We start from the raw sequence: 143700 nt of genomic DNA, 5'->3' as shown, positions 1-143700 counted from the left end.
AGAACAAGAGCGCACTGGGAACGCCACCGCATGGTCTCTGAAAACCTCAAAGCCGTGGCAATAGGTCGGAGGGTGAGCGGCGACCAAGTCATGTGATGTATTCGGGGAAATGCAACTCCAGAGACCAGCATCAAGGTGCAGATCTGCGTTTACTACCGAGACCAAGCGCCTATAGACAGCGTTTGAGCCAGTCCCAAGCCCCTAAATCCTTGGCTAATCCACACTGTTGCCAATCTCCAATGAAAGCCCTGCCTAATGAGGTAACTCAGAGGGGGGTGGTTATCATCACATGTGAGGACTTCTGTGAAAATGGGGGAAGCAGCCACCACCCTGGCCTTTGTTCCCTTCTCTGTGTGCTGGGAGCCAATTTAGATTGAATGCATGGCAGATCAAGACTCTTCGAGAAGCCTGTGGCACCTTGCTCTCATTCCCACTTTTTTTTTTCCCCTCACAAGGTTGACCTCTACATCCCTCCCCCAAAAGCTCATACCCAGTGACACCTCTTCCAACCAGGGCACACCTCCTAATCCTTCCAAAACAGTCCCACCAACTTCAGACTAAGCATTCAGATATATAAGCTATAGGAGCCTATGGGAACTGTTCTCATTCAAAGCACCATGTGTGCAGTATTTTATAGGTCACAAGGTAGTTGTTAGCACCATCCTTAGGAGGCAGAGGACTTGATGGATAGGTGACCCTAAAATAATTTATCCACCCAAGAAATTCCCTTCAAGGCTCATACAGTACCCACCAGGAGCCTAAGTCCCATAGTTGTCCCATGCCAGGTGAAAGGAAAAGATGACGGGACACCAATGAAAGGAAAAGTCACTGAAAGGAAAAGTCACAGGGTACCAATGTTGTGAAAAGATGACTCCGAGTTTCAGCACCAGTATCAGGGGGTGAATGAAGAGAGTGGAGGGCATATGGCCCATGGAGGTGCGGTGGAGGCCTGGGAGCAAGGGAGATGCCTCTGGGGGGCCCATGTTGGGAATCCCTTCCCCCTGAGGGACCAGACACAAAATGGTATAGTACAGAATAGAGTTTATTCAGGTCATGGGAGATTTAAGAGGTAGTAGAGGCAGAGAGGGAGAGAGAGAGAGAGGGAGGGAGGGAGGGAGAGAGAGAGAGAGAGAGAGAGAGAGAGAGAGAGAGAGTAGAGGCGGGACATGAGCACATGGAGGGAGAGAGGGGAAGGGAAGGGGCAAAGGAGGGGTAGGGGTGGGAGAGCAAGGCTGCAAGAGCCATGAGGCCTAGAGAGGCAAGAGAGGTCAAGAGGCAAGGGAGAGAGGAGGGGTCAAGCAGCCCCTTTTACAGTGTCAGGTCACTGGGGCGGAGCATACCTGGCTACTGCCAGGTAATTGAGGGGTGGGGTTTACAGAATCCCAACACCAGGTATCTCCAGTCAGCCCTAGCCAGGACTGGTCTGAGTTCAGTCACACCAGACTCTGAGTGGGCATGGCTGGCTAAAGTGTGCCACCTGTATGCCATGTGCAACCACACAGTTAAGTCACTGCCCTCCTCACTAAACATACAGCAAGGGTCAGCTCGTGAGGGGACCGTGGCTCATGGTAGACATAGCACCTGTCTACAAAAGCTCTCTGTAGGCGGACTACCCAACCCAGATCAGAGGCTGTGTCAGCATGAGTCCAGGGGGGGAGGAAGTTGCTCTTCCCTCTGAATCACAGAGTTGTGGTTGCCTCCAAGGATATAAAGAAGCTATAACCGCAGGCCTGGCTGGTGGAAGAGACATACAACTGAAGTACACAGGTAACTTCGAGGAGGTCGAGCTGTGGATGTCCTCCCGGAAGTCTGATTACAGGGTTAAAGACGCTGGTCCCCATTACTGCCACATCTAGCAGGATATAGGCACCATCACAGCCATGCGCTCTTCTTTGTGGCAGAGAAACTACGACATTTAGACTGGCATCGTTGGACAGTTAGGTCACCGCATCCTCCAGCCAGGAGTGCCGTCTGACCCTAGGAGTGGCGAGCTCAAGGCAAAACTGAGAGGCTCGGTTTGCCTTGGCCTCCAAAGATATTTTCCCTCACACGTCAATCTGTGCTTCGTGAAGTGTGAGTTTAGTTACAGGACGTGTCTTCCCAAACCTGCTCAGGAATGAATCATCAGTAGGTAAGGCAGAGGATTTGTATCTCCGTCGGGACTCAGGTGGCACCAGGGCTAGCACAGAGCATCCTGAAGGAACAGGGTGAGGAGGATTCTTTTGTCTTTGGTCTCCAGCAACTAAGCCACAAGGCCAGTAACACATCAGGCAGAGCCTTGTCCATTCCTCTGCTTCTAAAGCCATCAGACAGAAGGCCTGCCATGCACACAGCCCCCAGGGCAGGACTCAGGGGATCTGTTTTCATACCGAGGCCCTCCCACCCAGCGATATCGAGCCTCTGACTGTCCCAGCTCCAGGCTTAGCTGGACTAATCAGAGACCCCTTGGGACCTGGGCATTCTGTTAGGAAACAAATGGCTGCAGGTTGTTGGTCTGTAGCTGCAAAAGAAGGTAGGTGTGTCCATCTTTTATTCCTTTGTAGGTTCTTCCCCACTACACACACATACATACACACACACACACACACACACACACACACACACACTTTTTTCTACCCTTTCAACCCCCTAACACTAGATAGGAGAGGAATGGTTAAGAGCATTGAGTTCCTTAGGGCAAGTTTAATCTTCACTGTCAGGATATCTAATTTCTTCTTGTTTCTTCTTTGCAAACAACTACTTAACAAACCATGACCAGCAGTGAACAACCTGCCCTGTTTCTCAGGGGTGGGGGTGGGGGTGGGGCTAGCATTTATACTCTCTCTGAAAAGTCCCACAATTCCAAACATCACACAATTGCAGAAACTGTCCGCAGCTGGCAAAATCACGCCCCTGCTGGAGCACGAGGCAAGTCCCAGTCAGCTGCTGTGGACAACCTGAAGCAGCTCTACATCTCTTACCTGGTATTCAAGTGAAAACCTTACCTGGTATTCAAGTGAAAACCTAACACACTTATAGTATTTGGGGTGTTTTGCTTTGTTTTTGGTTTTTTTTTTTTTTTTTTTTAGAAACCCAGACTCCGACATTGTTATCACAGGTGGGTCTCCTTCTCAAGGGAGCTGCAGACACTGTAGTCTCTAAGAGATGCAAAGCTTGGCCACAGGAGGGGCACATGACACCCAGAGAGCAGGACACAAAAGACAATTCAAGTCCTGGTTCCACCGACCTAAACCACAGCATCCTTGGCACACGCTGGTCACCAACATCTACTTCCTTCCTAGACCCTGGTCCGCTGAGGTTGACTACAAATGATACAAGCTTGGTCTCCATGCTCAATTCTCTTTTATTCTTTTTATTTTCACTTTTGATTTTTAAAATGTCCAGTGGGACATTGCTCCTGGATTCAGCACCCAACACGTGTGCGTGTGCGTGTGTGTATACAGCACCCAAGCACAATGACTCTCAGCCCATGGCACCAGCTAGGTCGTTGTCCTCAGATGCCCGCTCAGGGAGGAAACAGGCAGGTGTCTCTCCCCTCCCGTGTTGATAATCTCACTTTTACATTGCTCCTGGTTTCTAACCTTGGAAGGTCTGGTGGCGCTTTAGCTCCACGACCAAGGCTGACATAATATAGGCGGACCTATGTCCCTCCCCAGGACACACAGCCTGGAGCTGGCTGGCTCCTCACTCTGCCCTGGAAGAGCCGCGATGCAATGAACCTCGGACCAGTGCTAGGCTGAGAGCCTGCCACAGTGTGAGATGACAAGAAACACCCCATCAGTCTGTCCATCGTCACTTTCCAGGACGCTGCTTCCTGACTTCCCACTTCCCTGGAGATGACGGCATGTTTGCACCCGGGGAATAAGGAGATGGTATGGTGTAGTCAACCTGAGACCATCTATAGATACCCCTGCCCAAGGCACTCACCCAGTAGGCGTGGGGTGTCTTCACCTTGAACCCACCCATGCAGGCTGCCACTATCCATGACATAAGAAGAGGTATGTGAATTGGGGAACTTGGGGAGCAGATGCTGAGTGCCCAAGAAAAGGAAACAGATCTGTCAAGAGATCCCCTCACCAGGAAAGGAAGCTCCCTTCTCCCAGACCCTAGAGGAGCTACAGCCCCAGACATACCAATGTAGCTCGTTTTAAAAAAAATCAATCAAACTAAAACCTTATGTGGCTACTTGACATCATGGAGGTAAAGGGACAATGGCATAGGGGCTGCTCTCAGCTTCAGGACCCCCCCAGAGGGGGGCGCTTCATAATGACACTGCCTAAGTGTAAGAAATGTATTTCTATGGCATCTGTGACTCGTGAATAAGTGTTCAAAAAGCATCCGTTCAATTAGTGCTGGTACAGGAGACTTCAGATAGCACCATGTGTCAGCTTTGCTCACAGAACACCATGTGGTGGTATTTGTTCCCGGCCGTGGGCTGCACAGAGAGATCAGTCATAGGCCCACTCTGCTGGCTAGCTCTAATGTCCCCAGTGGAAATGCGTTTGTGTGTCTTTTCACACACACCCTGAGTCCCAAACCTACTGGAACAGAGAAGAGCGGATAAGAAGAACTGGACATGAAGTAACGTGTGCTCAGATCTGTGTGCAAGTCGCCTGCAAAGCTGGTGGTCATTTTAAAACGGTTTTGAAGGTGTTATTCTGTTCTAATGTCTGAGGAGTCCGACAGCCATGAGGTAACCTTTCCGGGGGACACAAAGAGGTCTGAAGCCCAGTGTTTCATCTGACCTTGAGGCTGATGGCAGCCGCTAATAAACATGGCCCCCCAGACCACTCCGTAATTCAGAGCCCCACTGAATGGTAAGGCTCAGGTCACACGGTAAACAGTAACTTGAGGGCCCGGTGAGATGGCCCAGATGCTAAAGACACCATCTGCCAAACCTGATCACCCAAGTTCAATTCCTGGAGCCTATGTGGTGGAAGGAGAGAGGCTGCCTCAAGCTGTTCTCTGAACCCCACATACGTCCTGTGGCCTGTGTGGGTGTGAACACAATACACAATGCTTGTAAAATAATGATAGTAACAACAACAATTTTTGAGACAGGGTTTCTCTGTATAGCCCGGACTATCCTGGAACATTTTAGACCTATTTAGACCAGGCTGGCCTTGAACTCAGATTTGCTTGCTTCTGCCTCTTGAGTGCTGGGACTTTGCCACCACTGCCTGGCAAAAATAAACAATAATAACAACAACAGTAGTAGTAGTAATTTTTTTAAAAAGTAGCTGGCCCCCTGCATCATTTTTACTCTTGAAGGCTGTGCTTTCTGCCATCCCGTGGCCTGGGATGCTGACCCTACAACAGGTTTGATTCCCCAGGGTCAGTTCTTCCTCTAATACTCACACTGGTGTTTTCTAAACTTGGGGCGGAAGGGTAATGCCCATCCCTGCACAGTGGATCCGCAGCCAGAGTCCACACTGTAGTGCGACACAGCAAACACGGGCTGTGAAGACCCACCGAGGCCATTCTCCCGGAAAAGCTCGCTCTGAGAGCTAGGGAGGCTTCGGTGCACAACAGCAGTCTGCACTGAAGCTGATTCAAACAAGAGTCAGGCTCAACACGCAGAGAGCTCAGCTAAGCTGGAGTCCTCTACGTGCCCCATCCCTGCGTGCTCCCGTCCCTGCGTGCTCCCGTCCCTGCGTGCTCCCGTCCCTGCGTGCTCCCGTCCCTGCGTGCTCCCGTCCCTGCGTGCTCCCGTCCCTGCGTGCTCCCGTCCCTGCGTGCTCCCGTCCCTGCGTGCTCCCGTCCCTGCGTGCTCCTGTAGCTCACGGGCTCGGCCTTCCTGAGGGACCCGGCCTCCTCACTGGAGTAGCTCAGCACTCATCTTCCGGCCTGCTTTCCTACTGAGCGAGCCATAGTGACCTCTCTGGACCTGCACATAGCAGGTGCTAGCAGCTGACCCTTAGAAGTGTGAATGGTCAGGGACAGAAGTGTTCCAGACTGCAAGAGAGCATGTGCTCGTGGGGCTGCACGAGGTAGGGTGGGGCTGGAAGGGGCCTCGTTTATTAGCCCCTCAGACTCCGCCCCGAGGCTGCTCTCTGTAACCCGCTGGACAGTTTCCTGAAGATAAAAGAAATAGTGACGGCAGTGATGAAGGCGGTAAGACTTGGAAGGTTGATGGGGTTAAATATGGTGCTTCTAACACAGAAAAAGAAAATGATGACCCCCACACACACATACACACACAGTATACACACAAACAGACCTACAATCACACACACCCTCACAATATATATACACACAGACATATACACACAACACACACACATACACACAGATACACACACATACACAAACATACACATACACACAGATATACACACAAACATACAGATACACACATACAAACACACAGAAGCATATAGCTACACAGACATAGAGATATGCACAGAAACACACACACATACACACACACACAAATAAAAACCACATAAATACAGAAACAGGCATATACACATACCAACACACACATACATTCACATATACAGAGACAAACACACAGACACACACACACACCACAGATAACCTCTTTGTTGACACAAAGAAGCCAGTCAGCATCTGCAGGTGGGAGCCTTCCTGTAAACAGAGTAACCACGCTAATCCATTCACACTCAGGATGTCACAACACACACTTAATGAATGGGGAAGGCAGCATCCTACGCACTCCTCCCTCAGCCTGAGTCCCAGTAGAATTAGGGAGCCTCTCTATGGGGAGTGAGATTCTTGACTGGAAGGCTGGGTGCCCCCTGGTGAGAACCAGCCCTTCAGCAAGTCTGCTGGGATCTCTTTCCTGACATTTCCATGCAGATTGCTCCAGCTCTGGCCACCCAAGTCCTGCACCCCAGCTGCCTGATGGTGGCCTTTGGCTTACTTGTTACTAGGTGCCATGCAGAGAGGCTGGTGCTGGATGAAGTGTGTACTTTTCTCCTCGGTGAAACTGAAAGACATAGGAACCAGCAGTAGGTTTGGAGATGGGTTAAGAGTCCCCCTCAATGGCTTCTTTCCCAGGACCAAACCATCCTAGATGTAAATCTGTCACCAGCCTGAGTCTGGTTGGGACTGTGCCTTTGATGTCTACTTCACAGGGTATGACACTCTTCTACTGTTTTGCTGTGACCAGTGACCCGAAGAACCTCAATAGTGGCGTGTCTCAGATCCAAATTTAATAGACTCCTCGTCTTGGGATCTAACAGAACAGTGCGTGTTGGTCACATTGTTCTTTGATGCTCTTTTGGGAGGGGTACTGGGATTGAAGCCGTCCATAGCTTCACACATGATGGGCAAGCATCCTGCTGCTAAGCTATGTGCCCAGATGCTCAGCCCCAAGACTGCTGTCAGGAGCAGCTTCCACCCAGAGTGACTCTGTTCCTCGGGGGCAGCTGGTTTTCTGAACAGATATCTGGTGGCCTCATTTTGGGGTGAGGGATGCTGCTAGCCTCTGGGGTGCAAGGCAGGGGTGCTACTGAACATACACAGAACGCCCCAAGCAATGAATGCCACCTGTCAATGACCACAGCTGAGAAGCCTGTCTCAGCTCCAGCATGGTGATGAGCTCCTAAGACGGGCCATGGGCCCCTAGGACAGGCAGATACACACTACCATCCTTCCTCTCAAATCTCTGAGCATCTGTGGTTGTGCCATAGGGATATGTGGTGAGTGAGTGCTGGGAGGGTGGGAGGGGCTGTAGAAACAGACAGGGGTCCTGACTTTCAAGGCTGTCTCTAAGTGTGAACAGCCTCTCCTGTTGTGCTTGGGAGTTTAGGGCCTGTGGCTTGATCTATACCTGCTCATCTTTAGAAGTAAGTTATTACCTGCTGGTCAACCTACTCAGTAAAGCCTCTACAGGATGGCAGTGTGCTGTGCTCTGGGGGGTGGATGGCTTTTCCTGTGGTGAGGATGACTTTCAGGTGTCGGTGCCAAGCACACCTGTCACTCAAAGGGAGCAAGACAACTTCCCTCAAGCCAAATAAAAGTAGCCATGGCCAAGAACCTGGATGAGAGTGTACCAAATAACACATTTCAACATGGAAGCGGTTACAAAGCAAAAATCGTAAATCAGTGTATTTTCCAAATGCACTTGTGGGGACTTGAGGTAGATGGGGTACAGGCAAGCTGGGGACTCCGCCGTAAGTCTCAGCTACGTGTAAAGACACTTCAGAGTTTGTGTTGGCAGAAGCTAGCAGACTGCTAAGTTACTGCATTCCAGAACATTCCAAAAGTCTTACCTGGTAGTTTAAAGAATATCGGCTAGATGCCTAGATGTCCAATGAACAGTCATTAAAGGTAGCCCAAGATAATTGGTTCTGGGTTGCAATATTCCAACTCTCCATAACAACAAAGTTCTAATCAATTAATTGGTGTCGTGTAATCTTTCATACAGGTGTGTGTGTGTGTGTGTGTGTGTGTGTGTGTGTGTATTGTGAGGGGGAGGTGTGGAGTGTGTGTGTGGTGTGTAGTATGTGTTGTATGATGCATACATGTGTGTGTGTTGTATATACATGTGTGTGTTGTATATACATGTGTGTGTTGTTCTGGGAACTTCAGTTCATAAAGGTCTTCTCACATCTGAATTGCTCGACAGCTTTCATTAGAGCAGGGACTTTACACATCTTGGAGAAGTCTTGTTACATCTGTGACAGAGCTAAAGTTGTATTTGTGATAGCATACTACCAGTCACAGCCATCAGTAATATGGTTTACTAGCAATATTTTGACAAAAGTTCAGCACATTATAGCAATCCACAATAATAATAGTATCAATAGTGATGAATATTTTGGCCTTACATTTTTTTTCAACCGGAGAATAAAAGCAATCTGTTCTAGTTTGCTCCCTGATAGTGTGGTAAACACAGTGACCAAAAGCAACTTGAGAGGTGTGCTGCTAGTTTTTACATCAACCTGACACAAGCTAGAGTCATCTGAGAAGAAGGAACCTTAGCTGAGAAAATGCCTCTGTAAGATTAAGCTTTAGGCAAGCCTGTGGGGAATTTTGTTAACCAGTGACTAATGTGGGAGGGCTTACTTCATTATGGGTGGTGCCATCCCTGAGCTGATGGCCCTGTGTTCAAGAAAGCAGGCTGAGCAAAGACCAACCCAGTAATCAGCACTCCTCCATGGCCTCAGCTCCTGCCTCCAGGTTCCTGCCTGTTTTGAGTTCCTGTCCTGACTTTCTTCAGTTCCTGATAGACTGTGATGTGGAAGTCGAGATAGAACAAACCCTTTCCTTCCCACATTGCCTCTGGTCATGATATATGATCACAGCAATAGAAAGCCTAGATAAAACAGGAAGAAGAATTTTATTTTGGCATACACATCTAGGTAACAGTCTACTTATCCTTGAGGGAAGCCATGTAGGAATGGCTGTAACTTGCTCTCTCCCAGGCTCACATTCAGCTAGAGTTCTTGGGCAACACACTCAGGAATGTCACCACTCACATTGTGAAGGGACCCTCCTTCCCACATTGATCAGCAATCAAGACAATTCCTCACAGACAAGGCCACATGATCTGGGCCCTCTTTCAACTGAGACTCCTTCTGTATTGAGTTGACAGCTGAAGCAATTAGGACACAGTGTGTTTGTTGCATTGTGTGGAAGCTAATGGGATTCTCCCGTGTGTAAGGGGCCCTCTCACAGCAGGTCACTGCTACATTTCAGCTTGAATCCCAAGACCTGTCATTGTCATCAACACTGAACATTTTCTGGGCAGGACTGTAAAAGGTGTGTCAAATGCATAGACTCTTCCACAATTCCCCTTTAATCTCACCCTCACACCCTGAGTTCTCGCTTAGTCTGTGGCAGCATATAACAAATCTACATGATACAAGGCAGGAATCTACATGGTATAAGGCTATAGACTTATTTCTCACTCTCTCCGAATCTAGCATGGCCAGAGACTGGTGCATACAGCAACCTAAAGTGCCTTAACCCAGCATGGCATGGCTTGTCTTTCTCCACACATTTGATAAACATTCTTCAAGACAGTACTAGAGCTCCTCGTACCTTACATCCCTCCTTTAGCCTCTGCACCCAAGGGAGAACATGTGTGTGTTTGTGTGTATGTATGTGTGTATGTGTGTATGTATGTATATGTATGTATATGTGTGTGTGTTTGTGTGTGTGTGTTTGTGTATTTGTGTATGTGTGTGTGCCTGTGTGCAAAGTGGGGGACCAGACCACACATCCTGCTGCTTTTTTATAGCTGAGTAACTGATGGACTTTGGATATTTTCTGTGTCCATCCGTCAACACCCAAGTGTTGGCTTTGGTGTTTCTGGGAGACACTGCTTCCAAGAAAGTGATGTGTAGGAAGATGGAATGGGCTGTAGTGGGGAAGGGGGCTTCTGGTTAGGGAGAAGTTATGGGAGGAAGGATTTAGACTGAAGACAAGTTTAGAACAATGTTTCTCGTGACCCCCTTGGGGAGTTGAAGGACTTTTTCATGAGGTCACCTAAGACCATTGGAAAGGGAATATGGTTATGAAGTAGCAACAAAACATAAGGAACTGTATGGAAGGGTCTCAGCACTAGGAAGGTCATGGGTCATCACAGCTAAAGGCTCATGGGGTGGCCCTGCAACTCAGTCATGGATGAGAGCCCCTCTGGTTTCGGTGTGGAATGTTCAGAGAGCAAATAACAGATAGACCAGTTGGGAGATTGGCCATTGGAGCCCATCTACATGGCATCTGCCAGAAGTCAACTCTGGTCGTTGGTTTTTGAGACAGTCTTCCACTGGCCGGAAGCTCACAAAGTTTGGATGGCTAGCCGGTGCACAGGGCCTGGGCTGCATTTATGTGGGTCATCATGCTTGGCCTTTATACGTGGTTCTGCAGAGCTAACTCAGCTTCACACGCTTGCAAGGTAAGCAAGTACTCCATCAGCTGAGCCATCTTCCTAGCCCATTAACCTTGTTTGAAATTTCTCCTACACTAGAACGAAATACGGATGAAGGCCAAATGTTGTAGCTCTACATCCCAGGATCCCCGAGCGAGTGAACAAGTTGCCACGGTGATCCGAGCTGGCACCGTTTATTGGTTGTGTTTATGGAGCACCTGGGCAACTCTTGGCCAAGGGCAGACTGGAAGGGCAAGAAAATTGCTCCTTAGTAAGGAGCAAAAATACCCAATGGAAAAAATTCACACTCTACCCTCAGAGCGGCCTCAGGCTATGGTAAGGATGGTATACGGAACTGGATAATCTCATGTCCAGTATACCAAATACGAGCCCCAGTGTGATGGCCAGAGCCAGGACTTCATGGGGAAAAGGGAGCCAGATGCTTGATTGGTTGGAGATGAGTAAGTCTGGACATGCTCCTTCTCCCTGCATTCCTGAGATGAAGCCAGAAATGGACAGCATGCATAGTGATTCTACGTAAGCACTTGGAGAGGCCCCACAGGCCTCATGGAGAACAGGTGGTCATGGGGAATAAAAGAGGCCTAGGATGTTGACCATCAGGAAAGATGAGAACCCATGGGAAGGCATCCATGGAGACGGAGACAACAGGACAGCTCACACAGTGTGGGACAGATTAGCGGGACATTAGATCTCAGAAGAAACAAGAGGGTCCTGTAAATTCCAGGAAGTGAAGTGTCTGAGAGGCTTAGCTTTGAGAATCAGCACTGGGTTGACAGGCACTGGCCTGCACATCCGGAGTGTTTTAGCCAGCCAGCCTGCCTACCTGCCTGCCTGCCTCCTGCTTCCTGCCTGCCTGTCTGCCTCCTGCCTGCCTCCTGTCTGCCTGCCTCCTGCCTGTCTGCCTGCCTGCCTCCTGCCTCCTTCCTGCCTGTCTGCCTGCCTCCTGCCTCCTGCCTGCCTGTCTGCCTGCCTGTCTGCCTCCTGCCTGCCTCCTGCTTCCTGCCTGCCTCCTGCCTGCCTGTCTGCCTGCCTCCTGCCTGCCTCCTGCCTTCCTCCTGCTTCCTGCCTCCTGCTTCCTGCCTCCTGCCTTCCTCCTGCTTCCTGCCTCCTGCTTCCTGCCTCCTGCTTCCTGCCTGCCTGCTTCCTGCCTGCCTGCATGCCTCCTGCTTCCTGCCTCCTGCCTCCTGCCTCCTGCCTGCCTGCCTCCTGCTTCCTGCCTGCCTGCCTCCTGCCTTCCTCCTGCCTCCTGCCTCCTGCCTGCCGTGGGTGCATAGGATTGAAGTCTCCCAGCACTAAGGCAGAGGTAGAGGGGGAGCAGCTCACTCTGAAAGCACTGTGTCCCCTCATTCCTGCCCCTCCTACATTTTCCTTCTTCCCCTCCAGGCCACTTCTCATTCCTACTTCCTTTGCATATGGTAAGCCTCCGTGGTTTGTAACCAGCCGCCATAGGGCAGCTGTTTTTTCATTTCCGCTGACAGACCTGACTGCGGTATCCAGGGAATGAAGGCAGATAGATGGAAAGAAAAATTGGGATCACATGTTCTGGGCTCCCTGAGAACTGGGGAACCCCAGAAGCTCAATGTGTTTATTATAGGCAGTTTGGACAGAAGTGGGGGTGGGGAAGTTATTACACACAGTTGAACAAGGAAGCTGGTTATTACAGATAAACAAGGAGGCGGGGCTTGTGGTATACAGCTGGATCAGGAGAGAAGTTTAGCTAACGTGCAGGTACAATCTCTGTAGGGGAGCATTCTTGGAGCAGTAAACACAGAGGGGTAAGTTACTCTGACATTTTCTGCATATACTACCGACATTCATACATGGATCGAAGGAGAGCTTTATCAGATTTCCGAGCCTCACACTGTGGGGAAGACTGCCATTTGCTCCCAGAGTCTGAGGTTATGGTATTCTTGATATGGCTGTGCCCATGTTGACAGCACACATTCAGGACTCTGCTCACTCAGGAATTAACCCACCCCCAAGGAAGGATGGTACAGCACAGCGATCTCTGCCCTCTGTGGGGCTCCCAGCAAAGAGGCTGGAGCAAGGGCAGCCGATGTGATGAAGCGCTGGACGTTTAGATCACATCGTCTAGATCTGCTACTGCTGTTTACTCTGGATGCTCACGTGACTGCCACCTACAAGTCACGACATTAACATTTGAGTTTCTTGTTTCCTTCCAGCAGCTATCACCCAGCAGCTATCACCCAGCAGCTGGTGGCCCAGGGGCTTCTCCATCCTGGCTGGAGCTGTGGTCCTTGGTCTTATTGAAAACATCCTGTAGGGAAAGGCTTCAGCCTAACCTTCTGTGTGCCTTAGATGGGAGGAGGTGTTTGTTTACTCTGGGGACCACAGGGGCTAATAACTGCAGGGGTCGGGGGAACAGAATCAATCAGAGGCTCCTCCTGGGCTGAGATGCTCAGGAGCTGAGAGAAGAACTTCCACGAAACAAAGCAGCAGCAGCAGCAGGGAAGGGTCCGTTTCAGTGTTTGCCAGTGAACACATTCAATATTTGCAGCATGTTTAGAAAACTGAGTATGAAAAACGTACACTGTGTACAGCACAAATCATACATGTGGAGTTAGCTGTGGTTTTCCCATTTCAGCCACAGAAAAAGATATAAATACAAAATCATCATGCATAGGAACTTGGCTTTTGTTGGCATTTGTTCCTTTATAAACATGTTTATACATTTAGAGAAAAAGCACTTGCCGGATCCAGCCATGCCCCGCGTCAGCACCTATATGATCTGTTACTTTATCCACACTGACTAGTCATTTCCCACAGTGCTGACGTAGAATGCAGTGCTGTTCCTTCATCCTGCAGGCTGTGGGTAGGCCTCTGGCTGTGCACAATGGAAATAATGTGAGACAAGATGTCCAGCTCTCAAGACTACGGTGGTGGGCTGGGGGACGACACGCCCTGTAAGTAGAACAGCATGTATAGTCGCACGACCTCCTTGTCACTGTGACCCACAACTTCTAAAGTGTCCCAGTTCACTGGACTAAGATGATGGATGATACAGATGCCCATGGCCACCACACCAGACTACAAGACCCAGAATCCCCCACTGTGGATAACAGGCCTACTTCCCACCACTTACAGCTAGCTCTAGGAGCTCCTTATGGGAAGTGGAGTCCATGCCTGTCAATCAGCATGGCAGCATGGATTGGCCCTGAATCATGTGGCTTCTACAGGAAGTCAGAGCTAAGAGAAAGAGCCCAATTGCTCTTCTGGAGAGGCTGCACCCTCAGGTCCATTGGAGACAGCCCACAATGGTAAAGGAGCCATAGCCTGAGATTTGAGACTGAATACAGCCAGGAGGTGGCTATTGTCATACCAAAGCCCTCTTACCTTCTCAGGACACAGATCCATGACCTCCACAGGGAGATGTGTATGCCAACATGGAGTTCTACACACTCAGAAAATGTTTATTGGGTAATGGTAAAGGCACCGTGCTAAGAGCCAGAGGAAACACACACATGCTGGAGTGGAGAGATGGAGACAAAAGAAATTATTTGAATATAGTGTCAAATGCTAGCTCCACAAGCATGCTGAACTGTTCACCCTCAGAGGAAGGACACCAAATGATGAACCAGAACCCAACTATAATGAGTTTAAGCCAAGAGAAGCTCTTATGTTATGACTAGAGCTAAAATGGACAGAGAAATAGAAAGGATGATGCGAACATCAGGAACGGCTGTATCCAGCTCAAGCACCTTTGTCTCGCTGCATAGAAACTGCCTCTCTATTACCCCACTTCTTCTAGGGTAGAACAAGCAGAACCAAAGCCCGAGTACATCTTAACTCAGTTTGTTTCCTCGGTGATGGTATGAAAAACCTGTTGTCTGGTGTTTGACCATAAGCCCACCCGCCCATGAAGGAGAGTCTCTCTGCCAGTGCAAATACAGGGTTTGATGGAGATTCCCCTAGGGTAGTGAACGCTACAACACGTGTGTGATTTGGGATCAGAAATACAGTTGCTCTCCCCTCACTATGCACAACCCAACTTTGGAAGTCGGAGGAGCCCCCCAACCCCCAAGGAGAAAATCATGAGTTTACTCTTTACCAAAGAAAGGGAGTCCACTTCAGGACACACAGAGCCAGAGGCCCCAGAGGACAGCCAGTCTAGCACTTGCTGGCATACATTAGGGTTCCAGTTCAACAGTGATGATACTCGGAAGGAAGGGAGAGAGCTGCGTGAAGCCTGCATCTCAGTGCTCAGCACCCCTGGAGTCAGCTGCAGTCATTGTCTTCTGTGGCCAGGGTGTCAGTGTTAGACCTGCTGACCCTGCCCGGCTGGCAGTCCAAGCCACGGCTTCATACATTGTGCACTGTATACATTCTAATTTCAACAGCTAGTTACTACACATTATATACAGGTTTCTGGCACCTAAAGAAGGCCGCTGTCTTATTCCTCGGCATGCCTCATACAGGTTTAGTTGGTGCTGGTTATGAAGCTGACCCTAGACACACATCAGGGGACAGAGATGCATCCTTCTGATCTTTCCACAGGGAGATGCAGGAGGCTCACAAGCCCATGTGCAAGTGCACGGTTTTACTCCCTGCCCTCCCCCTGCTTGTTTGGGCTGATATCTGGGACAACGCAAGGAGGTTCTTCTGGCTTCTGGTGGGATCTGTGGTCCTCTCTGTTCCGGGATGCTCTCAAAGTTGCTGGGTTCCAGGCTGTGTCCTGATGAGCTCTAGCTGCCAGTGGAGCCAGGTCACTCCCGGCACAGGACATGATTTCTAACAACCCAGGGTGGGCCATGCTGGGGCCAGTGCTTAGGATGCTGTGTCCAAAGTTCTGATGGGACTAGCTTCGCTTGACACCGAGGGGCACAGGACAAATACAGTGAGCCATCTAAGGATGCTTCACTCACACAGCATGAGGAGCTTTCAGGTAAAGGATAAGTGGGCCGCTCCCCACAAGCAGGTACAAGGGAGGATGCCCCGAAGCCTGGCTTCTCTGCTTCAGAAGCACTCAGACTCAGTGTGGGAAGCACCTCTATCCTTGTGAGCAGGTCTGTCCCCATGAATCCAATCTGCCAATTACTTCCTGTGCCATTGGCTTTCTAGGCATGGGGAAGTCGTCTGACATGGTCCATCAAAGATAGAAACGTGACATTTATATTCACCCATGGAGTTGAGAGTATGCGGCACTGATATGAAGCATGGACACGTAACAGTAGACGACATGTAACATTAGATGGCCGAGGAGCCCATGATAGATGCTACCCTACCTGTAGAGCTCAGGCCATAAGGTCGACCTGTTCCTGTGACCTCTGAATTGCTCTACTGTGGCCATTCACACCCTTTCGCAAGTACCCATGACCCTCTTGAGTATTTCAAGAATGTTCTTGGTTGTATAATGCACCCACGCCATGGTTGGGGACTTCAGCAATAAAAGGGGAGCTTCTCTCTCTTCCCCAGGTGTCTTAGTCAGGGTTTCTGTCCCAGCACAAACAAAAAGATCAAGAAGCAGGTTGGGGAGGAAAGGGTTTATTCAGCTTACACTTCCACATTGCTGTTCATCACCAAAGGAAGTCAGGAGTGGAACTCAAGCAGGTCAGGAAGCAGGAGCTGATGCAGAAGCCATGGAGGGATGTCACTTACTGGCTTGCTTCCCTTGGCTTGCTTAGCTTATTTTCTTATAGAACCCAGGTCTACCAGCCCAGGGATGGCACTGCCCACAATGATCTGGGCCTTTCCCCCTTGATCACTAATTGAGAAAATGCATTACAGCTGGATCTCATGGAGGCATTTTCTCAACTGAGGCTTCTTTCTCTGTGATAATGCCAGCTTGTGTCAAGTTGACACAAAACCAGCCAGTACACCAGGCTTCTAGCAGGTCTGTCTAGAAGCATGTCCCATGGATGCTGAAAATACACAGGGTGCATTGTTCATTGTTCATATTGGAAGTTGGTGTGTATGCCAGGATATATGCACATACAAGATTCACTCACCAAATGTTGCTAGGCCGCACCTCACATGCCTCGTTGGCCCTTGTGGGTCCTGCAGCTAACCTCATACACCACAGCTTTCAAGCCCGCTGTGACTGTTCAATGACACCCTAGAGTGTAGCTACAAGACTGTTTAGAAGAAGTAATTAGGGATTGATGAGTTTTGTTCTTAATATATTTAATTGGAAGTTTATGAATGTTCATTTTTAATAATAGCTGCTGTCTGACTTGGAAAAGCCTCCAACATTCGGACAGCTCCCAGCTGCCCACCCTACCGGCTTGTATGTCTCTTTTGAGCTAGCATCCAATAGTAACAGCCCTCTGCTCTCTGATGGCCATCTAAGAACCTGCCCCTCCTTTCTCAAAAAAAAAAAAAAAAAAAAAAAAAAGAACCTGCAGTCAGATGAGCCCTCAGAGATCCTGAGCTTCAGCTTCTCATTGTGTTCCAGCACCTTACTGTGTGGAATCACAGGGAGCCCTGATCTGTGGCTGGTGGGCTGGAACTCCACCTGTGCCAGCATTTGTCCATCATCCGGGTCCTGTGTCGCACGACACTTTTAAGACAGCTGCTATCAACCCCAAGGTTTTCTGCCCTCTGGCACCCATTTTTGGCTACACTGTCACCTTGGGCCAATAAACTGGCAAATGTCTTTGCTTCCAGAACTGAGAGGACAACATCCCTCATGGGTGCCTGGCACCAAAATATACCAAGGGGCTCTGGTAAGTGAAGCCATGTCTCTCTCCCTGATGCATGCCAAACCCCGGCCCAACCCCTTTCTCCAAAGCTCCTCGAGCATGTCTCCCATCCTTTAATACCGTTAGTTCCTCTTGTTGTGGTGACCCCCCCCCCCACAAAATTGTTTTTATTGTGACTTTATAACTGTAAATTTTGCTGCTGTTATGAATTGGAATGTAAACATTGGATATGCAGAACAGTCTTTGGTGACCCCTGTGAAAGGGTCATTTGATCCCCAAGGTGTCCAAGACCCTCAGGTTGAGAACTGATGTCCTTGATATCCAGCTGGTTGGGCTCTGACTCTTTTTTTCTCTCCATAGGTAGCCCCTTCTTCATAGCAGCAATGTTGGCTGAGTGCCTGTTCTAAGAAGAAGCCAGACCTGCACACCAGGCTCACCCCTCTATGTAGCTAGGGTGCAAGCAGCCTTATCCTCTGCTGCAGTGTAGAAGGTAGTAAGTACCTCAGCTGGGGACCATCTCCTGTTCTACCTAGGAGGAAACTGGAGGCCTCTGGGAACATCAGCAGCTGCTCTGGGCCGGGTCCACCTCTGGCTAGGGTGGTGCTGCTTCTGGGCCTATCTTCCATTGAGAAGACTCGGTGTTTCAAGGCTGTGTGCACTGGTTATATCTGGAAAGATGTCAGCATGCCAGCTCTATTAGGGGGCTTCTCTCCCTGTTGATATCCACTCTCCCTTCTGTGGGACCAGCTATTCCTCCTGCAGCCATGGGCTGTTGGATTTCCTTCTAAAATCCAAATCCACACATTTATAAATTGGCTCGAATCCAATCTGACAAGAGCATTTTAAAGCCAGCAGCATTTGATTTTTTTTTCTCCTCTCGCTAGCAAATGCTTCTGTAATTGCCGCTGTCTTCTCGGAGTTCCTGCCAGGCACACTGGGGGAGTCTCGGGGGAGCCTTCAATCAAGACTCTACCTGTTTGGAAAGCTGTGGGGTGTCTTTTTATTTTTGGTCCTAGTAATCTCTGGCTCGTAGGTGTTGAGGGATAAGGAATTTTCCAGTCACTCCACTGAAAATACAGGACAATTAAGCTGGGTCACAGTCCAAACTTAAGCACTACCCTCCTACCATGGGGCTTTTTCTCTCATAGAAATCTGCTTCTCTAGCTGCTCTTAAATGTAGATTTTCAAAATCGCAAACTGACCTATTGTTAGCCAAGCCCTTAAGGTCACACACAGCTTGCCTTTTGGTGGCCAAATTAGTCACAGCAGTTACACAGGGGCCAGCATGGTGAGGGAAGGGATTTTGATTACGGTTTGCTAGAAGAGTCAGTGAGAAAGCAGATGACAGATCCTTGGGTAATCAGAACAAAGGCTTTCCTCTCACTGATGATTCTGGACTCTCCAGTGTGGAGTGGTTCCTCCTGCCTCAGTCGGCTGTGGGCAGCTCTTTGGGTTCCCAGGCCTCAGCCACTCAGCTTCACGAACTAAATTCATATCCAAGGGGCCACTGGGGTAGCAGTGCCCGTCAGAATCAAGGTACCAGAAACTGCCCACTAGACAGTCATCACTGCTGTCGCTCAATCTTCAAATGGCATTGTAGGAACTGGCAAGGCCTGTTCCAGGGTCTGTAGCCACGGGCTGCCTGGGAGCCAATGACCCCAATCAGCAGGTCCTACTGTCCAAGGTTTACACTAGTCAGAGATGCTGCTCCCTGTCTGTTGAAAGCCACCCCCACAGTGCTTCCCATCGGGAAACCTCTTCAGTGCTTTTAATCACAGCCCAGCCATTAACCCAACCATGTGTGTACTTGAGGCCATTACGATTCCCATTCCAGGGGTTCCAGCCCCTTCTCGTAGACATTTCTCATGACACATATGTGGGCAAACACTTACTTATGCAAAATAAAATAAAGTGTCCCATAATAAAAAGAAAATGTCTCATAGAAATCCTATAGAGTTTCTCTCTTTTCAGGTGACTCTAGTTTGTATCCAACTGACAGGAAAAACTAACCAGTATATTATCATGTCAATCAAGTACAATCTTACATTCAAAGCATACCTGGAACTAACATTCCTTCAGATGCAAAAAAAAACAAAAAGACTTTCCAGGTTAGTGTCCTAGCTTAATGGGTAAAGTCATCTCTGCCAAGCCCGAAGACCTCAGGATGCACACTGTGGAGTCCCAACAAGCATAATGTCCACAAGTTGTCCTCTGACCTATGTGACATGGCATGCCCACATGTGCACACACACACACACACACACACACACACACACTTTTTAATATAATAAAAAAGATCTTCTTTAAGTCTTTGAGTGGTGACCAAATCACCCACAAACGTTACTATACTGGGGGGCATAGATTGGGGTATGGGGAAATCCTATAGTCACAGTCTGAACCCCAGAGAAATAACTGGTCATGTCAGACAGGATGACATCACACAGAACAGCACCACACATGGAAGTAACATGAGGTGAGATGAGAAGTGACAGCATCACACAGGAAGTGACCAGTGGCCATTGTCACTGAATAACTTAAACACAGAGCTCAGGCCTATAGCTGCATTCAGGTATCCTGACGGGAAGGAGCAAGGTAAAGGAATCGTAAGGAGGCGCCAGCCATCAGAGGAGCTGGGCAAAGCCTTGTCTCTTCCTTCACGGCCTCTTCATCTCCTTTGCTCTCTTTGCTCCTGGGTCAAGGCTTGTGTACAGAGAACACATGGGGTTGTGTGACTGCCGCATGAACACCTGGCAGTTGATATGGGGAGAACATTCATGTCATGTGATGAGTGGACAAAGAGAGCAGGTCCTCGGGGGATGCCACAGAGCAAGAGAAAGCCGTCCTGTTGTGTACTCTGCTCCCAACAAGCCTCGGGCCCCCGTGCTTATGGATTTAAGATGGCGTTCTTGACATTAGAGTCTGCACAGCTGGCCCAAGTCCTTGCGTTAGGCTACAGGGGTCATGGATAGTGGTACGGAGCTGGAGAGGTCTAATGGAGTGCCCACATTTCCGTATGTCTGCAAGCATGGAGGACAGACAAGATCATGTAGAAGAGATGCTGGCTTAAGCAGAGTCATGCAGACCACCTGCCCTCCCAGTACCATTTCCTAGTCCAGGCTCCCAGGCTCCTCAGCGAGGAAGTTCATTGGTGTGAGCTAGAGCTCATGGACCATTTTGTATTCACATTAGAAGGGCAGACAATGCCAGCCTAATGAGGTAACCCTGGAGGTGCTATTCCTGTCATGATCAGTGGTAACAACATGGTAGGCTTTCTCCAGGGAGCCCACTTGGGTGAGGGGCCACAGATTTAGATGAGGCTCAACCTTAGGACCCCAGGCCCTCCTTAAACCACACCATTGAATTTTCTAAGTGACTGAAAACCCCGGGGCTAATGATGGCAGTGGGGTCAAACTAGATGTGTTGAGAGCCAAAGTCGTCTGTAGGGCTCAGGGTCAAACTGAACCCTGCCTCACTGCACTGAGGACCCTGGTGCCAGCTCTCTGTAGATGGGCTTCTCACACGTGAGAGGTCCATGGGACTTGTCTGTTGTCACACACGGATGTGGCAAAACCTTAGCTGCATCCGCCGTCTAACCCAGGGGAGGTACCCCTTCTGCCTTTTGAGAAACGAGAAAAATCTGTCCCCTTACGGCTTAGCCAGTCTGGATTGCAGCTACAGGTAGACCGGCCCCACATTTCCTTTTCCGAGGGAGGCATAGTCAAAACAGAAGTTAGCTACTAATTTGGATTTTTCCCCCTCAAATATGAGTCAGGCGTAATATAGGCTGCTTTCAGACAATAAGCTGTGTAAACATGAGCATGCATACACATGGAGACCGAGGCATTCGTTTCTTGTGCTTCTGAGAGATAGAACCAACTGGAAGGGTGTACAGGCTTCAGGAGGAGCCCAAGTTGGCTGCGTGTGTTGGTGGGGGTGGGGGTGGAGAAAAGATGAGGCGAGAGATATATTTAAAAACACAGGACTATTTAAGCATCTCCCTCATGCCAATACTTGACTGCTAAGCGAGGGACAGGTTATGCGCCACACACCAAGTGTCCTCTGAATCCCCACAAGCCAGAGAAGCCGAGGGTTCATACGAGTCCTGGAGCCGTCAGCATTTATTTATGAAGCGGCTGGTCCACGGCAGCCTCAAATATTAATATTTTGGCTGTCAATTTATCTCTTCTTCAAGGCTTGAAAATGGATGGGCCCAAAAGCCAGATGACCCAGCTCTGAGTGAGCTGAGCTGGAGAGCACCCAAGCCTGTCCTAAGCAGTATAGAAATGGCCCCTGATTGACTCCCCCCTGACAGGAAGGAAGTTTGGAGAAAGAATCTCACAAGCTCAGATTCGACCTTTCCGGTGAGTTGTCACTTTGCAAACTGGGGCACAGGTGTGGAGAAGCTGTCGTTGGGCGTGACATTACTCAGCACTTTCGAGATAGGAAGCAAGTGACGGCCAGGGAGATTTCTAGAAAGACACAGAATTGATGGGTAAAGGTTAATGAAGACAGGTCAGTGCCTTGGGAAGGGGAGGAGAACAGGGGTGGGGGGTAGAATGCCAAAAAGCCTCTGGGATTGTGGACATGTTGAGAGTTGTAGCAATGAAGAGAGTTAAATGGGGGAGGGGAGGTGTGCTCCTGAGGGGAAAGTGGAAAGCCAACTGTATGTCTAGGGATTTGCCCCTGGGCCCACCTTTAATGTCACTCAGTGAAGATGCCCAAGAGGTCCCTTGCTGGTGGTTCCCTCCTTCAGATCACTTGGGCCTGTAGGTTTCAAGACAACAGGAAGTTCACCCTGGAGGAGAGGGTCAAGGACCAAACCCAGAGCAAAGGGGCAACCATCCTGAAGGACATTTCCTCAGTCCTACCTGTCACTTGTCTAGGAGACTTTCTCACCTCCAGGAACAGAACCCTCGACAAAGCACCAACCGCTGTGTGAAGTTAAGGGACGTTCTGGAACAGTTATTTTACAATAAGGGAAACCTACTCCACAGCTTCTGTGTCTACACAAGCAGGTGCTCCTTGAATGTTGACAGGCCAGTCAGATACACAAAATACAGGATGCTCAAGGTCATTTTGGGCCTAATAACCTGAATCACAGCAACTAAGCTGTGGTAAAGGGGGGACAGACAGACAGGGACACACACCTCATGCTGGACCCCTGCCCACTCTTGCTTGAGAAGAAGGCTTTCCTGAGACGTGTTGGTTAAAACTCTATTCCACTGGAGACAGACATTTCTTCAGGAACATGCCTGTTTCCTCCCCAGTATCTGGCCTTGATTCTGACAGACCCAAGGCTTGGTTTCGAGATGGACCTGTCACGCAAGAGAAGGGGAACATCTTGAGGTGGGTAATCCACAGCCACACAGGCGGACATCTCGGATGGGTAATCCACAGCCACACAGGCGATTAGACTGCTGGCAGACACAGCCTAAGAAAAACTGCTAACGGAATTGGAACTATTTAGCTCTGAGCAGGGGGAAGGCGGGCTGCAGTGATTACCCTGGAGCTCTTCACGGCTCTATTTTTGGCTCCTGCAATCCCCGTATTGCAGGTTGGGGAATTTGAGGACTATTAGGGCCGTTACTGGCTAGCTCTGCTAGGGCCAGTCCACAGGCCTGGGAAGGGGACTGAGTGTCCACGCCTGCCTCCTGTCCCTTCTTAGCCCATTTTCTCCTGTGGACACCATCGGGATCTGGTTTTCCTTCATTGTAATGAATAGTCAGGCCTGCAACCCTAGGCACGAAGGAGGGCTTTGCCTGTTTCTTTCTCTCAATTATATTTGAGAGATTCTAAGATTTCCTCACCCGAGAAACGAGAGCAGGGCTAAGTAGTTGCTAACATTAATTTAAGTGACACCAAATCTCAGCCCAGCTTTAGTTTGCAGTGTATAAATATATTTTTACTTTAATAGAGAATTCAGGGAAGGGATGTCACACAGTGTAGAGTCCCCTCAAGGGTCATCAGGGCAAAAGACACCCCTGACAGCAGCCACCCCAACGGTTCTTCCAGTGTAGGCTGAGAGCCAGGTGTACTCACTGGGATTCAGCGGTGCTGTTCTGACCTGGTCCGCACTCACTGGTCCCACAACAGCCTCAGTCCCCATCGGATCCTACTTCCCGAAGCACATGGTTCTGCTGAGCCAACCCATGTCCCCAACAGCTCAGTATGCCCCATGCTTCTGGACAGAGCACTTGAACTTCAGTCAGAGCCTCCCTAAGAGTCCTGCCAGAATGTTTACTTGAGTACGATTATTCTAACAAAGCCTGGAGTCACAGAGGGCTCCTCTCTGCATGGAACATTTGACAGCTGAGCTGGGACAAAGGAGAAGGAAGGCTGGCACAACTGAGGTCCTAGTTTACTGTCACCCCTGCATGTCAGCGACGGAGGTCTCTGTACATGTCACATGAATTTGGGACTGTTCGTCAATCTCAACTGAGTCCAGTCGACAATAAAATGCTGTGAGTGAAAGGCAAGATGTGGTAACGAAATACGAAACCACAGTTAAAAGGCAGACAAGAGGGTTTCAGAAAGCCTGGCCTTGTTTTAGTGTGGTCTTTTTCCTTTTTAAAATAGTGTGAGAGAGTCTAATAAATTAGGGGGTTTTGTTTTGCTTCATTTTTGCTGTTTTTTTAATAGTCATTCAGTTGTTCCATGGTTAAGAATAGTGCTTTAAATTCTTAGCATTTTTCTTTAAGTTATGAGATAGTCTGAAAACATTACTCACGCCTCCATGCATTAGGGTCTGTGCCAATCAGAGGAGAAAACCCACAGACTACCCCACAAAAGTCAACTGCAGGGTGGGTTCAGGACTGGCTGCAGAAACAGGGTGACCAGAGGATGGCAGGATCCTTCCACTGTTGAACACTTCTCACTTTGTACGGCCACAGACATTCCAAAAGGTTTTTGTAGGAAATGCAAGGGACACAGGAAAAAGAATCACTCAAACCCATTATCCTGAAGGGTCTATGGGAGCACAGATGCCCGCCCTGCGTTCTTATCCACATGGGGGTGCCAGCTGCTACCAAGTACTTGTAGAATGCCCCAGGTACACAGCACCCACGCTGAACAGTCACAGAAGGGTCAGGGTTACAGACCAGGAGAGCAAAGTTTCAACAGACCAGAGGTGGTGAAGTGAGCCCACAGGTGAGATATTCTCAGCTGACCAAGGCTGTGCCCGGTCCATCCCGACTTGAGGTCTGCTCTACCATACAGTAGACCTTAGGCTACACATTTTTTCACACGCTTTTTGCCTGTGTCAAGCGTTCTGCAGTGTTATAAAACATTCTTTGGGTTTTGTTGTTAATGTCTGGTTTGGGGTCTTTTTGAGACCGGGTCTTATGCAACCCAGGCTTCCCTTAAACTTGCTATGCAGCTGACAGTGACCTTAAACTCCTGACCTTCATTTCCACATCCCAAGCACTGAAATCATAGGTGTGCACTACCATGTCCAACTTCTGGGAATACTTTTAATGGCTGCATATTTCTTTGTCTCGTGTGGCTATCACATAATTGATCAAAGTAATCTACTGTATTGATTCTGATGGTTCTGGTCTCTCAGCCTTGTGAAAGCAGTTCCGTACACATTCTTAGATGTAAACATCACTGAAGACTTCAGGAGCAAGATGAAGAAGCTGGGACCTTTTAGCTGACAGCATCCCAGCAGCAGGCTGGGAGTTTAGGGGCAAGCCTGGGGCAGCCCCTCCTCACCCCTACAGCCCTGTGGCCAGAGCTGCCGTTAACACCCCACTGTCTGCACCTCTCTTGCTTCTGCCTCATCTTCTTCAGGCTCCTTCTGCACCCCAGCCTTGCTGCAGGAAGGACTGGCCTTCCCTACAGTAGTGCAGGTTTATTAACCTTCACAGGAAAGTGACCATTTCTCTCACGGGCAGAAACCCCTGCTGGTAGCAGTTCACTCATGGAGAATGGTTATGCTCTACTTGGGTTCCGGGGGTGAGAAGGCTGTGCTCCCATAGTCCTGGCTTTCCTTAGGTGCTGGGTCTATGTTCTGTGACTGAGCCCAGGAGGAAATAAGGTTAGAGTTCATTTTAAGGGAGGAGCAGACGCCTGCAGGCACAGTTCTCTCTCTCTCTCTCCCTCTCTTTCTCTCTGGCTTGCTTTTTAACTGTCCACTGGATTTTACTTTTCATAAGGCTGAATACCTAAAATGTTCTTTTTGACACTTTTCTAGCCTTAAGCCCCTCAATAACTGTTTGAAACATCTATTTCCAGAACGTCTGGCTGGGAGAGGGGAGGGTATCCCTTGATGTGACAGGTGATCAGGTAAATTTGTTAGACTGAAGACAGATAATGAATGATCTATCACCAAATGGAGAATGGGGTTCCATTATGCACAAGGCAGCCAACTGTCTTTAGAATGTCTTTATCTCCATGGGATGTGGAGAAAGCAGATGCCCCTCACCCAGAACTCCATTCGCTTACCAGTCAGCACCAGGCAAATACTTTCTCATGATTGTGCCAAACTTGGGACTGCTTCTAAGCATCGGACATTCTGAATGCCAACTGATCATCATGACAGCGCTGATGGTGAAGGGTCCTGTGCTCCACCAACACACAGGATGCAGGAGAAGAAACCCCGGATGCTTGCTGGGTACAATTTTAAATGCCAAAAGCTGTGTTGTGGGGCTGGAGAGATGGCTTAGTGGTTAAGAGCATTTGTTACTCTTGTAGAGGACCTGGGTTCAGTGCCCAGAACCTACCAGGAGACTCATAGCCATCCATAACTCCAGTTCCAGGAGATCTGACCCCTTCTTCTCTCCAATGTGAGTATCCAGCACACATGTGCACATCTGTAAAAGCAGGCACACACTCATATACATAAACTTAAGCTGTGTTGTGAATGTCATGTGTTTCCTTCTCTAGATCTTGACCGTGTAAGTTCACAAGCTTTACCACCACACAGCAATGCTGGCTGGCTTCAGCCACATACATACATAGCTGCACATTGCAGGAAGATAGGGACCCTGTCACAGATGAAGCAAGTGACTCTTTCCTTGCCCCCTGGATAAGAAAATTCAAGGGGGAAAAAACCCTTCCTTGAAAAAGGTAGATGAGAAAATAGCTGCTTATTCCATGGAAGAAGAAAGAGAGGACGTCTCTGTAAGAACGGTACATGGAGAACTCTCCTCTCTGCAGGAGAACTCTCTTGCAAACATGCAGACAGAATTTCAGTTTCCACCGATTTCAGGAGCACACGGCTTTCATAAGTGAGACTGCATATTGCTTCTGTGTGCAGGCACACGCACAGATGAGACAGAGTGAACTCTGCCTTGCAAAGCCCATGTTCAGGCACGGGAAGATAACCTGAAATGATGAGTTTGCTTGTCTCCCTTTGCAACCCAGGCAAGGTAAGGATACAGAGAGATGATAAATGTGGAGGTGGGGAGTCTAGGCTATATAATATTCAAAGTAGTGAACAAAGGTGGGAACCTGAGAAAGCTCAAAGCGAGAACAAATTCCCCAGGATGAAGAACGTTTGATCCATCAAAAGCTGGATGGCAGAGAGAAGAAGGAACGGGCGTGGCTGGCAGACGGGCACTCCGATGGGAGAGGAGCAGGTCTGCGAGCATTTGGAGCAATTGTGTAATGAAGGAAAGATGTGGAAAGCCGCGAGCTGTTGGCAGAAAGAAAAACCAGAGACTAGAACAACGGATGATCGCGCACATCCATGGCGCTCAGGGGAAGGCTGGCTGTGGGGACGCTGAAGCTCACAGAGGACTCTGCTCTGTATTCCGGAGAGCGAGGGCAGTGGCAGAGGAGCTTGGGCTCTAGAAGCTGAGCTGTAATAATGTCTAGAACTATGCGGACTCTGGAGAAAAGCAGACTTACAAAAGAACACGAGTATCCAAAGTATACAAATGGCCAAGAGCAGGTCTCACACACGACCCAAAGGAACACCAGGTTCCTTCAGGTTCCCCAAGCACTGATCTAGAAAGAGCCAAGATGAGCAGAAAGGACCAGAAATGCCGAGCGTGGGGGAAGGGTCCAGGGTTCCTTTACAGCATAGAAAACCATAGAGATGGCTATGGACAGGGTGAGAACCACAGAACTAACTGCCCACTGTGAAGTGCACAGTGTCTAATTGGAGCTCATCAAAACTCTTAATAGCAACAGAATGAAACATATCTTCCTTTCAAAAGCAGCCAGGAAATGAAAACTTATAGTTAAATGTCCAGGAGAAAGCCACCGATTTAGAAAACGCCAGCAATAAAAGTAAGTTGATATGTGCTCATGTTAGATAAAAATGGAGTCCCAAGCCTGAAGAATCCTGAGCACATGGAGCCAGGCAGGCCTCTGAAGTGACCCAGAACACTTGGTTTGCAAACACAGGAACACTTGGCTGTGGCTTGCAAATGCCTGTGTTAAAGAGAAACAGAACCTAAGCTCTAGCAGTCACGTTACGTAACAAGTGCTGTACAGCAGAGAGAGACGCTGTCTACACAGCCCTGCCATCGACCAATCAGACCTTTGTCATTTGCTACACTGGACTGGTCTTGTGACAGTCTCCCTTGGTTCCTGAGCAACTTCCAGGTTGCAGCTCCCTGGTATGTGATGTCTCTACAAGTTTATTGTGCCTCTATTTACTTTACGACACACAACTTACAGTGCTACCCACTCGTCACTGATACAAACCATAAATGTGTTAACTTACAAACTTACACGACGGGCTCTGTGCAAAGGGCCAGTGACGTAAGAATGAAGTATGCCCCTGCTCCACGGGCCAGCGTTTGCAAAGATGGAGAGGCAAACATGCTCAGAATTTCCTGTTTCTTCAAAGAAATTAATTTTCAATCTCAGGTCTGGGCAATGCTTACTTCTGGAATTTTCTGCTAACAATACACCAGCTGGAATTTGGTAATATGTTAACGTAGTCATGAAAGGGACCCAAATATGTCTATGAAGGTAAAATTCTTAGAGAGTGGAAAGTGGAAAGAATACCGTGTCAATAAATAAGGCATGGTACAAGTCACAGACTGGAATTCTGTTTAAGTAACTCTTAACTTTTGTGTGAGACAGTAGAAACATCAGGAACATATGTTACCTGTTTGGTGGTGAAACTTCAGCATAATGATATAATATTATTTTTTTATTAATGAACCAAAAGTATTCTTTATATAAAAATGACCAAGGTGTTTTGGTGTCAAAATTGGCTCCAAATGTCAACAGTGGTGAGGTTTGGGTGATGGAGCTGCAAGAAGTTTGCTATGTTCTCTTTTGTGTTTTTCACAAGTTGATTTTTCTATAATTATGTCCTACAGACAGAAGCCATTCTGAAACCTTACTCCTTCATAAAACAGTGGCTGCCCCAAAGCACAACCCCCCCCCAGGACAACCCCCCCCCAGGACATCAGCTTCATGTCATTTAGGAAAACAAACCAAACTTGCAGCTAAGCCCGTGTTGTCAGGTTCACCTCCCAGGGTTACTCAGCCAACAAGAGTGTCCCATGTCCTCCCTAGTCACTTTCTGTGGAGCTGCCTAACTAAGATACCATGGGTCCTAGGGCAGGAAGCTGGACTGGTGACCTCATGTCTACAGAGTCCTGTATCTCAAGATCCCTCAAGTGTAGCAATGTGTGTCAACCCCCCGAAACATTGTTGCAATACACAAAACTTTTTACTTCAATGTTCTTGTAACCTTTAATGGTTTTTCTCTGTTGGCAGTGGGCCCGGCATTCCCTTTAACTCATTAGATCACCAAAGGGAACAACACAGAGCTCTCACCATTGTTCTCAGTCTACACACAAGGACCCTCAGAGAGGGAAAGGACACAGACTCCTAAGCAAAGAGGCAGAGGGCTTACTTACACTGATCTCCAAAACACCAAATTGGAGTGGTGGGTACTGATGGAGAAATCACATTAGGTACCTTTCCTGTTCTGTTTGGCATGTGTGTGATGCTGGTAGTAGCCTCACCAGTTTAAGTGTGCCATCAATTATATTTCCGTTTCAAAGGACAGTAAATCAATGTTGGTGTCCTTCTAAAGCACACAGGAAATCCTGGACAGAGAGAACAACCAAGTGGGAACCAGCACTGGCGCTAGTGTGACACCTGGACCCACGGATGTTGGTTCTTGTCAAAAACACCGAGGACACTCCGACATAGTGCTATGTGTTACAGCATGTGTGTGTGTTTTTAAAAACAAGACCCATACTGAGGATGAGCTACGCAACCAGTCGTTTCTATCTGGACAAGGGGAGAAGGGAACAGAGTAAATCTAAGGCTCTAAAGCGTCTGACAGGCTCACATAAAAGGGGGGGGGGAATAAAAATGAACAAGGTACAATTTAATAGGAACAAACTGTAATCTACATTTCAAAAACTAAAATAAAAATAATGACGATGATAGTAATACCCCTGAAGATTGCATCGGATCAGGGAAACGAATCCCAACAACTGCCCGGGTGAGATGTGAAGCTTTGGAGACTTGGAGCCAGAGTTGTCGGCTAGCGTTCTGGGTGCCAGGCGAGGACCATGACAGGTACAATCTACAAAAGGGAGAGAAGGAGACAGGCTTGTTCCACTGCGTGGTCACTGTTATCCAGAGGCTTGACTCAACGTGAGGGTCTAAAGGGGGTGGTTAGGGTGCAGCTGGACCTGGCCGTTTCCTCCCAAGAACAGTACAGAGCCAGACAGTAAGAGGTCCGGGAAGCACCTGCCCCCCACCTGTGAAAACTGGAACAGCTGGGCACTGGTTGAGAGCTTCCTGAATGCCGCCTATCAATCTGCTTATCAATGCCTCCGAGGCATTCGCAGTTGGCTTTGCCTCTGTCGCTGAGTATCCAGAAGGCTGGCCAGGAGCATCTGCCCCCAGAGACAGACTGTGTTGACAAACAGAACTGTCTCAAAGGGCACAGATCCCAGGATCGCAGAGGCAGTCATTTCCTGTGGAAGGAACATGGTGGCCTGGACTCTGGGTAGTTATAGCGCCTGAGTTCCTGGGCTCCTGGGCTCTAAATCCAATGAATGGTTACCAAGGAGAAAACACCCCTCTTCCAGGCCTAAACCAGGACAGAAACTGGAAAAGAACATTACTATCTCCACGAAAACAGTGACACAGTGGCCACAAGAGGCCTTCTGCCACCTGATCCATAAAAGGCCCCTGTGATAGGAGAATCTCAGACCTTCTGCTTGGTTTGTATATCCAGATTGCACAGTTGGAACTTGTCCATAGACTGGAAACCTACATCCCATCCTTCCTATGTCTCTGGAGTTTGTCTGGAAGAGCATGCTTCCTTCTCCGGTAGCACGACTCCGGAGGGGTCAGTCCACGCATTCCAAATGGCATGGGGTCTGAATTCAGGTGAGTGGGTTCCTTACTTGTGAGCCTGTGCAGGTATGTGTGAGTGTGCATACCAGTGTGTCTGTGTGTGTGTGTACGCACGCGGGTATGTGAGCGTGCACTGTTAGTCCCATGTGTATGTGAACAAGTGCTTATGCATAAACCATGTGCGTGTGTGTGCCTATGTGATTGTATGAATACCCCCCGGATGTGAGTTCTAGTGAGCCTGTGAGTTCATGTGTGTGCACCCGTGTAGCTCTGTGTGTCTTTTTGAATGTGGTTGGATGTGAGTGTAGAAGCCCCTGTGTTTGAGTGCCTGGGTGTGGAAGTCATGTCTTTGTCCCTCCGTGGTCCCACACAGTGCCCAGTGAGGCCAGCCTGAAGCTCAGCAAGTGCAAACCACAGTGGGGGACCTCTCCCTGGGCACCTGGGTCTCGCTGGGCACGAGGGGGCGCCGCGCTACCGTAACCCGGACGCGCTGGCCTGGGCGGCCTGGGGGCGGCTCACGGGGCGGTGCCGGACTCTGAGCAGTGGGCTCTGGGGACGCTGCGCTCCACCCGGAGGAGAGCCAAGGCCGGGCACGCGGAGCAAAGCAGCCGGGAGCCCGGGCAGGAGGTAAAGTTGAATTTACAGTGTGTGACCGGAGTCTGCTCTGAGAGTCCCTGGGATCGTTCAGGGGACAGGGGAGTAGCTGCGAAAGAGGTCTGTGCAGCGGGGGCCCGGGTCCGAGCGGAGCGTGGACACCTGTCCGCGGGCGGCCACCGGCGGGAACGCAGCTCGGCTCGGGTGGCTGGCCGCGCTGCGGGCGCCGTAGCCCACCGAGGGGCGCTCGAGGGGTCGGGCTGGGCTGGGGCAAGCGGAGTGGGGCCGCCCGCGCTCCCCGCGCTGGAAGCCGGAGGATTGGGCTTGGTCGCGAGCAGCACTTTCATGGAGCTTCTGGCGGCCGCCGGAGCCTGGGTCTTGCTGCCGTCCCGTCTGCCCGCGTCGGTTCTACCGGAGCCCGGGTAAGGCGAGAGGAGGGTGGAGGAGGTTCGCATCCGGCGGCGGGGCCCAGGATGCCCCGGAGCGGCCAGGGCTCTCCCAGACTGGACAGGACCCGGCTTGAAGGCTGTGCGCACCAGCTTCGGCGGCGGACAGGTGACCGGGGCGAGTCCGCGGCTCTCGTTCCCTTTCTGGTCCGAGGTAGTGAGGTGACTGTCCCCCACCCAGCTTTTACACGCGCAGTCGCGCGTTCACGCGCTTTGCACGCGCGGGTGTCCTGCCACCTTGCCTCCTCTAACCTCCCAGGGTGCCGGTGTGAATCGGGTGTGGGTCCTGGCTCCCGCGTTCCGAATTCTGCAAACTCTATCCTCTCTGGCTCGGACAGCACCCTCTGGCCGGGACAGTGGCGCTGGGATTGAGGAGCGCTGGATGCTGAGTGGGTCTGAGCCTGGGCTGGCGTGTGTGGAAGGTGAGCTGCCTCCTATGCGCCCGAGATGATTGTCCAACCTCGCGATTCTTGGGGGATCCCACTCATGTTTGCCATCGAATTATAGTTTGGAAGCCCCTTTATTCCAAGACTTCTGGCCCTTGAAGTACCCCGCAAGGAATCACTGGGCTCATGTGCCGCCCTCGGGGACCCTTTTGGTCAAGTCCAAATTCTCCTGCTCCTGGACCCCCGGGATTGGGAGCTCAGATTCAGTCTTCTTCTTCTTGGCCCCTAGAGGTCCTAGAACCACCTTCCAACCCACTCAGCTCCACACAGCCTCTGGTCCCTTTTGTCCCCCCATTTGCCCTTGACTTACAAAGGTCAGGGCAGCATTTGGAGCAATGGGATGCTGTGGATAATGCATTTTCATCCAATCTGGAACTCTGAGAGCGATTAAGTCGAGTATCACATTGTGGCTCTGCCCTTGGGTCCGTTAGGTAAACCCACCGGAGCAGGAATTTGCCTTCAACAGTGGTTTTCATTTCTACCAGTGCCAGGAGGGATCGATGGATCGACAAGACCCAGAGGCAATGGCTGTCCTCTCTGTCACTCTCTCCTGTCCCTCCTTCCCGCTTAGGCTGTGTGGGGCTTTCGCTAGCCTCTGGCTGCCTTGGGTAGGTTGTCAGTGAACTGTTTTGCTCTCTTATGCTATGAATCCCAAGGGTGTTGTGGCACATGTAGGGGTGAAGCCCACTTGCTTGGAGGTCCCTGCTCTCTACCACACACACACAGACAACAGGCACATGTAGTGTTGTCCAAAGAAGGCTGTGGTTTCTGGGTCTCTTTGGGGGAGACTGATGACATCTTTCCAAGGCCAGTTTATGGGTTCCATTTGAGTTACTCCCCTGCCTCGAGGTAGGTTGCCATAATCAAAAACAAAACAAGCCAGAGGAAGTTGGGTGTTTGTGGAGGCAGTGGGAGAGGGGAGTGAGTTCCAGGCAGACAGGGATTGGGCTGTGTGGTTTTCTTTTCCCAGTGCCGAACAGAGCCCTGCGTGGGCCAGATGCTCTGAAAATGTGTGCTGGTTGATTAATTGTTTGAGTTATAATTAAGAGTTTCTACCTAGCGTATGGCTGGGAGCAGCATTACATAATTGCAGGTGTGTGTGCCGTAATTAGTAGGTCCTGGGAAACACATAGGTTGGTAGGAAATGATAAAATGTTGGGGTTTGCCCTGGCAAGTGCAGGTCCTAAGTGCCTCTGAGTTGGAGGGGGATGGGCTGAGGCAGATGAGACTTAGGGTCCTCTTCACCCCTAGTTCTGGGCTTGTTTTCTGAGAGATATGTGTCTCATCAGGTCCCCAGAGGGCGGGATCAGCCCAGGGATGTCTGGAGCAGGAGGTGCTGTCAGCTCAGAAACCCTGTGTGGATATGTGGGGGGCAGACTGAGATGTATGACATTGAGTGTGTGGGTGCTGAAGACATCCAGATCTGAATGATGAGGTTGGCCTCTGGTCCAAAATGGCCCTTTGGGTCTGAAGCTGAGTGCCTGCCCACGGGTGAGTGGGAATAGGAACATTCAGAGATAACGCTATCAGGGGACATTCTAAAGGACAGGGACACATAGAGCTCTCCATTGCTAGAGTGGGACTATCTGCCTTCAGTTGGCCCCTGGACCCACCGTGAGGAGAGCAACAATGTTGCTAAGGTCTGTTTCACTGAAGCTTCCACAGTGTCTGACAGAAGCTAAGGCACCACAGTTGGCTGGCAGCACCCCGCCCCCACCTCAGAGAGGCTGAGTCAGAACTGCCTTTAACTGGGTCTTGTCTTCATCTTCCAGAGCTTGGGATCCCTTTTCTGTTGCAAAGAAACCATGTGAGTCTCTCAAGCCCACCAACTTTCTTAAGCAGAACTCCAAAGGTTTCTTTTCCCAAGACAGGCTTAGTCAGGCTAGGGAGGGACCTGTGCTTTACCCCCCAGGAACAACCTGTAGGCCAACATCTCCAAGTTGGAGGAGCTTGGGCTGCAGTAGACATGATAAGACTTGGGATCATCTTTTCCCCTTTCTAAATAGCTCAGTACATAAGAGAAAGCTTAGGAAGACACCTGAGAATCAGCCAACTGTCACCTAGCCAATAGTGACATACCTCTGAGGACACGGGTTCAGCAAACCTAGCTCTCAGTGTCCACAGATGTGGGGCAGTCTGCAGTATTCATGGAGACCTTGGTCCCAGAATCTCTAAGAAGGTGGCACCAAATGACATTCCTGCACTCTAGCTTTTGAGAGACTGGTTTGTAGAATTAAAACACAAACCACATTCCATTAGAAATGCCGATTTAAAAAAAAAAAAAAGAAATGCCGATTTTAATTTGATCACAAACTTAGAACAAGACTCATGGAAATTCGAACATGTGCAGAAACCCTTTGTGTTCCTTCCTTCCCCTAAGAGAGAAATTCTGTAGAGTAACAGACACACTGGCAGAGGCTCCACTGGCTCTTGGGCCTTGGGCACAGCTACCTCTCTGTTACTGTCACTGATGAGCACCTCTTAGGTTAGCATTTCCCCTTCCTCGGTAGAGATGTCTCCCCAGGACTTGGGCTCCAGGGAGGAAGGCAGGATTCAGTGCATGGCCCAAGAATTTGGTGGCTCTCATGAATATTCTTAGCCTTAGACATTATTTTTAACAATTAGAAGTTTTATTATTAATAACTCCAAACCTGACTTGTGCTCTGTGCACCTCTACTAATTAGAGGGAAAGGCAGAGCCAGATACAGACATGGATTGTACTTGTCCATCATAGAAACTAGAAAACAAAGCTAAGGAAAGACCATGGAAGACGAATATAAGACTTAGGATTCTCATAACCGAGACAAAGGTCTTTCTGCCTTGATGGTTAACTTATAAATAACTCGTCAGAATTATGATGGCAAGCAGTGCCCTTGCTTTGTGTGACAGCAGCAGGTCCTTCTTGGAGCTGAGACTCCCCCCTTGAAAAGCTTCATAGGTAAAGGTGTGAGTCCTCTGTTCGTCTGCACTCACTGCACAGAAAGCGCTGGGTCGGTGAGAGGAACGCCCAGGACTGTGGTCTGGCAACGTGATTGTTTTGTTTAAATGCTGAAAGTCAGGTTGACCCCACGTATAGAACAAACTTCCCCCCGCCCCTGAGATGTTGGAAGTAGAAATGCCTTTTCAGTCACGTTGTGTCTGACACCTGATTTTGCTGATTGTTGCCATTGCCACCGTGGAACCCGAACTCAACCTCAGACACTTGAGTGATGGTGTTTCACTGCTGGCTTAGACCTGGTGCCTTAAAATCAAAGGCTAGAATCCAGAGGCTCCACTAGGCCTCCAAACCTTCTGGCTGCTGTGAATACGGGGGCAGTTTTAGCTCAGTTCCATCTCTAAGAGGCAGATTTATTTTTGTCAGGGTTTGGCTGTGGTGGGAAGGGCTGTGGGAGCCACTGTGTCTGACTCTTGGCTCCGATCTTCCTGTGACTTCCCAGCTCCAGGGCTTGTTGGGTTTCTGTGTCTACTATGTTGTCACATGCTGTCCCATCTCCCAGGGAAGATGGATGTGAGGATCCTCCACACATCCTGACAGATAAACCATTTGGTCACTGCATCTCAGGCCTTACCCTTGGGGACCTTCAGGGACTCAGTACCTCTGGGTAGTGAAGGTGAGGCCTGGCAATGTGGATTCTAAATATGGGTCCTAAGTGATTCTCTGTGTGTGTTTGTGTGTGTGTGTGTGTGATGTGTGTATGTGTGTGTGTGTGTGTGTGTGTGTGTGTGTGTGTGTATGCTATGTGTGTGCACATTTAAGCATTCCAGAGCATGTGTGTGGAGGTCAGCCCTTGGGTATCAGTCCTCACCTTTTTTCTTGTTTGAGGCAGGGTCTGTTGTCCACTGCACTGCTGTGAGTCTTGTTGGTCAACGTGTCCACCCATGTTCACACAGACAGGCTTCTGTTGCTGATAAGTTGCTTGAAGTCATAGAATGTCGTGCCCTTGGTGGACCTCCTCATTCATCATCTCCTCTCTCCGTCATGTTTTCTTGGGATGGGTCTTTACGTCTCTGCCATCTATTTTCTTTGTTATCATTCGGGCATAAGCATCTCCCCAGATCTGTTTCTGTAACCAACATGGCTGTCCACATGCTTCCTAGCTTTCAGTACCACATCAGACATTTCAGTGCCTGGTGACTTCACTATGGATGGTTGTGGGGTCAGGAAGCAGGAGGAAACGTAGTGTTCGCTGTACGTCAGCAGGGATGGTCTTCTGGGTCTGTCTTGAGGTGGAGGGAGGCATGACCTTGCTTTCTTTTCCTGCCCTTTAATGGAATAATTTTGGAGCTTTCTGATACTCATTTAACTCTCAGCAGGCCTTGTGAGAAATGTGTGCTGGTCAGAGACCCTCTCTTCTCTCAAACTGATGTGTGTGTGTGTGTGTGTGTGTGTGTGTGTGTGTGTGATGTTTCTTGTTGAGGGGAATGTAAAGGCCAGAGGGTAACCTCAAGTGTCTTCTGTCTTGCTTTTGAGGGTTGGGGCGCTACACTGACTGGCTAGCAAAGTCCTAGGATTTGTTTTGTCTGTAGCCTTCCTCCAGTCAGCGTCAGGGATACAGGCATGTGCCTCAATTTTGCATGGGAACCGGGGATTCGAATTCAGGTCCCTGTGCTTGTTGACAAGCACTACATCCACTGAGCCCTCTCTTCAGAGAAAAGTGCTGGCAGAACTCGTCCTTGGCTGGGAGGGAGCTGGAGAGCACTGGCTACTTCTTCCTCAGAGCATTCATTTAGTGACAGAGCAGCCTTGAGACTGTGTTGTGGTTCTTTTCAGACTGACACAGAGGCCAGACATACACATCTCTCTTGGCAAATTAATAAGGAGGAAAACACATCCCTGTCTTCTTTTGCTGCGCAGTCAGTTTTCAACAACATGCCTTGGCCCAGGGCTAGAACAACAAAATTAATTAAGTGGATTGTTTCTAACATTTTCTTCCCTGACATCCTCACATACCCAGAACCTGTGCAGGGCCTCGGGGTGACAACAGGGAGGTGCCCCTGACAGTGCAAATGTGAGTAAAGTCTTCAAACTTCTGTCCTCAAACTCAGACCCTCAGACCTGGAGCACTCTTGGGGGTTAGATGGCCACCCCAATATAGAGGTCTTCTGCCCGGGTTGGTCCCAGGTTTGGCTGTAGAATATTCACCCGCTCAACACTCAGAAATCACATGTGTCTCTCTGCACATCCTCATGCTAAGATGTTATCAAATCCTGAGGTTGGAATGTTTATCTACAGAAGACAAACCATGAAATTAAGGGACCATCCAGATTCCACATCTTCGAAGTGAACACCAGCCCTTTCTTCCTGACTCAGGTACTTGTGGCTACTTAATTATTACAAAGAGTGAAAGAGCAAGTAAGCCCACCTAGTCCACAATTTAACTGGCTGCACAGTTGCCAGTTGTATTCTGGAAGCTTCCTTTGCGAAAGTTTTACACTTTCTGTCCATAAGGTTCCGGGATTTATGGGGCCCTGATCTCACATGGGAAGATGTTCTGTCTATATGAGGGTTTGTGTCTAGTTTTGTTAGCATATAATACATGTACTAATGGGTTTATTATGACAGTTGCCTGCATGTGTAATCGTCTTAGTCATACTCACAGATCCCAATTTCCCCTTCTTGCATCTCTCCATCTGGTCCTTTTTCTCTTCCCAAATAGTTCTCTTTCTCCTTTCATGCCTTCTTTGTTTTAAACCTATACAACCCAAGTTTTTTTAAAAAAAAAAAAGAAAGAAGAGAAGAGAAGAAGGAGGGGGAGGGAGTGAGAAGATGGAGGGGAAAGAGAAGGAAGGGGGTAAAGAGAAGAAGAAAGAGAAGAGGAGGAGGGAGGAGGAGGAAGAAGAGGAAGAGGAAGAAGAAGAGAAGGAAGACAAGGGGAGGAGGAAGAGGAAGGAAATAAGGAGGAGAAGAAACTTAAAAGTAGCCAAAGATAAAAGATGGAGCAAAAAAGACAATGGGAAAATTTAAAGGGACATTTGCAAAAGTGGGGGGGGGGGGCTTGCATAGGAGAGGGCAGGTGGGTCAAGAGCTCAAAGCCACCCTTGGCTAAGCAGTGAGCGAAAGGCCAGCCTGGAACACATGAAGCCTCTAAAGAAGGAAGAAAACTAGAGTTGAAAAAAGATGTTTAGTTACAGGGACCTATGTAATAATGCTAAAACTATCAACACACCCACATCATTTTATTATTTGATCCTTTAGGACCAAAACTCTCTTTTTAAACAAATGGCCATAGGAAAGCACAGACGTAATGCCTACAGACCTCAAAGCCAAGGGACAGACACAAGGGTGCAGAAGCAAGAACAGAAAGGCAACAGCTAAACATCAGAATGACCCGCCTTGAAATAATAGTGTCACTTCTTTAAGAATTCTGCGCAGTGTAATTTGATCATTCCCGCCTCCCCACTCTCCCTCCAAACTCCTCTCAGATCTGGCCCTCTCCTCTATTCCCCAAACTTGGTGCACTATTTTTTTTTTCATTTTTAATAACCTAGTAACCCTAATTCGTGTTGCTCATATACTTGTGGAGTGTGGCCAGCCTGCTAAGAACCACACACTAAAGAAAACTACCTCTCCACAAAACTATCACTTGTCTATAAAACATAGGCCAGGAGCTCATGAGCCATGGCCTACTCCATGTTGATCGCCTTGGTCTTGTGCCGCAAGCCCCCCCCTCTTCTTCTCTTTACCCCCTTCCTTCTCTTTCCCCTCCATCTTCTCACTCCCTCCCCCTCCTTCTTCTCTTCTCTTCTTTACAAATAATATGATTGTTCCAAGGAAAATACATTCCAGCAAATGTATCCCTACAGACTCCCAGAACGGGTGAGTGAGCTCGGCAAGACAGCAGCATGCATAGTCAAAAGAGAACTCACACTTATGTATAGAAACATTGATCTTTAACACCAATCCTCAGCACAAGAAAACTGGGGGCAGGCTGTGTGGAAGGCCATTTACAACCATTCTACATAAAACTAAACAGGGGTACACATCACACAGAACCCTCACAATCTGAATGCTGCACATTAGAAATGTGGCCTGGGGGTGTCAGGCAGGAATATTGGATGTGCTTATGGTCCTGGGTCCAATCCTTGAGATCATGGAGAAAGGGGAGGGAGATAAAAGTCAGACCATGTTCATGGATAGGATGATCCTGGTCCGTGTGTTGCAGCTCAGACAGGCTGGTTCAGCACCTGTAGAAAACCACTCAGTGATTTTTATTTATTTATTTCTAATAAAAAAATGTATTTACTTAGAAACATTCAGAATTTCAACAAAACAGCCACTTTTTTTTTGCAATTATAGAGTGGTATTCAGTTAACAGAACAACAATTATCTTTGTATAAGCTGCATCAGAGACAACTAAAGATTTTTTTTAAAAAAACCCTCAAAAAATCAAAGTAAAAAGAAAAAGAAAACAAACAAACAAAAACCCAACCAAACTACTGTCCTATATATAACTAATTTGTGCTGTGCATCAACAAGAACCTGCTTTAGATTTCCATGCCAATTTACAACCCCCAGACTGTACCAGGCAAGGTTAGTGGTTATTGAAAATATCACCAGGACAGGGCTATCTAAAGACACATTCAGTAGTGTGTTACCTATACAAAAAAGAGACACTGTACAGTTTAAAAACAAATCTTACACAACCTTACATTTCAGTTTTTTTTCTTTAAAAGGAGTGAGTTGTGTACAGGGAGGTTAAATGCTTTATAGACAAGAAAAAAAAACTATGCTAGAACCAACTTTTCTTCTTCTTCTTCTTCTTCTTCTTCTTCTTCTTCTTCTTCTTCTTCTTCTTCTTCTTCTTCTTCTTCTTCTTCTTCTTCTTCTTCTTCTTCTTTCTCCTCCTCCTCCTCCTCCTCCTCCTCCTCCTCCTCTTCTTCTTCCCCTTAATCCTCCTCATCATCTTCCTTTTCCTTCTTTTTCTTGCTCTTTTTAGCCTTGACCACTCCCTTTTTCGCTGAATCAGGTTTTCCTTTATCTCTGTAGGCAGCAATATCCTTCTCGTACTTCTCCTTCAGCTTGGGGGCCTTCTTCTCATAGGGCTGCTTGTCATCCGCAGTAGTGTTGATACGCATCTCTTCTAGTTACTTTGCGACATTACTAATGGATAAGCCAGGATGCTGGCCTTTGATTTTTGGGTGGTACTCAGAACAGAACAAGAACATTCTTGGGGGGGGGGGGAGATGTAGGTTTTCATTTCTCTTTCATAAAGAGCCTTGTCAGCCTTTGCCGTATCTTCAAATTCCCCCTTTTCTTTAGCAGACATGGTCTTCCACCTCTCTGAGCACTTCTTGGAGAACTTTGAGAAGCTGACAGAAGCATCCAGGTGCTTCTTCTTGTGCTCCTCCCGGGAGGTTTGCACAAAGAATGCATATGAGGACATTTTGCCTCTCGGCTTCTTAGGATCTCCTTTGCCCATGTTTAGTTGATTTTCCTCCGAGACGCACAGAGTTGCCCAGTGCCCGTCCGGCTCTCGCTTGCCCCGGCGCTGTCTCTATGGAGCTCAGTGGACTGCAATGGCTGTGAGAGCCGGAGCCAGATTTCCTCAGAAAGTTGAAACAATTGAAACGGACCAATGGGATGGTTCAGGGGGCGAAGGCACTTCCGGCTAAGCATGATGATCGGAGCAGGGTCTGCAGAGCCCACAGAGGGAAAGGAAAGATCAGACCCGCAGGTTCTTCGATGACCTCCACCAGCATGCTGTGGCATGTGCGTGCACACACTGGTGCACACGCGCGCGCACACACACAAATGTCATTTTTAAAATATCAAAAGAGGGAACAGCCATACAAAGCCTAGTCATAGGCTTCCACAGCACCAGAAACATTCCTTTTAGTAGGTCTGAATGAGACGTGACCCAGATGTCTGCGAAGAGGTGATTCTCTGTGGCAGAACACACCTCTGAGAGAGAATTGTTGAGAACATACTGCGTGTGATTCCTGGGCAGAGTGAAGAGCGAATCTCATGGATGTCAGACCCCATGGATCCATTTTCCATTTCCCAGCATGAGAATAGCTGAGCTTTAGGGCTAGCTTGGTGGGGGGGGGGGCGGGGGGGGTGGGGCGGGGGAAGGGATCAAGACCATAGACAGCAATAGGAGCATGCTAGTGACCCTGTCACCTCCTAATGTTAAAATATTCTATGGATTTGTCGGAAGTGACTATTGTGAGAACTGGCGGGGAGGTTCTGGGGTCTCTCCATGATAGGTGTGGGAAATCTCAACCTGCAGAGTGATGTGCAAACTTTGTGTGTCCATATACCATACACGGGTTTAGTAAAAAGTTCTGCACAGATAGAGTTACCTCAAAAGCAGTGTCCAGCAGAGAGGGGACTGGACTTCGATGGGATGACAGTGGCCATACATTTGTTGCTCTGCAAAGACTAGGCAAGGAGGGCTCCACAGAGATGTCAGGTTGGCTCTTTCTCCTTCAGACATGGGGCCAGACCCCATCCGTGGGTGATGTGGTGACCCCTTCCAGCCTTTGTCCTGCCTCTCCTTTTCCACCCTTCAAAGATCCTCCTGAAGAAGCTTGCCTTCTTTCCTGGTTCTCCATTTCCATCTCCTGGAAATTATTAATTAAAATTCTTTCAGAATCAATTTTCTGAGCAAAATTGGTGTGGGAATGAAGCATTTATATAACTCTCTCACACTGTTTTTCTTCCAGAAATGGATAATGGCCTTGTTTCAAATTGAATTAATAGATAATTAACACACTTGTAGACACAGGCAGGAGGGCAATGTATCATTCTCTCTTTTTCTCCCCCTCTCTCTCTCTCCCTCCCTCCCTCCCTCCCTCCCCCCTCCCTCCCTCCCTCCCCCCCCCTCTCTCTCTTCCTCCCTCTCCCTCTCCCTGTCTCTATGTCTCTCTGTGTCTCTCTCCCTTCCTCCTTCCTCCCCTCCCTCTCTATCTCCCTCTCTCTGTCTCTGTCTGTCTGTCTCTTCCTCTCTCTCCCTCTTTCTGTCTCTATGTCTCTCTCCCTCCCTCCCTCCCTCCCCCCCTCTCTCTCTCTCTCTCCCTCTCTGTCCCTATCTATCTATCTATCTATCTATCTATCTATCTATCTATCTATCGTTAAATTGTTCCTATAAAGACTTGGCTGTAGGTCCGACCAGTGAGATATAAGGAAATGGTCCCTGACCCTTTCATAAGACCATGGGACCCTTGGAGGGTCTATTGCATGTAAGCCAGGGTAGGGAGACACAGCAGTCCTGGTGGTGTTTGAGCCAGTAAGAAGGTGAGGAGGACTCACCAAGTCATGCATCCAGAGTTAGATGGTATATCCCCAGCAGAGAAATTTCCCGAAGGCTTTCAGAGAGGAAGTAAAAGGCATCTTGTCACCAGGTCAGCACCAGGAGTGTCACCTGCTGCAACACAGTTGTCACCAACTCTGTTGTCCCATTCTGATGACACTCTTATTGTTACCTACTCTCAACAGACTGTATACCTTGTCATAGGTTGTCACACAGCAGCACAGTGTCCCGGGCTGTCCCCAGACCACTCACACCTGGCCGAGTATCACCAGCAGTCTTTCCATCGGCTTGGCAGCTCCTGTACTCCTTGCCTTATTTTTCTAACTCCCGTCTTTGGCTTTCTGAGACTTAAGTGAGGCCTCTTCTCCCAGTCAGCATCTCTCCCATCCTGAGACCTCTGTGCTTTACCCCATAATGCTTAACCCAAGACCCTGTGTCACATTTCTCGTTGTGAGCCTGCAAAAGTGCAGGGCAAGGTGACTTCAGGTCACCAGCAGCTGTTCATTTCCTAGTCTTTCCAGGAAGGCTTGGGACAACAGAAGCAGGAGGGAGCCTGAGCCCTTCCCCAGGCTCAAGTCTTCCGGACTACCCTCCACGCCCCGCCCTGTGCTTACCAGCTCCTTTCCTAGGGCTGTGCTCAGTTCCACCAAGGCCACTCGTGCCAGAGTGGACCTCATGAAGCACCACAGAATCAGCTTCTCAGAGAAGAAAGTAGACTTGAATCATGCCCTGGGAAGGGATCCCTCCGTGGAAGTATCTAGCTTCCTCCTTAAGATGGTTGGTTAGCCTACGGTGGCCAGGAAAGCCTCTGTTCCTTCTCCATTGCTCTAACCTGACACACCTGGACCACCTTCATCTGTAAAGGCTCTAGTGATGAGAGGGACGCATGGTACAGTCAGTCACACAAGCCAGGACGCCCATCCCCACAGGAAACAGCCCAGCTTCCAGAAAAATGTGTTTTCTAGTCCTGAACATCCAAGCAGCCCACACACAAATTACCCAAAGGCGTGGGCAGTTCCACTGGGGCCCTAATTATACTCTGCAGCGTGGAGGAGTGTCAGGTGGCTCTGTGGTGAGCTGCAGGGCCCATGCGGCAGAACTCAGCTCTGGCAGTGGTCCTGGGCCTGAGCCTCTGTCAGGAAACCCACCCCCACCCTGGGAAGAGCCTTACACTGCTCCACCAGCTGCCAGAGAAGATCCTCAGAGCACAACTAGGAAAGACTGCAGCTTTAGAGCCTGCCTCTCCTGTGCTTCTTTATAAACACTGTGTGTGTGGGGGGGGGTCTGTGTGTGTATATGTGTGTGTGTGTGTGTGTGTGTGTGTGTGTGTGTGGTCTGTGTGTGTATATGTGTGTGTGTGTGTCTGTGTGTGTGTGTGTGTGATCTGTGTGTGTGGTCTGTGTGTGTGTGTGTATGGTGTGGTCTGTGAGTGTATGTGGTCTCTGTGTGTATGTGTATGTGTGTGTGGTGTGTGTGTGGTATGTGTGTAGTCTCTGTGTGGTGTGTGTGTGTGTGTGTGTGTGTGTGATTTATGTGTGTGGTCTCTGTGTGTGTATGTGTGTGTGGTCTGTGTGTGTGTGTGGTGTGGTCTGTGAGTGTATGTGGTCTGTGAGTGTATGTGGTCTGTGTGTGTATGTGTATGTGTTTGTGGTCCGTGTGTGTATGTGTGTGGTGTGTGTGTGTGCTAATTTCAAGCCAAAAGTCATTTAATGTTTTTTTTTTTAATGAAATTTAAGTCAGTAGCTCAAATACTGACCTTTTAAATTAAACAGTCTAGAACAATACAACACAAGGATGTTCTAACATGCTCAGGAATAATGGTAGGATTATATTAAAGGTGTCTTCTGTGATAAATTTATTATATTTCTGTAAGGGCAGAAAACTTTGTACATATACGTAAAACCCTGCATTCCGTAGTACAGAGTGGTCTTGAATCTGAGCCTAGGGCATGTTACTTGGTTGGTATTACATGGCACAATAGCATGCATGGGGCATGCATGATGCAAAGTGCATGTGCTGAGTGTTTCAATCCTAGGGCTGCAGTAAAGTTGCACAATGCAAGGGGCGTGAGTCATGCCAGCAACAACCTGGACTGGTTACACATTTGACTTTGTTAATGTTTGTCATCCTGAACTCGGAAACAATTTATTGCTGTCAAGTGTTTCATGAAAAAGGTCACATGAAAAGTTATGCTTCTCAATCAAAGAGCTGCATTCTAGGTGTTCTGTATGTTCCAATGCAGTTCACCTGTGTCATGGTGTCCCGTGTGGTATGAGGCTAGACCTTCTGCACATGGATGCCCCCTTTCTCAGCACCACCTGTGGGGAGAACTTCTTGCTGACTTGTCTAGAGACTCTGTTCCCAAGTTTGCTGCCCATAGACACCAGGATCTATGTCTGGGTTCTGTATTCCGTGTTGTTGATTAATGTATCTGGTACCATGACATCCCAACTGCTGGTGTCTTTTAGATCCTCTGACAACTGGGAAGGGCTCTAATGTGGCTCTTCCATCCAGATTATGTGGGCTACCCACAGGCCATTGTGACTCCATATAAATTAAGATGAGCATTTTCTGCCTCTACAAAACTCTCCGAGATTTTGTTCCAGAAGGGCCATGCTTTCGAGGAAGTCCCAGCATGGGTGTTTGGGGTGTGAAGACTTCAGTTAACACATCAAATTCTGGCAAAGGATGCTTCCCTTTCCAGGACCCCAGTGTTTAAGCAGAAAAAGGGTTTTAAACACTTTTTTTTTCCTGAGCTAATTTTAGACTCACAGAAGAATTGGGGAACTTGCACTTTTCTAAGTGTCCTCCATCGTTGTTGTCTCTCAGTGGAATTAGACCTCACCCTACCACTGCCTGTCCCTCTAATATCACGCTGTGAAGATCTATCCAGGATCTTATACTTCCTGGTCTCCTGCCTTCTGCAATGGTTCCACAGATTTGTCTGTCTTTACAATCTTGACCCTGTAAAGAAATGTTGTTCTGAGCTGTGAGGTGTTGTAAGCAGACGGATCTTTGACTCCATCCCCACAGTTCGAATGCTCATCCTCTGGTAACTTGAGTGTTGCTCTGCTCCCACTTCCTGTGCCTGTCACTTGCTTTAGTGGGTTCTGTCCTTTCGTTCTGTGTGTGGCCGTGCATTCGTGGTTCTGTCTGTGGGATGGGGAATGGTATCGGAGCACTGGCTGCAGAGACAGATGCTTTTAGGGTCCTTTTTGAAGTTCTGTCTCACCTATGCCTCCAGACCAGTGTGTGTGGTGCCACAGCCCTGGCCCACCCAGGATGTTCTTGCATTGAGGGTTTTCATTAATATTGCCTGAGATTTGTTCCAGGATGGCCAACCAGACCCTTCTTCCATAGATGCAGTGTGTTCTGTGAAGCATGTGTTTATCTAGGGTCTTCCCTCTGCCAGGAATGGGGACCTTCCCATCATTTGCCAACCAGAGCCACTCTGCACTGAAGAGCCTTAGCATTTTAGGTTTCTTTGGAGTGAAATCCTAAAGTTGGATAGGCTGAAGACTTCTAGACTTCCTACAGGGCACCAGGCACAGGATGGCCTCCCAGCTAAAGAGATGCCATCCCATAGTGACAAGGGGCTCCCTGTGCCCTGCCAGTTGGCATGTGTCTAACTAGGGGTGAGTACAGACATTTTCCTGATACCTTTGAGGGTCATTTGCATCCTCTGACTTTCTGCTTTTGTCCCCTCCCCCAACCCCTGTGCGTTTTGGTCCTTTGTCACTCAGTTACCAAGAATTCTGTGTTCAAGCTTTTTCTCAAGCTTCTTCGTTGCTCAGACTTTATTCCTAAGGTGTTGTTATCCAAAATTAGCATATTTTGTTATAGGGAGAAGGGGACTGGATTTAATTTATAAATTAATGCCAAAAGTAAAGTCTCCTGGTCTGAGGAGCTGGCTCAGTGGGTGATGCTGAGTTTGGACCAACAGCAGCCAGTCAAGAGTTGAGGATGCTCGTGCACGTCTGAAACCTCAGACCTGGGGCGTGGAGACAGGAGAACTGCTGGGGTTTGCTGGCCAGTCTGGGTGAAAGTGGAGAGAGCTCCAGGTTAGTGAGACCCTGTGTCAAGCGAATTCATCAGAGAAGTGTTAGAATAGGATCCCCAACATCCTCATCTGGCAAATATACACACACATGAATCCACACACTCACACACACATGACTCAACACACATAAACATACGTACATACACACAAGTGCAAACACACACACACCTCCACTTATACAAACATACATACACACACATGAATCAACACACATAAACAGATGTACATACACAGGCACAAACACACACACACACACAACACCCCCACATATACAAACTTACATACATACACACACACATGAATCAACACACAGAGACATACATACACACATACACAACACCATCACATATACAATCATACATACACACACATGATTCAACACACAGAGACATACACACACATATACAACACCCCCACACATACAAACATACATACACACATGAATCAACACACACAGACATACATACATACACACAAACATGTACACACGGAGAAAAACATACATACACACCTCACAGACACACACACAGCGGTGGAGGAGTGGGCATCACAATGTTAAGCTGTCTCATCCAAGGACAGAGGATTGTGCTCCATGTGTTCAAGCTGACTGTCCTGATACTGTGGATGGAACCCTGGGCCTTACATACACTAAGCTAGTGCCTGACCACTGAGCCACACCCCTAGTCCATGTTTCCAGAGTATTGCCAACTTTTCTTGTAAAAAACTTGTGCACTTCCCTTGTGAAATGTATTCTTCTATTTTCTTGTTGTTGTTGCCCATTTTAAGAGGACATTTTTTAGTTCCCCTGCCCTCTGTTTGTTGGTTTTATGGGCAGCTATTTTAAGAAATTCTTTTGTTCATTCAAGGCATGTCCCCTGGATTTTTGAGGTCTACACTCGCTTGTAGTTTTGTCTTAACATAAGGGTAGTCACGCCGCTCCCTGCCCGCCCTGAGTCACTGGCTGCTCTGTCTACCAGCCTGGCTGGTACCTCTCAGGTAGTGCCGAGCAAGGCTAACACTGAACCATCCACACGCTTGCTCCTGGCCTTCATTCTTCCCCCATTAAACACAGGGGTGGCTTCTGACCCAGCCCGACAGTTCACTCATCTTGGCCCTAGACGCTCAGAGCAGTTGCAAAAGGCTCTCTGGGCATCTGTGGAGATAATGCTACATCACTCACGTTGCTCATGCTCAGCGGACAGATGCGCCCCTGACTGTAGACTGTGACTCAGGGCCACCGAGGTCCTGGGGAGCCCCGATTCTGCTGAACTCAGACGGTTCGTAGGCCTCATGCCCAGGATGTCCATCAGAGTTAGGATGCATGGGACCACACTCTCCTACGAAAATGCTGTAAGATGATATTTTCTCTCCTAAAATTGGAATGCTTTCGTTCCTTTTTCTAGTTACTAAAATTACCTGTATCCTTTGTTCAAAGGAATCTTAAAGGGGAAAATGACAAGAGGAAAACGTGAAAGTGATCTCAAATGTCTCACCCCACCTGTGCGCCACTGAAGTGTCTTTGGGCACACTCTGCTTTTATGGTACCCTGAGGCCTGCTTTGTCTTCCAAATGCTGCTCCTGATAGAACAATGGAAAGACAGAAAAACAAAAACCATCAATCAATCAATCAATAAAGGCACACTTGGGTTTGTGGGTGCATTACAACTCCACAGCCTTGTTCCCTGGACTTACCTCAACTATTGTCATGAGGAAGTCCAGCCGAAGGGCTGCCTGTGGTCTTGGGGCGCAGGAGCATAAGGAAGAGATGTGTCACTACTGGAAAATCCAAACACATTGGTGCCAAACCAAGAAGGTCACACTGATGCAGTGAGGGAGGCTGATGCTCTAAGGGAAAAACTAGCAGCTCCAGGTCTAGGGACTGTGCATAACGCCCAGAGAGTGTCACCTGGAAACCAGGCTGACAGGGCTTTGAGAGGCCAGCATTGGCCTTAATTAGCTGCCCTCGGTAGCATAGTGTGACCTTCACACCGAAGCAGCAGATGTCCCAGACTTTAACTCTGGCAAAAGGTCTGAGATGGTTAGTCATTTATTTGGTATAATCGGAAAAGAAATCACCAGTTAAAAATCATAATAATTAAGAAGTAGACGTCTCAGTTGGCAAAGTGTTTGCCATTCATGCCAGAGGAGCTGGGTTCAGATGCCTAGAATCCGTGTAAAGCTGGTCACGACAGCCCACACCTGACATCCCAGCACCTCAGAGCGAAGTGTCTCTCTGGAGCTCATTGGCTATCCGGCCTCATTGAACCAATGAGTGCCTGGTTCAGTGAGAGACCCTGACTCAGCGTGGCCGTCGGGGGAGCCAGAGAGATGGCTCCGTGGTGAAAAGCACTTGTTGCTCTTGCACAGGACCTGGCTTCAGTTTCCAGCACCAACAAGGTGGGTGGAAACCATCTGTCACTCCAGTACCCACTACCCTCTGCTGACTTCCATATGCACCAGGCATGAATGTAATTCACATACATACATACATACATACATACATACATACATACAGGAAACATTAATATGCATAAGACAAAACAGATATTTTTTAAATGTATAAGTAAGCTGAACCGCAATAAAAGAAATCACCCGATGCTGACGCTAACCTCTAACCTCCAAAGACATGGGCACCTGCAAAGTACATGTGCACACATCCACAGATACATCTCACACTATCACACCCACAAGAATAATAGACGAAGCTTAAAGAGGGAAGTGTAACAGTCTGGAATGTATCGGTTTCAGTCTCTTTCCTCTGTTTCTGAGGAAGCTGGCTTAACCTGTGGGTGCTGGGCACTGACCTCTGCCTCTCTCCAGGGACAGGTTGCTGACGACAGCAGAGACTCCTGGAGCAGAACTGGAGTTTGCGAGCTTCTGTAGCGAGTTCAGACCACCCGACCTTCGGCATGTCCTGTTCTAACCGGGCAGTCAATGGCCATTAGTGGTTCTAATTCTACCCTTAGTGGATCCGGATTCACTCTTAATCCTGGGTGGGTCTTGTCTATCTCGCTCATCAGGATCTGTGTCTAACCTTGACTCTCAGTGACCTCTGTCCAACCTTGACCCTCAGTGGATCTGTGTTTACCCATGATCCCCAGTAGATCTGTGTTCACCCCTGACCTTCAGTGGATCCGTGTTTACCCATGATCCTCAGTAGATCTGTGTTCACCCCTGACCTTCAGTGGATCCGTGTTTACCCATGATCCCCAGTAGATCTGTGTTCACCCCTGACCTTCAGTGGATCCGTGTTTACCCATGATCCCCTGTGGATCTGTGTTCAAGCTTGACCATCAGTGGATCCGTGTTTACCCATGATCCTCAGTAGATCTGTGTTCACCCCTGACCTTCAGTGGATCCGTGTTTACCCATGATCCTCAGTAGATCTGTGTTTACCCCTGACCTTCAGTGGGTCTGCATCCATCCCTGGCTCTCAGTAGATCTGTCTTGATCTCTGGCCTTGAGTGTGTTTACATTTATCCCTGACCCCCAATGGATCTGTGTCTGCCCCTGACCCTCAGTTGGTCTATATTCACTAAATCCTCATTGAATCTCTTTGACCCCTGACCCTTGGAGTGCATCCACCTTGAATCACTTGCTCCCAGTGCCTCCTCTGCACGTCTTGCCCACACATCTGAGTACCTTTCTGGCATAGGGTATGGCACTGTAATGGCACACTCCTTACCCCAGTGGACAGGTAGGAATGGGAACATTTCTCTAAGCATCCAGGAGAATTCCAAATCAGATCCTCAATTTCCCCATCGCGAATAGCATCTCTACTTTTAGGCGGTCTGCTCCATGTTTGGCATCCGGGCTGAACCATGCCCAGGTAAACAGTTGCCTTAGCCTAGAGAAGGTTTCAGTCCAACCCTTAGTGGAACAGGAGGTCAGGAGTTGGTAGTGGATGACCATGATTCTCAGATGTGAAACCTTGGGAAGGCCTAGGACTGTTGGGACTTCTGTTCATGAAAGGAGGAATGGCATCTAAGGGCTCTCAAAATTGGCAGGTTGGTGGGAAGAGGGGTGCAGTGTTATATCCAACTGCCTGCAGCTCCTGGATAGCTCCGTGGGCTGGACCTTAGTCCCTCTTCTCTGGGCTCCACAGCAAAAATGCTGACGTAAATAACCACTTCTGAGGGGAAAATGGTCTTAACAGTACATTTGCATACAAATACACTAATTATACTTCTCTTCCTGTGTGCTGGAACAGAATTAGCAGTTACGGCTATTTTGGAACACAATATTCTTAAAATCTGTAGGCATATAGGCATGCAGAGATGCCTAAGTACACATGGAAATGCATATGTATGCACACTTTCTATCTGTCTATATACATATCTATGTGTGCATATATACACATGTGTATATCTGTCGCTGTGTACATGTATGTTTGGATGTATCTATGTGAACATACATGCGTGTGTGTCTTGTGAATGTGTGTGTTTGTATGTGCTTATATATTTGTGTATTGTGTCTATGTAAGTATTAGGTCTGCACATTCATGTATCTGTATGTGTATGTGTCTTTTCATCCATGTGCATACATGTGTGTGTATGTCTATGTACCCATATAAACTGGGGCATCGGGGACAAAGCCTTCAACATATGAGTTTAGAGGACTATTTCCTATCAAAACCATTCTGAGCATCTTTGTGTTTGGTCAGTATTTTGTGGTTATTAGCTCCTGTGTGTTTAGGTAGGATATTTTCTATTTCTGAAATAGGCTATCTGTGGACTGTTTCTGAGACAGAATCAGGAGGTTCTGGGTCTTGCCTTGTGCTGACACACACTTCGACCCCACTACTACATGATCTGTTGCTTCATGGGGGAGGGCTGTTCGTGGTGGCTTGTGAAAGGCAGAGGAGACTGTGGCTGGTGCTCCTGATGAACTCCAATCTAGTCACATGTAGGATGTCATTGCCACAGCAACTTAATAAAAACTCCTGGTGTTAGGGGACCAATGTCAGGGACTGCTTTGCTGTGGAGTTTGCTGGAAAACCAGATTATACTGAGAGCAAATTACATCCTTCCACGGAAGTGAAAAATCTTGGAAACAGCTGAGAACAAACATCCTGTTTTGTTTTGGTGCATATATATGCATCAAAACAAAACAGGAAATATATATATATATATATATATATATATATATATATATATATATAATTTCCCGTTATGGCCACAGCATCTGGGCTAAACAGAGCACTTTTCTAAGTTAGGGAGCCAACCAATCTCAACAGAGGGCCAACTGCATATTCAGGGATGCGCAAGGTAGGGCTTGTTCATCTGTGGGGGGTCCCAGGGATGAGGGCAACATTTAGGAGGAAGGGCATGGAGGAACAGAACTCATGGAATGAGCAGAGAATGAGGCAGAGAGGGTTCTGAAAAGGTATTCTGTTTGGTTAGGGCCCTTAGATGCCTGGCCCATGAGGCCTGTGAGCCTGTGGTGGGAAGCCATTGTAACAGTGGTAGGGAGGAGAAAGAAGATTCTGGAGGAGAAGCAGGCTGTGGCAGAGGAGCTAGGAAGAAAGGCCGTTGCTTCGGGTAGATGGAATCCAGAGCAGGGGTACAGCACTGTCTGCTTTTCTTGAAGCAAGAAGGATGTGGGGGGAGACTGGGTTTTGGGTCTGGGCTTTGGGAGATGGTTCTTTCCGTCTCTGGTTCTATGTTACCGACGAACATCTGTCTAATTTGTTAATGGAGGACAGGACGCTAAGGAAGAGGAGCCAGTTCTGAGAAGCTGTTACATTTTCATTTGTCTTGTCAGAACTCTGCACAGAGAGGCTCATTTGCACAGTGAGGATGTTGTTGGGTAAAAGCAAAAACCACAGTGATTCAGTTAAATGCTGTCAGGATGGATATAAATGTCCCTGAAATGGCTCTTGACCAGGAGCCAATGCAGCTCTGAGTAACTCTGTGGGGCCCCAAAGCCCTAAGTGGGGGGAATCCAAGGCAGTGAATGTCTACCTATGTTCTGTGAGGAATGGACCATTTCTTGGCTTCTCCAAGGGCTGGGAGACTCTGTACTAAACACAGAATTTGCCATATTGTTTCAGGGGTCTGAGAAGTGTTGACAGAGATCTCATGAGATGGCACCAAATGAAATGGGGCAGCTAGGATGAGTCCCCACTTGGAGACTATGGTCAGGGTCAGGAGTGTAATGTTGAGTAGGGGCTAACTGCCAGGAAAGGGACAGTGGTCTGCCATGTAGTGTAAGGCAACATTAGTGGCAGATCACCTTACAACAGGGCAGAAGATAGAGTGTGGGGGAAGAAGCTAAGAATGAAGATTCAACTGTGGACCCCCCCCCCCCGTGGTGTTCTAGGAACACTACCTGGTTATGGGCTGGGGAAGCTAGCATGAGGGAGCTGTTTTTGGAGATAGCGCTGCTTTATAGATCAAAAGCCTGCGATATGGGTGTGTGTAGGAGGATCTCATGGTCCTTCAGAGACTTCGAAGACTCCTCAACCTGCTTCACTCTTACCTGCCTGCCTTGTGGGGGCAGGTGATTAACTTTCAAGAGCCAGATGATGCTTGAAGTCTGGAGCTTGAAGCTTCCCTCTTTCCCCTACAGGGATACAGGCCCTCAGGTCACCTCCAGCTGCTGCTGGAAGAATAGTAATTTCACCTCTGGGAAGAAGGTTATGGAGGCACTGGGCAGGCGGCTTTATCCACTACTCACTGGGAAGAATGCATGTTCCACTTCAGTCTGCTTCCTGAATCTCTCTCTCTGCAGGCCACACTCAGCTCAGTACTGGGCTCTTTTCACCTGCCTTCTGTTCCCTCCCTCCCCTCCCTCCTGCTTCTCCTCGAACTCCCTTCCTCTCCACACCTCCCCCAACCCTTATCTACTCATTCTCTTCCTAACCTTCCCTGCCCACCCTCCCTTCTCCCTCCCTTTTGCTTTCTCCCCCTTTCCCCCTGTAACCTCCCCTCCTTGCCCACTCTTTATCCCCCCCAGCCCCTCACTTTAGCCACCTTTCCTTCAGCATCTTCCCCTTTCTTCTCCATCTCTTTGAATTTTGTCTTGTGTGCTCTTCCTGGCTATATTCAGATGCCCCGTATGTGGACAAGAGACGTGGGCATGACACATGAAGAAGACACATGACATGGCTAAGCGTGCGCCCTGCTCTCCCCACTCATCCCGGTCCTCCATCCATGGACTGTGGCGTCCTCTTCTGCACCCAGGGTGGCATCTTCCTTGAAGCCTTGCTCTGTACTGTCCATACTCTCTCTCCTTAAGTTGCCACATCTTCAGGCTGATGCAAAAGTGCTTTGGTGGAGTGCTCTGGGTGGCCTGCTTTAATGCCTCGATTAGCACAGCCGCCAGCCTAAAGGAAGGATGGTTTATCATTTCCTCTGCCGTGTACCTCAGCATTCCTCGAGCCAGTCGTTGAAGATGTCCTGCCGTCCAACCTGAGTCCCTTCCCTGCCGTTTGTCGACTGCGTTACCGTTGCTGGAAATTTTCCTTGAGGTTCTAATTGTTGTTTTTCTTTCAACACCCACGGTGTTAGTACTGTGTTTGGGAAGTGAGAAATCAGAAAGCGTGAGTTACAGAACAAAACCCAGATTTGTTTGGCCACAATAGTCTAAGAGAAGCAAACTTTCCGTCAGATGTTGGTCTCAGTGACAGCCACAGCTGAGGAAGTCAGTGGGTCCTGAGAATGAGGGGACCAGAGGCCTCACCTGTGTGATGGGGCTGGAGCCTGGTGGGAAGGAAGCGTGGTGACTATTCTACTGAAGAACAAAAGATGCACCCTTCCCTTTGTGCATTCCAGGGCCTTGGAAATGGGGTTTCTCATGAGAAGCGTCATAGGACCCCTACTCTGCCAGGTACTGGTGCCTGTGGGAAGCTCCTGCCCTGGGTCATAAAGTGCCATTCTTGGGTCTAGGTAGAGGCCACATGGGAAATCTGGGCTCCGCCCACCTACCAGTCACCATCTGCTGCCCAATCAGCAGGACTCAGCCCCAGTGGACAGTCTGACAACACGGGACACAGTTGTCCAGATTCCCACAGAACACTCTGCCACTGTCCAAAGAGTCGGAAAGATGCCAACCCGAGTTAGGAAGGGCAGTCAGGACGTATACGGTCAGGATGGCCGGGCACTAAAACTACTGGACAGACACAAGCCGCTGTTATGAACACGCCCCTGTGAACAACCAGAAATGTGGTGGGGATGTGAGGGGGCGGAGTCTCTGCAATGGAACAGACCACGTAAATAAAAACTAACTGAACACCGTAGAACTGAGAGACACAAGACGTTGAATGGGGTTCTCCACGGATGGGCTCAGCGGCGGCCGCAGTGCCCAGACGAGAGGCAGTGACGGACAGAGCAGCAAAGTGAGCCCCTGAGTATGCTCTCCAGCTACAACGACAGATCCGTGGTGACAGTCTGTGCTGTCGGTGCCAATCCTTGCCCACAGTGCCGTTGGGATGCAGAATGCCCCGCTACTCTGGAAGATGCTTTGGCAATCCTTTTCAGAAATAAACTAGCAACAGTCAGTCAATCTGGGGGGGGGGGAAGCGATAAATATGGGGGGGCGGGGGCATGGGGACATGCAGAGATGTTTAGAGCAGCCTTGTTCATAATAGCAAAAAATGCAAACTGCCACTGAGCTTCTGAGTGGCCGAACACACGATAGCTCATCCCGCCACGTGGATGTCAGAAGGCTGCCGTGCGCACAGCGGGCCGCGCCGTCGCCAGGGAGTCGTGGGGAGTGATGAGCAGTCCTCATCATAATCAGACTCCTGAGTTTGTTTTCTCAGGTTGCCAGAATGGCTTGGCCAGGGGGCAGAGAGCAGGCTGGTGGATATGGCGGAAGAATATGATAGGCTGAGGGCTGGGAGCCAGGGATGTGCGGGGAAGCTGTCAGTCAAGCTGTGCCCTGCCACAGAGAGGGGTTTTCATGAGGTGTCTGCCATAGGACAGGTGTGGGGAGCAGCAGGATCCTCTCTGCGTTGTACTGATGGCTGTGTGTGAGTCTGTGAGGATCTCAGCACAAGAAGTGCCATTTGAAAAGTCTCCAGGGCCACGATGGTAGCCTTGCTTGTGCCTTGCCTCATATACAACAGCCATTAATCACCAGATCCCCACACATCTATAGATTTGGAGAGTGCATCTCATAAATCATAAGTGAAAAGCACTTGTCAATTTCTATGTCGACATCAGGGCTAAAAAATGGCTCTAATTAGCAAGTTTTCAGTCTGGTTCATTACACAGGCGTGTGTGTGTCTGATAATTAACACTTGGCAATTGTGTCCCTTTGACACGGAATGCAAACCCATTTCAAAATAAAATGACTGAACTCACACATGAGTTTATCAGAAATTGTAGGAATACTATTAACATTCTGCCTCGGCATTGTATAACAGACGTCCCCTGTGTCATATTTTACTTAAAACTGTTTACTTTAAAGCCGGGTACAGTGACACCTGCCTGTAACATCTGCACCTGAGGTGCTGAAACAAGAAGATAGTTTCAAGTTCAAGATCAGCCTGGACTTGTGAGTCTTCAACGTAGTGAAGACCCCATCTCAAACAATAACAATGAAGAAACAAACAAATAAAAATATCTTGTTTTATCTCCTTTCTCACTCCGTACATAATGATTACCTCAGTTCGTCTGATGCTTTCCTTGGTAGAAGGATGCTTTCCTTAGCAGACGAGGACTCAGCAAGGGTTAAGCAATGCCTCCTGGTTGTCATGGTCAGACACGTTTTAATTTTAAACATTTATCAGCTGCAGTCATTCAAGAGTTGATTAAGGGAAAATGAATCTTGTTGCGGTCACACACGGCCTGTACACTTGTGCGAACCTGTCCTCTCAGAGCCTCTCTCAGCCTGTAAAACTGACAAGCCCAGTGGAAGAGCAGAGAATGTCTCCCTGAGAATCTACAGATGTTACTCAATCACCTTGGGCCAGATTTATGATAATACCAGAGCCACACAGATAGGGAACACATCAGAAGCTTTATATTAGACTGGGAAGATAGCCCAGTCACTAGAGTACTTCCACACAGGATGAAGACCTGACTTGAATCACCCAGAACCCATATGAAAAAACCAACCATAATGGCACACTCTTATAATCCCAGAGCTGTGAAGGCAGAGACAAGCAGATCTCCAGGGCTCACTGGCCAGCCAGCACCTGCTGCTTGTTCTCTCAAGAAACAAAGTGAATAGTACCTGAAAAATGGCACCAGAGGTTGACCTCTGGCCTCCACATACACTCACACAAAAGTGCATGTGCGCACACCACAGAGAGAGAGAGAGAGAGAGAGAGAGAGAGAGAGAGAGAGAGAGAGGAGGGAGGGAGAGCTTTGTTTATCTGGGTATACCCTAAGAACATCTTGGCAGGAAAAAGTCTTTAAGTCCATAAATGGAGCTTAAGCTTAGGCCAGAGTTATCTTCGGAGCCTCCCCTTGGCCTGCCGCGGCTTGGTGTGATGGGTCCTCTGACATTCGAGCCTGTGCCGGGCTCAATCACTCCTGGTATGGCTATTTTCAGTGTTGTTCACTTGGTGAGACTGAGTGTGTTCTAGCCCTCAGCACCGTGACACTTTCGTTGGATGTTGTTTATATCCAATCTGGGAGTGACAAATGTGGCCCAGCTCCCTTGGCTACCACTCGGGTTGAGAAGCACTTCTGTAGAGCCAACACAAACGTCTATGGAAGTCTTCGTGTGTCTGCTGGGAAGCCGGGCTAGCCTTGGGCTGCACATGAGTGGGATCTGGAAGCCATTGGGCTTTAGCAAACAAGGAGCAGGACTCTTTCGTACAAAGGGAGCACTTGGCCTCTGGTTCTTCCCTGTTCTGATGTGGCTCACTTGCCTCATTCCCTCCCTTCTTCCTTTGGTGGTCCTTACGACACAAGTGTCACTCAAACCTATCAAAGATGCTGGTGCTTCTGCCTGGACCCCTCATGTTCCAGGGTACCCTTCTCCCAGGGTCCTTCCTGAGCTCCTGGGTCTATGTTCAGGTATTTAACAAACCACTGTTCATGTGGAGGTGTTTTGAATGGAGTGTCCGTCTGTGCTGTGTGTCTGAGTGTGAGTCCCCAGGCATGCCCTGTCTAAACTACAGAGCTCACCCTAGTAGTGAGTCATCTCAACGCCACTGACCGCCACCGCCTATCTATTCTCGTGCACACATCTATGGGCTCACATTCACATGCACCCACAGACACATGGAAATAAAGGATAATTCACCATCTAGGCAATGCCCCTCCCCCATCTCTGCAAGCCCACTGTCATCTCTCCCGGCCTGAAGGCAATTTGGGCTCCTACAAGGTTGATTTGTTCTAATCCTTCACTAGTTGGTAGAACTCTGAATAAAATCATTTGATGGGTTTAAAGGGAAAGTAGATGTTTAATTACTGCTTCCGATCTTCCGTGGCTGTAGATGTGGTCAGGGTTCCCAATTCTTTGTTATTTTCTGAAGTGCATTGGGGACTGTGCTGCGCAGTGATCTTGGACTCCTGGGCTTGAGTGGTCGTCAGCTAACGTGTCTCACCACACCCACTGGGTTCTGAATTCTGCAATCCACTTTCTGGCTGTGTTTTTGTTTTGAGATGTCTCTTTCTTTTTCCTTTTCCCTCTAGGAGCAGAGAGTCAGCATTGCATTTCTTCACGTGTGTTGGTCCCTGCTGGATCTGTGGCCATGTCTTTTCCAGGCCCAGCTTTTCTTCTTCATTAACCTTCCAGTTTTGACTTTTCCTGTCTGGATAAGAGCTAGAGTTTAATGTTGCTTTTATGCTTCTCCTTTGGGCTTTATAATGAGAGAATCTTCTAACATGGTTTGTGAATAGCTTTCCGTTCAGTGTTATTAAGCTTGAAACAGTTATCCATGCATTACTTTTTTCCTTGGAGTTTTGATGGTGGTAATTGTGTGTGTGTGTGTGTGTGTGTGTGTGTGTGTGTGTGTGTGTGTATGGTATGTGGATGTGTGATGGTTTGAATGAGAATGACCCCATAGGCTCACATGTTTGAAAGTTTGTTCCCCAATTAGTGGAACTATTTGAGAAGGGTTGGGAAGTGTGGCCGTGTTGGAAGAAGTGTGAGAAGTGTGTCATTGGGAGCTGGCTTTGAGGTTTCAAAAGCCCATGCCAGGACCAATCTCAGACTCACTCTCTCTCTCGTCTCTCCTCTCTCTCTCTCTCTCTGTGTGTGTGTGTGTGTGTGTCTGTCTGTCTGTCTGTCTGTCTGTCTTAGACTCTCTGAGACAGGGTCTCTCATCGAATCATCAGTTTGACTAGACTGACTTCTATGAGTTCCAGGGATCTGGTGTCTTCTGGCTCTTTTGTTTATTCTGAGCTTGTAACATTGGGTCCTTACACTTGGGCAGCAGGCACCTCACTGACAGCCATCTCCTCAGCCCCACTCTGAGATTTGTTTGGAGCCAGGAGAGACGGTGATTAGAGGAATTCAAGCAAATTCTGGCCAGGACACTGTCAGTCCACTGAGGCATGTGTGGAGCCCACTCTCCTCCAGCCCTGTTCCAAAATCGTAAAGCATGTGTCCTTGGGAACAAACCACACACCACTCCGACAGTCTGCATTAGATACTGGACTAGAAGCCTGAGTAGCAGCCCAAGGCTTTTAAGTGTGTGTGTGTGTGTGTGTGTGTGTGTGTGTATGTGTGAGTATGTGTGTGTGTGAGTGTGTGTGTGTGTGTGTGCGTGTGCGTGTGCGTGTGAGAAGAATAGCTCACATGGCGGCCAGGAAACAGAAGAATACAGGAAGGGACCAGGTCAAGATACAGCTCCCAAGGACAGTCCCTCAGTGAGACTTCTTCCAGCTCAGTCCCAATCTCCTTCACCACTTTCCCCTTATGTCACCCTTTTGTAAATCCATCGGGAACTAATCCATTGATTAGTTCAGCCCTTTTGTGATCTAACTGTCTCTAGCAAAGCCTTACACACTCTGGAGTGCTTCTTAAGCCAACCAGTTAACAGTCAGACCACACCTCATAGGACAGGCAAAATGATAGTCCCAGCAGTGATGGTTGACTTTGGACATTTTGAATCTGCAGTGGCCTGACCACCCAAGCTCTCCGAGGAGACTGCGCTGAATGTTAGTTAACTGATTAGAGCACCCCTAACAACCATGGTTCTCCATTTTCTGCACAATACCCAGTAAATTAGCTGCTGTAATCAACATTTTCAAATAAAGCCACCTTTGTGGTGTTAGATGAACTGTCCCACTATGGTCTCTGAGCACACTGAGGTGGGCGGGGCTGAGCTGTCCTGGTGGCACTGCTTGGTGTACTCAAGAGACTTTGAACTGTCAGTTTATGATGGACCCATCTGTAGCCTCTGTGGGTGGGGGGACATCTGGGCTGTCCTTTATTCACTCCGTAACGTCACTTTTACAAGGTCATGAGACCAATCGGTGGGAAGCTCAGGCTTGTCTTAACCTTTAACTGGATCTTCAAGTGTCCTGAGACACCTTGGGTTGAAGCTAACATTGTGGGGACATAAGTAATGTTTAATTATCACCAACGAACTACGTTCCCTCCCAATGGCCTCCTTTCAAGCAAGCGCTCTCTGTTTTCATAAGTGCTGGGCCCCAGGGAGAAGATAATGTCAGCAGCGCTGTTTCCGAAAATGCGCCGTTAATCTCCAGCAGCGCTGAGAGACACTGGCCCGGGAATACCCAGCTCCCTCCAGAACATTCTGTATCCAACTTGATCTTTGCTTTATGTCTGTGTTATCGAACCCATCCAAAAAGCCCAGGTCTGTCAGAATGGATTCACTGCAGATTTAGATCCCAGTAAACCAAAGGAGAGGCTGCCCATAACAGGCCCACACCAGCGATCAGACCACACATGCCTGGGAGAAGTTTGCATGCAATCTGTTGTCCTTGAGAGGGTCAGGGCCATTCCTTTCAGGGATTGGTGACCTTCACTGTCCCTGGCTCCTTCTTGTGTTTTTTTGCCATACAAGTGACGGCTGCATTCCTCGTGGAATTACTGATATCCATGGATGGTTATCATATCTGCTGTCCTCTAGGCAGGGGTGACACTAAAGAAAGCCAGAGCTGGACTCTTAGCCTGTTGACAGAGAAATGAGCAGGAGCCTGTGGCATCCCGCCAGAGATGAGAGAGCAACCAGGACTCGCTGTCTCGGGATAGGCTCTCGGCTCCCAGCAGTGTGGGACTCCACCTTCTTCCTGTAGGACCCATAAAATTTCTGACTTGGGACCCCTCCCTGGATACCGTGTAGGGCAGAACAGGGCTGAATGTGCAAAGCTGCCTTTCATCCAACTGACACCTCTTTCTGTTCCTGGCTTCTAAACGTAACGGTGCCCGCCATGACTCCTGATCTAGCCAAGCATCCTGGAGTCATGGAGATATCTCTAACTAATAATGATGTTCCATTTCCCCTTATACCTCAGGGACTTCACCACTCTCAGCCACCTTCAGCTCGAGGTCGCCTAATAGCTTTGAGTTCCACAGATGCCAAGTTCAGCTTCACACGGTGTGCCTGGGTTCTGAGACTTGCAACCATGATTTTGTTGCTGTTGTTTTGTTTTTTAAACCTGAACCAGAGAAATCACATAAACCTTCTTTATGGACCGACTTTCCTTTAGATGTTGTCCCTTTTGTCACTGCTGTGGCTTCGAAGGTCGCTCTCTTAGCTCTTTCCTGCATGCTGTAAGGAGCTTGCAACCTGGCTTTTATACTCCAACCACGACCCTGATGGACTTTGACCTGTGGTTCTGTCTTCCCACAATGCCTTCCGGTTCCTAATGTTTGGTTTTGATCGATGGAGGGCACCGAGTGTTTCTCATCCACTCATCCACCGGGAGGCCTCTTTGCCTCGACTGGGTGTTAGACAGAAATTGTCTTTCTGGGTTTTTTTTTTTCTACAAGCTGTCAGGCTTCCTCTGTGGTTGCAGAACCTGTAACTGTCTGCTCTGTTCCATACAAAGGGTGGGCAAGATCTCCAGAGCCTTCAGAGCTTTCAGCTTTACAATCTTAATTCAAAAGGAAGTTGTCTTAAAAACACTTATAACATATAATTACTGTTCATGTTTGAAGATGAAGATTCTGGGGGAAGAAAACTCATCCCAGCAGAAGCTCCTCAGCGATTACCCAGTTACACGTATTACTCATCCTTCCGTGAGAACACTTGGACTTGCCTTCCGCAACAGAAGGAGCTGGGCCGTCCCGCCACGGCAGAGGAAGGCGGGGGTGGAAGACAAGGGGGCAGAAGGCAGGCAGGGCCTCTCTGGAGATGAGATGTCCCCATGGAAGAGACCAGGTATCCCCTCCCTTTCTCAGGTAGCACTTGTCTCTGATTTGAGGTGTCAAGACTGAACCGCATACACTCCACGGGGCTCTGCAAACTCAGGTCCCAGAGGATCTGGCAGGAAAGCCTACCAGTGCTAGTTCTGGGAATTAAAGTGAAGGACAGGATGAGATGCTGACACTCATTTGCCAGGGCATTAGGCACATGGATGCGGTGCCTTCAAAGTGCCTTATCTACTACCTAGGACAAATCAGGTCCTCAAAGACCCCGCAGGTGGGCAGGACTGTATTCAAACCAGAGTGCTGGGTTCAGATGCTGCCCTTGCTGGACCAGTCAGGACAGTTGTTCTTGCTCCTCACCATTCATCTTCCTGTTCATTAGTAAGCTTTGTCTCCAAACAGAACCCTGACCGCTGAGTCTCCACAGCGATGGCTGTTGTGTCAATCAGACTGCCCAACCCCCACCCTTCCAGATTCCTTGATGGGTCACTGCCCTGCTCTGGCACACCATCCTTGAAGTGTAGAACAAGCCAGCACGAGATTCTTGGTATCTCATGTCTGCTGCAGGGGGTAAAACTGAGTCTGTCCTGGGGCCGGAGCTTCTTGTTGGCCTTGAGCATCCCAAGGACTGAGTTTTGGAGAGTTGCAACACACTCGCTTTTGGCTCTTGGAAGTTCCCCTTCCCTCCCCAACAGTCACACTAAAGTGATTTCCCATTCCTCACTAGCACATAGAACTTACTGATATGCATGGAGATCTCTTTGTTTCTACCTCTCTCTCTCCTCTCCTCTCTCTCTCTCTCTCTCTCTCTCTCTCTCTCTCCCCACCCCTCCCTCTCCTTCTCTCTCTCTCTCTCTCTCTCTCTCTCTCTCTCTCCTCTTTCCCTCTCCCTCTCTCTCTCTCTCCCTCCCCCTCTCTCCCTCCCCCTCTCTCTCTCTCTCTCTCTCTCTCTCTCTCTCTCCCCCTCTCTCCCTCCCCCTCTCTCCCTCTCCCTCTCTCCCTCCCCCCCCCCCCTCTCTCTCTCTCTCTCTCTCTCTCTCTCCCCCTCTCTCCCTCCCCCTCTCTCCCTCTCCCTCTCTCCCTCCCCCTCTCTCCCTCCCCCCCTCTCTCCCCCTCTCTCTCTCTCCCTCTCCCTCTCCCTCTCTCTCTCCCTCTCTCTCTCCCCCCCTCTTTCTTTTTCTGTGACAAAGGCAGCCTAAGAGAGAAGTGATTTAGTTCGGCTCACACTCAGAGGGCACAGCTGCCCTGGTAGAAATGAGGATCTTGGTCATATGATGCCTTGGTGCCCTATTGCTATGAAAGGGCTCCATGACCACAGCAACTCACATAACAGAAAGCATTTAAATGGGGCTGGTCTACCGTTTCGGAAGTCTAGCCCACTATCATCGTGACAAAAGTGTGACAGCACACAGGTAGACACGGTGCTGGAGAAGTAGCAGAGAGTTCTACATTAGATCTGAAGGCAGCCAGAGGAGAGAGACTCCGGGCTCATTGAAACCTCAAAGTCCACTCCCAGTGACACTCTTCCTCCAACCAGGGCACACCTCCCAATCCTTTCAAGTAGTGCCACTCCCTGGCGATCAAGTAAGTATTCAGAACCATGAACCTGTGGGGGAACTAAATCATTCAAACTGCTCTGCAGGGCATCCACAGTCAGGAAACAGGTGAATCCTGGTTCTGTTTGGTGCTCTCCTTTTAAATCAGTCTGAGATGCTACCCCATTGAATGTTGCTCCCCCTTTCAGGGTGAGTGCTCCAACCTCAGTGAAAGCCCCCCACCCAGATACAACCAGAGCTGTCACTCCAGCATGCTTCTACATTTTGTCAAGTTGACAATCAAGATGAAACATCGTAGCAACTGAACTGCATGTCCTGTCAGCCTTCTCTCAGTGTGTTTCCCTCCTCTTGTCACATTTCCTGTGGTGCCTCAGGTGACTCACACCCGGCCCCACAGAACCACACGTTGAATACCCACCAGGACATGTGTGTTTTCAATTCCTAGGTCGTCTAAATGAAAAGTTAGTTTTGCTGGGCAGTGTTCAGGGCGACACACTGTTAGCCTTGAGGTAAGGCCCTCGTGTTGACCACCAAAGGAAGTGACTGTCAGGACTACACACTGTTCCCGTGGACAGTACTGGTTTTCACCTGGACCCACCCACTTGGAAGTTTTTCCACTGGGGTAGAATCACCAGCATTATACTTACCATTTTGATCATTTCAAAGTATACAGTTCAGTGGGTTCTTAAAAATACATTAACAATGTTGTAGAGCTGTCACCACTGTGTAGTTTTGGGCCATCTTCATAGTGCCAGAGGAAATCTTAGTAAATGTTCATTCTCCATTACCTCCATTCCACTTGATGGCCACTAACTTCCTGTCTCTGTGAACGAACTTACTGTGAACATTTCACGTCAGTGGGTTCACTCTGTGTGAACTTTTCTACATAGCCTTTTACGTCTGGCATACCATGTGCAAGGTTTGTTCAGGTGGTAGTAATACTTCATGGTTTTTTTGTCTCCAGAATGTACCAGGCTCTGGTTTCTCACTCACCACTTGGTGACTTTGGCTATATTGAACAACAGTGTATGAGCATGTTGTGTGCATCTTAGTTTGGTTGTATGTTTTCATTTCTCTCAGGTTTCATATGCAGGAGTAAAACACTGAGTCATGTGGTAAGATGACCCTACCTGATTATTATTCTTTTAGAGATATATTTGTTTTATGTATATGAGCACACTGTCACTGTCTTCAGACACTCAAGAAGAGGGCATCGGATCCCGTTACGAATGGTTGTGAGCCACCATGTGGTTGCTAGGAATTGGACACAGGCCCCCTGGAAGAACAGTCAGTGCTCTAACCACTGAGCCATCTCTCCAGCCCTGACTCTCTGATTTGGGGGTCAGTGCTGACTTTTCTCTGTGGGGCTATGTTCTTCAGTGTCCCCCATCATGTGTGAGGCTCTTGTGTTTCCGTATCTTGGCTGACATTGTTTTTACCACCTGTTTAGTGTGCAAGTGTGTGGGTTTTTTACATGTATACATAAGTGTACATATGTGTAGAAGCCAGAGGTCAACCTCAGGTGTCATTCTTTCAGAGCCTCATCAAGATAAGGTCTCTTACTGGGACCTAGGGCCCACCAGTTTATCTAGACTGGGGAGACCAACCTGTCTCTGTCTTCTCAGACCTGGGGTTAAAAGCACTCACTCTACTCCTGGCTTTTCCCATGAGTTCTGGGGACTGAACTCAGGTCCCCTGCTTTATGTGACAAAGTACATCCTCCATTTCACCCAGATCTCCTCAGCCAGCATGCTTTCTGATCAAAACAGAGCCACAGAGAATTACACTGGCTCTTTTAATCACCACGAAGTATGCGAGCCCGTGTTTTTAAAACACATTAACAGTCATTTGTGACTATCCCAGATAACCTGTACCCTGAGCTATTTCCACAACTCCCCTTGTTTGATCATGACTAAACAAACAGCATCTCTCTGTGCGGTAAGTGCCATCCCTCCCCCTACTGGCCACAAGGCATCTGGTGGCACCCTGGAAGTTTGCCCTAATGATGATGCCTTGATTGCTTAACAGTGGCCTCTCCCTCTGCTTTCAGAACACTCTGGAAGCCTGTCACAGACAGATAATGTGAGCTACACCAGTACGGAGCTCTGAACTTACCTGCCTTGGAGTGTCTTGATCCATAGATTGAGGGAATTTCATCAAACGTGGGGTATTTTTATTGTTTGGTGACTCCGTCCACACATACCATGTCTCTTCATCAGTCCTGCCTCTCATCCTCTTGCCCCCAGTCTCTCCTCTGCCCTTACCACCACCATTCCCCTCCTCAGTTTTGTGTGTTGTTTTTCACATGTCCCAGCATGTCTCTTAGTACCGCCTATATGCACACAGCTGTAGGCGTCATGGATCATGGGTAGCCTCTCGGGGGTCACATCCTATAAGAGAGCTGACTCTCAGATTTCGGGAATTTTTTTTTTTTTTTTTTGAAACGTTATTTTTCAACCCTTTCCTCTTTCCTCTCCGTTTGCAGTGCCTCTGACTCCTGAAGGCTGCTCTCCAGTTTCCCCTTTACACCTAAAGGGGATCCTTTCATCCTGTGATGCTGAGGCCTGCTCAGTTCTGCAAATGTTCATCTCATTATCACACCTTTCAACTCCAGTATTCTCTTGCTTCCTTTTTATAATCTCTGCCTCCTTGCTGGTGCTTCTTACAGAGACATCCTCCTAATTCCTATTGGTCGGTCTTCGGGTGTGGTTCCCTTTAACTTCTTTGTTTGTTGTTTTTATTTGTTTAAGATGCATTGTAAACCCCAGTGAACCCGGAACTTACTCTGTAGCTCAGGCTAGCATCAAACTGGCGACTCTTCTCTTTGCCTGTTTGCCGAGTGCTAGGACTCCAGACAGCATCATTACCTTGGGATACTTCTTGAACGATTTAATTGAGTTTATTTAGACTTTTCTGGTGAAGCTGAGGTGCAGGCTTCCTTAGGAACAGTTCATTTTAGTTGTTCTCTTCCTGCATGGAGGCTATTCTTTTTCATACTTCATATTCTTAGTCATTTCTGTTGTTGAGAACTGGACATCTTACACCGTGGAAGCAACAGTTGTAGAAATCAGATCCCCAACCAGCGATCGGCCATACTTACTGACGTTTGTCTCCATCGCTCACGGTTAAAAGGGTCAATCTCAGAAAGCCTGCGTGCCTTTCCTTATGTGCCCACAATGTCTGCTCCATCAGATTCACAGAAGGAAAAGCTCGCCCAGTGTTTGCACATGGTCTATTGAACTGGGACCAGCACTCAGCCAGGCAGCCCTTGTAACTCTTCTGCTCACCTGCCTCTTTACCTAAAGGCCACATCTCTTCTTTGATATTTACTAAATGAACACACAGCCTGGGCATGAGTGCGGCATCCCCAGTCCCAAAGCATCTTCCAATTCCTTATTCCCCAAGCACCTCCTATCCACCAAAGCGCTTCTCAATCCAATTGCCATCCGTTGCCTCAGGCAACAACAGCCACATGAATGCTTTGACAGACAGGCTTAAGCCAGCTGCATTGGCTCCTGGCAGGTTCCTGGGATGGGAGCTAAGAGCAAAGCCTTTGGATCAGTCTTCCTGGAGGTTGGTGGGCATGCGCTTTTGGGAACGGTGAGTCCTGGAGAGGTTTGCTGTTCCAGCAAAAGTGCTGTTATTAGAGCAGAGCGTGGGCTGTGTTGTTCAAGGATACCATTGGGTTGGGAGTATGGAGTGGACAACGTGAGTTTTCTGAACTAGGCACGATCAGGGATAGATGTGGGAGACTTCCCTGCTCTGGTATAGAGAAGACACAGAGAAAAATCTACTTGCTGCAAAAGGTCATTGTTACTAAGATTCAGTTGCTCTCTCTCTCTCTCTCTCTCTCTCTCTCTCTCCCTCCCTCCCTCCTCCCTCTTTGTGTTTGTGTGTCTGTCTCTCTTTTAAAGGATTTATATATTTATTATGTATACAGTATTCTGCCTGCATGCATGCTTACAAGCCAGGAGAGGGCACCAGACCTCATTACAGATGGTTGTGACCCACCATGTGGTTGCTGGGAATTGAACTCAAGACCTCTGGAAGAGCAGTCAGTGTTCTTAACCACTGAGCCATCTCTCCGGCCTCAGTTGCTTTCTCTTAAGGTCCTTATGGTCACTGACAGTTTTTGGTCAGTCCCAAAGTTTAGCTCTGAAACTTTTTGCCTGTGTTTCTTTACCTTGAGGAAGGATTTCAGAGTGCTTTACTGTGCGGTGTATTTTCATAGGATGCTGTGGTTAGGGCTGAGGAAAGTCTTTCCCAGCAGATGTGCTAACAATTATCATGTGTCTGTCTGTCACTATAACAATACTGGGGTGGGAGAGGACGGCCCCCAACAGACAACCAAGGTGTCCTTGCTGGCAGGCTGCACTAACCTGGACCAACTGGGACTTGCTTGTCAGCCATACTTACTGCTACCATAGCTCTAAGTGCCTCTGCTGAACCTCTGGCCTGTCCATTCCAGGAAGCACGTAAATCCGTGAATATGGGGGAAGGGGAAGTCTTCTGGAAAAAACAGCAGGAGTTTCCATGCAGTCAAAGTCTTTGATGTTAGTAAAATCCCCCTCCCCCCCTTTTTTATATAGAACCCTCTAGGACAAGTGGGCCCAGTGGAGAAAAAAAAAAATGTGTATGCCAAACAGTTGGCATAGAAACCTAGAAGGCTCACAGAGCATCTGAATAATTTCTGTGGGTACCAAACAGTTCCTCTGACTTAGAAACCAAGGCTGGCTGAAAAATCGGGCACTGTGGGTTTCCATCTTTCCTGATTGGTGATTCTCAACCCCAGCTGTGCAGCAAAATTACCTGGAAGCTCTGTTCTAAGCAGAGCAGACTTCTGCCCTCATGGAGATGTCAAAGATGCATGAAGCATAAAAAGGCTTGGTGCAGTGCAAATATCTGTGAGCCGCAGACAGTTTCCTCCGCATCCACCCGAGTCCCAGACCCTCCTCATCTGGGAAGACGCTGGCGGGACCTCTAAGAAAAACTGCCCTGGTTTCTCATATACAATTATCATATCTTTCTTTACATTTTTTTTTTTACTTCCTACGTTCCAGTGTTTCTCGTTTGGTTTTAAATGTCTCTTTATAATTGGTTCCTTTTAATCCGGTCTAGAGCAGTGTCCACAGGGAATTTCATAAGTCTGTTTCTAATTTACGGCAAGCCCCACCCCACCTTTATTTTCCTCCTTGACTTCGTGAGAGGGTGGGTAACTGCACTCTTTTTAAATACTGACCCGCCTAGGGCAGACCACCCATGAATTTATAAAAAGCCTTATCCTGACAGATACATGGCACAAACCCTACTTGAGTCTAGGGTTGGTCAAACTGTTTCTGCCCACGACCCTTCTTTGCCTGCGAATTTTTTTATGTGTTCCTGCCTTCTAGGAGGTGAAAGCCAGGAAAGATGGGATATTTGCTTTACAGGGTCCTCTGGAAAGTTGGGGGGATCCCAAATCTGGACATGGTGGAGCTTGCAAATGTGCCAGTTGGAAATGAAGTTGAGATAGGACGTTCTTAGAACCCCCAGAACCTGGATCTTTGGCTAGGACGCCTGCAGTCCTAACACTGCGATTCCTTTTGCAGGCCCAGTCTCCTGATCGCGGCTGGCATATGGGGCCATGGCCCGGCTCCCGGGCCACCCGGAGGCCCCCGGCGCAGAGCCTGGCAGCGCGGGCCGAGGGGGCCGAGGAGGGCGCGGGCCCCGGGCGCGCCACGTCATTATCAACGTCGGGGGCTGCAGGGTGCGTCTGGCCTGGGCCGCTCTGGCTCGCTGTCCCCTGGCGCGCCTCGAGCGCCTGCGAGCCTGCCGCGGCCACGACGAGCTGCTGCGCGTGTGTGACGACTACGACGTGAGCCGCGACGAGTTCTTCTTCGACCGCAGCCCGTGCGCTTTCCGCGCCATCGTAGCGCTGCTGCGCGCCGGCAAGCTGCGGCTGCTGCGCGGCCCGTGCGCCCTGGCCTTCCGCGACGAGCTGGCCTACTGGGGCATCGACGAGGCGCGGCTGGAGCGCTGCTGCCTCCGCCGTCTGCGCCGCCGCGAGGAGGAGGCGGCCGAGGCGCGCGCGCCGCCGGCCCGAGGCCCGCCGAGCAGCCCGGCCCGAGCCCTGGGGAGCGGGCGGCTGGAGCGAGGCCGACGGCGCCTGCGCGACGTGGTGGAGAACCCGCACTCCGGGCTGGCGGGCAAGCTCTTCGCCTACGTCTCCGTGGCCTTCGTGGCCGTCACGGCCGTCGGCCTGTGCCTGAGCACCATGCCCGACGTCCGCGCAGAAGAGGAACGGGTGAGCGTGGGCGCGGGCTGCCGGACAGACGGGGCCAGCATCAGGGGTGGGTGTGGTCAGAAGGCTCTAGGTGGGATGCAGAGATTCAAAGAGTGTGTGCAGATGACTTTTTTAGGGTTGTCCACTATGCCCGTGCAGTGACTAGAGCACTCCACACCCCCTTTCTATGCTAGTTGAGAGACCAGGAGTGAGGGTCCACTGAGTTGATGCAGGGGGCTCCACGATTTAAGTCCCAGGGCAAGGATGCACAGCTTTTTCTTCTGGGACCCTCTCTGTATCTTCAACAGCTCAGCAAGCAGTACCTACAAACTCTAGACAAGGCAAAGCTAAGAAGAAGTGCCCAGTATCTTAAGGTTCTAGAATGGCAGTTCTCAACCTGGGGGTCAAACGACCCTTTCACGGGGGTTGTGTATCAAATGTTTACATTATTATTCTTGACAGTAGCAAAATTACAGTTATGAGGTAGCAATGAAAATAGTTTTATGGCTGGGGGTCACCAGAGCACGAGGAACTCTATTAAAGGGTCTCAGCTTTAGAAAGGTTGAGAACTGCCGCTCTACAGAATTGTATGGGCCAAAATCGGATATCCCAGGGTGAGAGGGCCTTTATGAAGAAACCAGGACTCCGGTCTTGTTGAGCGACCTGTTTTCCTCTTTTCTCTGTCTTGCCCACCAGCCCTAGAATGCCAGCACAGGAAATGGAGACAGACTTGTTATTCGTGGTTAGTCAGTTCTCCTGACAGGCAAGAGGAGATAAAAACAGAACAGACCAACTAAAAAGCATTTGCTAGCGTTGATCATCATGGAGTTCTGGAAACAACTGGGGATAGATACTATGTAGCCAGACTGGGGTCTGTATCTGGGGATGCTGGGATTCCTGCAGAAGACAAGCTACACTTGAATTTAGCTCAGTGCTACTCCAAGTCCTTCCAGTCTCTTCCCTGGGCACCCCCACCCCGTCCCACTGAGCAGACACTTCCAACTTCCTCACGGATACCCCTCCCTTGGACAGAGCTCTCGGGCCAGCTCCTTAGAGTCCTATCCTGTCGTGGCCAATGCCCAGTGCTCAACTAATGGGATCAACCCATTCAGAGAAAGAGAATGTATGAGAGCTTGGCAGCCCTGGCTGCAAAGTAAACTTGAATGTAAACTTGCAGAAATTTGTTTGGCTTGCTTCATCGTTGGGCATCCCAAGCATGAGCCAAGTCCAGTCATTTTAAGTATTCACGAGTTTCTGGTTCTAAGATGGTACTTGAGGCGGGAAGTTTGGCTCAGTTGTAAATCATTTTGGCTAGCTTATACAGTGGAGGTGGGGTGGGGAAGAGACATTCAAAGTGTTGGATTTTTTTCATAGGAATCACTCCACATACTGCTGAGAAAGAAAGGCATGTGGAAAAAACTGTCCAACAGGGAAGCCTCAGCTAGAGATGACTGACCTGGGAAAGTCCAAGCCCCAGACCCCCTAGAAACATCTGCTCACCTCCAGGCACCCCAGCTGTAGAGACTTCCAAGCACCATCTTCTGAATTCAGTTACAATGAAACAGTGGTGACCCCTAGACTAGAAACAGATGTCTTCCAAGGTGTGTCCACATTGCTACTGTATACAGGCTTGCACTGTCTCTTTGGAAACCTGTTCTGTCACTGTAAATAGATAGTTCCACAGAATCTGCCTTAAGGACTCCAGGATGCTTTGGCATCTGCTCTCCAGCGCCTTAATGACAAAATGAACACCCGACACTTTCCAGTGGTCCAACTTGATCCAGCTGGGTCAATTCCTTTTGTCCTCTGCCTGGGATATGGGAAACCAAGAAATGTCAATAGCTCATCTGGAAAATTGATCTGACCAAACATCACCAAACAGCTGCCAATCACCCCCCATAGTAAAACCATGGCTTTAATGTGATTGGGATAAGTTCTTAAAGTTGTGGCTTGGGCCATGATGCTCAGCATATGGGGCAACGTGAGTACAAATCTCCTTCTCTAGTGAGCCCTTTTTGCGGCTATCGATACATTAGTTCTTTTGGTTTTTTTTTTCATTAATTAATTAATTAATTCCCTTTACATCCTGATTGTAGTCCCTGTTCTCTCCTCTCAGTCCCACCTTCGCCACCCCTCACCCACCCCACCCCCTTCTCTAAGGAGAAAGGGAGTCCCTCTCATGGGTACCAATCCTCCCCAACACATACACAAAATATCAAGTCCAAGCAGGTCTAAGTGCATCCTCTCCCACTGAGGCCAAACAAAGAAAGCCACCTAGATAGGGAAAAGTGATCCAAAGGCAGGCTACAGAGTAAGAGACATCCCCAGCTCCAGTTGTTAGGGGACCCACATGAAGACCAAGCCACACACACACATCTGCTACATATGTGTGGGGAGGCCTAGGTCCAGCCCATTCATGCTCTTGGGTTAGTGGTTCAGTCTCTGTGAGCCCCCATGAACCCAGAAACATTAGTTCTTGTGAGAAGTAGTTTTTGACACATGGAAGGGATACCTTTCTGTATACACAGAGCTCTCTATATGTGTTGGTTAGGTAATGGGAAGCCATAGCCGCTCCTATATCATGTTCTCTGACACATCTTAGGATACCTGGATCCAGACGCTGCACAGAATGGTCCTCTGGAGTCTTAAGATGTTTGAGAAATGTCTGCCCTCTGCTCGCTTTAGGTGTACATATATAAGCAGTGTTGTGACCACACCCCAGAAAAAAGCCTTATATCCATGGACTGTGTTATGTTTAGTAAAACATACATGAAACTTGCCATCCTGCCACGGTACAGCATGTAGCAGCAATGCCTCGCACATTCACAGGTGTGTGGCTTTTACCCACCCATCTCCAGAACTCTCCACCATCTTAAGAACAGCAGAGTGTACCAGGCCTGCTTAGCAGGAAGGGTTGAATAAACGGGGTTAACTGGGCACCAGTGATAACGCTGGCTGGCAGCTCCATCAGGTTCTGGTGCACTTGTTCCATAGGCCACTGATGTAGAAACCACAGCCTGCCTTCCTGTGGCACACACAGCTCTGTGGAATGTCTCCCTGGGATTGGCCAATGTGGAACAAGGTTAGCCCCTTCCTGAGGCTGTTGGATCTAACATTGCCTTTTACCTTCAGGCCATGGTTTCTGGTTCCTTCATCACCAACACAGTCATTGTGACTTTCACTTTCACACGCCTCGTCTTATTGAACACAGCCTCCTGTATGTGCAAACCCTAGACCGTTGTCAAGGCCCCCTGGGTAGCTAGGCCAGCCTCCCTTCTCAGGGCCTGTAACTTTATCACACTGCAAATTCCTTTTGCCTCATGCCGTGACATTTTTCTTAGACAATTTCTTGGTAGCAAGCAAAATCATGGTGCATTCTACATAAGCCTGCTGCCTTGTCCTCCAGACAGAGGATTCCATGTGCTCTGTCTGGGTTGGGAGCCACACCTGCCTGCTGGCCCCAGAGTCCAACAGGTACCTGTTGACCTGGAACCCTGTTCAGGCTGTGTGACCTGACTCTGCACCGATGCCAGGAGACCAGTGCAGTGCTTGCTGTGCAGAAGTGTGTTTGCACACAGCCTTTCTGTCGGAGTCACATCATCTACCGGCCTGCAAGCTTTCAGCTTCTCAGACCTGTTGGTTGTAAAATGCTGTTCTTATGGGGTTGTTCTTTCTCATATTTCTTGTGCTGTGTTCATAACCACACTCTATGCAGATTGCCCACAAATTTTCTCTGGGGGATTGTGTTGTGGCACTGTACCTCTGCCACACCTGGCTCCCAGTCTCTCAGTCCCAGTAGACTGTGCCCTTACCCTAATCCCTTGGAGAGCATTCACTCAGTATCTATGTCTTTTAGAGAAGAAAAATATCATTGCTTTCTAAACCTACAGTGTAAAAATGGAGCTGCCAACCTATAGCCTGAAAATGTATGGCCAGAACAGCTGATGTGAATTCTTCAACTCTTAAAAAGTACATCCTGGGGCTGGAGAGATGGCTCAGTGGTTAAGAGCACTGACTGCTCTTCCAGAGGTCCTGAGTTCAAATCCCACAACCACATGGTGGCTCACAACCGTCTATAACAAGATCTGATGCCCTCTTCTGGTGTGTCTGATGGTAGCTACTGTATATTTACATATAATAAATAAAATCTTAAAGAAAAATACCATTGTACCTGTTTCCTAAATCCCCAGGTAGACACCTCATGGCAATATGCAGATTTCCCATTTTTGCATACTAAATTGTGGCCCTGGGGTCACTAAACAGTGTCTCAGCACCAGGTGCTGAAGGAGGTAGGAAGTACTAGGAAGCCAGGGCCTGGAGTAGGTCTTGTGATGGAGATTGGGCTCAGTACTGTGTTTCTCTAAGCTCTTGCCCTCTGCTTGCAGAGGAGGCAGGAGTCTCCATCACAGCTGATATCTAGAGAAAGTCTCCAGTGACTATAGCCTTCACTAGGTGCATGATGCAGGCCAGTGTTAAAGAGTGTGCTTAGCATCACATGCCCTTTCCTGGGGAGACATGAACAAACATCTGTTCAGATAGACACCTAGGCAATGACTACCCAGTGAGTGTATGATGTGTACTTACAGGGCAGTGAGCGGCCACTTAGGCAGCTCTATTACTGAAAAGCTCACCCAGTACTGGTGAGAACTCATGAAAACTGCATCTCTGAAATTTTCTACCTAGGTTCCAGGCAGCTTTGGGATCTGGAGAGATGGTTCAGCAGTTAAGAGCACTAGCTGCTCTTCCAGAGCACCTGCACTCCTATCCCCAGATCTCACATGACAGGTCCCAACCATCATAACAACCACCCCAAGGGAACAGAGACATTCTTCTGGCTTCTAAAGACACTGCGTGCATGTGCTACACATACATGTTGAAGGCAAAACACCCATATACAATAAACAAATTCTCCTCTCCCACAGTCACTAATCTTATACAGCATTAGAAAAGAACATAGTGAATCCTATAAATTTCAGGAGCTTCCTGAGCCTTGTAAGTAAACTGCTTCCTAAATCTTATTAGCCTGTCCCCCCCCCCCCCCACTCTAGGAGACAATGTTTCAACTGAAAGGAAATAGCTACATAACATTAGAATCCTTAGGGACCACCAGGACAGCAGTGCTACAGAAATCTATTACTAACACAAGCCCTGGCCGTGACTGTCCCTGACTAATATAGAGTCATTCGGAAATAGATGTCCTCTGAGACCTTATCTACAGAGTCGATGTGACCATGGAAATGTGCTCTTCTCTTGGGTTTGAAGGTACTGTTCTTGGTAGGAAATGTCCAGAGGTTATCCTTTGGGCTAGGAGGTTATGTTGCAGTTTTGAGTGGATCCAAAGTGTGCAGAGATGGTGCGCAGAGAATTTTATGCCAACAGATAGCTGCAAGGTTCCCTCTATGCGGTGGTGGCTGCTGTGTTGCCTGGAGACAGAGCTAAGCGCTTGCCTGAGCCCTGGCACACAGCGGGGACGGGCTGTGCTTGCCAGCCTGCCCGAGAACAGCCTGTCGCTGTTGAAGGCCCATGGGGTGCAGGGTGCTTTTCAAAATCCATCATTTCCTTTTGCGCCGGGCTGCGTGGCTGCACCAGTCAGTGTTTCCTTTTGCTCACGTGATTTAATTTACTGCTCTTGTAATGAGCTATGGATTTCATGCCTGGGACTTCAGCTTTGAATTTACTGAGACTGTTTCTGCAGCAGCCTGGAAATCTGCTGACAAAAGTTGCTGCTGAAAAGACACATGAGGGGCCCAAGCACAGAGTTCTGCCACCTTCCGGCAGAGCGAGGGTTTCAGCGGACACACACATACCTTGAATTTGTTGTCCTTGCCTCTGACATAGACGGCTATTTATGCCTTTGTAATTCTTGCCTCTGCACCATCTCTGGGAACCTCTGGCTGCTGCTTTCATGGGATATAAAGTCTGAAGCTCAAGGAGGCTCATCTCAGAACCTCAGGGCGGGGCTGAGGTGGGGGCTCTTGATGAAGAAGAGGTTGCAGAGGAACTACCAGGGGAGCTTCAGTGCTGGGCTCCCCATCCACGTTGGTATGAAAACGGCTGCTATACGTGACACCGAGCCAGACTCCTGAGGCTCAACATCAAGGCTCCTTCCATCATATCAGTGTGGCCAGCAGCATGGTTTCTATGTCCCCTAGAGGCTCTAAGCATGCATGTCCCACCTAACAAGAACAAGAGAATGCAGGCTTTGGGTGAGGCTAGAGTCAAGCAGCTGGGCCTCTTGATATCTGCAGTGCACTAGTGCATAGGGAACCAGGTGGAATTGTCATAACCAGGTAGCTGAGGACCTGAGAAAGGAAAGTCTCAGTTGCTCTTTGCTGAGAGGAGAGGCATAGCCTGCTCAGTACCCTTTACCTTTAGTGGCAGTAACAGACCACTGCCCAGAACTGCTCTTGAGCACACACACTAGGGAGTGTTACCAGGTCTTGTCGCAGCCTGAGGCCAGATCACTACAGGACCACTATGTGGTTAGGTCAGTGAGCTCTAGATTCCATGTGCCCTGTCTAGCTGGTAGTGTGCTTGATTGGTGTGCCTGCCTGCCTGCAGATCTGTCTTCCAGCAAACAAGCAGTGACATTCCTGCTGAGCTGCGATCAGGGGGACAGAGTAAGGTCTGTTGGCATTTCTCTTGTTCCTCAGATTGCTGGGACTGTGATGAGTGCCTGGTACGTGGCTTTGTGCCTCATACAGCTGCTGTCGTTGGTATGGCCAACCCCACTGCTCAGTTAGCGTGGGAGCCCATGGCCAAGACTGCTGCCTGTTTCTGTGTGAGGCACTGTGGGAGCTTCTAGAGGCATGGGGACACTGAGACCTGGTCACTTTGGTGATAAAACGACAGCATTTGTCTTTATCAGATTCTTATACAAGTGTGGCAGAGAAAGTCTAGATGTGTGTTTTGGATTTTTGCCTTCGTTTGAAAAACATTATATTAAAGATATACCTAAATGCCCAGAAGAGAAACTGCAAGACAAGACTCTTCCCTTCAATATCCATCCTAGGTCTTTCATCTGCTTGTGGAAACATGAGATAATAATTTTTATTAATTGTGAGTATATGTGCATGCACACATGTGAAAGCCAGAACTGTTGGGTGCCCTAGAGCTGGCGTTACGGACAGTTATGAGCTGCCTGATGTGGATGCTAGGAATCACTCTGGTCCTCTGAAAGAGCATCAAATGCTCCTAACCATTGGGCCATCTCCTTAGCCCCTAAATGCCTATTCTGACTTTTTTCGGGACCACGTATTTCTCCTCTATGGCTCAATTTCTCCATGAAGCAATGCAGGCCCCGTGATTCTGGAGAGTTAGGGAACTCAAGTTATCCTGCTGCTCACCATAATACGGATGTAGCTGGAAGGGCCATGGTAGCACCGTAAGAGGGGATTAGTGTGGTACAGGTGGGACCAGCCCCATGAAGTAGACATCCCGGAAGGTTCTGATGGGCAGCCGGGACTGTTGATGTGCAGACACAGCAGACCTGGATGAGAACGGCAGACCAGGAAACCCCTCCACCTCCACTGGTGGCAGGGTTGGCACACAAAGACCAGAGGTTCTGCCCTAGGGCCCCGTTTTCCGTTAGCCATCTGTGTGTAGAAGTCACTCTGCCCCACTGACCTCTGCGTCGGCTGGCGAGCTCAGCTGTGACAAGAGCCCACTGGATCTGAGGGCAGTCGAAGACTTTTCTACGTGTGTATGATTTCATGGCCTCCAAGCACTTCCCTAAGCAGGACTGAATTATTTTGACAGATGAGATGTATTTTTTGAAGGGAATGTGGTTCACCCAAGCATAAATTCACCAGGCACTACCCAGTTGGGAGAACATTTTAAAAATATTTTTAAAAGATTCATTTATTATATATGAGTACACTGAAGCTGTCTTCAGACACACCAGAAGAGAGCATGGGGGTCCTACAGATGGTTGTGAGGCACCATGTGGTTGCTGGGAATTGAACTCAGGATCTCTGGAAGATCAGTCAGTGCTCTTAACCACTGAGCCATCTCTCCAGCCCAAAATGATTGTTTTTGACTCCAGCTAAGCTTGAAATATCAAAGTGTAGCACAAAGGGGAAGTTGTCAAAATTCACCAAGTTAGCCACAGCCAGCTTACGTCATTTTACCAAAACCGTTCCCCAGCAAGGCTCCGTGGAAAGGTCAGCTGGGGCTGGGGCTCTCAGTTCCCTGTCTGCCAGGAGAAGTCTGTCCTTCCACACAGACACCACCCTGGAAAAGTTCACTTTCCTGAACCGAGAGTCAGTTTCCTCTCTTACACGTGAACTTAGATGTCTTAAAAAAATAATAATAATAAGGCCACCACCTCTGTGGGTACAGAGCCTGGAGGAAGCACTGAAGCCTCACATTCTAATGTTGACCGTGAGCATTTATTTCTATGGGCAGTTGCAAAAGGCAGAGCTGTTTCCAGCCAGAGCATCAGGGGATTTAACCAGAGGGCCAGCTAGGCCAGTAGTCTTTTGTTTGCCACCTTCCTCCCAACAACCCCCTTTTCTGCCAGAATGGTGACCTAGTCAACAGCTGGGCAGTCGGCTTGTCTCCCAGCATCATGGCCAGAGCCCTGTCGTATCATCTCTGTGCCTGTCTGCGTAGCATTGGGGGAACGCGGTGTTCCCTAGCTCTTTGCTCTTGTAACTTATTCTGAGATGACCGTTCTTGTCCTCATATGGCTTTGAGGAGTCTCATTGTGTGGTGTGTTGCAGCTTCTCAGTGGGCCCCAGGGTGGCTCCACAGTCTGCTCCTCAGAGGTCAAGCCAATGACCTTGGGACTATTTATCTTTATGTCCATCCAATGTTGTAAGGGGGCCAAACCAGTGAAAGGACCTGTGGTGGTTTATATATGCTCCACCCAGAGAATGGACAATTAGAAGGTGTGGCCCTGTTGGAGTAGGCGTGGACTTTAAGATGCTCATCCTAGCTGCCTGGACGTCAGTATTCTGCTAGCAGCCTTCAGATGAAGATATAGAACTCTCAGTTCCTCCTACACCATGCCTGCCTGGATGCTGCCATGTTTCCCACCTTGACAATAATGGACTGAACCTGTAAGCCAGCCCCAATTAAATGTCCTTATAAGAGCTGCTTTGGTCATGGTGTCTGTTCACAACAGTAAAACCCTAACTAAGACAGGACCCTTCTCCAAATTCACCCTTCTCCAACACTACCTCATAGCTATTAAAGTCTGCTTGGCTATGTGATCAGTGTGCTTTTACGAGCATATCTGCTGATTACTCCTCTGCTGTTCTTAGGTGCTTGGTTGTCTTTGAACCTTTGTGCACCCTGAAGTGTTTTCCCATTGCTCTCATGTGTATTTTTGCCTAGGCTTCTGCCTGCTATGGGCATACCCTCCCCACCCCGCTTTCCCTGTCACTGAGACCCCTACTTCAGCAGGAAGTTCAGGGGGCCCAGAGTCCTCTTCCTGCTGAGTACCGGCTGAGTACAATGCCAAACCAACTGCGTTCAGTAAACACAGTACTTTGCCTGTGTGCCCTTTTAAGCCAGGGGTGGGCCAACCTAGCCCTGGACGCTGGTGCCTCCAATTTACAATCCTGCATAAGAAGCCTGCCTGCAGTGAGCCTGACCCTCCGTGGATGTCTGTTGATTGGAGTGTGCTCCTGCCCCCTGTGGAGGCCGAAAGAGGCTCTGTGCCCTGCGCTGTGGCTTAGCACACTGAATGAGGAAGCTAGAAGTAACTTAATTACACCTCATAGGGGCATTTCCTAAAAGTCAGCATTGCTTCTAACTAATCGTAATAGGCTGCTGTAAATAAGTTCTTCACTTATCATGATATGGTGAAATATGGGTGGCGAAACAAATATAAATGTTGCTTATACTCCTGTGACTCCGATAGTCCGGGTACACGGTTCAGCATAAGCTCTGAGCATAGACTCAGAGTCATTACCCCTGAGTCCGCCCATTTGAAGCGGGTCCTTCTGTTGTTGGGATGCACCGTGAGCAGGAAGCGCTGTTTTAACAGATCCTCTCATTTCTAGTTTCCGATTCCTGGGGCAGTGGTTGCAATCCAAAGACTCGCCTGTTGACAACCAACACTGGCTCCCTCCTCGAAGGCAGTAGCCACCTTCTCTATGGATTTAACGGCAAATCCAGAAGAACTAGCTACAGCTGTACTCAAAGGAAGTGAATCTGTCAAGGTGGCTGGCTATAAAGTAAACAGAAAAATCCAGTTACTTCTTTGCATATCAGAATAGTTTTTTTTAAAAAAACAGTGGGAAAACAGTTCTGTTAGTATTAGGATAAAAACGTGAAGTGTCTAGGGATAAACTTAGCAAGAAAGGCTCAGTGTTAAAAAGAGAAGCCGGCATGAGGCTGGCTGAGGCATTAGCGGGTAGGGCAGCATGTTCTGTGCTTGGGTGGGAGAAGGGCCATCCCTCCTCAGACCCCAGTCGATACACAACACTGTCAGTCACAAGCCCAGGGGGTGCTCTTGGATGTGCTACAGGATGTAGTTAAGGACCTAGAAACATGCATGTGTAGGCTCTCATTTTTCTTTTTTTAATTGGATATATTTTATTTACATTTCAGATGTTATCCCCTTTCCTGCTTTCCCCTCCATAAGCCTCCTATCCCATCCACCCTCCCCCCTGCTTCTATGAGGGTGCTCTCCCACCTCCCCACCCTGACATTCCCCTACATTGAGGCATCGAGCCTTGGTAGGACCAAGGACTTCTCTTCCATTGATGCCCAACAAGGCCACCCTCTGCTCCATATGCACCTGGAGCCATGCCAGCCATTTGTACTTTTTAGATAGTGTTTTAGTCCCTGGGAACTCTGGTTGGTTGGTATTGTTCTTATGGGGTTGCAAACCCCTTCAGCTCCTTCAATCTTTTCTCTAACTCCTCTATTGGGGACCCCATTCTCTGTTCAATGGTTGGCTGAGAGCATTCATATCTGTATTTGTCAGACTCTGGGAGAATCTCTCAGGAGACAGTATGTCAGACTCCTGTCAGCATGTACTTCTTGGTATCCGCAATAATGTCTGGGTTTGGTGGCTGTATATGAATTGGATCTCTGGGGCAGTCTTTGGATAGCTTTTCCTTTAGTCTCTGCTCCAAACTTTGTATTTGTATTTCCTCCTGTGAACATTTTTGTCCTCCCCTTTCTAGAAAGGACTGAAGAATCCACACTTTGGTCTTCTTCCTTCTTGAGTTTCATGTGGTCTGTGAATTGTATCTCGGGTAATCCGAGCTTTTGTGCTAATATCCATTTATCAGTGAGTGCATACCATGTGTGTGCTTTTTTTTTTTTTTTTTTTTTTTTTTTTTTTTTTTTTGTGCTTGGGTTACCTTACTCAGGATGGTATTTTCTAGTTCCATCCATTTGCCTAAGAATTTCATGAAGTCATTGGCTCTGATTTTTCAAAACCTACTTTTAATAAGGGTTCTTACATGTTTTAACCTCCCTTCTAGTTCACCACCCATCAAAGGTAGTAAAAAAGAAAGATTATTAGGATATGGGGTGTGTGGGCCTGTTTAGAAATGGTTCTTTAGAGCAAATTCAATCTGCATTGTCAGGACATGAGCAGTTTAGTTCACAGGAGGCAACAACAGCTCTATCCGCTGCAAACACCATTCACGAATCAGCAACAGTAGGTCCATCCAGAAGAAGCTGTGTGGCTCTGCTGTGTGCTGTTTAGAGGTAGTTTCTTGAGGTGATTTCAATCTCCAGTTGTCAGGATACCAGTGGTCCAGTTCCGTTCTGCCAGGATAACAAGCATAAATTGGCAGCGGTGGCATGACCCAGCAGAAACAGCCAAGTCTCCACCGAATCAGCATGAGTCAGCAGCCATGCTTCCACCGAATCAGCATGAGTCAGCAGGAACAACCAGGACTAGCAGGGATAGCAGAGGTTCTCTGCTGTGCCTTTCTCAGCAAAGTGAAGATCAGGGAAGATGAAGACCAACGAAGCTCTGCAAAACTAACTATGCAAGCCCAGTGGTCCGTCACTGTCCAATGTATATGTCCTCCAAACATCACCTGTCCCAGCTCAGGTCTAGCCTCAGCAAAACACCACGTGAATCTATATCAGCTGACATATCCAGAAACTTCACTTCACTCTACCAGTCGGCTTGAGTCCAAAGAAGTGGCAAGAAGCCGCCAGAACACCACCAGAAGTTTTTTTGGTGCATTTCTGTCTATGATGCCATGACAAAAAAGTTGACCAGTAAGGGATGGCGAGGAGAACCAATACCATCCAGTGTTGCCCATCGTCTGTTGAACTACGTTTATGTTCCTTCTTGACATCGCATGTCCTTCTATCTGTTTGCCTTAGCAGAACATCCTTTTACCTGTGCCTGCTCCGGGAAACAAAGCATCCTGTCACCTGTGTGCCCTGGCAAAACCTCGTTCAGCATTAACCGACTTTCTGAAGAAACCAGAAGTTTCTTAGCCATGTGTTCAACTAGCTGCATGGTGTAGAGAATACGGAAGTCAGCTGAGCAGGAGGCTGGGTCCTCTTTGGTGTCTAACAGCTTTCCAGACTTGGACTCTGTGAATGGTGATACATGCTTACTAGTGGCTGTGGCTGGTATGCAGCAGAAGTCAGCTGTGCCCACAAGGCGTCTCTGGCTCATAGGAAGCTAGCACATCTTTGGTCTCACTTTCCAGGTAGCTAGCAGTAAGATCTCCTGGCTATGTGGAACATGGTTCCTCTACAGCCTTGATGGGGGTAGGTGTACCTAACACTAACATGGATATGAGTAGGAAGTCAGGGGCGGTCTATGGGGACACCATCTTAATATTTCACACGTTATCAGATACAGGAACACAGTGTAAATAAAATTAAACAGCTACATACTTAGTAACAGATCCTAGAAATACTATATGCAAAATTAAATATGTTCTTAGTAAGACACACATTGGAGAGTGCAGTAGGTAAAATTAAACAAGCATATACTTAGTAACAACAGCATGCTCACCCTGGCAATTTGGAGATGATCACACAGAAATAGAACAAATCTGTGTGACAATTTAGTGTGTAAGATGAAGCCTTCCCACATCTATGAGTGGCTGTCGTAATAGATGTTACCTGAAAGCTTCTATTTAAATAAATTCTAAATATGTAGGCAATCACAAGGGGAAAAAACCCAAAACCCTTCTAATTAGCAAATGAAAATGTAAGAAAATTGTCTTAGTCAGGGTTTCTATTCCTGCACAAACATCATGACCAAGAAGCAAGTTGGGGAGAATAGGATTTATTCAGCTTACACTTCCACATTGCTGTTCATCACCAGAGGAAGTCAGGACTGGAACCCAAGCAGGTCAGGAAGCAGGAGCTGATGCAGAGGCCATGGAGATATGTTACTTACTGGCTTGCTTCCCCTGGCTTGCTCATAGAACCCAGGTCTACCAGCCCAGGGATGGAACCACTTACAATGGGCTGGGTCCTCCCCCCTTGATCACTAGTTGAGGAAATGCCTTACAGCTGAATCTCATGGAGGCATTTTCTCAACTGATGTTCCTTTCTCTGTGATAACTCCAGCTTGTGTCAAGTTGACACAAAACCAGCCAGTACAAAAATTTACATGGATGTAGGGGAAATCATTTTAGTCTACAAAATAAAAGCCAGAAATTATAAAGATAATAAAATTATAATGCATGTGACAATGGGCTCATAACCTTCATATAGAAGTTCAAATGCATTCATTAGAAAAATGCTACCTCAGGGAGGGGAGACTATTCCTGTAAGGCAGCCATGAATGCTGGAAACTGTAGCAGATGTTCTCTGTGGCATCCCAGCAGTGATGGAGAGAGAGGGTCCTGATTTCGGATTGGCAGGAACCCGAATACTTGTCCACACCAGTGTGTGTGAGGGCTTTAGGAATGCACCTCTCACAAACAGTGAATAAACTCAAAAGAGGGGGCATCATGGGTGAGCCTACTAAGTGCGTCTAATAGGAAGACTGGGGAATCCATCTAGTTCCGTGGCGGAGTGCTGACCTAGCATTCGTAAAGCTCTGGATTCAATAAAAACAAGAAGCCTATTTCTGGGAACTGCCTAAGAAGCCACGGTGTTTACATGCTTAGAATATTCCCCCGTGCATTGTTTGTGGTAGGTAAAAATTTAGTGAGAGTTTCCAGTTAATTCAAACCAACCCACCTGCCACACAGCGCTCAGCGGGCTGAAGCAGGGCACAAAGCAGCAAGCCCCTCCTCGTCCCCAAATAGAGCCACAGCTGGCCTCCAGGAAACAGCTAAAATTAACAGCTCAACGAAGAAAACTGGCTGTGCATTTTGCGCCATTGTTGAACCAAATGGTACATGATCCCGGGACTCTCCACGTCCTGTCTGTCTGCACCCTGCTGATTTCATCTGTACCCGAACCTCAGCGCACTGCTCAAAGCTGGGGGAAAGCAAGCTCAACACGCCAAGGGCACAGCAGAGCCCGCATCTGCAGGAAGCACGCAGGCAGGCTTATGTGCCACCTCATGATGCTAGCAGCCCCAACCTCATGTCCTCGTCTACGATGAATCTCTCTCAGAAGAAACCAACAACACTTGGAGTCAGGGCTTGAGGAGTTTGTTTATGCAGCATAGCTCACACTGTGGAGCAAATGTCGGAAGGAGGTTGACAACGCCTGCTTCAGCTCAGACTATTTGAAATGAGCAACTCGTTTGTGCAACAACTGCTTCTCCTAGGTAGATCTGATCATCCTCTGTGTGCACCACCAAGTCCGACTCTGAGAGAGAGCTCTTTCTGGAGATAATTAAGAAGAACCCTCAGAAGAGTTCCCGGTCCAGTTTGGAGTTGGTGAAATGAGTTGGCAAACATCTTGTTTGGGAACTTCTGAGAGGGAAGGTAAAATCAGCACCGTCATTAACAAGAACGGGTTCTGCTGTGGCTCAGCCTTCGTGGTATCTGCCTGTGGGCAATAGCAAGCCAAGGTGACTAAGTGCAGGAAGATGGGTAACCTGCAGCTCCAGCTAGCTACCTAAGACGGATGGCCGGACGGATGAAGAGCTGGGAGCAAGTTCAGGTGGCACACAAGCTGTAGTCAGAGGCACATGAAATAATTTAGGTTTCAGACACCCACCAAGGAAGACTTAAGATACACCTGCCTTGCTATGCCTCCTCCTGTCTACGTGTCTGCTGGCTATGTTTAATTTTACAGAGAGTGAAAATACACAGTAGCTGCCCAGCTCCTTGGTAAGGCACTGTCACTAATTTTTAATCACACACAAGGACAAAAGTGAACCTGTTGTGGGACAGCGTGTTAGTGGCACACCTACCCCCTGCCGATTGACATCTTGTTACCATGGGAACTAGACACACCCACCCCCTGCTGATTGACATCTCACCACAGTGGGAACTGAACTTATTCTTTTATTTCTACTAGAAAACGAAGCAGACCAGTGCCAGCATGGGACCCGTGTCTATAGACCTTGCTTTGTGGAGTGTTCGCTTTTCAGAAGTGAGCCTGTCCTGTTCACTAGTTGTGAGCTGTGTAGCAGAAATTATTAAAACTTGGCCCAGGGTTTCTACCCTGCCTTTGGTTATCGAGTTTCCGGATGAAAGACTCACTCACAGCCTTTATATTTACAATATGCCTTAAACAGCACAGTTGCCTACCCTCCATGTTGTTAGACTCTATTTCCCTATCGATAACCCAAGTTATTACTTACTGTGTTTCATCTGGGCTGCTCTTATCTCCAGCCTTCGGGGCTATGCTCTCTTCTCTCTGAACCTAGGGTTGCTCCCTTCCTCCTCCTGCACTTTCTTCTCCCTCCTGGGCCCAAAGCCCAGGAAATCTAACCCTCACCTATGTCTCTTCTGCCAAACTATTGGCTGTTGGCATCATTATTTACCAATCACAATTAACTGGGGGCAGGGTCACTGTCTTTGTGTGTGTGTGTGTGTGTGTGTGTGTGTGTGTGTGTGTGTGTGTGTGTGGCCAACACAGTCTTGGGGGCCCCAATTTAGCATTATAATACAAATAACATTAGGCCAACCCTCTAGAGAGGTGACCTAGCCTTCTTCATTTCTTTCCTCTGCTACTGGGATGGGCAAGACATTAGCCACATTCTTTCCTAGTCACCTAGTTGATGTGGCATGTGTGAGCCACATACTTGAGTCTTGTTTATTAATGTGAATGTTGAAATTCAACAGCAGAATCCAAAAGTTGGGGCCTAGTTGGCATCAGCAGCCTTCTGAGTGAGAACTGTTTTCTGCTCAAAAAGCAAAATGAGAAGAGATGCATCCTCGGATGTGCAGAGTCTAAAGCAAATCTACCCTGCCGCTGTTCTTTAAACTTCTAGAGGGCATGTGTCAACAAAATGACCAATGGGAGAGAGAAACAGGAAATCCAAAGCTGGAAGGGGAAGCTAAAGGTCAGGCAGCTTTGCCTCCTAGTACCTTCCCATGAGCCACTAGTCAGGGACTTGAAACAGGAAGAGAGAAAATTTGACTCTATCCTAAGTAACTTAGTTGAGACCCTATCTCTAAAATAAGGGACTGGGGATGTATCTCAGTGCCCTGTGCAAAAGTCAAATCCCCAGGACCAGAGCAGGGGAAAATGGGTATGGAAGGAGGAACTCCTGCTATCTGATGTGCTAGCACACTTAGAAAAGATGTACCAAGACTTATAAAAAGTCAAGAAATTTAATAATAAAGTCATAAAACCTTACACTTTATAGGGAAAAAATGTAGGCCATTGCCTGGCTTAGCCAGATCAATCTTCTGCGTAATCTCTAATCTTTACATGATAGAGAACTTCAGCCTCGGTAAACAGGAAAGATGGAATAGTTGCCTCCTGAATGCCTGCTCTCTCCTTCCCGGGCTGTGGGATACTAGATATTTTCATCGGGAAACTGAAGCAAGAAAGTGGAAAGCATGTGATTTAAGAAATCCATTAAAAGATTAGACACGGGACTCAAATTAGTAGATAAAATCCAACTATATGACCACAAATGGAACTGAAAATTTCTTTTAAAGAATTATTTATTTTCTTTATATGAGCACACCATAGCTGTCTTCAGACACACCAGAAAGGGGCATCAGATCCCATTACAGATGATTGTGAGCCACCATGTGGTTGTTGAGAATTGAACTCAGGACCTCTGGAAGTCAGTGCTCTTAACCACTGAGCCATCTCTCCAGCCCCTTGGAGATTGTTTTTAAGGTTGTACTGAGCATGTCAACAGACCTGTCAGAGAGCTAGGGGCCTGATGGTGGATGTATGGATTTCCTATGTACCAAAGTTACAAAACATGTTAGTGTGCATGCCTGTAATTCTAACACTTGAAAGGAAAGAAAGAAAGGTTAAGAGTTCAAGGCCAACCTGGGCTATGTAATTGGGTCTTAAAGAATAAGGGGAAAAAATGGAGACAGAAGACATAGAAAGGAGAAGGAGGAGGAGGAGAAAAGGGAGGAAGAGGAGAAGCAGAAGCGCACCACTGATGGGACATCCGTGACCAAAGTGAAGCGAGAACATGCTTGCCATGAGCCGGGAGCTCAGATGCTACGGGATCAGCCTGAGTTGTAGGATCTGTGGACTCTTTCTCTTTCCAAACCTGGTTCTTGTAAGTATCGTTAAGTTGATTATAAAATGCTCGAGGGACAACAGTGGAGGCATTTAAAGTACTAAGTGGAAGGTTCACACCTGTCGCCAGGGTTTCCTACAGAGCTCCAGTCACTTTGTAGCACCGTGAGAGAGGGGAGACCTGCAGTCTCTGCAGCCAACACAGCAAGCAGACATGCATGCTCCAGGTCACCTGAATCTTTATCTTTTTATCTGTGTGTGTGTGTGTGTGTGTGTGTGTGTGTGTGTGTGTGTGTACAATGTGCAGGCAGTCCCTGAGAGAGCCAGAAGGGGGCATCAGATACCCTGGGACTGGAGTTACAGATGATTGTGAGCCACCAGGTGGGCACCAGGAATTGAACCTGTGTCCTTTGGAAGAGCTTCAAGTACTCCTAACTACTGAGACACCTCTCCAGCTTCCTGCCTTCTATTTTACACAGAAATCCAACTCAAAATGGATGAAAGATATAAACATAAAATATAACACTTGGAACCTCTACAGGAAAACCTAGGAACCCGTCCTTGCTTGTCTGGATTGGAGGCTTCAGATATATCAGAGGCTTTCTACAAGGGGAAAAATTGGTAAATTGCACTTCCTCAGAATTAAACACTTCGTCTATGAAAGATTGCTAAGGGAATGAAAAGGCACAGCTCTGACTGGAGGAAATATTTGCAAATCACAGATCTGACAGAAGCCTTAGCAATTAGACCATACAAAGAGCTGTACAAACTCGGCTGTCAGGAAGCCCAGTTAAAAAGGAACCAAAGATTTGAGCAGATACTCACTAAGAAGAGGTAAATGCCATCCCATGAGAAGATCCTTGACACTGTGTGAGACCACACACTTTATTCATGAGGGCACAAAGGTGGAGAGAGAATTAGAGCATACGGGTAGGCGGGCTGCAATTTGAAAGGGCAAGCTAACAATCAGGAAGAAATCAGAGCACTTTCTGTGGAGACACTCTGTGGAAAAGCAAGTGACATGGCTCTTGGGCTCTTGGGAAGATGTGCGCTCTGACCCGGCGATTACCATCAGCCAATAGCATAAAAGAGCAGATGTTGACAGGTGAACACATCTGAACCACAGACCTCCTTGAGCAGGAATGTGGGCACCGACTCCGTAGTCTGGATGTCAGCCACACGCCTATCTGGAGCAGGCAGGGCCATCGGGCCTGGAGGACTGGCCAGCCCTGAGGAACTGCATTGGTTGTGATCATTATGAGCCCTCCTCCTGGAAGATGCCTTCACGTACTAAGCTCACGGGCCTACACTCTGGCATGTGGGGCTCTCCTTGTGCAGAAGCCTTTAGGCCCATTTCTAGCATTCCCTCAGAGTGTAGTTCCCAGATGGAATTTCCAAGTCAGAGTGGACAGTGTTCGACAGCTTCTTCGATATGTCTTTGCGGAGTTTATGTTGTCACATATTTTGTCCAGCAGTCTAGACCTCACCTGGACTGCCCTGGTCTAAAACCTTAGCCTCGGATCCAGCTGAACCACATGTAGTGAGGAATACTCACTTAGATAGACTAAGGGAACAACTCAGAAGTTTCTAGCAAACAAGGGAATTGTGTGTCCTGTAAAACCACAGCTCACACCTAGCAACCCTAGAGAAGCCCGAGTGTGTGGACACAGGTCATGCCCAGCAGGTTTGCTTTGCAAGTTGTCTTGCTGGGGAGGAGCATTTGGGGGGGTGGTAATTGTGGATGATTCCACATGAGGCTTAATTAAATGCTTTTTTCTTTAAATTAAATGCTCAGTATTTCTTACATACCGAGAGGAAAAGGTGCCTGAGTAGACATTGCTTCCCATGTTCTCACGAGTGTCCATAGTTTCTGACGTATCCTGGGAGGCAGCTGACCTTAGTTTCCTTGGCCAAATAACCCCAGAAGCTGTCACCCGGGGAGCTGTCAACTGGGAAGGGCTCACGGTGCCTTTTCCTGGAGAAAGGGTTTGCTTAAGGGACCAAACACTCAAGCACAGTTCGTGTTTCCAGAGTCAAGTTGACCAGGGAGAGACAGGAGAGAAGACAAATGTATATACTACTATGAGGCCCATGGAGAGACGGCCGTGGTTAGCGCAGGAGGGCCACACAGACCGGCAGCTCCGGTGAACGGGGCTGCAGCTGTGGGAACCCCACCTCCAGCTGAGTGGCTGAGCGCAGACAAGGTATGACACTCGGGACTGGAGCTGCACCTGCTCTCTGGCTCTTCACCTCAGCGGCCAGACCCCGATGGCCACCCAAGTCACCTCTTCCTCTTTTCTCCTCTACCCCTTCCCTGCCTGAGACCCTGAACCTAACCACCACTTCTTCAGACTCCTCCCAATCCCCAAAGACTCTCCTGTTTCTCAGGACCCTCTTTCTAGTCATTTAAAACCCACTTCTGCCCCCCAGTTCCCAGAACCCTCTTCTTGTGCCCCACTCCCAGGACCTATCTTCTGTTTCCCCAGAATTATCTAGTACTCCAAAGTTTCTTTCTAGTCCCTTAGGATCCTCTGCTGGTCCCTTAAGAACCCCTCCTGGTCCTTCAAGACTCTCTTCCTGATGTGGATATGAAAAATGTGAGATTATGTGTTCTCACCCATCCAGATATGGCTGGCCGCACTTACCAGTGTGCACTCAGCTTTGATTCAGTTCTCGATTTGTCTTCAGTGAGAAACCCCTTCTGTGCCCTTAGTCTGGTACCTGGCTTCTCCAAACAGACATCCCATAGCTCTACTTCTGTCCTGGTCTCCCCTGACCAAAGGAGCTAGCCTCTGAAGGGGTCAAGAGGGTTCCAGAGATGTTGACAGGCTGCAGAATAATCAGAACGTGAAGGAGGAAAAGTCTAAGCAAAAGTCAAATAAAATCACACAGGGAGAGGAACACAGAAATATCATCTCGTGATGAATCAACGTCTGCCTTCTGGGTTGAAAGCTTTTCCACAAACCGCTCCCTCACACTAACCTCAGACCTGAAGATAACCACCATCCTTGGCTCTCCCTAGTAATTTCTAGCCAGGGAGGTTGAGCTGGGCCCTAGTGGCAGCATCTGGGTCTTCCTCCAGTGGGGGCCACAGTGATCTGTGGGGACCCAGGATATGTTCTGGCCCCTGGTACCCCCTGTTTTGTGGTTTTAAACTCACCAGGGACACAGCATTTGTTTCCTCCCACTCCGTGGGAGTAGCCAAGACTCCAGAATAACTTTAGGGTAGTGTTCTTTAGGTTAAACTGCCCAGTTCAGATTCCATGTGTGTAACCTGGGCAAGCTACCCAAGGAACCCAGGGAAGGGGATATGGAGACAGAGACAGGAGCCCCTCATGAACACCCAGTGTCTTACTGAAATGCATCGGAGTTTCCTTGAACAAGGCTGAGGCTAGAGTCTCTCCTGTGTTAGATGTCTGCAAGTGAGGACTCTGGCCTCATGAGCAGCAGTCTGTGGGGCTGGGGCCAGGGAGCTTTCTCGGACTTCAGTGCACCCCTCACACTGGCTGAAATTTAAATACAAAGATGGCATTTCCAGCCTCACAACAGGGTGGTGGCTAATGTGTAGGTCAAGGTGGGGACCCTGGTGGCCTGTTAATGCTGAAGAGTGTGGAGGAAGCAGAGGGCTCTGCACATAGTACCCTTAGATATGGACGGCTGGTAACATGTGGCACACTAGAATCTGCAGACTTGAGCAGAGTTGTCTGGGTGCCAGCTCTCTACACCCCTCTCTGACTAGTGATGTCAGTGTCCCAGCCTACACACACGGGACGGTCTGCACATCCCTGCATGGTCCATCTACCCGCATCCTTCTGTGCTCAGGAGCCGTTGTTGGTTCCACGCCTTCAAGTCATTGCTAAACCTGATGACCACTGAGGCCTCAGACTCCTTCTGAGTAGATGTTTCACTAGAGACAAAGGCTCAGGCCTTACCACTCTGTCCACTGGGCCTCCAACACAAAGCTCCTGTCTGCAGATACTCACATGGACCTAGAGGCTCCTGGAAAGAGGTGAAACCAGGGCCTAGAAATTAAAAGGGCACTATAAAAAGGGTTCCGTTGCCACCGGTGCCGGGGTCTCACTCTGTGGGAGTCGCTCCTGTGTGGAGCCAGGCACCCGGTCCCACACGGTCTTCTAGGCCTCGCCTCACGCAGACAACAGAGCTGGAACCGCACGCTCCAGCTGCCTCTCAGCCATGGCTTTCACACACTGTCCTCCACAGCCTGGTAAAATCATGACTCAACAACTTATCAAACAGATGTATATGTTAGATTCTCAATCCACAATACATCCAAACAATAAATTCACTGCCAATTAATAAAGATATAAACTGCCCACCTAGACAAGATAAACTGATCTAGTTCCTCTTGATCAGAACCATCCTCCTCTTGAATCTCCTGCTTCTCCTTCTCTTCCGCTTTTCCAAAACTTTTGTCCCTGCCCCTCTCTCTACTGTCCAATCATGTGTTCCCTTGACATCAACCTGCACCCACTGACCCACTTTCCTGTAGATTTCCCTCTCTTGAACTTTGATATGAATTAAGTATCCAGTATGTCTTCCGTGCTTGGCTTCTCTTACTTCATGTGACCAGGGTCCACTTACGCTGTATCAGCTGATGACTAAATAGTCCATCACGCAAACCTTCATCCATAGACTTACATGTGAACCGCTTTGCCTCCTGATGTAAAGTCATGTACTGTTCTGTGGAGACGTGACTTCTCCAGCAGGGACCCATGCATAGCGCTGTGGAGTCTGATGGTAATTGCGCCTATGTGAGGAGCTGCCAGAATGCTCTCTAGAGTGACTGGACCATTTTGTATTCCCATCAGCAGTGTAAAAGAGCTCCAGTTTCTCCATATTACACTTGTCACGGTCAGACTCCTTGACTCTATCTTACTTAGTAGCATTTTCTTCAGAAATAATGGCATCAAATATCTTTGTCTATTCGTGCCTGAATGTGTGTGCTTGTGTATATGTGTGTATATATGTGTATGTGTGTGTATATATGTGTGAATATGTGTATATGTGCGGGTGTATATATGTGCATATATGTATGTATATATGTATATGTGTGTATGTGTGTATATATGTATATGTGTATATATGTGAATGTATGTGTATGTATGTGTGTATATATGTGTATGTGTATGTGTGTGGGTGTATATGTGCATGTGTATATATGTGCATATGTGTATATATATGTTTATATGTCTGAGTTTGTGTATATGTATGTGTGTGAGTATATGTCTATATGAGCTATTTGTATACTTACATGGTATTATAAATAGGATTTTCATTTTCCTATTATTGCAAGTTTATACAGAGGTAAAATTGACTTCTGTATACTTATCCTTCAATATCACCGAGTTATTCAGCTCTAATGTGTTATTTTAGTGGATTCTCAGGGCTTTTCTGTATACAAGGTCATTTTACTTGTGAACATAGGACTCCTTCCTTTCTAAACTAGATTTTTTTGCTGTGTGGGAGGAGTCTTAACTGCCCTGGCTCGAACATTTAGAACTCCTTGGGTAGGGGTAACAAGACCTGATTAGCTGATCTTACTCTTTAATGATGTTTCTATTGTGAGTTAAATTAATCAGTTTCAGGCACTAAGTCAGCCCTGCTTCCCAAGCAAGATCATTTCTACATCTTGTTTCTTTAATTATTTCATGTGTCTATTAGGAGGGCATGCTGCACCATGGCCCAATGTGGAGTTAACCTGCAGAATCGGGTTCTCTCCTTCCACCTTGCACCTCTTAGGAATCCAACTCAGGTGTGTGCCCCTGAGCCGTCTCAGAGCCCCCCCTCCACCGTGGTTTCTAGTCTTCTGTCTGCTGCCGGCTTCTCTTATCAAACTTCATTGTTGCTGTTTTCAGTTTGGTTTCTGAGATGGTCCCATGCAGCTGAGTGAGCCTCAACTGCATATATCGTTGAAGATGGGCTTGAATTCCTGATTCTCCTGCCTTCATCTTCCAACGGCTGGGGTTAGAGGGTGGACCTGAGACCCTGGTTTTCTTACGTTCCTGTAGTTTTCTGAAGATGACACTGTCTGGGTTTTGTGTGTCTCCTTCACTTCACTTCACTCTGTCGTGGTTGCTGTTGTTAACATGTGGACAGCTGATTACTTGGCTCACTGCTATTTAACCTTCTGGCCACGGACTCATCTCCAGGTTTGCTTCAGATGCTCTTTTCTACCCAAGTTCCTTTCTGTTTTACTATTCCAGAACTCCTCCATCGCATCCAAATTCTCCACTTTGCAGGCACACTACACATCCCAGTATGGCCTATATCCTTTTCCTTGTAGACAGTAGCCCTGCCCCCACCTGCATGTCCTGTTCTAGTTGTGTGAAATGTGTCGATTTTGGTCTTTTAGAGATTCAGGGTCTCGGGTCCGCCCTGTTTAGGCATTCCTACTCTAATCTTTCAGCGCACTGGGATTCCTTCTCTTCTTTCCCAGATGTCTGAGCAAAAAGTTAGGTTGCTCATCTTTTTTTTTTTTTTTTTTTTTTTTTTTTTTTTTTTTTTTTTTTTTGTAGGCATCCCACCGATCAAGTCAGAGGTGTTCCGTGGTCAGTGTTCCCAGGTTTTAAATGCTTTTCCTGAGTGAAGCCTGCTCACATATAGAAATGGTGTCAAATAAAGCTTCAGAAGAGTGGGGGCGGGGGCAGATTAGGCCTTTTCAGCCAATTTCTTCTATACCCTTTCCGGACTCGCAGATGTCCCTGGTGTTGTCTGTGTGACACCCTGCTTCCCTTCCTGACTTCCTCGTGCTCTTCCGCCCTTCCGCCAACCGGATGTTCCTCTCCTCCACAGGGCGAGTGCTCCACAAAGTGCCGCAACCTGTTCGTGCTGGAGACGGTGTGCGTGGCCTGGTTCTCCTTCGAGTTCCTGCTGCGCTCCCTGCAAGCCGAAAGCAAGTGCGCCTTCCTCAGGACGCCGCTTGCTATCATCGACATCCTGGCCATCCTGCCCTTCTACGTGTCACTGCTCGCGGGACTGGCGGCGGGGCCCACGGGCAGCAAGATGCTGGAACGCGCGGGGCTCGTGCTGCGGCTGCTGCGGGCGCTGCGCGTGCTCTACGTGATGCGCCTGGCGCGCCACTCGCTGGGGCTGCGCTCGCTCGGCCTCACCGTGCGCCGCTGCGCACGCGAGTTCGGACTGCTGCTGCTCTTCCTCTGCGTGGCCATGGCGCTCTTTGCGCCGCTCGTGCACCTGGCTGAGCGCGAGCTGGGCGCTCACCGCGACTTCTCCAGCGTCCCTGCCAGCTACTGGTGGGCAGTCATCTCCATGACCACCGTGGGCTACGGAGACATGGTGCCACGCAGCCTTCCGGGCCAGGTGGTGGCGCTGAGCAGCATCCTCAGCGGCATCCTGCTCATGGCCTTCCCCGTCACCTCCATCTTCCACACCTTCTCGCGCTCCTACTCGGAGCTCAAAGAGCAGCAACAACGCGCGGCCAGCCCCGAACCGGCCCTGCGCGAGGACAGCACACGCGACGACAGCACGCGTTCGGCCAGCGCCACCGAGGACAGCTCTCAGGACCCTGAAACCGCAGGCGCAGCTAGGAGCTTGTCCGGCCGGGTGGGACCCTGAGCTGTACTGAGAGTTTCAGTGAGTCCAAGACTCCGAACAAAACAAGCGCTGGCTGACCCAGGAGTTGCAAACTTGGTCTGGCATGTCCTTGCAGCTGGCTCGATTCCCAAGCAACCCCGAGCTTCGAGCTTCGCGTATCCTGGAGGAGATAGCAACCTGGTCTTTCTTTTTTTGTCTTCCCTCCAGTTTTAAATTTTCTACGGTTAATTAAAAATAATTGAGTCCCAGAAATTCCAAGTCTTAAGCAGATACCAGCTAACGTGGACTAAATTTTGTTCTTCCTTGGCAGCCCCAGGGAACAGAGGATGGTATCTACCTGGTGACCCTTACTGGGCATTACCCCATATAAAAGAGAGTGTCAGCTGACATCTGTCACTGCCAGCATCCACATCACCTGCCAAGTGTTGGGTAGCTGACAGGACACTTAGCCCCCTAGTTCTGACTGTTTACCCTTTGCAGGGGAAAAGAAATCTCAGAGTTGACCTCTGTTCCCCCAAACCATCTCAATCCGATGATAGAACCACTCACTCGCATAGTGGCCGTTAACCCTTTCCTGGCTCTCCCTGGTCTGCAGGAGACTTGCTTGACTCCAGGGGACGTTCGTGTCTCTTCTGTTGGGATGTTTCCCTCAGATGTGGCTCAAGTAAAAACCAAAAACCTTGAACAAGCCTAGTGGGGTGAGGAGACAGTTCAGGGAGAAGACGGTGAGGGCACCGCCAGGAGGAAGCGCAGCTTTTCTTTACACCACGGAGGCAAAGGAGATGGGACTTCCCAAATTGGGTTGCTTTGCCCCATTTCGACAAGCCTCGGGTGCTGGCACGTGCCTGCAACTGTGGCACTTGAGAAGTAGATACAAGAAGGTCAGAAGTTCAGTGTGCCCCACCGCCACACCCAAGACAGTCATAGACCCCCCTCCATCAGAAGCAAGGTCCTCGGGCTGCAGGCCACCATCATTGTCTACTACACAGCAGCTTCCAGCAAGGCCCCTATGTGAGCTCAGCATGGACCCATTTGGGGCTCTTGCACCCACAGGCTTTGCAAGAATCTACCGCAACCCAATAAAAAATTGCCAGCCCCTCCTCCTGGCAGTAGGCTGAGTTCCTCTCACGCAGGTATCATTTATGTTTTTGTGGGGGTCCATGCTGAGCCTGGGGCTCCTAGAGCTTGGAAGGGGGGGTTCCTGTGATTTAGAAGGTTGGGAAACACACAGGAGTAACAGAGCACCCCAACCCCACTTTGCTAGCACCCTCATCCTGTCAAGTTGCAGTAAGCGCAGTGTCGATAGATGGTCCTCACTCCCAGGGTAGTTGGGTAATTTCAGGGTGGCAGGTAGAAGACTGAATGCAGGACTCAGGGCTTGGATCTCCATGGAACGTCCCTGAGGATAAAGGTGACGTTGGGTGGCTGACAAACACACAAATGTCTTCACCTGTCAAGGTATGAGACAGAAGGACCCCAGGAAGCAGAGGCCATTCTTCTTCTGTGTACCCACCCTTCTCTGGGATCTTTCTACAAGCTCTTTGGGGCAAAAAGGATGCTCTGCTTTTAGATGTGGAAACAGCTAGACAGGGTGGACCTGGACAAGCCTGACTGAAACCCTGCTTGTAGCTCTCCCGAGAGCAGAGCTTCCTTCTTACTGCTGGGCCCACATCCGCCAAGGCCAAGGCCAGCAGGGTCTTTTAAGGCATGTGTAGTGAAAGACTGGGAAGTGCAGGGACAGGCAAAGCCATAGCTCTCCTCCAAGAGGAGGCAGAGATACAAGTCACCCAAGTGTACCTTGGGCTCAGGCCTGCCTCACCAGCATGTGTAACAACAGGGTAGATCCTGACCACACACTGAAGATGGGCCTGGGACTTCCAAGGTGAACTGCCGTTCATGTAGAAAAATGGCTGTGGCTTGCTTAGGTCCCAGCAGGGATTTAGTGTCAGCAGAGAGAGATCTGGCCAGAGGCAGCTCTCTGAGTCAGGCTGCCATTCGAGGTGGACCCCTTCTCAAGGAATGGTATAGACACCTGCTATGCCGACCAGTGACTTCCTTCTGACGACCCCAGAAGAAAATTCCAGGTTGGTGTCCCTTGGAAGCCAGGAAAGTCATGAGGAATGAGCAAGGGTCCAGTCATTCTAACCAGTGCCCAAGAGCACCCTCAACCAGGCCACCAGAAGCCACCCTGGGTCACCATATGGCAAGGGTTGACAGCCGGCTCTGTTGAAAGCGAGGTCAGGGAAGGATGCATTTCCTAGCAAGCAGAACAGCAGCTCAAAGCTATTCTGCCTTTGTGGACCAGGACGACTCCCCTACTAAAACCTTCTGGGAAGGAGTCAGGGCTGAACATGCTGTGGCCTCAGCTTCCTGTTTAGTTCCAGGGAGCAAGTATTTCTCAGATTCCAGCCAGCCCTCTTAGGACATAGATGAAGTCCACATGGAAACACTTGGCTAGATGCCCACAGTGCACTGGCTGCATTCTTGGTGCACGGGGTGCTCACAGTGACCACAACCACAGCAACGACTGGGGTGAGAAAAGCAGCTTTTTCTCACACCCTGGTTGCTGGGCTACGCTTGTATGCTAAGAACTGAAATGAGGTCTTGCCTCAGACATGCAGGCAATGAACCCTCAGTCTTCCAACTCCCCGCAGGCTAAAGAACAGAAGTCAACACACCCCGAGCCAGTCACTGACTCATCCTTGCTTCCGTTTTCTGTTGGTCCAGAGTGATCCCCAACCCCCACCCCCACCTCAACAGCTTAGGAAACTATAATTTGTTGCAGTGACCTCCCCAACCCAAAACCCGTGCAAGGAAAACACAACTCAGTTCATGTGAATACAAGCTGCACACCTAGACTGGGCGGACGTACCACTACACGACTCCATTCGCCAGCCATGAGATCCCTTATCACTTGAGGCTTCTCCAGGACATGTGCTTCAACCCATCTGCCTTCCACCTCCTCTCCCATCTCCTCTGGCCTTCCCCCTCACCTTCTCTTCCCCTGCCCAGTCACCACTCTAGCCTTTATTTTACCAGTTAAAATGGGGAGAAGGTTCCACAGTTAGAATTAGCATCAAAATACAAATGGCACCAGGAGCAAGCATCATGAATAATCCAGTCCCCTGTGTGTCTGTGGCTTACCTGGTACCCTCTGTGGGGAACGGAGGACAATCTGAGTCTGTTCATCTCAGATGTCCATATCCTCAATTGCCAGAAAGATGCCTTCATCCACCCAGACCTGGACCACATCCCTAAGAGCTACACCAGCCTTTCGACCCAATGCATCCCTGAATCCCCCACCAGAACCCCAACCAGCTTCCGTGTCCCCAGCCACTACTTGTACCAAAACCCTCCACCCAACACCTCCCCGCCTCCTGCCCTGCCCACCCGCTGAGATTCCATCCTCCCTCCTGGACCCACATGCTGTTTACTGACTCATATACACCACATGGAGCGTTTTCATTCAGCAGCTGGGACTGCCATCGATGGCATTTATTTTGGAGGTAATTACCACTACAGAGATCTCCCTTCGTTTTTTTTAAAAAATAAACATCTTACAAGCATCTTCCGGGCCAGAGAGTAAGCAAGAATCCCACTCACACACTTAGAACATCCCAGGGAAGATTGAAGGTGGCCCGGCGTGGACTCCTTGACAATCTGGCGAGCCACCGTGACCGGCAGAGCCATTGTGCTAAGTGGATGATACCGTCGTGTGCACAAGAAGTTCTTCTGCCCAGCAGAAGGGAAGGTACTGTCATATAGAAACATCTAGAACATTCTGGACCCAGGAGCCAGCCAGGGCAGCACAAGGCTGCCAAGCGTAACAGGATCTCATGATAAAGCTCAAAGAGGAGCAAAATACACTGCGACCAGTGTCAGGCCAGTGGCTTCCATCTATCTACTCCAGGTGCTGTAGACATACCCGTAGCATGTAAGGGCAGGACAGGGCAGAACTTGACGACAGACAAGCCACCTGCAGCCACGATTACATGCTGTCCAGAGTGCCACCAGCTCTGCTGGGAGACCAGGGGCTCAACTGAGGGCAGCTGGCTGAGAGGAAGGAACTCAGCTGCTGGCTGCGCCTGCCATCTTGCTCAGTGGCATGAACCTATTTCAGGATCAGGTCACTGTTTTTCTGGAGGAGGTAAGGAAAGACACCTGCCTTCTCTATCACCACGAAAACACAGAGCCAGCCCTAGCTCCACTGACCCTGAGTCCCCTACCTGAAGGCTGGCAGGGACACAGCACTCAATCTCTGCCTACACCCAGCCCATCTGTGGAGCGCACAGGGCCAATCTCCCTGGTGCAGAAGCATAGATTTGGATTCAGCACCCGCGGCTGGTTGGCCACATGTCCTTGTCCTCCCTAGAGTCCTCAGAGAGCCTTGGCACTGCCAGGGTGCACGGCATGGGGCGCTGGCTTCTGGGGGTGGTGAGCAAAGGCATAGGCCTGCCCCAGGATGGCTAGGTCCACCATGACCTGCAGTAGACCACAGACCGAGAACTGCAGAGGTGCGCCGTTGAGCAAGAAGTAGGCTGTCTTGAAGGTGTCACCACTTGTCCACATGAGCACCATCTTGAGGCTGCAAGAACAGAAAGGGGCAGTCAGGGGCAGTCAGGGTTGACCCAAGAACAGGGATATGTACAGAGGTCAATACGGTGACCCAAAGGATTAGTGGGCACATTAAGAAAAGGAGGCCACATAAGGAAATGGAACACCGTGACCCAGGCCTGTCCAACCCGCCACCTAGGACAGTCTATCTCACTCCAGGACCAGGGAGTCCTGACCCCCATGGGTCAGACCATGGCTCTAACAAGGCCCCAAGAATGGTCTGATTATAGACAGCCACAAGGGTTGGTATCTGGGGAAGCCAGGACTCCAGGGCTCTTCAGCCTGGCCTAGTGGATCCCCACACTGGGTTCTGCAGATGGGAGGGGAATAGAGAAGGCAGAGACAACCCACCAAGCAGAAAGTAGCTATCCTGGGACCTCCCTGAGAGAGAGAGAGTTCTAAGTGAAACAGAATCACGCCCATTGTCCCACATGTCCCTTGTTCTCACGCATGGCATTAGGGGCCACATACATAACTGTTTTCCTGCAACATGGGTGCAAAGAAGCCGAGCTTTCTCAGCAAAATAAGCCTGTATCGCTAAAACTACATGCAGCCCGCGTGTGGAGGCTGCAGCGTATGGCACAATACAGAGGACAAATCCCACAAGCTGGAGACACAGCCACTGTCTCTGGCCACCTCCCTGCAGTATCCAAGCTTCCTCTCCTCTTGGGGCCACCAGCTTACTCCTTCCTGAAATGTCCGTCCCTCCCTCCCTCTCTGCTAATCCCAGTGCTGTAGCTCAGGTACCCCAGAACAAAGGGAGCAGCACACCCTTGTCTCATGGTCCTGCATTTACACACCTGGCTTATGAGAAGTGCCTGCCCCAGAGCCTGAGTGTGCTCTGAGGAAACTCTAGTGATAGGGAAGAGCTCAGTTAGCCCACTCCGAGGCTTGTGTTAGACACTGTACTTTTTACAGTGATAAAGTACCGGACAAGAGCAATCCATGGAACGGTTCATTTGACTCACAGTTTGGGAAGGGCATGGCATAGCAGCGAGAGAGGGGAGGGGGAAGAGAGAGAGAGCGAGAGCTAGTCCCTGTCCCTATTTGGGAAGCAGGAGAAAAATGCCTGTCCTCAGCTTGCTTCTTCCTGTTTATCCTTCCCAGGACCCCAGCTGTCCACAGTGAGGGTGGATCTCTCTACCTCCATCTAAAAACTCCCTTATAGACATGCCAAGAAGTCTGTCTCCTAGGTGACTCTAGACCCTGCTGAGCTGATCGGTTAACCACCACAGCCAAGGCTCTGGAGATCTGAACACGGAAATGCCACAGAATGTTGCGCCCAGGTCCTCTACTCCATCTGCGGCTCCTCCTGGGGGTTTCTTTAACACTTAGGAAGTGTTCTGTTACTACACTTAACTGTAACTTAAGCAATGGCTAAGTTGTCATTTAACTTTAATGTCCTCTTATTCTAAAACCTTACTGATGCCATGTGTGGTGGCAATTGGGGTGGTAGAGACCGGATAGGGAATTCAAAGACCAGCCTCGGCTACAAGACTTTGCCTCAGAACAAACAAATCACGTTACTGGAGAAGACACCACACACATACACAACCAGGTAAAGGAACACTGAAGAGCATGCAAACGTGGGGTCACATGGAGGTTACCATTGGCTGGTGTTTCATTGGACAAGTCTGAGGCTGCGGGTGGACAGAACCAGTCTGCGTGACCCTAGGGGTCAGGGGCCCCAGAGTTCACCCCTCAGGTGACAGTTGCCCTCATAATCCAACAACACTAAGTCAACAGAAAACAATGTCCACAGGGTCTTCTAGGAGAGTGAAGCCCAGAAAGAGGCTTTTAGTTCTCATTTTTAAATCAGGAGGAGCCACACCGTTGGGCTCAGAACACCCAGGGTGGTTGACAGGGGTGCTGGGGACAAAATATGGGTCTTGGTGAGTCACCTGTGCAACAACCTCACACCTGAGCTTCAGTCCCTCAACCAAGGAGCAAAGCATGTAGAGAGGGCTGGGTCCCTCCACTGCTTAGGTGGCTGCATCTGATTTATTACCTCTCAAACAGAGCCCAGGACTCCCCTAGGACAGACGGCCATACCCTCCAAACTTCCGGAAGGCCCCTGCAATAGCCATGCCTGTCCAGACCCTCAGAAAATGCCTGGACAGTCATGTCTGTACCCTTATCAAAAACAGAGGTTCCAGCCTTACAGTCAGTGGCTCAAAGCCCTGGTCAGACCTGGGCTGTACAAGGACTTGTGTAGATTTGAAGCAAACCAACAAAAATAAAACAAAACAAAAAACAGGTGACCACGGATGCCTGGTGAGCATTTGCTCAGACAGAACAAGCCGAGGTGACCTACGTGACCCAGTTAGACACGGGGAGAGGATGCTTCGATAATTCACCCAGTGTTGTATTAATGGGGGTGGGGTCACTTGGACTTGACTCCCAAGTCTGGCAGACACAGGTCCCCAGCACAGGGGACACACAGCTGTAGTCCTGTGTCCCAGACCACCTGTCCCTGTCCAGGCCACCTGCCCAGGCCCTTACTGTTAACATCCCATTGGCCCCAAGTACATAGTTGTGTCTGTAACAGCAAATGCAGACATGAAGTAACGGCCGGAGCACGACACTACCCAGTGACAGATATTCTTAGCCACCTAGGTTCTTCCTTCAGACAGCCTCCATCCTCTGGGAAAGATAGCTCGTTGGTAACGTCAACGCCATTCTGTTCCCAGGACGGGAATCTAACCATGCTGAGGGCCTGACATGCTCTGAATTGCTCAGAGAACGGGCAGAAGGAAAGGGGACCAGAGTCACACACCGGAGGATACAGGGCTTCGTACACAGGACAGACTCAAATCTGCTTCCTGGGACGGTTACTGGTTGGTTTGCTCTGAGGCAATGGGCACAGGTTCTCCTCCATCCCAGGACACCCCTCGTCCGTGCCATCCTCAAGAGCAAACAGTAATCGCCGCCCCTGAGATCCCAGCACTCCGGAGGCCCAGGCAGGAGGATCAAATGTTCATTCGGCCAGGCATGGTGGCTCATGCCTTTAATCCTAGTACTTGAGAGGCAGAGGCAAGTGGATCTCTATGAGTTCGAGGCCAGCTTGGTCTACATACCAAATCCTAGAACTACATAGAGAAACTGTCTCAAGCAAATGAAAGAAAAGCTCAAGGGTAGTCTGGGGATATGGGGTGTGGTGAAATACACCACACCCCAAGTTATTCTCTCCTCCTTGGGCGGAGGGTCTAACCAAGAGCTTCCCATAGTTCAGGATCTCTGCTCTCTCAGCTGTGAGCCTGCAGTGGAGTCAGTGTGTGTGTGGAGCACCAAGATCACACTGTAGCTGGTGGCCAGGCATGGCTGTACTTCTCTCTCCATCCCTCTCCTGACTTTGCCCAGTGCTGACGTCCGTCTCTTCAGCGGGCCTCCTCACTGACCCCTCCTGGCCCTCACCGTCTTAATCTGGGCTCCCATGATCTCACTCTTGGCTCCAGAATTTCTCTCCCCAACCAGGCTGCCAGATCACTGCTCTTAAAATACCTCCTCATCTCATCCTTGTCCTGGGCAGCCACAGGAATGTCTCTCTCTGGCACCCGGGACAGAAAAGCCAACTGCTGCACCTGCTTGGCTCCCCTTCCAGCCTCAGCTCACTGGCACGCTGACCACGCTGACCTCAGCCCAGGACCAAGTCACCAGGACTACTGACAAAAGCCCCGCCCCCAAGGCCAAAAGCCACCCAAATCATGTCCCATTGGTAACCTGGGTTAGCCAACATTCTCTTAGATGAGACACGGGGAAAGCAGATACACAAAACGTATTTAGAGCTGAAAGCTTTTTGTTTGTTGGAGACAGCGTCTTAAGTATCCTAGGCAGCCCTTACATTCCCAGCATAGCTGGGGATGACCTTGAATTCATAATCCTCCTGTCTCTACCTCCTAAATGCTAGGGTTACAGGTGCATACCCCATACCTAGTTTATGTGGTGCTGCGGATCAAACCTCCAGAGCTTGCTAGGCAAACACACTACCCACTGAGCCATCCCTACCCCTAGATTGAAGCTTAGGTGTTAAGCGGACAACCGAAAAAGTAGGAAAATAAGCCTGAGTGGGATGTATGAGAAATATTTATAAATCATATATTTGATGGGGCTCTAATACCCTAAACAGAATTTTTTTTTATTCTTACTATTCAGTAATAAAACACTACAAACGGCACATTTTTAAAATAGGCAGAGATCTTGAAAAGATACTTCTTGGAGGACAGAGCTAGGTCCATGGGAGATGTTCATTGTCATTTTTAAGTATCAGTGAGATGCAAACCAAACCATCCTGAGCCAAGCACTTCACACCCACTGGGGTGTTGGAACTAAACAGCAAATAAGAGCAGCTATGGGGAATTAGGACAAAACACACACACACACACACACACATATATACACACACATACACACACACATACATACACACACATACACATACACACACATACACATACATACACACACACACACACACACACACAGATACCTACCCCCACCCCCACCCCACCCTACCTCCCAAACCCCCACCCTGTACAACTAGTGGAATGTGAAAATGTTCCCTGGAATACAGGCTGGCAGTGCCACAGGAGATCACGTGACCTGGCCATGCTATGCCTACATGCTTTCTCTATAAAAGAAAGCACAGTATGTCCGGAAGAACTAACCCATGAAATCAGCACGAGTCAGCTGAAGACAGAGAAACATCTGGAACATCCGTATCATGAGGCCGTAGAAAGGAACGATGCTCAGGTCACACCCAGAAGGTTCCACGGTGTATGATTCCACAGACAAGTAATGACCAGAACAGGCAAATCAGGAAAGACAGACAGCAAGTAAGCAGTGTGGAGAAGTCTGGGTCAGAAGGGCAAGGCTGCTAATGAGTTCAAGTTTCTTAACCTTTATGGAGAGATGCTGCTAAAATTAGAATATAATGCTACTTCCAGAGCCTGTGCGCGTCCCAACATGCCCCACGGGGTACTCTGTAAGCAAAGTACCTAGCCAGGGTGGACCCAGCCTTTCTGCTCTGGGCACTATGAGAAGCATTCCTCCCAGAGCAAACAGCACAGGTTGACAGTAGAGGTCTGGTAGTGACCAAGACATGTCCTAGAAGAAGCGTGCTGGGTTTCCCAAAAGGCTATGAATGTGAGGGCCAGCTCCGGGTACCATAGCTAGATCTGTATGAGCACAGGCTAAGCAAAGCCCCGTTTCTGGGAGCCTCTCACTATGGCAAGAGAGCCCAGAGTTCCAACTGGATCCCACAGAGTGGCCTGGTTCAGGGACCTGAAACTCTGCCTCCATCCATGGTCCATGGACTAAGCGTGTCAGCCTCCTTCTCAATCCCGTTATCACACTGCCTCCATCCCTGCTCGCAAAGGCCCTGCCTTCCTCACTAGCCCTCCCTTGCCAGATTCTGCCATGCCTTGCCCTCCCCATCCTGAGTTTCCAGTGCCTTTCACAGCTACTTCCTCCCCCCTTCACTGTGCTGCCTAAGGCTTGGCTTCCTCCCTCGTTTACACCCACCCCCACCCTCCAGTAATTACTTGTTAGGGAACAGCCTTCAGTTCTAGTAAAACCTGGAGGAAGAAGAATGCAAACACCTCCCCGCCCCCACACACTCACACCACCCCAACACACACACACACACACACACACACACACACACACACACACACACACACACACACACACACGGGATCTGCCTTGTCTGCTGCATTAATTAGTAAAGCTATTCCCAAAGCGGCATCATTCAGCACCGGCTCCAAAGATGCAGCCGGTTAATATTTTTCAGGAAGGAAATTATTCAAAATCATCTTGAACAGCAGCCTGAAGCTGGGAAATGTGTGTGTGCATGCGTAGATGTGTGTGTGCGTGTGCTCATCTGTACACATGTGCACAGTAGAGTAAGACTTTCCAGGAAATCTGTTCTGAGGCTAGCTACTAAAATTAGTCAGAAAGGAACACGCCACCCCCAGCCCCAGGAATCTAAACATAAGGTTCACTTAGACCGTAAAGTCCAATGTAGATTTCTCCCATCGCAATGCAATGGCATGAGCAGGTCCTTAGAGACGAGGATTAAAATCTACACAACCTTATTTCCAGAAGCCTCTGGTCCTTGTGTGCACACTCTGAAGTGTCCGTGCATGCTCACACGTCTTAAACCCATTTTCAATCAATCACACAAAGTACCTGCACATTATCAAGTTTATTTGAAATGGCACCTTCCGTGGCTTCAAGAGTCGCCATCCCATAGATCCATGGTAGCCCAGCACACCCCCAAGAAGGCAGGGACCCGGTAGGGCCTGAGACATCCCCAAGTAGGATTCCAGGTGGTCAAGCCCAGTAAATAAGGGCACCAGCCCTGTGGTATTGGGAGCTTGGTCAGGAAATGCCTTTGTGAGCATGAAGGTGCCTAGCAGCTGACCCTAGACGTGCCCTCACATCTCCAAACACTGGCTCCTTCTCTCCTTGGCTCCACACCGCCGACTCTGAAACATCTCTGCTCTCAGCTGAAAATGGCTCGCCTAAAACTTAAGTTTTGGAACAAGTTAATGGGCCTCCAGAAATCACCCTGTGGCTTTCCTCCGTGATCTGCACTGAGTGGACCCAGAGCTGGCTTTCTCCGGCACACGCACCAGCCCCAAACCAGAGGGATCCTCATGGCTCCAGCTCCACCAGATGTAAAAATAAATGAATAAATAAATCCAGACCCAATTCAGGGCTCCGCCCATCCTCACAAGGGAAATGTGATCTACTATGGTCACAACTGCCAGCCCATCTCTGCCCTTCCTATGTAAGCATCTCACACTATGTCTACACCTCACACTTGTACCTATGAGCACACACAAGCATCTTCCCTACAACCCTGCATCCCATAAAAAGAACAGAGGGATATTAAAACCTGGTATCCGGCATGACCCCAACCCTGTGCACTAACACTGCCTGTCCCTTCTTACCAGGACCCGCTTTTCTTAGCAAAGCAGAAACCTGTGATTCCGCTGATGACAAAATATCAGCAGGGCACACAAGGGTGCACAAGGGTGCCACGACTCTTCAGACAAAGGGGGCCACCAGAGGTGGGGTGGACTTTAGTGAGTGGGTAGGGAGAAGTGGACAGGACCTGGGGGAGAAGCAGGATGGAGTCTCAGAGTGCGTGGGATTTCTGAGAAGCAGACAGGCTCTCAGTGTGAAGTCAAACGGCTTCCCTAAGGATGGTGCCAAATGGGCTGGAGAGATGGCTCAGTGGCTCAGAGCACTGACTGCTCTTCCAAAGGCCCTGAGTTCAATTCCCAGCAACCACATGGTGACTCACAACCGTCTGTAATGAGATCTGATGCCCTTTTCTGCTGTGTCTGAAGACAGCCACAGTGTCTCATATACATAAAATAAATAAATAAATCTTCAAAAAACAACAACAACAAAAAAAAAAAGGGATGGTGCCAAATTGAACGCATGGCTGTGCTCTTCCCTTCTCCTCACCAGTTGACCTGTGCTGAGCAAACTTCTGCTTTCTTCAAGACTTCCCAGTGGTCTACGGGAACCGTCCTGTGCTAGACAGATGTCTCCAGACACTTCTTAGTAGGATCCTGACAACAGCCTATCCTCATCTGCCAGACACTGTAGCTTTGGTAGGCCATGGCGAGTCCCACTGTGGAAAAGCCATCATCGGGGTACTTTTGGCAGGGTCAAATGCCCTGTCACATCCAGGTGTAAGGGTGCCACGTTCCTCAATCCTGGGTCCTGCAATCGCTGCAGCTCCTGATGGGCCATGGGCTCCACAGAAGGTTTCCACTTCCTTCCCCAGCCCCATTGAAACGTATCTTCTTAGACAAGAGGTCAAAGGCCCAGTGTGCTTAAGCAATATCATTTCCCCCCCACACTGTCAGAGTGTGGGGACCTCACAGGAACACCCCTACCTCATGCCCTCTGTGGAGCGGTGGCGGTAGTTCCGATACAGCTGCGGCACACCCAGCATGGCTTCCGTCAGCACCGCCAGGAAGCCCAACGTCTCCACAAACAGAGCCGAGTCGATGGACAGGTAGGTGATGTAGCCTGCCACCCCTGTGAAGGCCAGGACACACTGCACATAGTCTGCAAAGCTACTCCAGTGCCAGAACTGATGAGGGTCAAAGTCTGGAGGGAGAGGGAGAGAGAGAGGCGCCTCAGTTGGGTGAGCAAACTATAGTTGGCGGGGGGGGGGGGGGGGGGTTGGGGGGTAGATACCAACAAGGTGTGGGCAGGTCCAGTCAGCGTAGGGAGTTGAACCATGGGCAAGGCCGTTGTAAGCAGAGATGAATGGCTGGGCCATGGTTAGTGTGGTGAAGAGGTACGGACAGGTCACGGCCGGTGTGGGGGGAAGTGAGTGAGTCCAAGTCAGTGTGGGAGGTGTGGATAGTTCAATTCAGTGAGAAGAGACGGGAGCAAGCGAGTCCGTGCAGAGGAGATGCAAGCAGTGTGGTCAGTGTGGGCAGATGAGAGCATTCCAACAGAAGGAATTCTAAGGATTCTTGGTATCAGATATCCTTTAGGTTAATTCCGGTAGTCCTAGGAAGGAACACAGAGTGTACCACAGCCTCCGGAATCTGATGCCTGGGTTAGAGCGACAGCTCTGTCCTCTGTAAGTCTGGTTAACAATGTGTCTCCACCTACTCCAGTGAATGAAGCCACCTCCTGGGACTGATCTGGGGGTTAATGGATCCGTCCTACAAGTCTTAACTGTTTTTAGCCCATGAGAGGGACCCAGTCAGCACTCAGCACTATTACTAAATACTTGCTCACCAGCACCACAGCCCATGTGACCTGAGGATGGAGTCTCTGGAATATTCACCAGCAATGATGGGAATGAATTAAATGTCACTTCGGCAGATGAATATTCCAGAGACCATGGACGCTTCTGAAGAGAAGGGAACCTGTTGAACAAGAGGGTGCCACGTGACTATGCCTGACCTGGCTCTTAGATCACAAGTACAAGACAGGAAATTCCAGCCGGTGTAGGTGGGCAGAGCCAAGAGATGCCAGAGACACTAAAGTCTTCTACATATGGCTTTTTTCTTTTTCTTTTCTATTTTTGTTGTTTTACTTCAGAGGCTGGGAAAGAAAAGGTTCTCACACAGGCTAGGAAAGTGCTCTACCAATGAGCTACACCCCAGCCCACTGAATACAGCCATTAGTAAGGAAAACAGTTAACAAGTCATTGGCCTGGTGTCCTTGTTTGTAATGAAAACTAGACGAATTGCAGTAAATCTGCAGGCGTGGGGTTTTCAGAGGCCCGGCCTGCCCTGTGTCAGCATCTCTGCATCTGAACTGCAAATCTGAATGAGGTTTCCATTTCCCTCGGCTCCAGAAGAAATCAGGACGCGCTGGTGTGGCTCACATTAAAAAGTGTGTGTGTGTTCAAGGGGTAGAGGGGTGGGAGTGTCTAACTTCCAATTACTCAGACAACTCACACACACACACACAAACACACACAGAGGCCATTCCTACTCAAGGATTCTACTTATCTAAGGAAGCTATTTTGTTTGCTTGTTTGTTTGTTTCTAGGGATTAGGTCAGGACAAAAGAAGGAGTAGCCTGGGGAAACCCCAAGTGAGCAGAGAGCAGGTTACCCAGATCAATGGAATTTTATTATTACATGCTTCCTAGCCAGGCAAGATGTTGCCCCCATGGCCACTCCACTTACTGGTTTAGGAGACACAAAGGAGTCACCCTGTCAGAGAGCACAAGTCTCACTAAAGCCCGGCCCCAGGAGAAACTCTACAACTAAGAGCTGCCTTCCTGAGTTTGGGTCTCTGGGGTCCCCCTATCCCCAGACTCAGCAACAGGTATTTGGTTCAAAGGCCTGAATGTGCTACCAATACATCAGTGAAATTTGACTCAGGGCCTACTACAGGGCCAGATCCACGTGAGAGGGAATGGAAGTGTCACCTTCGCCCACGGACTATGCTTAGTTTTATCTCCACTTGCCAGTTCTGAGCCTTCTTGATGCTGGTCTAGCCTAGACACAATACACCCTGATCATGGCCTGAGGAGCAGGCACTGGCCCCTCAGGTGAGAAGCCCAGCCCCGAAAGGAGCTTCTTTGGGGGAGCGGGAGCAAGCAGAGCCGCCCTGCACTTCAGGGGCCCACGCACTGACTCTTGTGTGGCCCAGCACCTTCAGGGAGTGCTGATCTGACCCTCAGAGACAGATTCCCAACAGAGCACAGGAAAGAGGCCATCAGCACAGTGCAACATCGTCACATGTGGCGTGTAGTGACTGGGACCTGGACACCAGGGGCAGCCCTTCGACAGCAGGTGGCAAGGGGCAGATGAGGGACAAGCATGGCTCCCAGGACACCCGGTTCCTGAAAGGCGGTGAGAAGATATGGAGAGATAATGGGGAAGACACAGCATCCCAAGTTTCCTCCTGAAGCCAGAAAGGTAGAGAGCTCTGCAGGACACTTACACATGAACAACCTAAGACAAACACGTCTGAAAGCCCTTAATGTCCTTCTGAATCTATGAAGTACAACAGGATGGAAGGCCCGATGACTAAACAGGCAAAAGGAATAGACAGAAAGTGGTCAACAAACACATGGAAGAAAACCCAACAACCCCTCCTGGAACCCCAGATGTCACAGTAGCCCTAACACAGTGTGAGGAGGAAAAGAAGACCCTGGGCCCATCACAGCATGAGAGCAGAAAGAAACCAAGCCCAGACCAGGGCTTTGTTTTTGTTTTCCCTTAACTGCCCATCTCTGGGGCAGTGGTGGATACCACCTTGAGGCCCCATGGTTACCTGGGGCAACTTTAGTTGCCTGTTTTATACAATCTGTGTTCCTACGGCAGCATGCCAGCGCCCTCGTGTGGCTTGTCTGTGCCAATTCAGGCAAAACCTTCCCACTCCCTTAGGAGCAAGGAAAGAAGAAATCACATTCTCCAGAGAGCGGACCACCACGTCCTCTGCAGTATCAGGAACCCTGGCAGTTAGGGGTCTGGGTTCTCTCAGCTCCCCACCTAGAGTTTAAGCCAATGACAACTAAACATTTAAAGGGCAGAGCGAACCCCAGAACTAGTGAGGAACAAGGTACAGGGCCCTCTACTTTGGAAGTGAGTCCTCAGAAATGACAGCTCTGATCAAGGGTAGCAGGTCAGGTCCTGCCCAGATCAGCACAGGACTGAGCTCTGAGAAGAAACGCAGGAAGAGGCAGCTGATACTTGGCACTAACTTGAAGTAGGGGCTCAGGAGACTGGGCTGTTAAAGCCGGTGAGGTATTTAAGGATGGAGCACCCCAATGCCAGTACAGCAGGACATGTAACGCTTTACTGCTCCCCCTGGCAAGTGGGTCCACAGAAGGTTTCTCTCCAGTTCCCTAAAGCACTTAGCACTATCGCGAGAGGGCCACAGCCACAGGCTCCAAGCTCCCGAAAGGTTTCTTGGGCCTGCCATGCAGTTCCACATGCCTCTATGGCAGAGACACAGGTCTGGACTGTGGACTGGAAATGGCAGGAACTCAGCTGGCCACCCGGAACGAAGCCCTCAGTCTGTGAAGGTGGGAGAGCAAAGAGGAGTTCACATCTGATGCAATTTACACTGACCCCTCGTCCCCAGCACTGCTGAGTAAGGCCACACAATGAACATCCCATGGGATGCCGTCATCGGACCTCTGGGTCAGCAATCCAGAACAGCTCTCACCATCCTGGGGGACACCTGGGGGACACCGGCATCAAGGAGGATCTCAAACCAATCAGAGAAAACAGGAAACACAGTTCCCTGCCCCTGGATGGGCAAGTATCAGAACTCATGAAGAATCCGTCTCGGCAGCACAAGGGTAGAGCCCCTCCCAAGCCCCTTCCCCACAAGTCGCATAAACACGCTCATTTTCAATCCCAAAGGCCCCTTTAAGACAGCTATGACAGAGATGTTTCCTCCTCCTCCTCTTCCTCCTCTTCTTCCTCCTCCTCCCAGGGTCCCACCAGCACATGTACCACACATCCCAACCAGCATGGAACACGGCGCATGCCTGACTCCAAAGGCTCAGAACAAAGATTAGGTCTGCGCAACAATGTCTGTGTAGACTGCATTGGAGAGGTGTTTTCTTAAATAAACACAAGGGGTAACATCACTGGTTTCTCTACATTTGTCTGGGAGATGGGCTTTGGTCCAGGCTGTGCTCAGACTGCTGCACCTGATGTTTTCATCTTCTGTGATGAACTGTTGAAAACTCCACACCTGTGTGGCTCACACACTGGCTGCCTTCGGTTTCTTCAGCAGCAATGTCTGAACTTTCACTACGGCCTAGCAGGACTATCTGCCCAGATCTCCCGAGATTCCCAGACAGTTATCTTTCTCAGACTGTCTGCTCTGAGGGCCCCAGGCCAGCCTCTAACCCTCAGCCTGGCCAGATCCCTGGTGAGAAAACCAGCTAAGCTAGAGCCCCAGGTCAGGAGCAGCGGAAGGCCAAAAGCACAGGCCAGCACGTTTACCAAAGTCAAGAGCGGACCAGGGTGCTCCTGGAGGTGACAATAAAGTGTTCTGCAACTTATCTGGTCTCTTTGGAGGATACTTAAGCCTGCTGACAGCAACATTCTGGGTGGTTGTGGAAAATACATTCAACCTCAAATGGCTCAAGAAAAAAAATCACCATGGTTCAAATTTAACTTGGTGATGAAATCTAATACAAAACAACAACAACAACAACAACAAAAACCTAACCCTGCCTGAGAAAACAAATAAAAAGGTATAACCCTGGCCAGCCTGGTTTAGATTCATGCACAGCCTTCCTTCCTGCACTAATGCTCACCGGAACTCAGACTTCGAGGTAGAACTCCAAGTCCCAAGAATCCTGCACAAGCCTCCAGGGCATGGCAGCTCATCCAGAGAGATGACAGAAGGAACACGACCCATGCGGCCCCAGCTTTCACACTGACATAAACAGACTTTAAGGTAACAGCCCAGACCTCCCACAACAGCTGAAATGATCTTCCAAACTGGCGGTCCCTAGTCACCCCAGCACTGCCCTCACCCACAAGAGACAAGGGCAGCTTCACCAGAGGACGGCCCAGAGACCCAAAACCTGGGAGTGCCGCCCTAGCCCACCAAGGAGGCTGGGCAGCAGCTCTGAGGTTGTACACATTCAGTCCCCTCTCCCAGCTTCCAGACAGGGTGACCCGGGCAACGGGCTGGGAGCACCAAACAATCAACCACCGAGGCCAGCATCAGACTGGAGGTTACAGATGAGGTTGTCATGGTACTACATCACCGGGGCGGCTCCTCTGAGAGCCAGGGAGGCTGAGGTGAGCAGTGCTGGTTATTCATGGGCTGCAGGCGCTGTTGATTCCGGCTCTCGTTTCAGGAGTCCTTTCTTTCCTTTATTTTATTTTTTCTTTAATTTTTGATTTTTAAAGGATTTTTATACTATATATTTTTTTTAAAAATCACAAAATAAAAAAGGAATCGTATCTTAAAAGTCCATCCAAGAGTTCAGATGCCTGTGCCATCGCTCAGTCTGCAGCTCTTTTAAGGATCAAGGGGGTGATGTTGAGTTACAATCAAACTTGTCCTGCTAGACCCAAGACCCTGAATTTATCCAAATGGTAGAAACATGCTTTAACCACCCCTCCACCAACATGCCTCCCATTCAGATCAACAGCCGCTTTAATTGCCGACTCGACCCTCTGAAATTCTAGAACTATCCCAACTGCTTCATCATCGGGGGCACCAGGAATCTCAAATACCACACACTTCCCAACTCGGCCCTTTTTCTCACATCCTTCCTCTGTCTCAACTTCCACATCTTCACCGACCTCTCCTGCACCGACCGTGTTCCTCAGGAAGACCGCTTTAGTGGGGCACTTCATTTCAGTTAATGGATTTGCAACTCAACTCCATGTTTCTCCATCAACGGCACTGACAGCCACGTGGTCAGCCTGGCCTGAAACATTTTCCTTAGCAGGGCTTCCTTCAATGGGGAGATGAGCCAGAAGAGAGGGGGTACAGTGGCCCACACTTGTCACCCTGCAGAGCACTCTTCAGTGTCACCGTCATTGTAGCTGATGGGAGAGCCACCTCTGTCCTGAAGAGTTCCATTCAAGTTCACGACAGCACGGCTCAAAAGTAACAGAAAGGACCCAGCGAGCACCACAATAAACGGCTTTCCCATCCAAAATGGTGCCTTCATTTGAAAGAAGCCTTAAAGTTCCTGTTTTCCCAGCAGTCTTATGGAACTACGCTCACTTCCTACAGTAAGCCACATGAAACACTCCATCCCGAGTTTATTCCCAAACAACACTGAGAGAGAACAACACGGAACCATGTGGACAGCCTCAGGGGTTCAAGAGAAACAGGTCAGGTAGCACTCATAGAAAACCATCAGCCTGGACCTGGGAAACCATAGCAGAAAACTGGTGGGGGCGGGGAACTATGCTCGCACAGGCGCAGGATGAAGGCTGGCCGGCCACAGTCAGCTCGCCCTTCCCTGCTGAGCTTCTCTGCTCTGGGCTCCTCCCACCCAGCCAGCCCACTCAGGGCAGGAGCTCCACACAGGGGGTAAGACTGAGAATCCTGGGTGACACCATGGCCACTTACACAAGGTACGGATTCCACACCAGGGGGAGAAGGCTGGGAAGAGCAGAGGTCACCTTCTGGGGTCTGTCCTCGGAGCAAGTTGTTGCCACCAGCTCAGAGCAGCATCTGAGGTTTGTCCTGTAGACAGGGATAGGAGCAGAGAGTTCCTCAAAGCCCTCCTTAAGAGACAGACACTCAGAACAGAGCACAGGGAAGCCTGGGCTCAGGAGTCCCAGCAAAAGAATGAAGACCTGGGACCTGGAGGAAGTTGGTCACCTATTGCTCATCACCCATGATTTTTACACTTGGGAAACTGAGACAGGAAGATAGTGGACACCAGGCTAGCCTGGGCTACACAACCAGACCCCGTTTTGAAGAAGGGGAGCAACAAGAACGAAACAGCAGCTAGAGGCCCCATGGCCAGCTGAAGAGAAAGAAGCAGGCAGCTAAGAGCCCTCCTGAAGGCAGAGCAAAGTTTAGACCGGCTTTAGTGACTCCCGGTGCTAGCCGCCGGTGTAGCATTCCCCAGAGTACTACACCGACAGAGCCAGCCCTGCAGGCAGTGGAAGCCAAGGGTGAAGCCAGTGAGGGCAGAACTCAGAGAGCTCAAAGTCGCCCAGGGAGAAGCACACCATCAGGCCTACAAGAGGGTGGGCTCAGACTGCCTGCAACCGAACCAGGAGACCAGCAAATAAGACACCGTCTCCCAGGCATGATTAGCGCTACAGCTGTCACGGTGTTACATTTCAGTGTCCAGTATGCAAACAAAGCAGGGAATGTGGCCTTTATGTGGAAGGTATAACAACAAAAAGCAAGAAGCTGTGAAGAGATGTTAGACTAGGCAGGGGGAAAAACAAAATGAAACAGAACTTCAAAAAAACATTGTAAATACATGGTGCGAACTAAAGGAATCCAAAGAATATAGAAAAGAATCAACAGAGATGCGAGGACATCATCTCACCCGATGGAAGACATTTCTAAAGAAAGATCAATCACTGAGAACCAGGAGGACCAGGGGCCAACTGCAGGCTGTGTCTGAAATAAGAGCCATTATTGGAGCTCAGCAGGAGATCTGAGCCAATGGAAGGGTCAGCAACTTTTAAGATACTTCCACAGAGATTGTGCTGACTATAGAAGGAAAATCTACAGTGCTTCTGGGAAACAGACAGCTCCAAGTACAGTGAGTATCCTCAAGAGGAGAAAAAGGAACAGGCAAAGGACTCAGAGACGACCACAGGTTGCAAACAGACCTGCCTATCCAAGAAGCCCCACTACACCTCCAAGTACAGAAGCACAGATTCTGATACCTCACCAAGTGACTGCTAAATGTCAGAGACAAAGACAAAATCTTAGGAGCAATAGGAGGACAATAATGTCACTTAAAGGGGACCCCCCAGTAAGATGAGCCACTGACTTCTAATCACACACAATGGAGTTCAGAAGGCAGAGGGATGCCATTTACAGTGCTGAAAGGAGAAACAACTGTCAGCCAGGAGGCAGCTCCTAAGAAAGCTTTCTACACAAGGAGAAAACAAAGTTTCTGGATAAACAAGAGCTGGGGGAAATGTTGTTTTCCATGTGGAAATCAAGCGATATCAGAGGTCATGTGAATGCACCTAACAAGAATGAAGTATACACAAAGGAAATTACATGTACATTACTCCAGAAAACATATGAGAGCTGGGCACGGTGGTTCCCACCTGTGATTCTAGCACTGAGGGCGGTGGGACAGTGAGAACACCTAGACTGCATTGGAGAACAATGTTTCAAGAAAAAAATTCCTATGCATGCCCCCCCCCACACACACACCTTTCTTAGCTGCTTACAAAGAAACTACAGGAAAACTGTGTTACTGTGCTATTCGAGGTGTTTAACGTGCCTTCCATAAGTTAGTCACCCAAACAGCACAGAAGGAGAGACAGAAAAGAGGACAGACAGCCAAAACTCCTAAAGAAGGTTGACACAGTAACTTCTTTCTTCCGCCATCTTCTCTAGGAGTCAAATCTATACAGAGCAACAATTCAAAGACACGCGGTTAGAATCGTTAGCACCAGTAAACAAAAATGCATACGTAGAGTCCTCACACCACTAGAAGAGAGAGGAAGGAATTACACAAGGGTTTCTGCAATCTCACCAAAACGAAGTTAGTACAAATTTAAAAGATCCTGATAAGTTAAACATCTGTATTGTTTTAGCCTCAGAAAAACTACTAAGAACAATAGTTATCACTATATAGTTAAAAATCACCAAAGGAATTAAAACATCACAGTACTAAAATATTCACCTTATATTAAACAGTGTAAAAGAGCGGCACACACAAACAACAGAAAAAAATGGTGGATATAGATCAAAAGTAGCCAACCTTAGTCAGAATAGGGCAGAGACTGTTTTGAGTTTAGTCCATTTATCTACTCCCTTGAGTGCAAAGGTTCCGTGGTGAAGATCAGCAGTCAGTATGTAGGAGCTGGTTCTTTCCTTCCATCTCATGGGTTCCAAGGATCAAACTCTTCTCCAGCCTTAACAGCAAGTACCTAATCCTAACCTGGCCCTGTGGTTTTTTATTTTGTTTTGAGACAAGATCTTGCAATGTAGCCCAGGGTGGCCTTGAACTAGCTATCTACCTGCAGTTTAGAGCAGAACCACAGGGACCTACAGAGGCTATTCTAACATCAGAGTCCGCTCCAAACATGTAGGACAGCTACTGAGCACCTTGAGAGGCAAAGGGTCAAATCTTCAAGGCCTGCTTTGGGCTGCCGAGTCAGTTCCAGGTCTAAGCAATGTAGTGAACCCAGTCTCAAGAGAAAAAGTAAAAAGAAGGCTGGGGGGGGGGGGGCGGGTAACTTGGTGTAACCTATACATGAGGCCCTGGGTTTAATACTGGGCCTTCAAATAACAAAAATGTCACAGGGGGCATTTTGTAATGACAAAGAGGCCACTCTCTAATGACCATATACGCACCTAACACCTACTCTGAAATCAAGAAAGCAACACCCAACAGAAATGAAAGAATTAACACGTATTTGGAAACTTTCATAACGGATACAACTGGGCAGAGGGAAGGAGGAGTTGAGAAGACCAGAACATTACTGTGAAAGCTACAGTGAGCCCCTCCTGCAGAGACCCCTCAGGAGAGGTCCCCAACAAGCTTCACCCCGGAGTATCTGAATGGAAGCATTCGCTACTGTTTCTGTAGATTAGGAACAGAAGCCGACAGAGATTTTGAGGGGTTCACAAAGGCGATGGCTGCCATGGGTTCTTCAACTGTGAGTGGGTCAAAGAAACTGTGAAGAAAACAAGAAAACACTTTAAGATAGAGGAAAAAATGCAGGGGACCAAAACCACAGGAGGTCAGTCCACACCGGCAGAGTGGATTCATGGCTATACACACAGATGTTTCAAAGTACAACAGGAACAAAACTAAAACAAATCCTCTTCGTGCAAAGGACCCAGAAGAAAGTGCCAACCAAGGCAAAAGCAGCAGAAAACAAAACAATCAATCATAAGGGGCCCGGTTAAAGTGGACTTAAGCAAACTAGATAAAGAAATATTGGGGCTGGAGAGCTGGCTCAGTGGTTAAGAGCACTGACTGCTCTTCCAAAGGTCCTGAGTTCAATTCCCAGCAACCACATGGTGGCTCACAACCATCTGTAACGGGATCTGATGCCCTCTTCTGGTGTGTCTGAAGACAGCTACAGCATACTTAAAAAGAAAGAAAGAAAGAAAGAAAGAAAGAAAGAAAGAAAGAAAGAAATATCAACAAAACCAAAAATTGGTTCTTGGAAAAGATCAGCAAAATTGACAAAGCCTTGAGGAGAGAAGCAAAGAACAGAGATGGGACTAAAACCACCAGAATAAAGAATAAGAGGACCAGCTCCAAGGACCTGTAAAAAGAATTACAAAAGAACACTAAGAAAAAACGATTCTCCCACTGCTGGACCTTTGCTGGGATGAATCTGAAACCAAGCTACAGTACAGATGAGCCCAGATGGGTGAAGGAAGGACAGAAATCTACACGGGTTAAGAACAAGATGGAGCTGACCCTGTTAGAGCAGAAGCCCAGGTGAAACCAGCTGTACAAGGAAACCAAACCAAAATTCTGAAGAGGAATTGATAGCAACCCTTCACAAACACTTAGGAGCTTACTTCATTACCTGGTATTCAGAATATCTTTAGAATATTCTAAAACCAGACAAAAGATCTCCAGACCAAAACTTCTCGTAAGTACTGAACTTTTCAGCATAACATCAGCAAACGACATCCAGCAGTTAAGAGGTAATGAGACAGCATGATCAAATAGAACTTAGCTCAACACACAAATGTCAACCCCATGTAAGCAGAATAAAAGGTTGAAGTCCCTCAGTCCACAGACAGCACGGTGCCTAGAATTCACATAGTCAGTCCACAGACAGCACAGTACCTAGAACTCACTCAGTCAGTCCACAGACAGCATGGTACCTAGAACTCACACAGTCCCACAGACAGCACGGTACCTAGAACTCACAGTAATTTCCACAGACAGCACAGTACCTAGAACTCACACAGTCATGTCCACAGATAGCACAGTACCTAAAACTCACAGTCAGTCCCACAGACAGCACAGTGTCTAGAACTCAGTCAGTCCACAGACAACACAGTACCTAGAACTCAGTCAGTCCACAGACAGCACAGTGCCTAGAACTCACACAGTCATTTCCACAGACAACACAGTACCTAGAACTCACACAGTCAGTCCACAGACAACATAGTACCTAGAACTCACACAGTCATTTCCATAGACAACACAGTACCTAGAACTCACACATTCAGTCCACAGACAACACAGTACCTAGAACTCACAGTCCACAGAGAACACAGTACCTAGAACTCACACAGTCAGTCCACAGACAGCACAGTGCTGAGCCAGGGTCAGTGCCATTCATGACAGCAAAACAAAGCCCCTCAGCTCACAGAAGCATTAAAGCCAACTGCAAAAACCAGAAATCTTCAGTAAAGCCAAGGGCAGAACACACATGTCTTGTCTAGTGTCTGTCCAGTCAGGGTATCGGGAATACTGGGAGGAAGAAGCAAACTGCTGTCCTTTCTTGCAGGTGATGTGACCTTTCTGGCGGACAACCTCTAGACAACAGAGTTCAGTAAGCAGAGGCCACGCTGGCAAAGCCAGTGTTTCTTCTACAGAATAGCAAGGAACACTTCAAGAGGGGAGGAGGGCAGCCATTCCACTGAGACACCATCAAGAGGAATCAGCTTGAGTTTTCCACACCCATTCTTCTTTCCCTTTGGTCCACCCCTCCCTGGAAATCAGCAGGTTCTACGTAGTCCAGGCCGAGAGCACTCGTGAGGTCACAGGTAAGTACAGACAGACGTGTTGACAGAGGACAGGTAGCAGGCAGAAATGGAGCCAGGGTCTCAGTAGTACATACCCAGGTAGGGCCGCCTGGGGGGCACTCTGAGTTCTTCATCCTTACTGTCTGTGGCTACATTTAAAGAGAGAGAGAGAGAAAAAAAAAAAAAAAAAAACAGAAAGAAAGGAGACAAAAACAGACTGTTTTTAACACTGGGAAGCAGGAATTTCCTAATCCGCTTGTTGCACTTAAACAAACAAGCAAACAAACAAACAACAACATCAAAACAACATCAGAGCAGGGAGGAAGATTTTTGTTACTTTGTGTTCAAAAAACCCACTTTCTGAACTGTTCTCCAATCTACCCTCTTCCAATAATATCCTGGGATAGTGAACTTAGAAGTACATCGTGGGAAGGGGGAGGGGGAGGGATGGGGGAGGGGAGGGGGAGGGGCGGGGAGAAACTCCACCAAAATCTGAGCCCGCATCTTCTCACTTCTTTTCTACAGTCAAGGGACATTAACCGTGGCTTTAGGACAGATCCCAATTCTCACGCCCCTAGAAACCCAGGCAGCCTGGGGTTGAGAACAGTTAATCCGGAGCTGAAATGTTCTCTTGGGCTGCATGACACAGTAGTCCTAGAGTTCACACAGCAACAGGGGTGCTGCCAAAGGACAAACAGTTTAACAGTGAATGTGACGGCTGTGTTGCAGAGGCATCGTGGTGAAAACGCTCAGCCTGCCTGGGCACACATCTCACCTGAACAGGCAGGACATCAGAAACCATCAACAGGTTACACTTTAACCTTCCAGTTGGCCCTGCAGCGGGTCAACAGCCCACAGCACTCCACGCCAGGGCGCCTCGGGTCAGCTGGCAGACTCTCCCTTTCTGGGCTTTAAACTGTTGAAGCAGGCTGCCTCCCCACTAGGAGTCTGTGGAAGTAAATAACTCAGAACTAACAGTAGAGGAACCTTCCAGTGAGGTGCTGCTGAGAAGAGGGGGGACCTGACACTGAATCTGTGGTTTGCAGGCCACAGGCACCATGCCTCCTGGTGCCTGATCTGATTTGGGCCAATTTTACCGGTGTCTCTTTTAAAGATGGAGACCCACAAATGCAGAAAGAGAGAAAACATGCTGAAACATTTAGACACAGTGTGGGCAGAGCAAAGGCCCAACTGTGACCACGGGCAGAGCTATTCATGGCCTGTCACGCCACTGGGCACCCGAAGCTCCTATGGCCTCCTGTCTCCAGTCAGCCTGGCTTATTGTTGAAGACTGCTGTGTACTGGGCAGACAGAAAGGAGAAAGTCCCACGCTAAGAAGAGCATGAGACATTTGCAAACCATTACACATCTCTACAGATTTGTTCTACAGGCACCAGAGTGTGTGTGTGCGTGTGTGTGTGTGTGTGTGTGTGTGTGTGTGTGTGTGTGTGTCTGGATGTGGCTCAGAAATGGCTGGATGCTGTGCATCAGGAAGTGAAACTTGGGTCCTAGTGTAACTTGAGTGTAACTTGACAAACTATGTTGTTGGGGGAGGGGTCTTGTGTTTTTCTCTCTCTCCTTCCTCCCCATGCCCCTCCCAGATCCTCAGATGGCAATGTGGCTTCTAAGGCCAAATTGCAAGAAAGACAACAGAGCCCAGGTTATTTTCTCCCTACCTCAGATTTAGGGTAACCTGAAGGTGAGGCCTACTTAGACTCACGTGGGGACTCTGAAGAAGCTGACCGGGGTGTGCCCTGTTTCCTGAGGCTCAGGGAAGGCAGATCTGCACAGTAGGACCACCCAGGTTGGCACATGCATGACAGATTGTGCTCAGGGGCCGCAGATGGGAAGATGGAGAGGGCATCAGGAGATAAAACTGAGGTGAGACGTAGGCCTGACACACAAACTCCTGCCAGGAGGGCTGCAAAGTCAACCTTCTCACTGACACCCCTGTCACAATTTACCTTGAATGGCTCACACACTCCCAGATGGACAATCACCAAGACTACCAATTTAGAACATTTTCATCACAATGAAAGAAACCTTTACCCATAAATAAATACTACCCATCTGACCTCAGAAAGTCCCAGTCTGCAGCTCTGGGGCACTAAGAGTTGAGACACATGTCAGATAAATTCAACCTGACTCTGGGCCACAATTCTGTCAAATAACTACCGAGAGAATTTTAAGATGAAAAATACACTATAAAGCAAAATTCAAATTAAAAAAAAAAAGGAAGTAAATTAGAAACAAAATTACTCAAATGAACACAATGTATCCAGTTGGTGGAGCATCTGGGGGAAAAGTCACCGCTCCTGGGGACTCCCGGGTTCTTCTCTGCCAGAACATGGCCTAAGATCACTCAACCCTGAGTGTGTGATCCTCCAAGCTGCCCACTGTTCTAACAACCACATTGCTATTCTCACTTATGAAAATGCGTGGGTGGTGGCACACATCCCATAATACTCTGGGTTCCAAGAAACATGGCTGGGACACAGGTAGTGGCAGAGCAGAGCATGTTTGAAGCTCAGCTGCTCTCGCCACAAGGCTCAGCAGAAAGAATATGTCCAGAAATGAGGATGTCCAAGTCCAAACCAACCTCCCACCTCAACCCACTGAAAAAGCCAGATGACACCTGTACTGGCTGTTGTGTCAACTTGACACAAACTGGAGTTATCACAGAGAAAGGAGCCTCCCTTGAGGAAATGCCTCCATGAGATCCAGCTGTAAGACATTTTCTCAACTAGTGATCAAGGGGGGAGGGTCCAGCCCATTGTGGGTGGAGCCATCCCTGGGCTGGTAGACCTGGGTTCTATAAGAAAGCAGGCTGAGCAAGCCAGGGGAAGCAAGCCAGTAAGTAACATCCCTCCATGGCCTCTGCATCAGCTCCTGCTTCCTGACCTGCTTGAGTTCCAGTCCTGACTTCCTTTGGTGATGAACAGCACTGAGGAAGTGTAAGCTGAATAAACCCTTTCCTCCCCAACTTACTTCTTGGTCATGACATTTTGTGCAGGAATAGAAACCCTGACTAAGACAACACCCATGACCTGTGCCAGTGATACCTGATACTGGAGCCCTGCTAAGACACAACGCACTGTAGCCCAGAGCAGTAGTCCTGTAGTCCACCCAAGGGTTCCCACCGAGCAAGTGGGCACCAACACCTGTAATACAAGCTGCTAAGTGGAACACATCCTGTCACCAACCACGTTTGAATGTATACGTCAACTGAGTGTAAAGTCACCACTGCAGCCCCTGGGAAGTCAGCTGCACACTGATGGAGACGTCCATTTCCTCCTCACACCAAACTCAGTGAGTGGGCATGGAGCCTCCGCCCAGAGGTCCTCTAGCAAACACATGTACAAACACTGTGCAGTCCTCAATGGTAAAGCGTCTCTTCAGGTGCAAACAACCCTGATGTCTGTGTCCTGAAAACCCAGAAAGACCTCCTGGTGCCAATCAACCTCTACATCCAGTCACTTTTAAAATTCTTTTCCAGGGCAAAAAAGACAGAGGGAAATCAATTGCTATGAACGCCCCCTGAAGTATCTACCTCAGAGACTCATGGAAGCCTTCAGGAGTCACCAGCTGTTGCTCCTGGAGGTCTACATGGAGTTGGATACCAGTAGATAAACCACAGCTCATGGCGGACAGTGCAGGGAGAAAGGGGCCGGAGAGGGGTTCTAAGTCAAGAGAAATTAATGTTAAAAAGAAGAGAAAGACATCAGTCCAACTGATCAACATAGGCCACCAGCTCACACAGAATGCCCGACATCAGACCCTGATTCAAGGGGACCAAGTAGCCAAAAGTCAGAACAAACCACCACAAACTTCCACGCAAACTAAATGGTAACACAGAACTGTGAACTTGTATGGATGGCGTGAGTATATTGGCTTTTTCAAAAAGATTTATTTATTATATATAAGCACACTGTAGCTGTCTTCAGAAGAGGGCATCAAATCTCATCACAGATGGTTGTGAGCCTAAGCACCTGTGGTTGCTGGGATTTGAACTCAGGACCTCTGGAAAAGCAGTCACTGAGCATCTCTCCAGCCTGGTATTTTGGCTGTCTCCTACATTACCTTCTGGAGCAGTGTCAGACTTCTAATACTGAGATCCTTTAATACAGTTCCTCATGTCTGGATAACACCCCCCCCCATCATAACGTTATCTTCCTTGTTACTTCATAACTGTAATTTTGCTACTATTATAAATCGGAATGTAGATATCTGTGTTTTCCCATGGTCTTAGGTAATTCCTGTGAAAGGGTCATTTGCCCCCCCCCAAAGGGGGTCACAAGCCACAGGCTCAGGCCTGCTCTTCTAGAGATACCTTTGAGCCATTTGTAAATGCAGTGATGTCTGGGGTTTTGCTTTGAAACATGCTGGACAGAGCTGGGAAGCCACTTAATAGTAGAGGATCTGTCTAGCATGAACAGCCCTAGGTCCCAATCCTAGTGGGGGTAGGGGCTTAGGGGATAAGCTCAGTTGAGGGGTGAGGGTGGGTTCACGGTGTGGGCTTCTTTAGGCTTTCTCCCCACTTTACAAATGTTAGTGAATGTTAGTGATTTTACTTACTAAAAACTGAAAACCAAAACACCCCCAGCACCCACGGCACACGTCCACTACCCATGGGCCCCAGAAGCACTCTTCCCATGCCTGGCAGGAAGAGACTTCACACTGTCCCTTGGGACCACCCTTGCTCCCAGCCGCCCCCAGATTCAGTACTCAGAGCCCTCATTCTAATGAGCAGAGGGAGGCTGGAAAAAAGTCTCACGGAATGTGTGGAATTTTTAAGTTTGATTCTACTTTTGGAAATTACACAGATTTTGTGATAAGCCACTGACAGTAAAAGAAAAACCTTGGAAAGTGTATCAAAATATTCAAAATAGTCACAGGGGTCAGCTTTACTTTATTCTCCTCAGTCTTCCTCAAGGTCTACTGTGAGTCTACACATGTACTTCATAGCAAGACAACAGATCTTGTATTTTGTGTCTGAGATTGCTCGCTTTCTTCTTTCTTCTTTCCTTCCTTCCCTTCTTTCTTTCGTTAATGTTTTAATACAGAAGCCTACTGTGTAGCTCTGGCTGGCCTGCAATTTGCAGTGTAGACCAAGCTGGCTTTGAACTCAGATTTATCTGACTTAGCCTCAGTGCTGAAACTGGAGGTGTGTTAAAGGCAGGAGCCACCATGCCCAGCTTTCCTCAATTGTTTCTTTGTTTTGTTTTGCTTTTAATCTTAACTGGCAAATTGAATTAGTCACCGCTAAAATTAAAAGTATAATATTAAGAAAACTGGAAAACTTTTAAGCTTTTTTTTAAATGGGACCATTAAGTTAGAACTATTTTACAATGTCATCATCCAGATATAGTAGCACATGTCTTTCTTAGGAGACAGAGGCAGGAGGATCTCCTTGAGTTCTAGGCTAGCATAGTCTACTCAGTGAGCTCCAAAGCAGCCGGAACTACATAGAGAGATTCTGTCTTGAATTAAAAATATCTTCCTAAGGCTGGGGAGATGGCCCAGTGGGTACAAGCATCTGTGGTGCAAATGTGAGGGCCTGTGTTCCATTCTCCAGCACACACAGAAAGATGCCATGGTGACACCAGCCAAGCTGAAAACCATGAGCTCCAGGGTCACTGGGAGACCCTGCCTCAAGGTACCAAGGCTGAGTGCAACAGAGGACACCTGCCCTGGCTTCTTTTATGACAACGTGACACAAGCTAGAGTCATCTGAAAGGAGGGAACCTCAATTGAGAAACTGCCTCCTTATGATCTGACTGTAAGATAATTTCTTAATTAGTAATGGACTGGAGAGAGGGCCCAGCCCACGGTGGGTGGCGCCATCCCTAGGTGGTGTCATCCCTAGGGTGACATCCCTAGGTGTCTTGGGTTCTGTAAGAAAGGTTGAGCAAGCCATGGGAAGTAAGACAGTAAGCAACCACCTTCCATGGCCTCTGTATCAGCTCCCTGCCTCCAGGTTCCTGTCCTGCTTAAGTTCCTGTCCTGACTTCCTTTGATAGTAAACTGTAATGTAGAACAAACCCTTTCCTTCCCAACTTGCCTTTTGGCCATGGTGTTTGATCACAGCAATAATAACCTTCACTAAGACAACACCAAAAGTCCTCCGCTGACCACTGCATAGTATGCACCTGTAACACACGCACACATACACGTAACACACATACCAAGTTTTTCAGCTTTTTAACATTTATTTATCTGCGTTCATGTATGCATATGCACAGCGTGGCATATATGCGGAATCCAGAGGACACCATACAGGAGTCAGTTCTCCTTATATGTGGGCCCCAGGGACCGAACTCACACGGTCAAACTTGACAGCCGGTGGCTAGTTACTAGCTGTTCATAACTTATCTTCACAATCATAAATGATCTGAATTGGGCCTTGTGAGACTCACAGTGCTACTAGGCCATATTTATTCTTGGGACGGTGCTCAAAGGTCTGTTAGAAGTCACCCAACCTTCTGGGTAAGATATAGCCGCTGGCAAGAAGTGAGGTATCTCCTGGGCCCCGGGACCTTGGCAGCTGCAGGACTGGGTGCTGTGGGCTGGCACTGGAGTACATTTCTGGGGTTTTTTCCCCCACACACAGCATCCTCGTCAGCCTTCTGACAGATGGTAGGAAACAGACCCACTCACATTTCATTAAAGCTATTCTTAGGAATACACTAAGACCAGTGTCTTAAACAAAGCAGAATATAAACCAGACTCAAAACCAAAAGTGCTAAAGATGTGAATACCCAGAACTCTCGGGAGTGTAGGGTAGCACGTGCCTTTGGGTGGCAGAGGCAGAAGGATCTCCGGGAGTTCTAGGCTAGCCTGGTCTACATGGTGAGTTCTAGGACATCCAAGAACACATCTAACAACAACAACAATAGTAGTAACAACAACAGCAAAAATAAACAATTCTCCAACAAGCCCCACTACCCCATGATAGGCTGAGAGGTATATGTATGCCCCAGTGACTCGTGGGGCCAGAGGTGAGTCCTGCTCTACCCTTGAAATTAAATTAGCCACAAAGGGGCCAAGAATAATGCTCTCCCTCAAGATCACCAATCTCAACCACATCTGCAGAGCCTCTTCCTAAATTAGGGGACACTGCTGGGGTCACAACTGTGCCCTTAAGGAGCCCCTGATAAAAATGGATATCCCAGTCTTAACCCTGAAAACTACTAATTCACTATATTAGCTCAATCCTAGCTACCAACATATAAGCAGTACCTTGGAAAATTCACATAGAATAAGACCGCACAAGAGAATGGTTGCAACACCACTACCCACGCACTCCCTGGTCTAACCATGTTGAGTTACAACACTCGGGGACGATCTTACCGATGCCTGAGCTCATGTCACCTGAGGGGAAGAGATATGGACAATGTGATTCTGAATAAAGGAACACCTTTCTCTAAGGCTGCTGCCCTGTGTGTGCAAACCCCCTGTACCAGACAGCTGACGTGGGCCACAATCAGCGCCAACACATGTGGCAATCAAAAGTCGTAAACCCATTCTCATATTTACAGCACAGGAGCATCACAGGCCTACAGGGAGCCTCTGGAACCCTGGGGACAACCACCTTCTTAGCCTTTCGGTATTCCAGCGTATGAGCACAGTGAGGAACCCACCATCCTGCAGTCGCGGTGACATCCTGTTCCCAGTCAGGCTGAGGCTCAGAGGGGCTCAGGGCTTGCTATGTGAAAGCTTGGAGCACAGAGAACAGGTCATACTTCTAGGAAGCAAGCCCATAGCCCCAAGTAGAGCCTTAAAGCCTCGGCTCCTCTGATATCCTGTCCTGGTAGGATTCTCCGTATTATCTGCACCAATACTGGTGGTGTTTGAGTTCACACCGGGAGGATGGAGAACAGACACTCAGGGAAGATTAGGGACAGTGACACCAATGGGAAAGGATGGATGAGAACACAGCAGAAGATATACGTGAGCTATCATCCTTACAGGCTTCTCCCCAAAATCAGATGTGGCCACTCTATAATGACCAGGATGGTATCAACTATTTAACTAACAACAGGGGAAAACAGAAACATGGAAGGATCCTATTTACAGTGAGAAAAAGAATGATCAAAGATATAGTAAAGCCACCTCCTAAGCAGCCCCCAAACTAAGCACTAAATACTTCTATAAGACTGAACACACACACACACACACACACACACGCACATGCACACACATGCACTTACTTCAGACAAATCCAGAGAGCTCTACTAGTTCATGAATGGAAAGATTAAAAAGAAAAAAGTCTTTTACTTTCTTTTAGGTACTTAGCTTAGCACCAAGGAAGCTGATGGAGAAGGATCGAGAGTTTAAAGGCCAGCATGAGTTACGGAGAGAGAATTAGTCTCAAAGAACAGAAAGAGAGGAGGAGGAGGAGGAAGAGAATTAGAATTAGGAGGAGGTGGAATTTAAGTCTCCTGTCAGTCCATCAGCCTACACTGACCACAGAGAAGCAATCAGAAATGGTCTGTGAGGGAGAGAACAAAGACAGCAAGTGTTCAGTGTTTTCTGAGCTGTCCAGAGTCAAGGAAGAGACGGATGCTGTCTGAGGTCCTCAGACCACAGAACACACAGACCCAGGTGTGCTGCACCTTAGGTGGGTGACTGCACGCATAAAGCAGAGCTAAAGGGCACACAAAGGCTTGAGTCACCTGGCAGTGCACACAGCAATGACTCTGCCTTCTCTGGGTTCTTGTGACAACATGCAGCCAACGTGTGAGCAAACGAGTCCAGAAGATGAGTTAAGACCTCACCCATGTTCCAGGAAAGAAGTCCTTAACTAGATGAAGCTGTCAAGTGTTTAGTCTGTTACAATATGGAAAAATGCTACTATCAATTGCAGGTAATCGTCACTCGGTGAAATGAAAGCTGCCTAGGTTAAGACTGAGCTGAGCTTTGTTCATTGGATAAGGGAAACTTTCCAGAAGATGCCACACCCACCTAAGAAGATGCCACACCCACCTGAGAAGATGCCACACCCACCTAAGAAGATGCCACACCCACATGAGAAGATGCCACACCCACCTGAGAAGATGCCACACCCACCTGCAAAAGAGCGGCGCTTGACGTTCAGCTCGTTGGCCACACGGACCTCCGTGCAGAGTTTCAGCATCAGCAGCATCGTAAGGATCATGACTATGCTCTGCCACAGGAGCGGGGACTCGAAGTGCCTTCCAAACCTACGGAAGGGAGAGAGAGCCCGCGTCAGGAAGGATGCTAGGACTTCTGCAGCCTCGACGCAACCAGGGCCTGAGCTGCAGAGCAGAGAGGAGCCCCGAGGAGGGGTCTGTGCATGCATCACAGACCTAGTATTTGCCTAGTCTTCCAGAGTTTGTGTGGGACTGGGCTAGGATGTGGAAGGACCAAGGGACCCAGGTCAGACTCAGAAGGCACCTGGGACACTAACCTCACCTAAGGCTTTTCCAAAGCCCATGTCTCCCCTCTATGGACTCTGTGACCTAGTCACAGACCCCTCCCCAATTCAGGGCCACATATTGGTATGAAAGGACCCTACATACCTACCCTCCTGTCAAAGTCTAATCTTAACCCGGCAAGAGACTATTTCCAGACCACAGTAGCTCTGCTTTCTGCCTGGTGAGAAAGTATCTGTGGAAGACATATGGCCTGGTGCTAAATTTTTATACATATCCTTCACTAATAAGAAAGGGCAGCCAGAGCTAGCCCCACTAACTAGCCTTTCTCCACCCCAAGCCTCCTAGCCCAGGGCCACTTCCCCTCCCTGGCTACTCCTCCCCCAGCCACTCCAGTGGTTCCCACTAGGGCTGAATATTTCATCAACAGGGACCAGAAGCTTTAGAGAGCAGATCTGCAATTCAGCAACCAACAAGGTCTGTGGGTAACACCCTCTGCAGACCAGAATACCACCAGACGGCAACACACAGACAAGCTGACCCAGCTCATCTCCAAAGGCAGGTCCCAACACAGCCCTAACCCCAGCATAGTAAAGTGCAAATGCAGGCTGGAATTGGCCACAGAGGGGTTTTATTGTTTTGTTTTGTTTTGTTTTTTTTAATTTCCAAGACCTTAATTGGTGGTTAGCATGTGAAATTCAAAAAATTCTACACAGCAGCCTAACAGCTCTCTACCTTCTGAAAGCTGTAAGTGTAAGTAACAGTCCCAGCCTTCTCGTCCATGTCTGTGGCCCCTAACTACACTGGTCTCCTGGGACAGAAGTTACTTCCAGGGCTAACCAAGTAAGGAGGGCAACCAGTAAAATGTGCAGCTCCTGAGCCCATACACAGGAGGGACAGAGAAACAGCAGTGCTGATTCAGAGCCAGCACCAAGCTTGCTCGGGGACATAGTCTAGCGTCCATGTAGTTACTACTACAGTAGGAACTTGCTAAAAATCAATCCAAAAGTGAAAAGCAAGCAGCGTTGCACATGGCAGGTGTATTGTGCACACCTACACACCCACACTTGGGATCCCAGGGTCACAGTTAGCTTGGGCTACACAGCAAGTTCCAAGCCAGGTCTGTCAACATTTTAAGAGAAAAATCCTTTCACAGAACTCTACTGTGACAGCAACTGGCAAAAAAAAAAAAAAAAAAAAAAAAACAGAGCCAGGGAAACCTTGCCTGTGTCTGACAGGCCTGCACATTCTGTGAGGAAAGGCTGTCCCGTCCTGTAGAGCACACACAACCCCTTTAACTAACCTAAAAAGGCCACCTTCGATTCCTGAAAGTTACCTCTAGAAACAATCCAGGATCAGAGAGAACCCTGACCAGACAGAGGGCCTGCGCAGAGCTCTAGACATTTTCTAGACGATGCCCCGTGGGTATGCTACTGCCCGGATGAGTTACACAAGGGAGGGCATGCTGCAGGCAAGACTCCCTTCTGCAATCAGGGCAAGTCTCGGCTTCCTGTAGGGTGAAGCCAAGACTGGAAATTCCGAGTGCAGGATAAGTCCTTTGTGCAGGCTTCAAGGCTCAAATGTCCCCTGTGAGTTCACAAGCTCCACACTACGCAGCTGCGTGAGGACACTTAGGAAGTGGGAAGACAAAGGAAAGGGTGGCTTACACACAGAGTGGACACAGGACCTGGTACAGTCAGACAAGCTCTGTCCCTACGATATGTCCCTGGATCCCTTAGTTACCATGCTGACCCCAGGTCATAAGCCACCACTGTCTTGGAACCTCGCTGTTTTCCTGGGAAAAGTGTAAATTATCAGAGCTCTTGATAGACAGAACCAAGCCCTTGGTTGTTCTGCTCCTAGAAACCATTATTCCTCTCTGGTCATCTAGTTGGCAATTTGGTCACAGAGAAGGTTCCATGGGGAGGTTAACATGGGAAAGTTGCCGCTGCTATGAGGCTGAAGGCATAGCTTCCCAAACAAACTGACTGACACCTGTTACCAGGAAGACCACAGAGAAAAAGTCAGGGTTTAAGTTCCCATAAATGACATCAAAATCAATCCTGATGAGCCCGAGGGTCACAATAAAGAGTTCTGGTGAGCAGAGCTGAGGATCTGGCTGGTTTTATTTATGGGAAGCCAAAACAGGATACAAACTTTCAAAAGGCACAATTCTGAACAACTTAAGAGACAAAATAACTAGAAAACAATGTTTAACATAATTTTAAAGCTTTTTTTTTAAAGTGCCATTTCTTAGCAAATTAATACCAACAGTCTGCTGTAGTGCAAAATTTTGAAATTTTGATTTCTTAAAAAAAACAGAAATATTACAAGAATGTGTTTTTGTTTTAATACCAGGTGTAGGACTATGGGGCTGCTTCAGATTATCCACAGCAGCTGACTATGATTTGTCTCATGTGTGATTTTGCCACCAGTAGATCATTTCTGTGATTGTGTGAATTTAGAATTCTGGGACTTTTCAGAGGGTATAATACTAGGATGCCAATAATTGAGGTTGTTGGCTAATTGCCATTGGTCATGGTTTGTTAAATAGTCACGCTCAAAGAAGAAATTAGATATCCTTGGGGCAGTCTGCTTTCGAGGATATGGTTCCTCTCCTGCTCAAGACTGTAGGTTAGCAGAATTCTTCTGAGAAGTGACAATTGCCACCACATAGCTATGGGTTGTGTGTCCTAGGACTCTCATAGGAATGAAAGCCAGTACTCATAATGGAAAACATATGCAGGAGTGGGGTGCACAAGGTTGATCAAGTCCAGCTACTGGTTCTATGGACAACTTCTCCAAGTCCCAGAGTAACAGAAAAGCTCCTGTGGAGGAGGGTACACACCTCTATAGTTACTCCCTACATATCAAGAAAACTTATCGGCATAGGAGCAAACTGTTAGCACCTCTCAGATAGTGTTTCAAGATCACAACCAAGACCTGCGGCCAGCACTGGCAGAGGCTGAGCCTCAGATCTCCAGGACTGGGTGGAGAACTTTGCTCAAGTAGAACCTGGGCACCAGTCTTGCCCTTCTTAGATAAAAGGCCTGCAAACAGTAGATAAAGGGTCACTTGGCACTAGCTTCCAACATCAAAATTGCAAAATCCTGTAACACATTCCACTGAGAGCAGCCTGCTAAAGGTGAGTTCTGTAACATGGGGAGGATTGTTAAGAAATAAGGGTTTCGCATGAGTTTCTCAGGCTTCAGAATCCCTAGGTTTGCAGTGAAATCAGTCTCTTTCTGCAGAACTATCCAGCCTTTAAAAAAAAAAAAAAAAAGCCACAAACCCCTAATGAGTTCTGAGGTCTGTGTCCCAGTTAGTGCTAGAAAACTGCTGAGGGTTCTAACTCTATTAGAAAGCTCCCATCTCGCCTGGAGTTTGCTACAGCCAGGACTTGCTCTCCACACTGGAGGAGTTGTGGATATGGGGAACGGATGTAAGCTCCAGTCATTGCTCCCAATGAAGCTTTGACACTACAGCCTTGAGCTATGTAAAATCTAAGAGGATGCTGATCTGTGGATCCTTGAGAAGGCTGCAGAAGGCTGTGGAGAAACACAGAAGGACCACACAGCATCTGGAGCAGTGGGGGTCTCTACAGATGGGCAGCCATGTCCCAAACACTGTCCAGACCTCTGTGAAGATCTGAAAAGATACTTCCCAAGTGGAAATGCTCAGGAGGGTCATAACCCTCAGCTCCTGTCTTCCTCAGTCCTCTAGAATGCACGGGGGAACTGGGCCCCTGTGTACAGTGCTCAGGGAGGCACAGGACATTTTGGAACATGGGTTGTACCGAAAAGACCATCTGTGGACAAGGTTTAGCATGCACAGAAGGCAGCTCAGCCCACACAGTGAAAAGTATCTGAGGTCTTCTCAGAGGCCCCAGCACAAAAGGCAAGGAGACCAGTCTTAGCTTCCCTCCCCACGAGTGTACACAAGGAAAATGGCCCCACTTCTGACATCTTCAAACCGAGTCAGTAGCCCTACACTTCGGGACTTGGAAAAAATGTATTCATCAATCCTAAAAGTGAATATCCTGTCCCTACACAAGTTAAACAGTGAGGCTGGGCTATACTGGGCAGCCTGCCTGAAATCAAAGGTCCATCCTGTGTACCCAGAACAACCAATAATATGAGCATGGCTGTAATCTGCTTCCGTTCAACCTTAGATTTAATTAAGGCTCCTTCACTGAGCCCAGCCACAGTCAGCCCAGCCACAGTCAGCCGGGCTGGGGACCTCCACCCTCCTCCCAGGGGAAGCAAGAGGAAGGAATCTTTGAAATGCAAGTCCCCAGTTTGTTTTTGTTTTAAGGGGGATCTCAATGACCCTTTCCTCAGAAGTCACCTGACCCAAGGCAAACAGCAAGGTGGTATCATTCAATGCTGCTAACTTGTTCTACTTCAGAGTCAGCAGCTCACTAGCCAACCTCCTAACTGACACAGGCAAGAACCCACTCCTGAGACAAAGGGGGCCCAGTGCTGGGACAGAGCCAGGTCCCTACTCATAAACTAAGGGTGGACACCCTTGACACAGTTCAGTAAACTCTGCCAAGTGGGTGTGTTTTGTTTACTGTAGATTTACTATATGTAATATACGTAAATGTAATACACATCCTTTACGTGTGTGCACATGTGTCATGGTGCATGTGTGGGGGTCAGACCAGTGGGAGTTGATTCTCTCCTTCTACCATGAGTTGGCAGCAAGCTTCTTTACCCTTTGAGCCATCTTGCTGGCCCATCAATCAAATTGATTTTTAATACTAGTTAGTAAAATCTCGGGCCATTTCCAGCTGTAAACAAAAAGTCAAAAGCAAAGAACTCTGACACCAGCTCTCTGAACCCCGTCTCCCTAGCTTCTGCAGGCAGCTAATCACCTTCAGGAGAACATGGACAGCCTTCCTATGTGCACGGAGGACTTGGAATTGGCCAGAAGGAAAATTACTGACATGTTTTATCTTAGCATCGAGGAAACATTTTTTTCCATTTCCTCTGAAAATTCATCCTCCAATGGGACAACCATGGTGGCCCCTGAGCACTTGGGAGGCAGAGGCAGGAGGATCTCTGAGTTTGAAGCCAACCTGGTCTACAGAGTGAGCTCCAGGACAGCTAGAGCTACATAGTGAAACCCAGTCTCAAAACAGTAACAAAAGACTCAACAATTGTTACAATAAACTTCAACTTCCTTAACAGAATGCAAATGCAAAGAGGAAGCCGCTCCAGAGGGGTTAGAAAAAGACTCCACCTGAGTTTACACAGAGAAGTCTAGGTTTCCACCTAAGAAGACACAAGCCCATAAGACGTTAGCAGTGGTGGTCCACACATTTGATGCCAGCGCTCGGAGGCAAAGGCAGGTGGATCTCTGTAAGTTCGAGGCCAGCCTGGTCTACAAGGCAAGTTCCGGGACAATTAGAGCTACCTTGGAAAACCTTCTGTCGAAACAAACAAACAAACAAACAAAGTCGGGGAAAAGATAGCAGAAGGCTCTCCACGCAAGCAAGCCAGGGGAACCTTCCCCTTACTAACCAACTTTGTTATTTCTTCTCCCTGGCAACCCCCTCCTCACACTAGGAAGAAAAGGCAGGGATCCAGGAACTGTGCCCACAGAGAGGCTCCAGGATGTAGGTAAAGACACATTCAGTGAACGAGTAAAGCTGGAGATTATGTTTGGCTCTCTACTCCAGACCTGCCAATCTTAGTGGAAATGGAGCGTCCTAGTAAGTTCAGTAATGGCTCAGGCAACCACCACTGAAGAATAAGAGCCTGCTCTTCCAGAGATCTCTCCGGGAAAGTAGAGGGCTCCACTCGCTGCCACTTGAAAACCCTGAGAACAAAGCCATCTCTCTCCAGCAGCACTCCCAGGTAGGAAAAGTCTGAACTTACCAGAAAAGTATCCGTAAAATATTGGCCACCAATAGCACCAGGCACACGTGGGTGGAGAAACCATCGGCATTCTGAGTCCTCCGGATGTCCCTGTATTGGGGTATGTACGGTACCACCCCTCCGAAGACCATGGCCCCAGCGGCCACCCAGGAAACCAGCTGGTGCAGCGGGACCAGAAGCCAACCCAAGCCTTCCGCTTCCATCGCCAGCACCGAGGCCGCGCTGCCAGCCAGCGATGTCCACCTGGGCCAAGCTCCCCTGGGCTCTCTGAGTCCGCAAGCTGACTGTCACCTCCACATGGCCGCCGCTATCCTGCGCAGTCAGCCACCATCCGGACCTGGAAGGGGAAACAAAGGTAAAGCACTGACAGGGGCTAGAGCAGGACGCACCTGTGCCAGACCTGGAGTCTAGGCAGGCCTGGGAGCGCAGCGCTCTGCACCCACAGCTTCGGAAGCCCAGGCTCCCCGGGGCGCGCGGCGGAGGTTCCCCGCAGAGCCAGGACCCGTCCTGCCCCGGGGAAGGCTATAGGGAGCTGGCGACGTGCGCCTGGCTCTCTGCCGGCTGCCCAGGTGCAGGGAGGAGTGCACCCCGCAGTGTTAGGGGAGGGAAGGGGTGCACTGCCCCAGCGCGATAGCCGCGGGGGGTGACACCGCCCCAGAACGGGTTCAGCTAGTGGGGGAGGGGTGGACGCGTGTCCCAGAGGAAAGCAGAGCAACCCGGACCCCAAGTCCTCAGGTTCCGCAGGGAGGCTCCGCCCGACAGCGAACAGCAACCAAAGTGAGCTGAATCCGCGTCCCTTACCAGCCACGCCGCGCCAGTCGGTCTTTCTGTCCCTCAGTCCCAGCCAGAGGAAGCCCCGCCCCGTGGCGTCACAATGGAGGTCACGCCCACTCCAGGGTCCCGCGGCTACCCCGCTGGGTCCTAACGCGCGCGCACGCGCGCTCACGACCGGGTGGGACGGAGGAGGTAGCCAGCGTTCATCTCTGTTCTGCTGTATGTCCCAGATTAGGAAAAACCTACTGGGAGGCGCTTTCAGGCCAAGTGACCACGTGAACCTGTCTCTAGCAAGCGCTGCGCGCAGGGCACAGGGCGGATGCCTTACGGAGCCACTAGAAGCTGATGAAGCTGAAGATGAAATACTGGATGTTGAAAAAGCTGTCACAGTGGCCAGCTCTAGGCCTAGGACGCCATCCTCCCCGGGATTCCAGGGCTCTCTGAAAGTCTCTAAACAAACCTACGAGTTGACAACCCTTACCGAGGATTGGAGCTTGTGAGTTCACTGAACTACTTACTGACTGCCCTAGGCGACTACAGGGCTGGCGTCAGCACGCCACAGTTGCTGAGCCGCCGCCTCCATATGTGAGGTCAGTCCTCCTCTGGGTGCTCATTTACGGGAAAAGAACATGGGAATTCCCGAGTAGATCTGTTACCTCAGATGGACCCTGGTGGGCTGAGCAAGTTGAACCAGAAGAAGGAGCTTCCCTACTTGTCAGTAGGGACTTACGCAGTGAGGTGCCAGATGAGGTGACAATAGGAAACATATTGAACTCAGCCTGCCATTCTCCGTAGAAGGACATGAGTCAGGCAACCCCCGCCCCGCCCCCAGAACACAACTGACCCCCCCCCATCTCACCAAGTATCGTTTTTTACCCCAGGTCTGGCTCTGTTTCCCACCCGAGTGGTTTTGCGGGAAATCATTATAAGACTCACCTAAGATGAATTCCAAACAAGCTTGATTGTCCAAGGGCCTGGGAAAGACAGGAAGCACTTGCCCTTCAGCGGAGCCCACAGCCCCCCTAGCCACTTCCTGAATCAACCCGCTCAACACCAGGAAGGAACAGGAAGGTGAATAAATAGAAGGGAGCTATGGCAGTACTGGGTGAAGGGGAAGTAGGTGTTCCTAGTTAACACATACTCCCACACTCTCACACACCCCACCCCACCCCACTCCAACCCCAGCCCACTCCTGCCCAAGGCTCCAAAGTCTCCAGGATCCCATTGCCTCTCCTGGTTCTCATGATGCATGTTAAGAGTAACATAGGGCCACCTCACTTGTCCTGAATACTCCATGGGCTATGGATACATATGGGAGCTTTGCTGCTCAGCATACGCCAGAGGCACCTCCAGGAGCCCAGGCAAATGCACACAATGCTGCACTCTGGTCCAGCACTGCACACCATGGTGATCTCTGTAGAGTTTCGGGTACTTTTTGATGTCACTGTATCTGGGTTCTGAGCCTTGGTCTAGACTCTTAGAGTATCTGTTGTTGCAAGGACCTTCAGTTCTTCATAGATGCTTCACTAGCACCAGAATCTCCATGATCCCAAAGAAGGAAGCCAACAAAGCTGTGCAGTTTTGAAGAACGGTCTCCAGAGATGCTTTTCCCTAAGCTCTGACAGTTATGCATGCTATCATACGTGGGGGAGAGTCTGGGTTTTTGCAGACTTATTGCATTAAGCATCCTGAGCTGGGCCCTCTCAAGATTGGTTACCGTCCAGGGAGCCTTCAAGAACAGTCACAAGCATCTTCACTGGAGAGAACAGATTTAAAAGATACACAGAACAGAAAGCCAGTGAAGATGGAATGGGGGGGGGGGGGGAAGAGAAGGAGAAATTGCTCAAAATGCAGCCTTAGAAGCAGAACTGAGCTACTGGTTGTCAATGGTCCCAGTATTCAGGAGGCTGCCTGTAAATCTGGACACTGCATCTAAGAAAGCATACACTGCTGGGTAGTGGTGGCAGAGGCAGGTGAATCTCTGTGAGTTTGAGGTCAACCCAATTTACAGAGTGAGTACCAAGACAGCCAAAGCCACACAGAGAAACCCTGTCTTGAAAAAAAAAAAAAGAACCTCAAAAAATAAAACAGGCATACATTATGAAGATATTTCAACTGTTTTAGAATAAGTGAAAAGAAGCAAAAAATTCAATCTGCACACTCAAATATTCACCCCCCCCAAGAGTTCTCTTCTGGAACTCTTGAGTGATAATTTTTTAATAATACAGAGAGATAAAAAGATTGCAGGAGCAGATGGGAGGGCAGGGTGAAAGAGGAAACTTGGAAAGGGTAACACTGAAGGCCTACTGAAAAGTCATGGAAACTTACTAGCCTATAGAAGCTTCCTAAAATAGACACAAATATAAAAATTTAAATGGAGTTACCCCATGATGGTGGTTCAATATCCCAACTAGACACTATGCATTACAAAATAAAACTCTCAATTGCCAGGAATTTGTTACTTCCTTTTGAGTTGTTGGCCAATGTGAACCCCCTCCCCCAACATTAAAGGCTATTGCTGCTACCATTGGTTACCCTCCAGAACTTAATAGTGAGGTGCCACATACTGGTGTCCTATTACATAAAGAATCTGGGTGTTGGGAGCTTCATCCCTACTGGGTAGTAATCATGGAGTTATGAACCCGGCAAGCTGGGATAAACACTGTAAGGCCAGACATGTACTCTGGTGTTATAATGAGGTGAATGTTAGCGTGTTCATAATTCATCAGGGTTTGAAAGGGAAGTCAGCCCTCCCCTGCCCTGAGTCTATACAGGACTTACCCAGACACCAAATTCTCAGCACAAAGGTTTATTACCCCAGAAGGCCACGTGAGGGGATGGGGGTGGGAGCTACAAAAGCAGCAAGAAAAGCAAGAGAGCAGAGAAGCAAGAACAAGAGAGGGTATTTATGCAGGAGGGGAAGTCTGCTAGGGTGAGTAGGTGAATCCTGATTGGACAGGTTTGTCAAATAATAAATTCTGATTATTGGACCTCGGTGTTTTGTCTCAGGAATGAGGCAGTGGCCAAATAAGGGCATAGACCGTGGGGGCAAACTTCAGGAATATAACGTTCTTTCAGCAAGGGAGAGAAAAGGGGGTAAAAGGGCAGAATCTGTCTGCCCTGTGTGCCATGCTCGGGCCTGTGCGAGACCTTCAGGGCCACATTAAGGGAAGAAACCGGAGCACTTGCCTTGGAGAAGTTTGGCCAGGAGCAAGCCCAGATTTGAGTTCTCTCCTTCTCTCCCCAAGTCTTCCCTCTCTCTCCTGCCTGCTGTTGTGTGAATCCTGTGTTTTGGCTCTCTGAGTCTGTGTCCCTAACAAAGGGCTTTTGCCCTACGTATAAGAATTACATTGGAAAGGAATAGGAAATACTTTTACAGAAACATTTTTTAGTTTTATTTATTTTTATGTTACGTGCATGGGTGTTTTGCCTGCATGTATGTCTATGAAGCAGGTGAGAGCAATGCCTGAGGAGCCCAGACAAGGATCCCCTTGAAACTGGAAGTTACAGACAGTTCTAAGTCACCATGGAGATGCTAGGAATTCAACCTGGGTCCTTGGGAAGAGCAGTCAGTGCTCTTAATCACCGAGTCATCTCTCCAACCCACTTATGGGAAATCCTTAACAGGGTTTTACAAGGAATAAAACTTTACTGACTCCATCTGACCCAGATAGCAAACTATTACACCCAGCACTGTACATGACCTATGTGCTGTCTCCAGCATCATGGGGGATATTTACTCTATTAGGCAGCTTTTAGATTACTGGCTTTACAACATTCCTGTCACTACAACACATTCATACACCAGGCATTACTCTGGGTGAAGGACATGAAGGACACAGTTTAAGATTAAAGCTAGCTGTGGTGACACAGGTCTTTAATCCCAACACGTAAGAGCAGAGGCAGGTGGATCTCCCTGTGAGTTTGAGGTCAGCCTTTTCCAGATAGTGAGATCGAGGATACCCAGAGAGCTGCATAAAGAGACCCTGTCCTGAAAAACAAAACAAACAAAAGATTAAAGCTATTCTTTAGCTTAAGTTGTGAAAGCTGATTATTTGAGAAATCCGGGGCAAGTGAGGTTGGTTCTTGCTTTGTTCTCTTAAGGGTAGTAGGTATGGTGGTTTGAATAAAATGGCCACTATAGGCTCATAGGTAGTGCTATAGGTGTGGCCTTATTGGAAGAGGTGTGGCTTTGTTAGAGGAGGCGTGGCTTTGTTAGAGGAGGTGTGGCCTTGTTGGAAGAGGTGTTGCTTTGTTAGAGAAGGTGTGGCCTTGTTGGAAGAGGTGTGGCTTTGTTAGAGGAGGTGTGGCCTTGTTGGAAGAGGTGTGGCTTTGTTAGAGGAGGTGTGGCCTTGTTGGAAGAGGTGTGGCTTTGTTAGAGGAGGTGGGTCACTGAGGGTGGGCTTTGAGCTCTCAGAAGCTCAAGCCTGGCCAGTGTGTCACAGTCACTATCTGCTTTCCTCAAGCACTATGTCGGCCTGAGTGGCACCTTGCTGATAATGGACTAAACCTCTGAACTATAGGCCAGCCCCAGTTAACCGCTTTCCTTTGTAAGAGCTGCTGTGTCATAGTTTCTCTTCAGAAGAAACCCTAAGACAGCAGGTTAAAGAATGTGCCAAGTCAGAGTAGCAGTCTTAAATCCTAAGTGGCCTCGAGGTGGATTTACTTGGCTTTCAGAACATAGAAGATAGTTTCATAACAATGTGTGGACATAGTAGCCAGCCATGCTTTGGTTGGATTTAGAGCCTACTCCATGAGACAGAGCCCATACCTAACACTGTTAATGAGGTCAAGAATCTGAGATCAGATGAAAAAAAAACCTACTACTATTAGTCAGCTAAATTTACAGTGGTTCCCCCCATGAGGTCAAATGACCTTCTCACAAGGATCACCTAAGAGCATAGGAAAACACACACACACATATATTATGATTCATAATACTAACAAAACTACAGTTATGAAGTAGCAAGGGAAATAATGTTACGGTCAGGGCCACTACAACATGAAGAACTGTATTAAAGGGTCATTGCATTGGGAAGGCTAAGAAACACGGCTTAAATGAAAGAACATGGTATAAAAATGATTCCTAGTGACATATTGCTATAAACATGGGTCAGCAATTGCTTGGCACTCAGTAGAAAAACTTCTTGCAGTAGATCCCAAGTAACACAAACTCACAACTAGTCAACATGCAGAGGATAGGAATGTTCAACCCCAAATGATGGGTTATCTACATTATATGCCTCCCCTCGAGGCTCAGAGATCTACAGGGAAGAGGGGTGGGAAGACAGTAGGGACCAGATGTGGTGGATGACTTCAAGGAAGCAGAACTTTCCAGACACTGGAGAGCTGGCACACATAGGAACTCAGCCTGTAACAGTCACATAAAGCCTTCACAAACCCAAGACAGACAAAATGCCAGGACAGAGAAGGGAAGTGGGCAGGAAGTCCCACTCCTTGCCAAAGGAGCCCTTGCCATTTGATAGCTGCTGGGGGAGGGGAAGTCCGTTTCTTCAGTACAGCCACACTGGTATATCAACCACACTCCAGTGCAGTGCCCGTGCCCAGAAATAGTCGGTCAACACAAACTGAACTCCGTGAGTTTGTTTCTTCCTCCTCCTCTTGAGAGACAGCCTGAAATTGGGTAGGTAGAAAGGTCGGGGAGGATCCGGTAGAAGTTGGAGAGGAGAACGAATGATCAAAGTCTATTGTTCTCTTGAACAGAAACATGTTTTAAGGATGCATGAGAGTCTCCGGAATATGTCAGCAATGGTGGTTATCCATGGGTATGAACGAGCACCCTAGTTAGACATGGGTGTGAGTGAGCTCACAGCGCCCATAGGCAGCTGTAGCCTGTTACCAAGCCCTGGAACCAGAACCTTTTCACTCCTGATGTTCAGAGGGCACAGCACTGGGCTTGCCAGCAGGAACTCCCCTCTCAGCTTCTTCCTGCCTCAGTGGTACTATGAAGCACTTACCTCCCCAGCCAAACTGTGTTTTCTAATTTCGAACGAGCTCCTTGTTATCCTTCTGGGCAGTGGCCTGCGTCTTTGATTGCATACAGGAACTTTAGTCTTGGACTATTTTCTTGAGATCAGCTGCCTTCACCCCAGGGAAATGGTGCTTGGTTTCTATCTCTCTACAGTGCACTTTAGTATTCTTTAATATTTAATGTACATTTGCAAGGTCATTTATTAATCCCCACTGATGTCCAACAGTCTCATGGTTGTTGAGTCACAAACAAGCTACACGGTTCCTGTTTTATTAACATGCATTATGCAGATAGATATGTAACATTTCCACAGGTCCATGTAGAGTGCACTGACCCTGTCCCCCTTCCTCTCCTTTCCTTCGCAGTCCCTCATACTCACAAGCCAGCCCTTCCGTAGCAGACACCATTCAGGGAGAGCTGCAGTAGGCAAGCCAGCCAGCTTCCCGGAGACGGCCTACCATTTTGCTCGGCCGGAACGGGTATATCCTGGAGAGGTGTGACCCCAAGGGCTCTGTCCCAGGATTGCTTCTTGCTTCTGGTGTGCCTTTGCATGTGTGTTGTGGCTACATCCCTCATGCATGTGGCATGGTGAGACTGGGCCTGGGGAGACCCTCACTGCCTGTGTGAACTGCAGGAAGCCTGGTGTGCTGACTTCCCGAGCGATAGCCTACCATGTTGGGCAAGTTTCCTGCAGATCAACAGGAAAAGGAATGTTCTTGAAATAATACTGTTTAGGTGTATTAATGGTTTTATGGAATTCCTGATTTGACTTAAGTGGTTTTAGAAAGTCAGCTTGATTTAAATAGTTTGGGGAAGTTAGGATAGTTGACGGAAAGTTTGAAGTTAGAATCCAGAATAGAATGTGTGTGTCCCTTCCTCATAGAATAGCAAGGGCTGCATAGCTTAGAAAAGGAGAACAGTCAGCTTTCATGGGTTATAAGCACATAATTGTGCCAGCAAGGCTTGGGACAAGTTAATGATCAAAGAAAACCATTTTCTCTAGGTCGGGTCTGGGCTCCTTGATCTTGTGATCCAGGGATGTGGTCACAGGTTTCGGTGCGCTTCATGACACAGCAGGCCGTGAACAGAGAGTAGGTGGTTCCTTTGTGAAACAGAAGACAGGTGATTAGTCAGGCCAGCCAATCCAGCCTTCATAAATAAGACGTAAGATGGATGGCCTGTTCCTTAGTTAATTCGGATTGTTATCAGATAAGCATGGGGAAACTTACTACTACAGACTTGGATTTTGATGACGAGAGACTTACAGCTTTGGGGTTACAATGAACTTGTGGAGAGGAAGAGAGATGAGCAATGTAGTAGAGCTAGGTATGTGTTTCAAAAGGAGAATCTGTGGTCAGTAATCCTCTTGTGCAATGATTTTAATCTGTTTCTGAAGAGTATGTTTTATGGTGATTGTTTTTAAAGAATATGTAACTCGTGGCTATGAGGTAGTTTTCTGCTTACACAGAAAACTTGTATCTTAGGGGGTATAAAAAGACTAAGGGAAAATATAAGTGATTGGAGCCAGGTCACTGGATTTTGCTCCCTCCACTAAAAATATGTATATGTGTCTGATGTATGTATGTATGCCTGTAAGTATGAAGTTGTTGAAACTTGCTTCATCCACCATGTGTGTGTGTGTGTGTGTGCGCGTGCGCGTGTGCACACGTGTATGATTTTTTTTCCCCCTTTCTCACTGGCCCCAGAGAACTAAGTTTCACTCCCTAAGAGGAAGTGTGCTGAATGACTTTTCCAACTCCACACTTGGCCCTCCTTGGTTTTACTCTGTGAAGTTGAAGCTGGCCTTCGGTGTTTCCGGAGTTCTGACTATGGGGGGGGGGGCACACTGTTATTTGTTCTTGTGTGTCTGGTTTATTTTGCTCAGTATGCTGACCTCTGGCTCCCATCCCTGCAAATGACAGGCTCCATTCCTCATCACTGCTAAATAGATTCTATTGTGTGCAGACATGTTTAGGACTAGGGCTGATTCACGACTATCGTGAGCATCCAGAATAAACCTAACTGTGTAAACATCTCTTCTGCTTCCTTCTGACGGATACCCAGGAGTGGTATAGCTGGGTCCTATTTATTGCTTCTTCTCCTTATTCTTTTCAGGAAAATCTATTCAAGTCATTTGCCCCCTTTTTTAATTGAGTCACTTGATTTTGAAATATGTTTATTTATATAATCTGGATATTAATTTTCTATTGGAATTCTCGCCCCTCTCTGGGGTCTGTCTTTTCTTCTGCTTATTGGATTCCTTCCAATTTTACACAATTCTCATTGTCATTTCTTGAATTATTCTCTGGGCTATTGGAATTCCTTTTAGAAAATCCTTTCGTGTACCTGCATCTTAAAATGTCTCCTTTTTTCCTTTTTGTTTGTTTGTTTGGTGGTGGTGGTGTTTTTTGTTTTGTTGTTGTTT

The 143700-nt window shown here is 48.7% G+C and overlaps 2 protein-coding genes across 6 annotated transcripts; one reads left to right on the top strand and one right to left on the bottom strand.

Annotated features, from left to right (window-relative positions):
- Window positions 1-30766: 30766 nt before the first annotated feature.
- On the top strand, window positions 30767-95798 carry KCNG2 (potassium voltage-gated channel modifier subfamily G member 2). Of its 3 annotated transcripts, none has more exons than XM_080919961.1 (3): window positions 30767-30843; window positions 68997-69691; window positions 93995-95798. In XM_080919961.1, exons 2-3 carry the CDS (start codon window positions 69032-69034, stop codon window positions 94772-94774), a joined length of 1440 nt encoding a protein of 479 aa, XP_080776087.1. In that variant the 5' UTR covers window positions 30767-30843; window positions 68997-69031; the 3' UTR covers window positions 94775-95798. The 3 variants fall into 3 exon arrangements, with proteins under 3 accessions (XP_080776087.1, XP_080776086.1, XP_080776088.1); XM_080919960.1 differs by lacking the exon at window positions 30767-30843 and adding an exon at window positions 31314-31437; XM_080919962.1 differs by lacking the exon at window positions 30767-30843 and adding an exon at window positions 32217-32272.
- A 2444-nt stretch (window positions 95799-98242) lies between these two features.
- SLC66A2 (solute carrier family 66 member 2) lies at window positions 98243-135315 on the bottom strand. Of its 3 annotated transcripts, XM_080919711.1 has the most exons (6): window positions 135232-135315; window positions 134510-134846; window positions 128302-128435; window positions 119328-119381; window positions 107281-107497; window positions 98243-99338 (listed from the first exon to the last, which is right to left on the bottom strand). In XM_080919711.1, the coding sequence occupies exons 2-6, from the start codon at window positions 134710-134712 to the stop codon at window positions 99131-99133; spliced, it is 816 nt and encodes a 271-aa protein (XP_080775837.1). In that variant the 5' UTR covers window positions 134713-134846; window positions 135232-135315; the 3' UTR covers window positions 98243-99130. The 3 variants fall into 3 exon arrangements, with proteins under 3 accessions (XP_080775837.1, XP_080775838.1, XP_080775839.1); XM_080919712.1 differs by lacking the exon at window positions 119328-119381; XM_080919713.1 differs by lacking the exons at window positions 107281-107497; window positions 119328-119381.
- Between the last annotated feature and the right edge of the window lie 8385 nt (window positions 135316-143700).

This window comes from Micromys minutus (assembly GCF_963924665.1).
Source record: "Micromys minutus genome assembly, chromosome: 8".
Classification (NCBI taxonomy): domain Eukaryota; kingdom Metazoa; phylum Chordata; class Mammalia; order Rodentia; family Muridae; genus Micromys; species Micromys minutus.
The sequence above is the reverse complement of the archived record's forward strand: the minus strand, read 5'-3'. Positions and strand labels throughout refer to the sequence as shown.

Coding starts and splice junctions, on each gene's coding strand:
- KCNG2 (XM_080919961.1), top strand. CDS start 69,032: ATGGCCCGGCTCCCGGGCCACCCGGAGGCCCCCGGCGCAGAGCCTGGC. Junction 69,692..93,994: donor TCCGCGCAGAAGAGGAACGG/GTGAGCGTGGGC, acceptor TCTCCTCCACAG/GGCGAGTGCTCCACAAAGTG.
- SLC66A2 (XM_080919711.1), bottom strand. CDS start 134,712: ATGGAAGCGGAAGGCTTGGGTTGGCTTCTGGTCCCGCTGCACCAGCTG. Junction 128,436..134,509: donor ATTTTACGGATACTTTTCTG/GTAAGTTCAGAC, acceptor TCCCTTCCGTAG/GTTTGGAAGGCACTTCGAGT. Junction 119,382..128,301: donor CAAGCGCCGCTCTTTTGCAG/GTGGGTGTGGCA, acceptor CTTTAAATGTAG/CCACAGACAGTAAGGATGAA.